General features: G+C 40.6%; 3 protein-coding genes across 3 annotated transcripts in view; all 3 read left to right on the top strand.

The window, feature by feature from the left end:
* Positions 1-31,492: 31,492 nt before the first annotated feature.
* Positions 31,493-47,880, top strand: Nup205 (nuclear pore complex protein Nup205). Its single transcript, XM_053775566.2, has 3 exons — positions 31,493-31,615; positions 38,996-39,182; positions 41,602-47,880. Exons 1-3 carry the CDS (start codon positions 31,606-31,608, stop codon positions 47,105-47,107), a joined length of 5,703 nt encoding a protein of 1,900 aa, XP_053631541.2. The 5' UTR covers positions 31,493-31,605; the 3' UTR covers positions 47,108-47,880.
* A 3,549-nt stretch (positions 47,881-51,429) lies between these two features.
* On the top strand, positions 51,430-105,685 carry mEFTu1 (mitochondrial translation elongation factor Tu 1). The gene is made up of 9 exons (XM_053775564.2): positions 51,430-51,587; positions 54,057-54,260; positions 55,912-56,078; positions 73,909-74,049; positions 75,599-75,743; positions 77,042-77,155; positions 80,799-81,004; positions 103,738-103,934; positions 104,785-105,685. The coding sequence occupies exons 1-9, from the start codon at positions 51,548-51,550 to the stop codon at positions 104,972-104,974; spliced, it is 1,404 nt and encodes a 467-aa protein (XP_053631539.2). The 5' UTR covers positions 51,430-51,547; the 3' UTR covers positions 104,975-105,685.
* Positions 105,686-132,025: 26,340 nt separating this feature from the next.
* Positions 132,026-144,179, top strand: part of LOC128687941 (aldo-keto reductase family 1 member B1-like) — an 18,125-nt gene continuing 5,971 nt past the window's right edge. The window contains exons 1-2 of the mRNA XM_053775563.2: positions 132,026-132,214; positions 143,127-143,294. Of these exons, the coding sequence (XP_053631538.1) occupies positions 132,140-132,214; positions 143,127-143,294 (243 nt within the window). The 5' untranslated portion in view covers positions 132,026-132,139. The remainder of the gene's footprint in view (positions 132,215-143,126; positions 143,295-144,179) is intronic.

Genomic DNA, 144,179 nt, shown 5'->3' with positions numbered 1-144,179 from the left:
CACCATTAAAATGGCTGCTGGTAAGTAAGTTACAGTACTTCAAATGGTAGTACAATACTGTAAAGCATTTTAATGTAAAATTGATTTTTTTTGTATTAAAACTACAAACTTTGTCTGGCAACTTCACTTGTAACAATTTCTTGTAATACTGTATGATTATTATTATAATTTGTTCTGTTTGGATCATCCAGTGATGAATTAGTCATATAATAATACAGTGCTGCACATATTCTAAAAAAAAAAAAACTAATTTTTTATATATAACTCTCAGAACAAGTGAATTTTCACTTCGTGGTTGTAGTCTAGAATATTTTCAAGAAAAATTGTAACTTCTCTCTTAAAGTACGCATTTAGATTTTTAGCATCTAGGCTCATCAACATTACAACATGGCTTCGGTCGTAAAGAATGCTGTGAGCTCAGGTTTTAGTCCTGTTTTGAACTGAGCTGCACTATCTGTTGTAGAGGTATATAAAACTTGTTTGTAATCACAGAAAATAATTCCTAGCATGTATCTAAATTCTTTAAATTAAATTTTTTAAAGAATCTACGGGGCATCTCGACAAGATTGCAAAATATTTTCAATTAACCCACAAGTGGGAGATAACTTTTGATGATGTTTCATTCTATTCTGAAACATTAAGTAAAGACTAATGGTCTAGAATGGATCAGAACACCTACAAGATTTATTTCCACTTTGTGGGCTCAATAGGTAGATGACTTGAGAAATTGGGACACCCTGAGCAGGCTTTCAAACTGGTGTCACTATTCTTAAAAATATTTTTTCACCATTTCTATAGTTGAGGCAGATGAAACTAATTCACTATTAGACCTAATAAAGATAAATTACATGCCTCTTATTTTATTTTTATACTTTGAATGTAACAACACTTTAACTTACATTTTAACTAAAGTTAATTTGTTCTTATGAGGAGAGCAGATGTTGCCTCCAGTGCTGAACAATCTTTTACTGACAACTGAAGATGGACTGAAGTGGTGGACTTCCATATTTACTGATCAGGTTTGCTTTTAGTTGTGTATTAAAAAAGAATTATTCTGCTGTTCTTGCTTTTGGCACTCTTTAAAGGTCAATGCCTTGGGTAGCTGCCTTACTGCCAAACCCCTTAATCCAGCCTTGTGTGTGGGGGCTAACTGTGAAGTGTTCCAGTCATGGTATTAAATTATCTTCACTTGACAAAATATTATTCAGCAATGCCTTTTCTTTTCTGTATGTAATTGATTCAAATTGCAGTTCCTGGAAATGTTTAGACAACACTTCACCTGTACAACAGGCCTTGTCAAGTTATTAACTTGAAACACCTGTTATGCAGGCAAAACGTCAAGGTAGTTTTATATAACTGCAATTTGTGTGTTGCTTGAAAGCTATCGGTAAACATGTACCATTTGTCATGTTGCTTTGTCTCATTAGACATATTTTTTGTACATTTGCAAATGCACATGTTTGATGGATATACAGTAATTAGTTCTATTTAATAAATAAATTAAGTTTAAAAGCAAACTATTTTTAACCTTTAAATAATGAGATCCTCGAGATGGGTCATGTAGTGAGCCATATGAAGAATACAGCCTCTCCTCACTTAACAATGGTGTTCTGTTCCCTAAGACCACATCAGGAAACAAATTTGTCACTAAGCTAGGAGCATACTATAATGGTAGTGGGTTTGTGTCGACCATCTTTGATATTGTTTTAATGTCACCTTTGAACATTTACATCATTTTTAGTATATTTTTTAAATGTTTATACAGTAGTGTACTGTATATTGTAATAAAGAATAGAGGAAATCAGCTCTAATATACATTATTTATGCATGCTGGTCAGAGCCCATCATAAATACGAGTCTTTGGTAAATGAGTACGTCGCTAAGTGAGTAGAGGCTGTATTCTCATGGCATAGTAATGGTTTCTAGATTTTTGCCCCTCGAGGGAGATTCCTTGATGCTGGTGAGGGGCTCTTGGTCTAGGGAATTTGATCTGTGCTCCAGTTCCCTGAACTGAGCCTGAATACCATCCGTCCCTGCCTCCACAGGCGCTGTATAATCCTTACGGGTTCTAGACCTTTGCCAAAGTTAGCCTCCTTTTTTCTATTAGTTTTTTGCTGTTAAATTATTGGAAAATATGTATTCTACTTTTCTTCATATTTAGGAATAACTGACTGGAGAGCCACAAAACAAGTAGGGAAATAAGTGAGAATAAAAACAAATAACTTCATAAAGAATTTGGATTAAATAGAGTAAATACAAAATACAGACAACTCCATGTAACAGAAGCCAATAATGAGTGATTGCACCCCCATAATCTAACAATATACCATGGATCACTAATGCCAGTCTAATAATAACATAGGAGTGGAGGATCACTGAAGTAGGCCTACAGGACCATGAATTTTTATGATGTATAGAGCTGCAGAATAACCGTTGAACTCCTGTTACTTATACTTTTTTTTCATGAATCCCAACCCTAGCCTGTTTTACATTTTTTGATTGTACAGTTCAAATTTTCTCCTGACAAAGCACTACTCCACCCCATTTCTTGTGTGTATCAGTATGGAATAATTTAGATTCTTGTATGTGGCATTTGACAGCCTTGTCTCGATTCCTCATTTTAAACCATGTTAAGATTAATATTATTGTTTCCTTCACTTGAACTTAATCTTATTTCATTAATTTTTTTGACTTCCTGTTCCCCAGGTGATATATAACACACCTGTCCTTCTGTTTGGGTTCCTGTTTGGTGTATTGAAATCTTGCTCAGTCTTGGTATTCTCTTCAGCTTTTATACAGGTCCTGGCTGTACCATGCTGCAGTCATACGGTTGCATCTGATGCTGGTGAAAGGCTTTTGAGAAAAGGAACTGTAGTTATCTTCTCCTTCATTGAATCATGCCTAATTACTTCCCATTACTTTATCTTCTGAGATGGTAGAGAATCTTTTTTTCTGAAGGTAATGACATCTATGCAGGCCAAAGTTGACAGTCTTGGGAGCAGTTTTTGCATCAGCGAATTTCCCCACCCTGAAGCCTGTTTAACCCTTCATCGCGCAAGGGGTCCGAAAATTTGAAATTCGAACTGAACTCCCTATGGTGGATAGAGTAACTCAATACAAGGTCACTGATCCCATATAAATTGATTTCTGATGGTTAGTTTTCGAGCAATTGCCAATCTCCGAAGACCGAAAATATTAGGCCGCCCCCGACAAAGTGATTAAAAAATTCTATGTTGCAAACTTGCAATTGTTAATAAAACACACCAAAACAATTTTTTAAATTTAATATACAAACAGACAATATAAAAAACATAAATGGAACTTTTATCAAAACATTTTTTAATTGTTACAAAAATATGAAAAGGAAGCAAATATCAACAATGCCAAATTGCAAAGTGATGCAAGTTTCAATCCCTATATTCCTGAGATTCATTTGGAAGACCAATGATTCTATATTGCTAATTGGCAAGATGGAAGTCTGTGAAACAATTTCTATCAGTCTTTATGCACAGATTTACTTTGCATACACTACAGACGAATGACGATGTTACCGTTTTTTTCGAGGTGCTGCAATACTTGCAAGTAAACGGCCTTTGCCCTGCCATTGGGAAGTGCATTAGACTAAGGTCTTTCCTAACACTGTCATCAGGCATTTCTGTACGTGTTCCCCTCCCAGGTTTCACTATGCCAACACCATTGGAAGTACATGGTGAATTAGTTGGTGAAGGTCTTGGAGTTGTTCTTAGGCTGCTCCCTCTAAGGTTTTGTCCTTTAGACCTTGCAATTTCAGAGATAGAATTCCTGAAATACTTCAGTTGCATACACTTTTGCTTTATTGCTCGAGAATCACGGCAATAAAGCACCCATGCATTCACAACAGCAAGATCAATAATATAGGCAAATAGCCGCATGTACCAACGTTTTGATTTCATTGGTGTTTTGTAGAGATGCACCAACATGTTGCTTTTGTCAATACCTCCCATGTTTGCATTATAGTTCTTGATGACTGCAGGGCACGATATTTTCTCTTTCCTCTTTGTACCCTTGTTATATCTCTCAACAAGACTCATGGGCTCGACCCCAATATCAGTTGTCACTAAAGTCACAACTTTGGTGTCCTTCCATCGTACAACAAGGACACCATCATTGTTGTTGAAGCAAAAATTGCCCCTGACCACACTGTTTTTTTCCATTTGTTTGATAGGCACCAGATGTGGCTTACCACATCTATTGTCACGTACTGTTCCAGTGTATCTGCAGTTATACTTATCTCTTAGTAGCTTGACCAAAGGCATACTTGAAAAGAAATTGTCAGCATAGATTGCTGATGTGTTTGTCTTGTTCATAGTTTGTGCAAGTACCAGAACAATCTTTGTACTTATTGGAAGTTTAGATTCTTCCTGTGGCAGCTGTATGGGATGTGTGTCAAAAGTTGTTGTGCCTTGATACATGAGTATATCATGTATGAGTCCATCTTGACTTGCACGACAAAAAAGTTTGAAACCCCACTTATCTGGTTTTGTTTTGATGTACTGCCTTAGGTTTCCAGCAGTTTTACCCTTGAAACCAACCATGACTTCATCAATAGATTGCTTGGGTGTAGCTGGAATTTTCAAGCAAGCATTAGTTAGTTCAGTGTAAAGAGGCCTTACTTTGTAGAATCTGTCATTATCCTTTTTTGTGTTGTCATTGAAATGAATATGACTTCTAAGGTACCTAAACCTCTTAGATGCCATGCTATCTGCAACCTGTTGGCTCCTAAAACCAGCTTTCCAATAGTCTTCGAGGGATGGTAGTGAATTAATACCCATGAACAACAAAATACCTATGAACCTCATGATCTCTTCAGAATCTGTTGAAAAAGTACTATTTACGTCTTGTTGCCTTGTATACAAATTTGTTTGATATGCTATGTTATCTATCATGGCTGGAGTAACGAACATACGAAAATACTCATATGGAGACCTAATTGCAAGAGGCTTTTCATGTTCATATGCCGGCAAAGGATCATTTTCAATGTCATCTACGGTCCACTCAGATGAAACTTGAAGAGCAATATTCTCATGGATCTCTTCCTCATCCGGGTATTCCTCAATCCTAAAAGTTTTCTTTTTCCTCATTACTTTCTGCTTTTTGGCTGGCCTTTCTTCCCTTTCTTCCTCATCATCAGTTGACATCTCTGCATCCTGTGCATCCGGTGGCAAGTATTCATCACCACTATCCAGCAATTCTGGTTCGTCTACCTCTGGTTCTGAGTCACTGTCTTCAGAAACGCAGATATACCTCGACCTGCTGGTCGACTGCTCCCCATAAAACAGCCTCTCATGGAACTGGAAGGACAATAGAAACCTCCTGTATAAATCCAGACCACTACAGAGTTCATATATGCAATTGAAAATTTTTTATAAATATTTATTTGACTAAAATTGGACATTCCCGGAAACTCGCGCAATACCGAAATAATTCGGACTAAAATGCTTGCACTTTTTTCAACTGCATGCTACACTCATATTATGCTTCACACGGACTTTAGGTATATATCAAAATATGCCTAAACTATTCATGTAAGCACTAAACACAACAATCAGTACTTACCGACATTGTAGAATATATAATCCAAGAGTAGATTAGCAAGGGTGGAGGGAAAAATGCGCGTGTGTTCGAAGCCAAGCCGCTAGTGTTTATATTTTGATCTCTCAACCAATGGGAAGGCGGCAGAAGCGAACTGTACTTAGCTGAAGAGACTCAGGGAAGGCTTGTGATTGGTTGGAACTAAAGAACGGGAAGCTGGCCGCGCGGGGCGCGAAGTATGACACGCGCCAAAAACACGTAATCAATACCGAATTTTTTCGGCCAAGATCGACAAAGGGTTTTAAGGGCAATTCCCTTCAAATTGATCTAATTCCTGGCTATTTCGGTAGTATGCCTTCTATTTTATCGATTGAGTAGAACAAACTGCCCACTCAGCTATTAGAACTAGACTATAAATGCCCGAAAGTTAGTAATTTGGCCAATTTTACACAATTCAACAAATTCCAATTTAAAGTGTACAAGATACTATGCATTCCAAGAAGTAAATCTTTCTTCTGTTTGGCAAGTGTGTTCCCAAGCCTCTTCTATATAACAAATGCACTCCAATTCGAGTCCATCACAGAAAATAGTAAGTTTTGCCCAATTTCTAGGCTAAAATATGACCAAGAATGATTGGTCATTGGCAGTCCAAATAACTGAGGCAGGCCATGTAAAAACCCATTAAACAGACCAGGGAAAGGGGTGTTTGTTGGGCCCCTAACCTTCACTAAAATAAAAAAGATTTACGATATTTTGAGGTCATTTTACCTGGAGTATACCTGGAGAGGGTTTTGGGGGTCAATGCCCCCACAGCCCAGTTTGAGACCAGGCCTTGTGGTGGATCAGGGTCTGATCAACCAGGCTGTTACTGCTGGCCACACGCAAACTGATGCATGAACCACAGCCCGGCTGGTCAAGTACTGATTTTAGGTGCCTGTGGAGCGCCTTCTTCAAGACAGCCAGGTGTCTATTGGTAAACCCCCTTATGTATGCTGGGAGGAAGTTGAACAGTCTTGGACCCCTGACACTAGATTGTGTTGTCTCTCAGTGTACTCGTGGCGCCCCTGCTTTTCATTTGTGGAATGTTGCATTGCCTGCAGAGTCTTTTGCTTTCATAGGGAGCGATTTTCATGTACAAGTTTGGTACCAATCCCTCTAGGATTTTCCAAGTGTGTATTATCGTCCATCTTTCTCGCCTGCGTTCCAGAGAATAAAAATCAAGGGACTTCAACCATTCCCAGTAATTTAGGTACTTAATTGTACTTATGTGTGCTGTGAAAGTTCTTTGTATACTTTCCAGGTCAGCAGTTTCGCATGCCTTGAAGGGGGGCAGTTAGTGTACAGCAGCATTCCAGTCTAGGGAGAAGTGATTTGAAGAGAATCATAATGGGCTTGGCATCCCTAGTTTTGAAGGTTCTCATTATCCAACCTATTATTTTTCTAGCAGAATTGGTAGATACATTGTTGTGGTCTTTGTAGGTGAGATCCTCTGACATTATCGCTTCCAGGTCCTTCACAATACTTTTTCGCTCTATTGTATAGTTAGAATTTGTTGTATACCCTGATAGTTTTAATTTCCTCAAGTTTTCCGTATGTGAGTACTTGAAATTTCTCCTCATTGAACTTCATATTGTTTTAAGTGACCCATTTGAAGATATGGTTGAGACTTGCTTGGAGTCTTGCTGTGTTTTCGATGGAGGACACTGTCATGGCAATTCAGGTGTCATCTGCAAAGGAAGACATGGAGCTATGGCTTACATCTCTGTCTATGTCAGATATGAGAATGAGGAATAGGAGGGAAGCGAGTACTGCGCCTTGTGGAACAGAGCTTTTCACCGTAGCTGCCTCAGACTGTTTACTAATACTCTGTGTTCTATTTGTTAGGAAGTTATAGATTCATCTACCAACTTTTCCTGTTATAACTTTGTCGCACATTGTGTGTCCTATTACACCATGGTCACACTTGTTGAAGGCTTTTGCAAATTGTGTGTGTAATACATCAGCATTTTGTTTATCCACTATAGCATCCAGGACCTTGTCATAGTGATCCAGTAGCTGGGACAGGCAGGAGCGACCTGCTCTAAACCCATGTTGCCCTGGGTTATGTAATTTATGTGTATCTAGGTGGTTGGTGATCTTGCTTATTAGAACACTTTCAAAGATTTTTATGACATGGGGTGTTAATGCTATTAGTCTGTAGTTCTTTGCAATTGCTTTACTGCCACCTTTGTAGAGTGGGGCTATGTCTGTTGTTTTTAGCGAGTGTGGGATGACCCCTGTGTCCTTGCTCCCTTTCCATAGAATGCTGAAGGCACGTGACAGGATTCTTGCAGTTCTTGATGAACACTTGAGTTCCGTGAGTCTAGGGTAGAGTGCATGGGCACAGGGCCGGATTACCGCATAGGCAAACTAGGCATTTGCCTAGGGCCCCGCGCATTTGGGGGCCCCGCGGTCCAAGGAGTTCAGGGGCTCATCCAAGACTGCGCACATGGTGCAAGTGCGAAGGGGTCCCTACCTAAAAAGTTCAAGTGTTTGGAGAGTAAAATTGATTTTTAAAAATTAATCAAAACAACAATAAATAATGAAATAAAATAAAATAAAAATAAATAAACCTAACCATAGATGGCAACACTCAACACGCCTTTGTTTACATCAGAACAGCTGTGTTTTCCCGCTAATGGGTGAGTATGGGAGATTCCTCTCCAATTTTCTGTAGTTTATATGATTTGATCCCCTCAAGGAAGGCTCCTTGATGTTGGTGAGGGGCTCTTGATTTAGGGAATTGGATCTGTGCTCCAGTTCCCCGAATTAAGCCTGAATGCCTTCCACATCCCCCCCCCCCCAGGCGTTGTATAATCCTCCGGGTTTAGCGCTTCCCCCTTGATTATAATAATAATAATATATGATTTGATAGTCTTATGCATGATGCAATGATAACAATAATGGTCAGTGATTTATAAAGGGAATAATAGTGCTGTAGTGGTTATGCTGAATATAATAGGTACATGATGTCACTACTTTAATAGCCTAATCTAGTAATACTATGCTGTCTTGAGTTTGTTCTCTTTAAAATGCATGATTTAACAAGATAGTTATAATGGCTGTTGGTAAATGGTTTTGGTTGTCTTGATGTACTTTCCCTATTAAATTTAATCTAAATAGCCAGAATGTATTTAATTAGACCTTAAACAGGCTCACACTGACCCCCCCACCCCCCCCCACCCCACCCCACCCCCAAGCTGGAAGGGGTCGCTTCACTTACCCGTAACTCGGGTCCGCCAATCTGAATAGCCTAGGGCCCGGAGACTTCTTAATCCGGCCCTGCATGGGCATGTCATTTATTGCCTTTTCAAAGTCTTGTGGTGTTAGGATAATATCAGATTGCCAAATTTTGGGTCTGTCATAATTTAGAATGTTGACCCTCAGTCTGATTAATGACTTGCTGAAAACCGAGTCATATTGGGACTTTAGTATCTCACTTATTTCTTTGCTGTCATCTGTGTAGGTTTCATCTCGCCTAAGCAGGTGCCCAATACTGGATGTTGTTTTACCCTTTGGCATAAGAGGAAGTATTTTGTTTTTGTTTTTTCAGTTTCTTTTATAGCTTTTAATTCTTCCCGAGATTCTTGTCTCTTGTAATATTCCTTAAACTTAAGTTCGATATTTGCTGTTTCTTTATCAGTGCCTCCCTTCGTATTACAGATATATTGGCCCCTCTCAGCAGCTCTATGATTCTTCGCTTTCACTTGTATAGGGAGTGTCTCTTTCTAGTTTACATCTCCTCTTTATTTTTCTTAATGGACTGTGCCATGAGCAGATCTCAAGTGCCAAAAGGTTTGGATCCGTGTTGTTTAGGATATCTTCCCAACTTGTTTCATTTAGGACATGGTTAGTTAGTTAGTTTAATATGTTTATTATGCACCCCATACCCATCCTGTGGGCGGTAGTCAAAAGATTACAGAGGTACATAATGGGTCCAGGGACTGGGCCTCAAAGTTTTGATAGCTGAGCAAGCTACAGAGGCAATGAACTCACAATTTACAAAGGTAATGAACTCACAATTTACAAAGGTAATGAACTCCAGGTAGGTCTAGTCACAATCATTACAAGTTACAAAGGTATTTACAGATTACAGAGGTACACAATGGGTCCAGGGACCGGGCTCCAAAGTTTTGATGGCTGAACTAGGTACAAGGTAATGAACTCACAAGTTACAAAGGTAATGAACTCACAAGTTACAAAGGTAATGAATACTGTAAGAATGGTTACTTACGTTTATACATGGCTGCAATCATGAACAAATTTTAGAGTAATGAGCAATTCACACTTCCACACCCGGTCACAACTGTAGTGAGTTATTGGTGCAAATGTTGATTGCTGAGTCTCTCTCTCTCTCACACACACACACACACACACACACACACACACATACAAATTCATACACACACACACATAAACACACACACACACACACACACACAAACTCATACACACACGCACACACACTCATACTCACACACACTCATACACACACTCACACTCATACACACACACACTCATACTCACACACACACACACACACACACACACACACACACACACACACACACACACACACACACACATGCACACATGTGGTAATGCTTTATTTACAGCTAGCAAAGTCAGGGTATTTCTCCAGAATGGTCTGTAATATACCACTGTGGATAAAATACTTAGCCATTTCTTGAACACTTCTGAGTGAGTTGTTTCTAAATTCATTAATTTTATCGCACTCCAGTACATAATGACGCAGGGTGTGACAATAATCCATCTGGCAAAGTTTACATTTCGTTTGGTCTACATCTGGTGGTGGTGATTTAACCTGCCAAAGATACTTGTAACCCAGCCGGAGCCGGGCGGTAGTGACATCCAAGAGTCTGCTTATTTTGTTGGATGCACCATAGACATGTGGCTCCTCCTGCATGATAGAATGATGATAGATGGACTCACTGGTGTCAATCTCCCTGAGCCTTAAGTCCATAAAATTCAGCTGAAGTTCTTTTCGTATTATTGTTCTCAAACTACTACCTGACAAGCCAAGATTGTAATCTACTCCCTCTTTGAAAGCATACAGCTTAGCCAATTTATCAGTTCTATCATGCATCTGAAGACCAATGTGAGATGGAATCCACAGCATGTGCACTCTGACTCCACTGTCCACAATCCTACCATACCTGTGTCTGGCTTCTGACACAAGCATGCCACAATTTATGCTTAATGAGTTGAGAGCATTTATGGATGACAGAGAATCAGTTACAATTAAACTGTCAATCTTTGATACATAGATGCATTTCAGTGCAAGGAGTATGGCAAACAGTTCTGTCTGAAGGGTAGAGGCCCAATTATTGATGCGTGCTCCAATTTCTTTAAGAGAGCCATCACTCTGTACGACAACAGCAGCACTACCAGCTGCACCAGTGGATTGGTGAACAGAACCATCAACGTAAATAATTTGCGAGAGTGTGTGCTGTGTGACTAAGTTATCAATACAGCTTAAGGCCTCATGTTTGGCTTCAAGGCGAAGTTTTGGTTGTGATTTAAGAAGTAGTTTGGGGGGAAATGGAGGAATGGTAGTTTGGAATGGGGTAATATTCCATGGAGCGGAGAAGTGCCGCTGTTGCCTTACTTGACATAGATCATGTATCTGATTCATGCGGAGGTCGGTTCCAGTCTTTTCGATCCATCTGGAGGAGTGTTCACCAGTGCTGAGGAAAGTTTGGAGGGCTTCTGTGCAGGGGTTTGAATGAGCTTGCCTGAGCATATTAACCCCAATTAGGATATTTCTTTCAGTAACACGATCTCTGATGCTTGGAATATCAAGTTCTTTTTGCATATTTAAAATTTTGGCAGTACGAGGGCATCCTAGGATGATCCTCATTGCTTCGTTCTGCAGTTTTTCCAGCCCTCCAAGCTTCCAGTCAGACACAAGAGCAAGTAGTGGCGCAGCATAATCAACCAATGATCTAATATAAGCAAGATACATCATTTTCACAATTTTAACATTAGCACCATACCTGGGGTGAAGCCCTGCCACAACTCTAAGTGCTCTTAGTCGTTCTTTGTATTGGCGACAAAGTCTTGTTACAACAGGTCCAAGTAGTGGAACCTCAAAGCCTAGATACCTGTATCTGCTTACATATTCTAGAAGAGACCCATCATGCAATTGGATCTGACGAACTGTGCCTCTCTGTCGAGGAGGACGCCTATTGAGTATCTTTGTTTTATCAGTAGAGATTATCAACCCCAGGTCCTGACACGAGGCTAGTACATGATTAAGAATGTTTTGGGTGTTGGAGAATCCGGTGGTGTGAATCATTATATCATCAGCAAAACTAATCACATAATTATGGGGCTGACTAGGCATAGCATTAAGTAATGCATTAATTAGAATATTGAACAGTGTGGGACTGAGCACACCTCCCTGTGGGGTTCCTAATTCAAAGTCTTTAGTTACACTTCTATGTCCCTGGAACAACACAGACGATTTTCTGTTGGACAGGTAGCCTTTAATCCAGCGGAGAAGCCATCCTCCAACATCCATTCTGGCAAGTTCACTAATTATTACATGTCGGTTGGCTACATCGAAAGCGGATTTAAGGTCAAGGAAGGTAGTGTAGGAACTGTCAGTGTGCAGGGTGAGAAAGGTGGCTATGCAATGATGCACGCTCCTTCCATGCATGAAACCATGTAACCGGGGAGACAAAAATTGTTTGATTCTGTACATGAGACGATTAAGAATCATTCTCTCAAATGTTTTACACAAGCAGCTAGTAAGAGATATTGGGCGAAATGCATTTTGTTGATTGGGCTTAGGAATTGGAATGATGAGGCTGTTGGTCCAAGATTGAGGGAGCTCCCCAGTTACATAGCTCATGTTATATAATTCAAGTAATGGATTACCTGGTACTCGACACAGCAATCTGAGTATGTTGTAAGTAATACCATCCTCACCAGGCGACGTGGAGTTGCCCTTAGTTAGCGCTGCATCAAGTTCATAATTAGTGAAAGGAATGTTGCAATCATCTGCCTTACTGAGCATAAAGCAAACAAGTCTCTCCCTTGCATCATATTTATCATTTAATTTTGCCTGTGTGGTACTGGGAAGATTGTCATAGCTAGATGTAGCAGCCCAAGCACTGACTAACTCATTCGCCCTATGCAAGGGATGAGGGTGCGCGATCTGCCCAGTTCGTTTACCCTTAATTCTATTTATGTCCCTCCATGCCCGGCTAAGTGGGGTGTGAGCATTAAGACCGTTGACAAATTTTTCCCAGTCGGTTTGCCGCAGCTCTGTCATACGCTCTCTGGCAGCAGCAAGGGCAGTTTGGAAGAGCCTCAGCATTCCAGGGGTACGATGTTTTCTATAGGCTAGGCCTAGTCTGCGAGCAGTACGTTTCAGTGTACGAAGTTTAGAATCATTGTAATAAGTATGGTTTTTGAAGGAGGTATGATTATTACGGAAGTTTGTTGGGTTTAGAGTACCAAGAGGTTGCAGTGGCGGCTCTAAGTAGTTCTGAATACTGCTCACAAGATCATTGTTAAAGGTCTCTACAGAGGAACACTCATAGGAATTATACCAGTCAGTCACATGTGCAACAAAGTCATCATGCTGATCTGTGGGAACATTAAAACGTTTCCGTTTGAATATCCCACCAGGAAGAATAGTATTACCAATATCTAGAGAGGTTAGCCTAGGGAAATGATCAGACGCTATATCTGTTACAATGGAAGACTCACAACTGGCAGAAGTAATGTTGAAGCCCAGGCACAGATCAAGGACGCCTCCATAGATATGTGTGGGTTCAAGGTCACCTACAATTTGGACATTATCGTGACTGTTTAAGAGTGACAACAGTTGATTGCCATTACGATTACCAAACTGTGAGTTTCCAATGCTTTGGTGTCTCGCATTGTAATCGCCAATAATAAGAGTAGGCTCAGAATGAGCACAAGTTGGGAGCTCCAAGTAATTAAATTTATCAGCAGGAGCATACAAGTTAAATATGTTGAGAGCAGAGTTCCCTATATAAATCCTAACACCGTGATATTGTAGCCCCTCTGTTTTCTTGTGTGCAAGAAGTTGATGGGGAAGTGATTTTTTAATATATAGAACACAAGAGTTAGTAGATTTGAGGTTATATGCAACAAATGATGGTAATTTAGGGGGTTGGGATTTTTCAGGGACTCTGCACTCTTGTAGACACACAACATCAATGGGTTCGGTGGTTACTTTATGATGAAGTTCAGGAAGCCTTTTTCTAAGTGATGCAATATTCCAGCTTAATATAGAAAGTTTATACGAGTTTTGATCCATTATAGTAGTCCTGGGATCATCTTGAGTTTCTCAGCATAATGAAAAAATTGTTCATATAAATAGCAGACCTTATCAATGTCAACAGTGCTACCCTTGTCCATGAGTTTTGCAAGTGCACCTCCAGTTGTAAGGCCTCGTGGGAGATTTTGTTATTGTATATTTTTGTCATTGAAGTTGAATTTTGTGAAGACACCCTCATAACTGATCACATTTTGCTGGTCAGGAGTCTTGTGCATACATATCTACCTCTATTATGCTGTGATTTGAGCGAATTGTCTTGGATATGGTTATATCACATATCAGATTGTCATTATTAGTGAAGATGAGGTCCAGCGTATTTTATAGTCTTGTAGGCTCTGTGAGGGAAAAGTTTAATAGATAGGAGTAGCGAGGGAGTATATAGTAACAATAGTTTCATTGCCGGCTACTTTTGAAGGCTTACTCAGCCCTGTAACAACTTCACTCAGTATTACTAAGGCTGGCTCCTCCTCAGGAAAATTAATGCATAGAGAAAGAACAAAAACTGACAAACAAACACTTTATTATTTAGAAAATATAAAATATAAAACACTTAAATATGAAATATTGATCCTACATTAAAGAAAATGAAAAAGGAAAAATATAAATGATATCTGAATTCAACGCTAATATATATAAAACTTGGGTGTCTGTTGTTGGTGACACTGTGTGTTGTTGAAATCGTAGCCATTGCTGATGATGTGGGGGGGGGTCACAGGTGTTGGTGACAACCCACCGGCTCGTTCTTCACAGTCTATTGCCGTAAAATAATCTATCCAGATGACAGGAAAGCAGGTTCTTTACCGCTGCAATGATGAGGGGTTACGTCCTGCAACTTCATACGTGTGCACAGGTAAGTAGATGAAACATGGGACGTCTCAGGACGTTAGTCCGTCTCCTTCAATTCTACTCGTTGGTTGGCAGGTGACCTATTCTGTCATTCCAAACTGGAAAGAGAGGTTACCCACTGCTTAAGAAATCACTCTCCATGATAAGTACAATACCTAAAAGATGTGGTGATTATTAAGACATTTAACATAGAGCAAGACTGAAAGGACTAAGTTTATTATTGGTCAAAATTGAAGCTTTCAACCAATAAGTCCACTAGAATATGAGCAGGCATGTACTTACAGTAGCGCTGGGAGCTGCGAGTCGGGTGATTACTGTTTGGCCGGAGCCCCACACGTCACCTTTCGGGGGGGGGGGGGAAGAGGGTGGGGAAGGGATAGCGGGAGCTAGACTGACCCTACCTTAACAAGCAGCCGGCAATCAAACTATCACTTTCGGGGAGGGGGAAAAAAGGGGGGAATAGCGGGAGCTAGACTTACCCTACCTTAACAAGTAGCCGGCAATGAAACTATTGTTACTATATACTCCCTCGCTACTCCTATCTATTGAACTTTTCCCTCACACTCCCCCATACCAAAACTTATAGTCAAGGAGTATAAGAAGAATAGATGAGGAAAAAGTTCTAACACGTGGAAGTCGCATAAGACAACAAATCTTCTGACTGTCACGACTTAACCAGTCAGAGAAATAATTGGATGAACCATTGATATACACAATATTTAACTTAAAAGCTTGGAGTGCCAAGGTCCACCTCAAAAGGCGACTGTTGGTTCCCTTAAAAGTTTCTAGGTATATCAAAGGCTTGTGATCCGTTTCTAAAATGAATTCTTTTCCCAGTAGATAAAATTTAAGCTTGGAGATGCCCCACACAAGGGCCAAACATTCCTTTTCTATGGTGGAGTATCTCGTTTCTGCAGGAGGGAAGTTTTAGATTTAATAAATATACAGGATCCAGGAGTGTGTGTATTTTGTGCAGTAAGCACCTGACACCTATTGCAAGAACTATACTTCTTTGTAACCTGAGAATACATGCTTGGCCAAAAATAAGTGTGCTTGAGCTTATGCCATGTCTTACGATGGGCCAAGTGTTTGGTCACTGGCAAATCATGAGCCATTTGAAGAACAGTCTCTCGACATGGTTTAGGAACAAGGAGGGAATAATCTATCACTGAAGAATGAGATTTAAATACAGATTTATATAGGATACCATTAATATATTCAAACTTATGAGATACGTATCTCCCATGGATAACTTTGTTGTTAAAAGCTTGATTATGACAATCCCGAAGTGAAGGGCAATTGCGCTGTATATTGACAAAGTCATCCTTGGACATAAAATCTGGGAAAATAAAAGGACTTACAGTGGGAGAAGAGGAGGTAGGAGAAGCCGGGGTTATGGTCTCAGCCCTAGTCAAGACATTGAGAGTGCTGGAGGCAATACCCTTATTTTCACCTGACGAGTGGACAGGTGATCCTGCTACCTCACTATCGAGAGCAGTATCATCTGTTTCCACCCCCAAATGAACAGTACGAGATAATGCAGCTTCCGGTGTGGAATTGTTAAGGGGATTATTTAACTTGCAAGGAAGAACTGGAAAACTTAGATCCACGGGTGGTGACGAAAGATCCGCCTCTGAAGGAAGAACGGTACCTTTAATGTTACCCACTATTATAGAACAAGTAATTGGGGCTAGTACCGCATTAGTCCAACCGGTGAACCATTTAGTTTTCAAGTAACAACGTATTGTAGGGAAAGTATTTTCACGACCCAAGTAATCTGAAAGAATAGAGGACACACGAGAGGTTTTAAAGTAAGGGAACAGTTTGTCCGAAATTACGATGCACGTACATCCAGTGTCACGTAATATGTCTGAGACTTTTATACCATTAACTGCTCCTGAACAGAAGGGTGCTTCCAACTTTCTCTATTTTCTTGGAAGGACAATCTGGACGTTTATGTCCGATACCACCACACCGATGACATGTTGGTATAATAGCTGGTGACTTTTTTTTCTACTGTAGGCTTTTTAATCTTTGGTTCAGGTGAACCATTGCCCTTAGGGATCGATCCCTTTAGGTCTTTATAGGAATTGTGAGCCTCAGCATACAAGTCAGCAGCCTCAGCAACTTCCTCAGCTTTAATCAGGTTACGAGACAATAATACTGGGCGACTTCAATATCTGTTTTCAGCAGCAAAATAACGGGCTATGCAAAAGGTATAAGCAAATTCTAGGATTAAATAGCTACACCCAACTAATTAATACACCAACCCGGATCACACAGTTCTCAGCCACCCTAACTGACCACATACTTTGTAACCGCGCTGAGAACATTAGTCAGTCAGGCGTCATTACCACAGGTCTTAGTGATCATTTCATCATTTACTGCACCAGGAAAATCACTAGGGATAGGATAGGCCTACACAGGACAATAAAAATGAGGTCAACTAGAAACTACAGTAAAGAAACACTGGTAAATAGGCTACACAATTGTGACTGGACAGAGATGACAAGTTGCACGGACGTAAACGATGCCTGGGAAAAATTCAAAACAATGTTCACTACCATTCTTAATAATATTGCACCAGTTAAAGAGGTTAGGATTAAACGAAGAACTGAACCCTGGATGACTACTGAGATATTAGATAATATGAAATTCAGAGACCAGCTGCTAAAAAGATTTAAAGCAAACAGACAGGATATTGCAGCACTAAATGAATTCCAAAGGGTGAGGAACAGAGTACAGAGGCTTATAAAAGGAGCAAAGGCAAAGCACTACTGCTCAAAAATTGAAGAGTATAAGCATAACCCCAGAAAGCTCTGGCAACAACTAAAACAGTTGGGGTATAGCCATAAGCCAGTAGATAGGTCTAACATAGTACTCACTATCGATAATGAGGTATGCCACGAAACATCTAAGGTGGCAAATTGCTTTAATTCCTACTACACATCTGTTGCATCAACACTAGTAAGTAAACTACCAGCTGCATCAAATACCTTTAACACAGACTCTGATAAGTTTCAAACATACTATACCAATAAAGGGGTAACCCCAAACAGTTGTCAACTAGTAGGTGTATCTCAGGACTTCATTCAAAAAGAACTAAGCAGGTTAAACCCAACTAAGAGCACAGGCCCTGATAACATCCCGTCTAAGTTCCTAAAAGATGGTGCTTCTGAACTGTCAATCCCTATTGCTCACATAATAAATCTATCAATCACCACTAATACCGTACCGGAGGGGTTCAAGGAGGCCAGAGTTACTCCTATCTTCAAGAAAAATAATAGGTCTGATGTAAGCAACTATAGACCTGTTAGTATACTCAGTATAATATCTAAAATTCTGGAGAGGGCGGTGTATTCTCAAGTAGTTAAGTATCTTAATGACAACAGCATTCTCCATAGCTATTAATCGGGCTTTAGAAGATCCTACTCAACCGATACCTCCCTTATTAATCTGATGGATTACCTGAGAACTGAAATGTCAAAAGGGAACCTCATAGGTATGGTAACCTTAGACCTGCAAAAGGCCTTCGATACTGTCAACCACAATATATTATGTAAGAAACTTCAAGCTATCGGTATAGGTTCTGTAGACTGGTTTAAGTCCTACCTTAGCAACAGGAGACAAATAGTCAAAATCAACAAAACGGAATCAGAACCCCTGCCGATAACATGTGGAGTTCCCCAAGGTAGTATTCTGGGTCCCTTATTATTCTTATGTTATGTCAATGATATGCCTATCAGTGTCGAGTGCAAACTCCTACTGTATGCAGATGACAGTGCTCTGTTAGTGACAGGTAAAGACCCACAAGATATTGCTAATGTTTTAACACTGGAACTGGAGTCCTGCAGCAAATGGTTAGTAGACAACAAACTATCATTACACCTAGGGAAAACTGAAGCCATTCTCTTTGGAACGAAACATAAACTGAGAAGGGTAAATAATTTTCAGTTACCTGGCTGCAGTGGTGTGAAGTGGTGCTGTCACACCTCGGCTAACAACTTAGGTGCACTGTGATCGTCAAGATGGCGGTTAGTCTGAGACGAAGGATAAATACTGTAGGCATCGAGCTACTTAAAGGAACGATAACGACCAGTTCTGCGCAAGTCTTATTGCCAAAGATCATACGGGAGACTTATGGAGTACAAGATTGTGACTTGTATGGTGTAGCATTGAACGGAGGACAACGAATTTTCGTCAAACTGCTATCAGCAACGGTTTATGAATCGTTAATCACCAGGTTTCAGGACGTGAGTCTTAACGTCACACCAGCTGTCACTGTAAGAATGATAGATGTTTCACGGTATTATACGTGGATCAAGTTACGCAACGTTCCCTTTGAGGCGGACGAGGCAGATATAAGGAAAGTTTTTGAGAAGTATGGGACGGTGCATTATGCTCAACATGGTACGTGGGCGGCAGGAGCCTATGCTGGTTTTCCAGAGGGTTCTTTCAACCTCAAAATGACTTTGAGGCACCAAATACCATCCTATGTGTACCTACAAGATTTCAGGACGCAGGTAATGGTAATGTACCCAGGACAACGACGTATGTGCCGCCTATGTGGTGAGTATGATCACATAGCGGCGACCTGTGACAAGCGAAGACATGTGCCTGGACCTGTGGTGGACGTCGCAGCCCCTGCTTCAAAGGTGGCAGGTGAGGAACAAACATCGGATGGAGGGCGTGGTGTTTTGTGGAGCGAGATAGTGGATCGGGCACACAGGACTGGTGGTGAGTTGGAGTCCCGCCCCCAACTGCCTGATCAGGTGTCGTCTCCTGTGGATAAGGAGGAGCAGCAAGTACAAGAGAAGGTTCTTGAGATTGAGGAGGAATTGGTGGAGGTGTTGAAGACGTTGTCACCACCAGAGAGGGATGTTACATCTGAGCGTGGTGTCATTGGAGAATCGTCGCTTCCAGAAAGTCTGAGACATGATAATTTGGGACGTGATGGTGGTTTGGAGTCATCCATTGACTCATTACACCATTCTCAGGTGGAGGTGGAGGTTCATCGAGAGGTAACATCTGATCAAGATATGTGTAACATGACTGTCACGAGAAAGAGGGCGGCTACATCAGATTCTGATGACGTCCTTACGCCTGCACAAAGGCCTGGGAAAAAGACTGAGGTGAAGTGTGAAGGTAGTGGTGTAGGTGGTGGTAGCCATGATAGGAGGCACCGGAAGAAGGGGAGAGGGAAAGAGAGCACTCTGAAGGTGTTGAACGTAAATTCAAGCTCTGGAGTTGTAAAGAGTGATGAGAGGAAGCAGGGGTGGAAACTTTAATAGGCCTTAGGTGTATGTCTGTAAATGTTAATGGGTTATGTAGCGGTATGAAGAGAGATTGGTTTCGTAATTTTCTGAATAAATCTAGAGTGGATGTTGTGTTCCTGCAGGAGCACAATTTCAAAGAGGGTAGGGTGTTGGAGGTGGCAGGATTTCGGGTAGTTACCCTGCCATCTCCCCGTCTAAAAGGTGGTGTGGGAATTTTAATAAGGGAGACGAGCCCGTTTGTTTTGCAGAGAAGCGAGGGAGGAGGGGGAGGGAGGGTGTTGCGTGTGGATGGGTGGTGGATGGGTAAGCGTGTGTCTTTTGTGAGTGTGTATGCGCCGGCAGAAAATAACATAAAGGTAAAGAATGATTTTGTGTGTGAGGATCTTGTGTTTTTCTTAAGTGCACTGCCAGAGGTGGCGATAGTTGGTGGGGACTGGAATAGTGTAATCAGGGTGGCTGATGTGGACCCAAGAGGAGCTGGATATATGTCTGTGGCTCTTAGGGATTTATTAAGGGATGTTAGGTTACGTGATGCCTTTGGGGGAGCGGTGTGGGAGACTGAATATACGTTTGTTAGGAGTGGTTATGCTGCGAGACTAGATAGAGTGTACCTTTCTCAGGGAGTGAACGTGAAATCTTTCAGTACTGTTAGTTAGGTTATTTAATAGTATGAAGGAGAAGGGTAAGTTGGGGGAGAAGCAGGAAACAGCAGTAGTAGTGCTGGTCCCGAAGGTCAAGGGGCAGCCCACCCTTCGGGAGTACCGAGCCATATCACTGATGTGTGCAGACTATAAGGTGTTTGCAAAAATTTTAGGTAATAGGTTCAAATGTGTAGTGGAGAGGGTGGTGTCAAAATCTCAGTTCGGGTTGCCGGGGAGGTCGATGATTGAAGGACATGGGATACTGAGAAGTTTTGTGGAAGCTAAGGGTGGGGGTGGAGGGGCGGCTTTGTTGGCTCTAGACTGGCAGGGAGCATTTGATAGAGTGGAAAGGGGAGCTTTGCAGGTTATACTTAGGAGACAGGGTTTTGGGGAGGAAATAGTCGAGTGGGTAAATACGTTGTACAAGGGGGCGAAAATGAGGATACAGATTAATGGGTGTATGGGGAAGGAAATTGCAATGGGAAGAGGCCTTAGACAGGGATGCCCCATGTCCCAAATATTGTTTGCGTGTTTCCAGGACCCCTTTTATAGAATGGTTGACCGTAGCTTATGTACGCCATGTGCGGGAAGTGTGGGGGGTGGGAGGGCCTGGCCGGGGTTAATTGGATATGTTGACGACACCACTGTTCTCTTTCGTGCAGGGATGTCAATGAGAGTGTTGGACGAGGTGGTGCAATTATTTGGAAGTGCCACGGGTATGCAGGTAAATAGTGCGAAGTCAAGGTGCATGGGGTTGGGTTCCTGGGTGGGGGGTGTGGGGGGGAGATGTAATGTTGTTAAAGAATGGGCGGTGTCTTTAAAGATTTGTGGTATTATTTATAGGGATGACATGGTTGCGGCGCGGGAGGAACATTCGGATAGGTTATTGGAAAGGATCGTGGGGCGTCTAGGTGTTCTGAGACCCCAGCACCTAACTCTGATACAGCGAGTGATAGTCGTGAACATTTTATTGTATAGTAAGGTTTGGTATGTTGCAGCTGTGTTCCCAATTACAGGGACAGCGATTGCGGGGATACTAAGACGGGTGTACAAATTTTTATGGGGTTCACGTTGTGATTGGTTACGGAGGGAGGTTGTAATGTTACCTGTAAGTCAGGGTGGGTTGGGGTTGTTGGATTTGAGACGGAGGGCTAAATGTGTGTTCATTAAATGGGAAGTGTTGCGTGAGGGTGTGAACGCGGGGCGTTTGGGAAGGATACACGACAGGCTGGGTATGTGGTATCGAGGAATGGAGTTGAGGGAATGTGAAATAGTTTTGAGGGCTGTTATGTTGGTTAGGGAACTGAGAAAGGTTCGTATAAGGGTTTTGTGTAGGTTACTTGTAGGTAGGTGCGTTGTCCCAGTTGAGGGTTTGTTCCCCATGTATGCGTGGAAGAGTATTTGGTTTAGATTTAGTAAATTGAAGTTAAAACCTCGGGCGCGTGAGGTGATGTTTCGTTTTCTGCATGGGATCCTTCCGTCTGGTGAGATATTACGAAACAGACAGGTTGTAGAGGGTGGGGGGTGTGGTATCTGTGGAGGGGATGAGACAGCGTTCCATGTAGTTTACTTTTGTGAAGGGCTAGAGGAGGTTAGGTGCTGGTTAAGTAGGTTGGTACAGAGGGTGGGGGGCCGTGGGGTGTCGGTTTTGCGTGCTCTAAGTCTAGATATGGGTGGGTTAGACGAGGGTGTCATAAGAGCTTTAGATTATATCATGGTAGATTATATATATATGTCGTGGGTGATGAGGGGGAGAGGGGATAGTGAGGAGAGAAGAAAGGTTCTTGCGGTAACGTTCTATAGTACGAGGTGTCGTAACAGAGATTTGTATGGGAGGAGGTGGGATCAGGCTTTCTCAGAGGGGTATAGAATGCTAACGTTAGGGATTCTCGTAAATCTGTGATTGGATATGAGTGAATGAAGGGGTTTTCATAGGTTGGAGGGAGTCAGGGGGCAACAGCGGGCTCGCCTCCCTGGGGGGGGGTCGTGAGAGTGTTGTGAATGTGGGTTTGGAATGGTTTCCTGGTTTTCATTGGGACTTTATGGCATCCAGTGTGGATGTAGACCTCAAGGTCTCGTTATGGTAGATACAACACTTTTCAGAATGTAGGTATAATATAGTAGATTTATGTATAATTATGATGTGTATCAGTCTTGTATAACATGATTCTTGAGAAATAAGTTATTTGCGACATGCAGTGTGTTTTAGTTTGTATTTATGTTACGTGCTGGGTTTTTGCACGATGAGAGATACTTATATCCTGTTTTGCATTGTGCATACAGTGCATATGATTAATGTGATTTTGTGAAAATTTTTGTGTACGTGTGGGTGTGTGTGTGGATGTGGGTGTGGGTGTGTGTGTGTGGGTGTGTATGTGTATATATATATACGCATGATTGATTAAATATATATCTCTTTCTATTGTATTGAGCCTTTGTCATGGGTCAGACGTTATGTATAATTAAGGTCTGTACCCTGATACCGGTTTGGTGTTCATGCAAGTTCTTGATGTTAAGTTTTAGTCTGTATGGTATACAGACATATCTAGACAGTTTAGTGACGTAGTCCATTTGTCTGAAAGTTTTATATGGGTGTATTGTAACAGTATAGAGCTTGTTATTGTGTTCTAAGCTGTATTCTTTTCTGTTTATTTGTATGTTGGGATATGTTCAGCTGTATTGTTAGGGATAAGTATGTAGATTATCTAGTCAGATTATGATGTTAGGTTTTGTTTTTTTGATTAATGTGAAGGATGGGATTTAACTGATATAACTTCTTTGTATATTTTATGTTCAAGTGTATTGAACCTTTGTCAGATGTCATTTATATGTACAATTTATATATATGCAAGGTTTTGTATATATGTCAATTCATGACCCTGTGACATGTAATTTTGTTTTTAGTTATGTTCTTGATGTAAGTTTTTGTTGTAATATCTTGCGAGCATGTAAGTACAATCCGTTTGTCAGTTAATTTGATTAGGTTCCATACTGTTTCTTTATTTTTATGTTAAACTGTATTGGTTTTAAATAAAATATAAAAAAAAAGTAGGTGTATCTCAGGACTTCATTCAAAAAGAACTAAGCAGGTTAAACCCAACTAAGAGCACAGGCCCTGATAACATCCCGTCTAAGTTCCTAAAAGATGGTGCTTCTGAACTGTCAATCCCTATTGCTCACATAATAAATCTATCAATCACCACTAATACCGTACCGGAGGGGTTCAAGGAGGCCAGAGTTACTCCTATCTTCAAGAAAAATAATAGGTCTGATGTAAGCAACTATAGACCTGTTAGTATACTCAGTATAATATCTAAAATTCTGGAGAGGGCGGTGTATTCTCAAGTAGTTAAGTATCTTAATGACAACAGCATTCTCCATAGCTATCAATCGGGCTTTAGAAGATCCTACTCAACCGATACCTCCCTTATTAATCTGATGGATTACCTGAGAACTGAAATGTCAAAAGGGAACCTCATAGGTATGGTAACCTTAGACCTGCAAAAGGCCTTCGATACTGTCAACCACAATATATTATGTAAGAAACTTCAAGCTATCGGTATAGGTTCTGTAGACTGGTTTAAGTCCTACCTTAGCAACAGGAGACAAATAGTCAAAATCAACAAAACGGAATCAGAACCCCTGCCGATAACATGTGGAGTTCCCCAAGGTAGTATTCTGGGTCCCTTATTATTCTTATGTTATGTCAATGATATGCCTATCAGTGTCGAGTGCAAACTCCTACTGTATGCAGATGACAGTGCTCTGTTAGTGACAGGTAAAGACCCACAAGATATTGCTAATGTTTTAACACTGGAACTGGAGTCCTGCAGCAAATGGTTAGTAGACAACAAACTATCATTACACCTAGGGAAAACTGAAGCCATTCTCTTTGGAACGAAACATAAACTGAGAAGGGTAAATAATTTTAATGTTCAGTGTAATGGGGAGTCCATCACTTTGGTTTCATCAGTAAAATATCTGGGAATCCCCTTTGACCCATGCATGTCAGGAGAATTGATAGGGAACAGTGTAGTAAAGAAAGCGAATGCCAGACTGAAGTTCCTGTATAGACAACCACAGTGTCTACCTACTGAGGCTCGCAGGACCCTATGTCTAGCCCTTATACAATGCCATATGGATTACGCTTGCTCTTCATGGTACTCTGCCTTGACAAAAAAACTGAAAGATAGACTGCAAATCACCCAGAACAAAATCGTAAGATTCATCCTGGGGCTGGGACCAAGAGAACATGTAGGCCAGGATGAATTACAGCAGTTGGATATGTTGAATGTTGAAGACAGAGTAAAACAACTGAAGCTAAATCATGTTTATAAAATTGCTCACGAACAGTGTCCAGAATATCTTGCTGTCAATTTTGTCAAGGTTGGGAACCAAAGCAATCATAGTACTAGGGGGAGAGAGCACAACTTTGTAGTACCCACAGTCAGTGGCCAGGCTTCAAACACCTTTTATTGTACAGCAATAAAGGAATAGAACAGACTGCCCGCACATGTAAAAGCCAGTCATAGCATGAACCAGTTCAAGAAGAGTGCCAAAAAGTGTCTGATGAATGAAGCTACAGAAAGGGAGGGGAATGATTTTCTATTTTTTAGCTAAAATACGTGTAAATTTTACCTTATTCCTAGTAATGACCCTCGTATTGTAGATAGTCTTAATGACCCTCGTGTAGTAGATAGTCTTTTTAGTATGATAATAAGATGTTATCTTCATTGTAGAATAATAAGAAAATATTATAACCTTTATATTATAATAATAAGGTAAAAGGACCCCAATGGAAATAAGTCACTCTGTCTGACTTTTTTGGGTTATCCTAGGTTCTCTACACATATGCTGCTATGTATGATAATTCTATGTAACTGTATTTGTGTATACCTGAATAAATTTACTTACTTACTTACTTACTTACTTATTCTCTAATGAATGTTCTTATCTGGTGAGGAAGAGCTGTCAGGAACTGGTCAGCAACCGTGAAGTCTCTAAGAGACTCATAACTGTGATCAATTCCTGAACTCTCTATCCAAAAGTCAAACAAATGAAAGAGTGTTACCTGTAACTGCTGAAAGTTTTGGCCATGCTGTAAGGTGGCATACCTGAAATCTTTCCTGTAAGAATTTGTGGTTTTTTGATATGCTTTAAGGATTGCCTTCTTCAGTAGGTTATAATTACATATGATATCCTGCAACAAAGTTGCATAGATATTCAAAGCTGTACCAGAAAATAACATTCCTAACCTGGTAGCCCAGGTGTCAGCAGGCCATTCACAGAGGGTAGCGGTATTTTCAAACCTGATAATGTATGAAGTTATGTCGTCCCCCTCTGTGAAGGGAGGTAAATTAGGTGTTGGAATATGTGCACTAGCTGCACGTTGTTCTATTACTCCTTCCTCTAATTGCTGTTGTGAGAAAATTAACTTTTTATTCTCTAATTCAAGGCGAGATTTCTCGAGCTCGCGATCCTTTTCTCTCTCTTCAAGTTCTCTTAATTTAACTTGTTCCTCACGTTCTTCAGCTCTCTCCTCACGATCAAGTCTATCACGTTCTTTTTTGTCTTCTCGCTCTCTTTCTAACTGTCTTTCTTGGCTTTCTCTTTCAATTCTCTCTCTCTCTCCTTTTTCTCCTGTCTTTCAAGGTTCTCTTTCTCCTTTTTTTCTCTTTCCTGGATCTTAGCACTAATGAAAGCTTCTAAATTTTTCCCTGTTATTCCTAACTTACTTCCAGCATTCATCCAAAACTGGTATTCGTCCATACTTGCAAGAATAACTTAAACTATTAGGGGAAAATGAAACTGGTATTAAAGAAAACGGAGGGTTCAATTCCTGCTCCACTCAAACTGCAAATAAACCAGAGGACTCGATCCCTGCTTCAATTAAACAAATGTATTAATGAAAACGAAGGGTTCTATGCCGTCTCCTAGCAAACAGTAAGTAGAATGGGGTCCCTTGACCATTCAATCTTCTCACCAATAAATCAAGAGTGTCCTACGACAGCTCCCTTGATATAATAAAGAGCTCAATGAAACAAATTGTCACTGGAAAATCTCGGGTCCCTCGAGTCTAATCCTCCAAATTGTTTCAAGCTCGAAAAAAGGTGGCAGAATTAACTATTATATCCTGCCTGACTTGACTTACAATAAATTGAGACTATAACAATCACCAAATCTTTTGAATACCTGTACCGTAGTCCTACCATAGAGAATGATTACTCATGGCTGGTGGTAACCGTCTGTTGTATGCGGCGTTGAAGTTCCAATGGTAGATTCGAGATGGAGTTGAATCTTGATTCAGTCGAGTTGTATCCTGGCAAGGTCGCCACTTGTGAAGGCTTACTCAGCCCTGTAACAACTTCACCCAGTATTACTAAGGCTGGCTCCTCCTAAGGAAAATTAATGCATAGAAAAAGAACAAAAACTGACAAACATAAACACTTTATTATTTAGAAAATAAATGCCTCAAATGATGTAGTGGAAGTTTTAGCAGTAAAGGTCGAGAACCAAACCTAGTCATTGTGGTAGTCTACAAGCCTCCGGATGCAACATCCCAGCAATTCCAGGAACAGCTGTTAAAAATTGACCACTGTCTGGAAAATCTTCCAGCTCCTGCACCCAACATCTTGCTCCTGGGGGATTTCAACTTAAGGCACCTAAAATGGAGGAATATAGCAAATAATATTGTTGCAGTAATAACACCAGGAGGCAGCTCTGATGAAAACTCACACTCACACGAGCTTTTAAATCTCTGCAAAAAATTCAATTTAAAGCAGCAAATAATAGAGCCTACTAGACTGGAGAATACACTAGACCTCATCTTCACTAACAATGATGATCTAATAAGAAATGTCACCATATCAAAAACAATATACTCAGATCACAACATAATTGAGGTTCAGACATGTATGCGTGGAGCCCCAGACCGACATAATGAGACTAGTCACGAGGGAGCACTCACCAAATTCAACTTCAATAACAAAAACATAAAGTGGGACCAAGTAAACCAAGTCCTAACCGATATAAGCTGGGAAGATATACTAAGCAACACTGACCCCAACGTATGCCTAGAACAGATTAACTTGGTGGCACTCGATGTATGCACAAGGCTTATTCCTCTAAGAAAAAGGAAGAGTAGATGTAAAATAGAAAGAGACAGGCGCTCCCTTTACAGGCGACGGAAAAGAATAACAGAGCGGCTAAAAGAGGTCAATATATCTGAAATGCGTAGGGAGACACTGGTCAGAGAAATATCAAGCATCGAACTCAAGCTAAAGGAATCTTATAGGAGTCAGGAATCGCGGGAAGAACTAAAAGCCATAAATGAAATCGAAAGAAACCCAAAGTATTTCTTCTATGCCAAATCAAAGTCGAGAACAACATCCAGTATTGGGCCCCTACTTAAACAAGATGGGTCCTACACAGATGACAGCAAGGAAATGAGTGAGCTACTCAAGTCCCAATATGACTCAGTTTTTAGCAAGCCGCTAACCAGACTGAGAGTCGAAGATCAAAACGAATTTTTTGTGAGAGAGCCACAAAATTTGGTTAACACAAGCCTATCCGATGTTATCCTGACGCCAAATGACTTCGAACAGGCGATAAATGACATGCCCATGCACTCTGCCCCAGGGCCAGACTCATGGAACTCTGTGTTCATCAAGAACTGCAAGAAGCCCCTATCATGAGCCTTTTCCATCCTATGGAGAGGGAGCATGGACACGGGGGTCGTCCCACAGTTACTAAAAACAACAGACATAGCCCCACTCCACAAAGGGGGCAGTAAAGCAACAGCAAAGAACTACAGACCGATAGCACTAACATCCCATATCATAAAAATCTTTGAAAGGGTCCTAAGAAGCAAGATCACCACCCATCTAGAAACCCATCAGTTACACAACCCAGGGCAACATGGGTTTAGAACAGGTCGCTCCTGTCTGTCTCAACTATTGGATCACTACGACAAGGTCCTAAATGCACTAGAAGATAAAAAGAATGCAGATGTAATATATACAGACTTTGCAAAAGCCTTCGACAAGTGTGACCATGGCGTAATAGCGCACAAAATGTGTGCTAAAGGGATAACAGGAAAAGTCGGTCGATGGATCTACAATTTCCTCACTAACAGAACACAGAGAGTAGTCGTCAACAGAGTAAAGTCCGAGGCAGCTTTGGTGAAAAGCTCTGTTCCACAAGGCACAGTACTCGCTCCCATCTTGTTCCTCATCCTCATATCCGACATAGACAAGGATGTCAGCCACAGCACCGTGTCTTCCTTTGTAGATGACTCCCGAATCTGCATGACAGTGTCTTCCATTGCAGACACTGCAAGGCTCCAGGCGGACATCAACCAAATCTTTCAGTGGGCTGCAGAAAACAATATGAAGTTCAACGATGAGAAATTTCAATTACTCAGATATGGTAAACACGAGGAAATTAAATCTTCATCAGAGTACAAAACAAATTCTGGCCACAAAATAGAGCGAAACACCAACGTCAAAGACCTGGGAGTGATCATGTCGGAGGATCTCACCTTCAAGGACCATAACATTGTATCAATCGCATCTGCTAGAAAAATGACAGGATGGATAATGAGAACCTTCAAAACTAGGGAGGCCAAGCCCATGATGACACTCTTCAGGTCACTTGTTCTATCTAGGCTGGAATATTGCTGCACACTAACAGCACCTTTCAAGGCAGGTGAAATTGCTGACCTAGAAAATGTACAGAGAACCTTCACGGCGCGCATAACGGAGATAAAACACCTCAGCGCTTGAGGTTCCTGAACCTGTATTCCCTGGAATCCAGGCGGGAGAGATACATGATTATATACACCTGGAAAATCCTAGAGGGACTAGTACCGAACTTGCACACGAAAATCACTCACTACGAAAGCAAAAGACTTGGCAGACGATGCACCATCCCCCCAATGAAAAGCAGGGGTGTCACTAGCACGTTAAGAGACCATACAATAAGTGTCAGGGGCCCGAGACTGTTCAACTGCCTCCCAGCATACATAAGGGGGATTACCAATAGACCCCTGGCAGTCTTCAAGCTGGCACTGGACAAGCACCTAAAGTCGGTTCCTGACCAGCCGGGCTGTGGCTCGTACGTTGGTTTGCGTGCAGCCAGCAGTAACAGCCCGGTTGATCAGGCTCTGATCCACCAGGAGGCCTGGTCACAGACCGGGCCGCGGGGGCGTTGACCCCCGGAACTCTCTCCAGGTAAACTCCAGGTTAACCCTTTTGGGGCCTAGTTCCTAGGCTTTTTGTGTATCCATATGCTCTTGCGCTGCCGTCCACAGGATGGATATCAGGTGCATAATAAACTAGCCACTTCGGTGGCAAAATCTAAAAAAAAAAAAAAAAAAAAAAAAAAAAAAACAGTCCAGCGCCCCACCGGGCACTGCCCAAATGCTCGTATGGCCAGTCCGCCTCTGGTCAGGAGTACCTCAACATGTTCATTAAGAGCTTTATTGTTAGATGTGTTAGGCTAAAAACATACCCACTGAACATAGGTCATTAAAGCTGAAAATTCACATTCATATTTAAGAAAACTTTAAATTCTAAGTATATTAAATTCTCAGTGTATATACACTAAGGCATATTTGATCATTGTAAATACTATGTCAGTTAGGCCTGTATATCATGTACATGTACTTGTAGTAAATAAAGCTATTATGTATTTAAGAACTTCTTGCTATTAATTCTGATATACTATACATAAAGTTACAAAATTATGTATTAAAAGTACCTTCAGTGCACCTAAACTACTGGGAACGGTTGAAGGTTCTTGATCTGTATTCCCTCGAGCGCAGGCGAGAGTGATACATAAAATACATTTGGAAGGTCCTGGATGGATTGGTACCAAACCTACACACGACAATCACTCCCCATGAAAGCAAAGGACTCGGCAGGAGATGCAACATTCCCCCGATGAAAAGCAGGGGCGCCACGAGTACACTGAGAGACAACACAATAAGTGTTCGGGACCCAAGACTGTTCAACTGTCTCCCAGCATACATAAGGGGGATTACCAATAGATCCCTGGCTGTCTTCAAGAAGGCAATGGACAGGCACCTAAAGTCAGTACCTGATCAACCGGGCTGTGGTTCGTACGTCAGCTTGCGTGCAGCCAGCAGTAACAGCCTGGTTGATCAGACCCTGTTCCACCATGATGCCTGGTCTCAGACCGGGCCACGGGGGCGTTGACCCCCGAAACCCTCTCCAAGTAAATTCCAGTGTGAGAGAGGGAATCTTGATGCTGGAGAAGAGCTCTTGAACCTAAGAAATAAAACTGCCCTCCTTTTCATCGGATGAAACCTGAATACTTCCAGTTCCCCTGCGGTTTTATCGATTTTCATATAGTTGAGTTACTTAGCTGAATTTAAGATTTAAAAAATGAGATACTACAGGGACCCCAATGCAAATAAGTCACTTTGACTTTTTTGGGATATTATCCTAGGTAATTTACACATGTTGCCATGTATGATAATTTGCGTAGCTGTATTTATGTTCCTAAATAAACTTACTCACTCCTAGCAAGCAAATAGGTACCTGGGTGTTAGTCGACTAGTGTGGGTGGCATTCTGGGGGACAAGCTTGAGTAAGTTTATTCAGGTATATGTACACATAAATACAGTTACATAAATTATCACATATAAAAGGATATGTGTAGATTACCTAGGATAGCCCCCAATGGAAATAACACAGACGGTTCCTCCCCCAAAATCTTATCTTAATTACCCATGAATGTAAAAAATGGTATTGAGGGTTGGCGGGTGTAGATCGTCACTTGTTTGTTTACAAAGTGGCCGCTGCTGCTGCTGCTGCAGCTGTTGTGGTGTTGCTGTTCCTGTCACCACTTATGAACTAATATATGCTCCATAATGGCCACTAGTAAGTTGATCTCTTTAAACTGCTGTTTAGGTTGTCTCTCCCGATAAAACAATGCGTTTGAAGTTGAATTAGAGGGCACAGGAGAGAGTGTTAACTGGTTAAACGTGCAGCAGGCGTTTACCGCCAGAATTACAAACTGACGTTTTTAAATAAGTAAATAACTTGTTAACCTTCCAGGGGGGTTGCCATGATGCTAGTGGATAGTCCTTGATCCGAGGAATTGGATATATCCTTCCCTTCGTTCAAATGTGATTACTTTTCATTCCCAGGCGGAGTATGACCATCACATGTGCAACACTTGTGAAAGTGTCGGTTTTCTCTACCATTAATATAAAGTGACCCTTAGAGGTTTAGCGCTCCTCCATAAATGTAATGAATATTAATTTTCTTGGTAATATTTTTTATATAATGTAGCATGACCACTGATCAAGATACTATGATTGGTAATAGTGAGACATATGCAACAACTGGGTATCTTTATTGTTGAAACATTTCGCCTGCTTAGCAGGCTTCTTCAGTCGAATACAGAGGTAAATGTTGGGAGCAGCGGAAACAGTGTACAGGTGATCAGTTCATCAACTGCGAAGAAGCAGTTTTGAGGTTGTCAGTCCTTCAGACTTTATAGGTTACAGCTTCATAACCTTGACCAATATAATTGGTAAACAAATGGTTACTGAGGCATTTAACAGACCATGATAGATGCTCATATTCTATTGTTATAAATCGCCTATTTCAGCCGTTCATTAGCTATCAGTAATTCAATCTCTAGTGCCGTACACACATTAGTTACATTTGTCAAAATGTAGTTAGTATTTAACTAACTACAATTGTCGAGATAATGAGCCTTCATCAGTCATTTTTAATACCATGGCATTTTATATTGTAGCTATTTGAAACTTAAATATCTTGCCATTTGCTATTGTTTTTTATACTTTAATGAAACATTACTTATATGGATTTAATTTGTATTGAATGTTATATATACTTTAATAAATCAGCTGCAACAGGAACAAAAATTGTATTCAAGCACTGCATAGTAATAGCATTTATCAATAGCTTGTGAAAGCCTTTACTACATGAGATAAGTTTTCTGATTCTGTATTTTTTAATATGCTGTACTGTAACTCCTTGGGCATTTATGATTCAATAGACTTATACAAATGAAATATGTAAAAAATCTCTAAAAACAAAAATAACTTTTTTTCCATCTTATAAATGAGAGACTATATAAAAGACATGTCTTTAAACATGAATAACTTTGTTCCATTTTATGAAAAAAAATATTTCACTGGCATTGTTGAATCCAATGTAAATTTGATTAGTAATCATTATTGTAAATTTTAGATTAATTACCTAAGTTATGTAGCTTTCAAACTATTATTTCATATTAATGCTATCCCACCTGTTGGTGAGGGGTTCATCATCCAAGGAACTGGCATTATACACCATTTTTTGGATTGAATCTACCTGCCTACCTGGAGAGTATTCTGGGGATCAACACCCCTGTGGCCCGGTCCATGACCAGGCCTCCCGGTGAATCAGGGCCTAATCAACTAAGCAGTTACTGCTGGCCGCATGTAGTCCAGGCACTGTATTGCCTGTTGGTTTGGCGCTTCCCTTTGATTAAAATTAATTTGCATTAGTGACCTAAACAAGGAAATACTTAGTGATTAGTACATTTCATTTTTTTTTATTTTTTTTTTTTTTTTTTTTTTTATTATCACACCGGCCGATTCCCACCAAGGCAGGGTGGCCCGAAAAAGAAAAACTTTCACCATCATTCACTCCATCACTGTCTTGCCAGAAGGGTGCTTTACACTACAGTTTTTAAACTGCAACATTAACACCCCTCCTTCAGAGTGCAGGCACTGTACTTCCCATCTCCAGGACTCAAGTCCGGCCTGCCGGTTTCCCTGAATCCCTTCATAAATGTTACTTTGCTCACACTCCAACAGCACGTCAAGTATTAAAAACCATTTGTCTCCATTCACTCCTATCAAACACGCTCACGCATGCCTGCTGGAAGTCCAAGCCCCTCGCACACAAAACCTCCTTTACCCCCTCCCTCCAACCCTTCCTAGGCCGACCCCTACCCCGCCTTCCTTCCACTACAGACTGATACACTCTTGAAGTCATTCTGTTTCGCTCCATTCTCTCTACATGTCCGAACCACCTCAACAACCCTTCCTCAGCCCTCTGGACAACAGTTTTGGTAATCCCGCACCTCCTCCTAACTTCCAAACTACGAATTCTCTGCATTATATTCACACCACACATTGCCCTCAGACATGACATCTCCACTGCCTCCAGCCTTCTCCTCGCTGCAACATTCATCACCCACGCTTCACACCCATATAAGAGCGTTGGTAAAACTATACTCTCATACATTCCCCTCTTTGCCTCCAAGGACAAAGTTCTTTGTCTCCACAGACTCCTAAGTGCACCACTCACTCTTTTTCCCTCATCAATTCTATGATTCACCTCATCTTTCATAGACCCATCTGCTGACACGTCCACTCCCAAATATCTGAATACGTTCACCTCCTCCATACTCTCTCCCTCCAATCTGATATTCAATCTTTCATCACCTAATCTTTTTGTTATCCTCATAACCTTACTCTTTCCTGTATTCACCTTTAATTTTCTTCTTTTGCACACCCTACCAAATTCATCCACCAATCTCTGCAACTTCTCTTCAGAATCTCCCAAGAGCACAGTGTCATCAGCAAAGAGCAGCTGTGACAACTCCCACTTTGTGTGTGATTCTTTATCTTTTAACTCCACGCCTCTTGCCAAGACCCTCGCATTTACTTCTCTTACAACCCCATCTATAAATATATTAAACAACCACGGTGACATCACACATCCTTGTCTAAGGCCTACTTTTACTGGGAAAAAATTTCCCTCTTTCCTACATACTCTAACTTGAGCCTCACTATCCTCGTAAAAACTCTTCACTGCTTTCAGTAACCTACCTCCTACACCATACACTTGCAACATCTGCCACATTGCCCCCCTATCCACCCTATCATACGCCTTTTCCAAATCCATAAATGCCACAAAGACCTCTTTAGCCTTATCTAAATACTGTTCACTTATATGTTTCACTGTAAACACCTGGTCCACACACCCCCTACCTTTCCTAAAGCCTCCTTGTTCATCTGCTATCCTATTCTCCGTCTTACTCTTAATTCTTTCAATTATAACTCTACCATACACTTTACCAGGTACACTCAACAGACTTATCCCCCTATAATTTTTGCACTCTCTTTTATCCCCTTTGCCTTTATACAAAGGAACTATGCATGCTCTCTGCCAATCCCTAGGTACCTTACCTTCTTCCATACATTTATTAAATAATTGCACCAACCACTCCAAAACTATATCCCCACCTGCTTTTAACATTTCTATCTTTATCCCATCAATCCCGGCTGCCTTACCCCCTTTCATTTTACCTACTGCCTCACGAACTTCCCCCACACTCACAACTGGCTCTTCCTCACTCCTACAAGATGTTATTCCTCCTTGCCCTATACACGAAATCACAGCTTCCCTATCTTCATCAACATTTAACAATTCCTCAAAATATTCCTTCCATCTTCCCAATACCTCTAACTCTCCATTTAATAACTCTCCTCTCCTATTTTTAACTGACAAATCCATTTGTTCTCTAGGCTTTCTTAACTTGTTAATCTCACTCCAAAACTTTTTCTTATTTTCAACAAAATTTGTTGATAACATCTCACCCACTCTCTCATTTGCTCTCTTTTTACATTGCTTCACCACTCTCTTAACTTCTCTCTTTTTCTCCATATACTCTTCCCTCCTTGCATCACTTCTACTTTGTAAAAACTTCTCATATGCTAACTTTTTCTCCCTTACTACTCTCTTTACATCATCATTCCACCAATCGCTCCTCTTCCCTCCTGCACCCACTTTCCTGTAACCACAAACTTCTGCTGAACACTCTAACACTACATTTTTAAACCTACCCCATACCTCTTCGACCCCATTGCCTATGCTCTCATTAGCCCATCTATCCTCCAATAGCTGTTTATATCTTACCCTAACTGCCTCCTCTTTTAGTTTATAAACCTTCACCTCTCTCTTCCCTGATGCTTCTATTCTCCTTGTATCCCATCTACCTTTTACTCTCAGTGTAGCTACAACTAGAAAGTGATCTGATATATCTGTGGCCCCTCTATAAACATGTACATCCTGAAGTCTACTCAACAGTCTTTTATCTACCAATACATAATCCAACAAACTACTGTCATTTCGCCCTACATCATATCGTGTATACTTATTTATCCTCTTTTTCTTAAAATATGTATTACCTATAACTAAACCCCTTTCTATACAAAGTTCAATCAAAGGGCTCCCATTATCATTTACACCTGGCACCCCAAACTTACCTACCACACCCTCTCTAAAAGTTTCTCCTACTTTAGCATTCAAGTCCCCTACCACAATTACTCTCTCACTTGGTTCAAAGGCTCCTATACATTCACTTAACATCTCCCAAAATCTCTCTCTCTCCTCTGCATTCCTCTCTTCTCCAGGTGCATACACGCTTATTATGACCCACTTCTCGCATCCAACCTTTACTTTAATCCACATAATTCTTGAATTTACACATTCATATTCTCTTTTCTCCTTCCATAACTGATCATTTAACATTACTGCTACCCCTTCCTTTGCTCTAACTCTCTCAGATACTCCAGATTTAATCCCATTTATTTCCCCCCACTGAAACTCTCCTACCCCCTTCAGCTTTGTTTCGCTTAGGGCCAGGACATCCAACTTCTTTTCATTCATAACATCAGCAATCATCTGTTTCTTGTCATCCGCACTACATCCACGCACATTTAAGCAACCCAGTTTTATAAAGTTTTTCTTCTCTTTTTTAGTAATTGTATACAGGAGAAGGGGTTACTAGCCCATTGCTCCCGGCATTTTAGTCGCCTCATACGACACGCATGGCTTACGGAGGAAAGATTCTTTTCCACTTCCCCATGGACAATAGAAGAAATAAAAAAGAACAAGAGCTATTTAGAAAAAGGAGAAAAACCTAGATGTATGTATATATATATATATGCATGTGCGTGTCTGTGAAGTGTGACCAAAGTGTAAGTAGGAGTAGCAAGATATCCCTGTTATCTTAGCGTGTTTATGAGACAGAAAAAGAAACCAGCAATCCTACCATCATGCAAAACAGTTACAGGTTTTTGTTTCACAGTCATCTGGCAGGACGGTAGTACTTCCCTGGGTGGTTGCTGTCTACCAACCTACTACATTTCATGTTGACATAAATATAGGCTGACAGATTTAGAGGGCATCAGGAAGCTTCACAAAAAATCAGATAACATAATGCTAAGAAAAGATTTTGTTCGGATTTTTAACCCAGAGGGTTAGCCATCCAGGATTTAACCCAACTTTCAGTTTTATTTCCATTGGGGTCCTTTAATCTTCTAACCAAGGATGCGACCCATAATGGTCAACTAACATACCTGCCTACCTGGAGAGTATTCTGGGGATCAACACCCCTGTGGCCCGGTCCATGACCAGGCCTCCCGGTGAATCAGGGCCTAATCAACTAAGCAGTTACTGCTGGCTGCATGTAGTCCAGGCACTGTATTGCCTGTTGGTTTGGCACTTCCCTTTGATTAAAATTAATTTGCATTAATGACCTAAACAAGGAAATAGTGATTAGTACATTTCATGTTGACATAAATATAGGCTGACAGATTTAGAGGGCATCAGGAAGCTTCACAAAAAATCAGATAACGTAATGCTAAGAAAAGATTTTGTTTGGATTTTTAACCCAGAGGGTTAGCCATCCAGGATTTAACCCAACTTTCAGTCTTATTTCCATTGGGGTCCTTTAATCTTCTAACCAAGGATGCGACCCATAATGGTCAACTAACATACAGGTATCTACTTGCTGCTAGGTGAACAGGGGCAGCAGATGTAAAGAAACATGTCCAATGTTTTACCCGTGCTAGGGAATGATCCTTGGTCCTTTAGAGTGTGAGCCAAGGATGCTACCAACTGAGGCATGAGCACTTCAGTATGGACATGTGTAAGGTCCTAATCCTTGGGAAAAAAATATGTTGACTAAATACTGAGCTGTAGCTACTTTCTTTATAAAATATATGTTGTATATAGCACCATTGGTGTCATTGTCACTACTATTTTGAATATATTTGCATGAAAATATATTCCCACTTTGTGATGACAAAATCCACTAAGCACATATGTACATCATGGAGAGAGATGTTTTTTGTTGGATATAAATAAGGTACATAAGAGTTAAAATGGTTATTTGGTAAAATGGAGTATCACCACAGTGTATACTCACCATTACCTTTTTTCTGGGTTCCATCAATGGGCTCAATTTGGTTTTCCTACATGGGATTCGGGTGTCCATGTATGTGGATGATCTTGCCATTTTTGGTGCTTGTCTTGTTCCTGTTATCAACAGTGCTGCTGATGTGTTTGCTTTATTATTATTGTAGTCATAGACTCAAAAGTGCATAGCTAGCGATTCAAACCTTTGCATACAGTAGTCTTTGTATCGTCTTTAGCAGACAAAATGGTTGTCATTTTGTTAGGTTCCTGGCCATGATGAAATTTTGGGTACAGTAATTAACTTGTGGACACCAGCAAGTTCTGCAGTTCAGAATCATTCAGTCTCTTTCTCTGACTCTTAGCTGGTACTGATTTTCCCTGCAGGCTTTAACTTTTTTGTAACTGTCTTCCCTTCACCACTTCTGTCTCTCTCTCTCTGTTTCCCCCATCCTTGCTGTGCAGTGATGAATTACTCACACGTGATAGCAGTAGCATAGCTCTGCTCTTGTAGCTACGTATATATAGTTAGATAATAGGTAATAAAAAATAAATATGGGTTTACCATGGCTGATTTTCATGAGTATAGTAATAGTAATTAATAGCTTTATGTAAATCACATCACAAGGCACTTCATTTGAACCTTCTACTATTATGCATATGTTCACATCCTATCCAGATGTTCACATAGTTGTACTGTATATATGTGGCTTTGTGGATGCTTTTTTTTTTTTTTTTTTTTTTTGTAGGAATGGTCGAGTTTACCCTTATTACTCTCAAAGCCTCATAAATGATAATAAACAACTCGTAGAACAGAAGGGTTTGAATGAATGGTAAAATATAGCTTGTCGTGGTTTCACACTGCTCATTCTGAATCCTCACATACAGATTGTTTAAATACATAAATAATTAGATAAGATAGGAAAGGTATTTATGGGTTGAAGTTATCCCAGAAGATGTATACCTGGTATCTTAATCAGCTTTTATCAGACTCAATGAATGTTTTCCTCTTAGCTTAGATTTATTTTCCAGATAAAGGAATGTGGGCATCAATGATGGCCCTGGCACAAGCAGTGCAGCGGGCAGTAGAAACGAGTGCCACCAGTGGAGGAACTCCAGAAGCTTTGGAAGCAGGACATGATCTAGAACTGGCTCTACAGCGGCATCGGACGTCATTCATTTCTCTCTTGCGGAACCCACCAAAAAATGCTAATGAGAGGTTAGCTGTGTTGTTTCTTCTGATATGCTATTAATTTTTAGGCATCATTAATTTAATAAGTGTGCTTTTCAATACTGCATTGTCCTTTTTTCGCACTATCTCTGACTGTTGAGTATTTTTTCTTTATTTTAATGCTTAATAATTTTTTGCTCAAAGAACATAAAATGCAAAAAAATATGTTCAGCAAAATAGGTGAAGGGGGTAGCATATGTTAAGGACCAAAGCTAAATTGTTTATTCTGCTTAACCCTTTCAGGGTTTTCAACGTACTAGTACAGCTTACGCACCACGGTTATTGACATACTAGTACGCCTAAATTCTAGCGCCTTCAGATCTAGCGAGAGAAAGCTGGTGGGCCTACATATGAAAGAATGGGTCTATGTGGTCAGTGTGCGCAGTATAAAAAAAACTGCAGCACACAGTGCGTAATGAGAAAAAAAAAAACTTTGACCGTGTTTTTGGATTAAAACAGTGACTTTGCACTGTATTTTCGTATGGTATTTATGGTTGTATTCTAGTTTTCCTGGTCTCATTTTATAGAATGGAAGACATATTACAGAAATTGAGATGATTTTGACTGGTTTCACAATGAAAAGTACCTTGAAATTGAGCTCAAAGAAGCAGAAATGTTCGATTTTCACCAAAGTTCAAAAGTAAACAAATCATGCCAAGCGTCCAATACACGTCAACTGGTGAGTCTAATATTCTTTCACAAGTGCGCTGATATTTTTTATACCATTTCTACACTAATGCAGTAGTCTGCATAACAGTAAATCTTCTATTTTTTGTAAGAATAAAAATTCAAAGTGGAATTAAAAAGGGGCCTGGGGACATGACTAACGAACAGAGAACTTGTTATTTTAGTGCCAGGAATGTCTGTCTTGTTTATTCTGGACCCTATTTGGAAATTGGCATCTTCTGAAATTTGTGTGAAATTGGAAAAATTGCCAATTTCTAACCACTTTATTGGATAGTTGAAATTGGTAAATGGGTGGTTTCTTGTACTCATTCGATAGAAAAAATGGAGTTCTTGTGAAATAAATATGATTTTTGTCGACTAGTACACAGGAATTGGCCAAAAATAGGGCTCAAAGTGGGCGAAATCGCCGATGCGTAAACATCGTAGAGACCGCTAACTTTGTGAGAGCATAATTCCGTAAGTTTTCCATCAAATTTCATACTTTTGGTGTCATTATGACCGGGAAAAGATTCTCTGTCATTTCATGAGAAAAAAATAATTTTTTTTTTCCGAAAAATTTTCGACCCTGAGAAGTTTAGGAGAGGGCCTTTCAACCCTGAAAGGGTTAAAGATCAAAGGTAAATTATTTATGCTGAGAAATTTATTTTATGAATTCTATTTTGTTTGAGATTTTATCTTGTTGCTCTCTTTCTAAAAAAAAAAAAAAGTATACTAACCCTAAAACAGTCTTGGTCTAGTGTTCTAAATTCCAAACAGAGTGAGTTAGGATAGGTATGAATATCCTCCTGGTCAGAAAATGTGTTGGAAACACAGCTTTTCACTAGAAATTCCTTCCTAATCCAAGGAATTGGTATTACCTTTCCTTGTATCAAACCTGGTTACCTCTAGTTTCTCAGGTACTATATGGCCCTTATGAGTTTAGTACTTCATGAATATTTTGAAAATCATGTGGCTTTAACTTTCAGGTATCCCAGATGTTTCCCCCCAGCAACATCACAGATCCATGGTGATACAGTTAATTATGAAACAGATAGTAATCCTGGCAACCCTCAGCTTCCAGACCTTTATGATAAGGTCACAGTTCCAGTAAAATTCTAAAATTTGCAGCTTTTTAACTGGTAGTACTATAATATTAATTGTAAATACAGTAATTAATAAAATTAGCAGTCCATTGTGCTTTAGAGATGCCGGAGGTATATAATAAATAGGTCGGAGGTGTATTGTTGAATTATTATCATGTCACCTCTGTTGGTCAGGCAAAATCGATGTTCATACAAGGTTTAGGAACCAGGGGTGCTGGAAAATCAGTGTTGTACCTGCTCTATGTTTTTATACAATGTGGTTTTAAGCAAAAAAAAAAAATACACAAGGTAAAATTAATAATCTGTGCATTATTTTAGCAAAGAACAAGCTTGGATTATGAATGATCTCTAGGTTGGTGAAGGTTTTAACAATTTTTCTGCAGTTTTTGTGTAGTTTATGCATGTAATGCTTTGGATGAATTGCAGATTTATCAGGTTATTGGCAGTTTAATTCAAGATAATATTTTTTTATGAGACAGTATATCTTTTCAATACACACATTATTTTGGAAATGTAGCATTCAACTCTTGCTGTGTCTCAACTGAGAGTAAAAATTATAAATAATTTAGTTCAGATCTAGGATTTAGCTTAGCTTTAACACATTTCTAATTATTGTATAAACACTTTTCATTCTGCAGGTCTACTCTGCAGCGTTCCATCACCGAGCCAGTGACTTTACCAGGTCATGCTAGCCCAAGCAAATTGTCCGAGTCTTTTGTGAAAGAGGCCATCATTATTTCTGACATGTTCAACATGAGTGAAATGTCAGCAATGTCACTGTTGCGATCAGCTGAAGAAGAATCCACATTGTACCCTGGTGTTCCCAGGGGACTGATTGCAATCTTGTTTTATTATGATAGTAGAGTTAATCTGGCTCATGCCCTGAAGACATTGGTTCAGGCCAGGCAAGGAATATCATGGGTACTTCTCCCTGATAATGAAGAGCTATCACAGAGTATTACTAGATACTTACAACCAATTCTAAACATTAGCCTGGTGGATAGGATTCTGGAACTCGTCACATCAATGGACATCACAAAGGAAATAGAGCTATTGCAGCAGAATCGTGCTTTGGGAGATGCGAAGCACAGAAAGATAGTATTAGACAAGTTTCTAGCAGTTCGCAGTTTACTGGCAGAGACACTTTTTTGTTGGGCTGCACAGACTCCCCTAAAGAAAGATGAATGTCGCCGACTCATAGCATATATGTCTAAAGTAAAATTAACGGAAACTAGTGATGGTTCTCTAGATCCTATTAATTTAAGTCTGCTTATGGCTTTACTTTTCAGTTTAGAAGCAGGACACTTACTGAACTCTGAAGACATGACAGAGGCTCTAACTCAGTTTCCCATAACGAGTGATCGAACATTTGTACAAGAAATTCATCGTGAGATAAGGTCAGATCAAACTTGGGAAACCCCAGGATTGAAAGCTATAATACAGCTAGCATGGACTGTCAGCCTTGCTAACTTGAGACAGGTTGCTGTAGCCACTCAGTTAGCAGATATTGATACTATATTAGAGGAAGATGATGCTGTTCTTGATGATGCACTTAAGGGAAAAGTTTTTTCATTTATTCAAAATTCTATACTTTCCAAAAAGAACACTCCCCTTGACAATTTTTACTGCCAGCGTCTTCATGCAATCCTCTCCGACTTTATTATTCATGTTCCTGAACGAGTGAAGGCTATGAAGAATAGAGCAGATGAAAACTCGAGACTTATCACTGCAAACTTAAGAGAGAGTCTTCAACCTCCAACAAATTTGGATCAACCATTTGAGGAGCTTTTGACTTGTTTAGCTGCTTTGTACCAGGATGGTCAGTGTGGTGAGCTAGTTGAAGATTATTGGTGTCCTAGTGAGATTCTTCCAACAGCATCCCTGCAGTATCGTGGCCTAGGAACTAGACAAATGGCTCTCTTCAAGTTTGTACGGCTTCCAGGAGATTATTTGCCTCCTTCTTTGTTTGTGCCATATGTTAACCTTCTAACCAGTTTGGCCACGACTCCACGCTCTGCACAGTATGTTTACAACTTCTTACGGATGAACAGTCAACCCCTCTCACAGGGTAGTAATTTGGCCTGGGAGCATTTTATGACTGCCTTAACCCAGTACTATAACAATTTAAGAATTGAAGAGCCTGGGGCAATGGATACTATGTACCGATCACGTGGAACTCCTAGAGGCATAACCCCTCAAGAAGTCCAGGGGCTTCTTGCTGTGCTGCAGCTACTTACAATGGTAGCAGAAAAGGATGAGCTATCACGTGTGGCTCTTTGTGATAATGCTGCTTGGGCACCACTCTATGTGTGCACAGGTTTACTAACTTGTGCTGTGCCCCTAGCACTCAAGATAGAACTTGTAAATACTCTTTCTGCATTTAGTAATACTCCAGCATTAGCTCAGAGGGTTTGGGAATTGATTGAAGGAGGTGGGCTGATTCCTGTTCAAGAGGGTGTTGCAGGATATCAGCCACGTGGCCTACTTGTTGACATTGAAGAAATGGAGAGTAGCAGGGAGGAATTTCCCCTGACTCGGGCAATTCTCAAATTATTGCGGATTTTAGTTCGTGCTGGTATTCCTCCAATGCTTGGTGCTGCTACCCGGCAACCAGGATTTCGTCCATACCTTGATTTGGTAAGAGACAGGATATTTTTACGTCATGATTCTCGTGCCTATCGGGATTCTGGTGAACGTTGGGCTGTGGCTTGTGGCTGCCTGGAACTACTGCATCAATTGCTTACTGAACAGCTTCATATGGGTACAGCACCCATGGACCAGAGAGTTGGGCAGCCACCAGGTCGTTCAGTTCTTTTGGATTTAGTTCAAGAGTCGCAGCTTGTGAAACAAGTGCTTTCAGTACTGCATGATGGGGTTCGTATACTGGAACAGTACAAAGAAGTACCTGGGCAAAAAGATCTTAATGCTAGTCTGCTCTTGGTATTGCAGCTCCTGCTGGAAGCACAAGAACAACAACACTTGGTCCTAGGTACATCAAAAACTAACCCGGAAGTTATACTTGGTGTGGAGCGCCTGCTTATGGGTATTAATGTTCATACAGGGGTCAGTGATCACCTTTTGAATATAGTTAGGTTGGTGGGCCATCATCAAGATCTGCCCAGTCATGCTGCTTTAGCATGTCGTCTTTTGGCAACCTCAGCTGCAAGACCCAGCTCTCAAACCCATCTGTTGTCTTTGATCACAGCTTCGGCAACAACTGCCACTGCAGTTAGACACAGTTTTGTGGAAGTAATAGATCATGCTGCATTAGATATCCCAGAACACTTAGATGCTGCAGGTGCAGCTTTAAATTTGCTCTTAAAATTTCTTCCTCTTCCAACTCCAAATGTGGCTCACTTCTTACTGGGCTACACAACTGATGGTATGACCACCTTGCGCTCCGATTTATTAGGTGCTGGAGCCCGTGGATATCCCAGGACTGCAATACATGCTGTACTTGCTTCTCTTCCTTCATGTCCACCCAGTTTGTCGGAAGTTGCTTACAGACTAATTTTTGAACTCTGCAGTGACACCAATACTTCGGCTCCCACATTGCGTTTTCTTCGATCCTCTGAGGATCTTTTGTACCGCACAGTTGCTACTATGGGATTGCCACACACTGATTGTAGGCTTCGCCTCCTATCTCAGGGTTGGGTTCTACGTTGTGTAGCCTTGGAACTACGATATCATGCAACCCATCAGCAAAGATCACAATTGGCTCGATTAATTCACTTGCTTGTAGCAGGCGCAGAATTGCCCCAGCAGGAACCTTTAGACGTGTCTCAGGGTTGGACAGGAGGAGTTAGTGGTGGACGTGGGCCACTTCTTACTTTGTTGGATGCTATTGATCTCAGTGTAGATTTCCCAGCACCTTTACAGTGTGAATACTTCACAAGGGCATCAGATCTTATTACTAACTGTGAGAGCCCCTCTCCTGAAGGCCCTATCGTTAATTTGAAGGTGTTGCATCAACAATTGACATCCTTACTACAAGAGGGCAGCTCAGGAACCTCTCTAACTCAGCGTGATCCATTGCAAGAAGAACTGGAATTGGTAATGGGACATGCTTTAATGCTGAACCAGACAAGGGCACTTTTATTTGCACACAGGCATTTCTTGGAAGGCTGGAGACAAGTTGTGGAAGTTGTTGTAGCTGTGACTCCACCAGACTTGATAGAAACTGCAACCCATCACACCTTCCTCCATACACTTACTCATGATTTGACTCGCCGACTCTTGGATGATCTGGCCCTTCCATCACTTACCACGATTCTGGTATCAACACTGTTAATGTTAGTAACCACTTTACGAACTCTTCATGCAAGACCAGCACACCACCACCCACAGTATGTGTCCATGCTGGATAGTGGGAATACGTCACTTAAGGCTGAATTTCCTTCTTCGTTACAGCTTGTATTGCGTGGGCTAGTTGAATGTGTGGCGAGATTCAAGCAGTGTAGCCAGGGTGTTCGTGCCTCTATATATGCTGCCCTTCTTAATTACTTGCAGATATGTGCTGATCCTATAGACAAAACAGAGGAGGATGCAGATAATCTCCAATCCCTTCTGTTGGCCCCACGTGAAACTCAAGAAGAACAGTTTCACCGTGAGAATTATGAAGTTGTGCGAGAAGAACTTCCACAACTGGTAGATGTCTTAGCAGTAGAAGCAGGGGGTGGCCACCATGTATGTCAGGTGCTGGCTTTGACATGCCTCAGTGCTCTTGCCGCACTGGAGCAGCGTGCTGCCCCACTTACTAATGAATCACTACTGTTGTCACATCTTGCTGATCATGGGCACTTGCGTCGCCTTCTGGATGCCTTAAGAACAGATGATGGACAACTTCTTTCATTGTTAACTGCTGATGACGACGACTTACGACCGCTGTATGTGCATGAAGCTCGTATGTCTCTCTTGGCTCGTTTAGCACTGTCCCCAACTGGAGCACAGCAACTATTGCAATCTGGTCTTACTACACGTTTATCTGAATTGACTGCCTTAGACTATCGTCCTGCACAGCCTATGCAATCTGTAAGCGGTGAAGAATTTCTTCCAAGCGTTGTGCAGAGGTATCGCACTGTTTTAATGGCATCAATAAGAGTTTACTTGGCAATTCTTACATCTTTGGGAAGCAACAATTACTCTGCTACTGCCCATTTATTAAGATTTTTGGCTGCCCATGGTGAAGCTCTTGCTTTAGGACTTTGTGTTCCAAGTCTGCCGTCTCTGCAAGCCCTCGAGGAAGTAGCACTTTTGTCAGCTGCAGTTGCAGGAGCTGCCCCTCCTGGTCCCATAACAGCCACAGATCCATCAGATTTAGAATCAGGAGCACAAGCAACAAGACTTCAGCAATTGCTTCTAGCTTTGTTACCACATGTACTGCCTCAGAGTCGCTTGGCTGGTGCTCTGGACATGCTGCCAGAGAATGAAGAAGGTGTTAATGTAAAGGAAATGGCTCGTACAGCTACTTTAACTACTCTAGCTGCAGTACTAAATTATGCCACAGCTCGTCTTATTCATGGTGGAACTGATACTCGCGATATTACGCTAGTTTTTCGAGCATCAATGGATAATGGAATACCAACAGGTGCAGTAGGACGGCCATTGTCTTTGGCTACTTTAGTAGAGTGTGCAAGTCAGGTCAGTCATCACTTCACTGTGGCCAGAAGTGCTCGTGAAACTGCAACTGCTCGTCTGCAAGCCTTGGAAGGCAATCAACCAGTTGAACATCTGCGTCAGTATGTGAGTAGTGCTTTGGCCGATTCTGCCTCTCCTGCAGCTGTGCGAAGACTAGCAGAGGAGCACCTAAGTCAAGTTGTGGCCTTGCATAGACGTCAGGAGCAGCTTGCTGTTCATGCTGCCGAGTCAGCAGCATTCCTTTTGTGGAGACATCTTGAGTACTTTATTTGTCATGCACCATCAGCCCCTGGCCCTGCACATGATGATCTTTCAAGAAGGGAAGTTGGGGTTCCTCGTACCTTAACACCCAGTGAGATTGACAATCTCCGTAAACAAGCCTGGACAGCTTTACAGGAAGTACTGCCACGATTGCAAAAAGTTTATGAAGAGTACTCTGCTTCTACAGGGCACGTTGCATTTTTAGCTGCTGCCGTAACCAGAATAAGAAGGCTTTTAGTCCCGTAATACCAGTAGCATGATCATATTTATCTTTGCAGTAATGTGCTGTAATTTTACTGAATATAAAAACCTCTTACTTTTCTGATTCATTGTTAAATTAATTTGTTCAGTTTATGTGAAAAAACTGAGTACAGTTTTGTACCCTTAACTTTTTTGTATGTACATGTATAGTCATTATAAATAAAAAAAAATTGCTTACTTAATTTTCAGATTCCGTATTATGCTTGCTGTGTTTAGCCATTAGTTTATTTCACCATTACCATAATATACAAAATTTGCATATAACTTTGGTTTAGAATAAGATAAGCAAGCAAGAAATATAACATCTGACTTAAATATCACTAAACTTTCATAATTTGTTGAATACATCTACAAATTATAGCTCTTGACACTGCCATGGTTATAAATCAACATTGCATTTTTCTCTGAAATGGAGGGATATTTATATTATCCTTTAGCAATGTAATCAGTTTGGATGTTAACGTTGATAGAGTTGCAATTGTGGTTAATTTATATGAAATACACCAATGCCCTTTACATAGTATTTTCCTTTAACACAGAAATAATGCAAGGTAATGAGGACCTGTTTGAATGTTGTATAAATAATTACATCTGAACAACAATTTTTTTTTTTTGCATTCTAGTGATATAAGGTCTTATTTCACTTATAACTAACATATCTATAGCATTTACAATTGTATATTTATAATCCTTGTCACTTTGTTAACTTTCTTGGAGCAAATGTTTTTTATGTTAATGAAAGTTTTATACTGATATAATTTTTTTAATTACCTAATTAATACAGGATAGCTATTTTTTGCAATTTGAATGGAAATGTAGGATGTGATGAATGGTTTGAAAAACCGACAAGTTGAAGATTAAGACACTTATGCAGCATATGGGAATCTTTATTCAGGAAACGTTTCGCCACACAGTGGCTTCATCAGTCCAATACAAAGAGGAAGGCGTAAGGAGAGGAGGAGTATGAGGTAATCAGTCCCTCAGCCTGGAGTCGATGTGTTCAGTCCATCAATCTTGTAGAATGTACAGCATAGGGCCGTAGACGTGGCTTATATACTGTAGTGAGGTGAGGTGAAGCAGGCGGAGGCGGGGTCATAGTGGTACCATCCACTAGTCGAAGTAGGTCTTCGTCCAAAGGTTGAACAAGTGTTGAAGAATTCTTTGTAACAAGATCCCATGATGCTGCAGTGTCTGACAGTTGTGATGAATGTATATAAGCCACGTCTACGGCCCTATGCTGTACATTCTACAAGATTGATGGACTGAACACATCGACTCCAGGCTGAGGGACTGATTACCTCATACTCCTCCTCTCCTTACGCCTTCCTCTTTGTATTGGACTGATGAAGCCACTGTGTGGCGAAACGTTTCCTGAATAAAGATTCCCATATGCTGCATAAGTGTCTTAATCTTCAACTTGTCGGTTTTTCAAACCATTCATCACAACTGTCAGACACTGCAGCATCATGGGATCTTGTTACAAAGAATTCTTCAACACTTGTTCAACCTTTGGACGAAGACCTACTTCGACTAGTGGATGGTACCACTATGACCCCGCCTCCGCCTGCTTCACCTCACCTCACTACAGTATATAAGCCACGTCTACGGCCCTATGCTGTACATTCTACAAGATTGATGGACTGAACACATCGACTCCAGGCTGAGGGACTGATTACCTCATACTCCTCCTCTCCTTACGCCTTCCTCTTTGTATTGGACTGATGAAGCCACTGTGTGGCGAAACGTTTCCTGAATAAAGATTCCCATATGCTGCATAAGTGTCTTAATCTTCGAAATGTAGGATACTGTACATGTTGGTTAGTTTTGTAGTAGTATTTTAGGGAGCATTAATATAACCTACAAAAGTATGGAAATAGCCATTTTTACTCATTAAGATCCCCTCCTTGATGCTGGTGAGGGGCTCTTGATCTAGGGAATTGGATCTGTGATCCGGTTCCCTGAATTGAGCCTTAAGGTGCCTTAATGACAGCAAGGGGCCTATTGGTAATCCCCCTTATGTATGCTGGGAGGCAATTGAACAGTCTTGGGCCCCCTGACACTTACTGTGTTGTCTCTTAGTGTACTCTTGGCACCCCTGTGCAATGAGTACACTAAGAGACATGTCTGCCGAGTCTTTTGCTTTCATAGGGAGTGATTTCTATGTGCAGATTTGGGACTAGTCCCTCTTAAGATTTTCTGCCCCTCACAGATGATTCCCTGGTGCTGGTGAAGGGCTTTTGATCTAGGGAATTGTACCTGTGCTCCAGTTTCCTGCATTGAACCTGAATACCTTTCACCCCCCCCCCCCAACAGGTGCTGTATAATCCTATGGGTTTAGCACTTCCCTCTTGATTATAATAATTATTAAGATTTTCCTAGTGTATATTATCATATATCTTTCTTGCCTGCATTCCAAGGAGTACATACAAGTCAAGGGACTTCAACCCTTCCCAGTAATTTAGGTGCTTTATTGCACTTGCACATGCAGCGAAAGTTCTTTTGTGTATTCTCCAGGTCTGCAATATCGCCTGCCTTGAAAGGGGTTATTAGTGTACAGCAACATTCCAGCCTAGTTAGAACAAGCAATTTGTGGAGATGCCCAGCACCTCACTGGGCATCTGAGATATATGCATCTTAATTTACTGTCCTGCAGCACTTCATGACCCTTGTGGGCTTAGCGTAGTTTTGATTGTAATAATACTGTCCTGTCTATCAAGAAAGCATACATAATTCCCTTTTGGCATCTGAAATGCCCTGATGTGCTCAGCTTAACCAACCTCCTTGCTGAAAGACCCACCTTCAACACAAACTCACTCTGACTTTTTCTTTTTTAAATACAAGCTAACCAATTGCACCAACTTCGGTTTTAGTTTTGTACTGCCTTTCAGTCCCACTAACCCCCTACCCTTATATATAACTACACCAGAGTATGACACGAGTTTAGCGCTCATTTCGAAGTATAATAAGAAAATAAAATAATAATAAAATACTTAAAGGAGGTGCTGTGATGCCGGAGAGTTCTTGGTTGAAGGAACTGGACCTGTCCTTCCTTTCCTTTAGTAAGTTTATTTAGGCACAGGTACACACAAGTACAATTATCAAGGACCCCACCTGTCAAGGAAGGTTCCTTGATGCTGGTGAGGGACTTTTGATCTAGGGAATTGGATCTGTGCCCCAGTTCCCTGAATTAAGCCTGAATACCTTCCACATCCCCTCCCACAAGAGCTGTATAATCCTACGGGTTTAGTGCTTCTCCTTTATAATAAAGGACCCCAATGGAAATAAGTCGCTGTGACTTCTTTTTAGGCTATCCCATGTAATTGTACTTACGTGTACCTGTACCTGGGTTTAGCGCACCCTTATGCATATAATAAGATACTTCTTAAAGGAAGTTCCTTGATGTTGGTGAGGGGCTCTTGATCCAGGACCCCTCAAGGAAGGTTCCTTGATGCTGGTGAGGGGCTCTTGATTTAGGGAATTGGATCTGTGCTCCAGTTCCCCGAATTAAGCCTGAATGCCTTCCACATCCCACCCCAGGCGCTGTATAATCCTCCGGGTTTAGCGCTTCCCCCTTTATTATAATAATAATAATCTTGATCCAGGAAATTGGATGTGTGCTCCATTTCCCAGAGGTCATGACCCTTGTCGGTTTAGCGCTTTATTTGATTATAATCTATTTCTCAGAACTGAGCCTATGGTTTACATATAAAATATTAATTACAAAGAAGGCCTCTAGCATGCCTAGGCATTTCGGGACTTAACGTTCCCCCATAATAATAAAATAAATTAAAAATAAATTATTATTATACAGCGCTGTATGATTCTTGTGGGTTAAGCGCTTAGTTATGATAATAATTATATTATTATTATTATTAGATTCCTTGACGTTGGTGAGGGGCTCTTGATCTATGGAATTGGATCTGTGCTTCGGTTCCCTGAATTGAGCGTAAATACCTTCCATCCCCCCCCCCACACACTCTCCCCGTGATTATAATAGTAATTATCAATATTATTACTATTTAAATTCTTGATTATTATTATTATAATCAAGGGGGAAGCGCTAACCCCGGAGGATTATACAGCGCCTGGGGGGGGGATGTGGAAGGCATTCAGGCTTAATTCGGGGAACTGGAGCACAGATCTAATTCCATAAATCAAGAGCCCCTCACCAACATCAAGGAACCTTCCTTGAGAGGTTTAAATTCTTGAGCTCCTCTGAATTTACCTCCAGTATGTTCTTGATACATACGCTGAATTAAAGCTACACCAAACAAACCAAATAGAACACCACTATCCTCATTAATTTACAATCTAAAATAATGAAATATAACCAAGGCAATATATTGTGGATCAGCATAATATGAGAAATATACATCAAAATACATAGTACACGAGTGGTTAAGACGCAGACGACGACACTCCAACATGGCAGCGTGTCGAGTTTTACTCTCACTCTCCTCTGCTGGTAAGTGATCTCATATATACCTCACCGACAGTATTATTACATGTGTGTGCTGGACTTGGTGATGCAGGAGGTTTAGTCTATATAAATAGAGTCCTGAAGGGTATTTAAGAGGTAAAAAAATGGTTTGAGTGGGTGTGTGTTTTTCTTTACCGGCTGAGAGATGGAGACAGTGCAGGTCTAGTATTTATTTAAATACTATTTTATGCAGTTTTGGATGATTACAGTTTTCTTGTATAGTAAAATATGTGTAAATGACCTTGAATACGCCCAAAAAAAGTCAAAGTGGTATATTTCTGTTTGGTGACAAAATTTGACTTGTGCTCCCCTTCCTTGGATTATAATATATATAATATATCTTTATTTCTACAAGTACATTGTAAGTCCTGACATAAAACCAAAGAGGGCTAGTCAGATTCTAGACATTTAAGCAGTCTGTCTTGGGTTCAAAGTTTTGCTAACAAGACCCTCTATATCTTTATTTTATTTATGTCTTTGCAAATAGTACATTGAGATTGTGTATTTAAATAATGGTTTGCAATGCAAGGAGAGCCTCTATTATGCCTAGGCATTATGGGCTGACTTAACATTATTGACTTACTGACTACTTAACACTAAGAATTATGTCATAGTTGTACAGTAAATTATTAATTATAAGTGAATCTAATTTATACAAGACAAAAGATGTATTCATATATTCAAAAATGCTTTTTGCGAAACAGTGATTCAATTATATTCCTGTCGACAATGGATAAAAGGTTCGAAAGTAATTGTTGAAATTATTTTGTGGGAATACGTATTTAGTATGTGAGTACTGTGTATTGAGCATTTAGTCTAGGGTGATTAAGTGGCTTTTGAGAAGTCTTAAATTGATTTTCAGACCAGGTTACTTTAGTATCTTCTGGTAATGAATTCCATATTTTGGGGCCCTTTATATGCATAGTTTTTTACACAGTGTGATATGGACATGAGGTACATCAAAAAGAGATCTGTGTCTTGTGTTATGGTCATGTGTCCTGTTAAGGTTGGTGAGGAGAAGTTTGAGTGGTGGGTTTATATTTGCGTGTATTGTTCTGTGTATGTAGTAGGCGCATGAATAAATACGGATGTTCTTAATGGTGAGCAGATTTAGACTTTTGAAAATTGGTGGAGTATGCTGGCGGGAGTGGGAATTTATCATTCTGACTGCTGCCTTTTGCTGGGTTATTAGAGGTCTTAGGTGATTTAATGTTGTTGATCCCCATGCACAAATTCCATATGTGAGGTAAGGTTATATGAGTGAATGGTACAGTGCCAGGAGAGCTGATTGTGGAACGTAGTACCTTATCTTTGATAGTATGCCTACAGTCTTAGAGATTTTCTTGGTGATTTGTTGTATGTGTGTCTGGAACTTAAGGCTGCTGTCAAGGTGATACCTAGGAAGTTTCCCTCTGCAAGTCTTGTGACTGGTGATCCATTTCGCGTTATGTTAAGTGGAACATTTGCAGCTTTGTTTCCAGACTGAATGAAATAGGTTTTATCAGTATTCAGGGTAAGTTTATTAGTCATCATCCAGGCAGATATTTTCTGCAATTCAGCATTGACAGTGTTGGCGAGTATGATTGGGTTTGGGTGGGAGAAGACGTATGTAGTGTCTTCTGCAAATATGGGTTTGAGTAGCTGTGATGCATTCGCTAGATCATTTTTGTAGATGAGAAAGAGGAGTGGTCCAAGGACACTTCCCTGTGGGACTCCTACTGTGATTGGTTGGGTGGAAGAGTTTGCACCATTTGCATACACATATTGAGTTCTGCTACTAAGATATGACTTAAGGTAGTTGAAGGAGTGACCTTTGATACCATAGTGCATTAATTTAGAGTACAGCAGTTCATGATCCTTGTGAAAAGGTTTTATTGAGATTATTAACCTGAAAGGTGAGTAATTCAGGGTAACCCAAAAAAGCCATGTCATCAGACTGTTATTACCATTGGAGTTCTTTAAACCTCTCCCTGTGGATGTGACCTGCACCAGTTTTCTAACATCCAGGTACCTACTTACTGCTTGGTAAACAGGAGCAACAGGTGTAAGGAAACACACTCAGTGTCTCCACTTGTCTGGGGATTGAACCTTAGTCCCTTAGTATGTGAGCAGACAACACTAGCATTTGAGTACCCATGAGCGTTCCAGGGCACTAATTTGTCATGAGAGAGAGAGATTTTCTACCAGTAAAGAGTTTTTCATATATAAATTTAGTAAAGCAATTGGCAAGCACTCTTCTAAAAAACTAACATAGCCTAACCTAACTTAAACTTGAATTATGTTGTTAGATTGCTTGTGGTTATATTTTAATAAGTCTCTGAAACTGAAACCTCGGTAACTCAGTAATTGAAATAGGTTACTACATTTGCATGACTTAAAAGCAAATCTTATTATAGGCCAAGTTTTTCTTGCTCATTATATTATAATGTAATTGAAATGTAATTTTTGTTATAGGGTTCACTCAAAATCTGCAAACTTTTTGCTATCGATCGAGCACTCTTGCTAGCCTGACCAGATCAAGGATTACTCCAGCCCTCGTCCAGACTCGCAACTATGCTGAAAAGAAGGTGTACCAGCGAGATAAACCTCACTGCAACATTGGCACAATTGGACATGTTGACCATGGAAAAACGACATTGACAGCAGCAATTACTAAAGGTAAAGGAAAGGATTTATTGTTTTGTTTATTTGTATAAAATAATTAATTTGTTACCTTATAATGATGAGATGACAGTACAGTAAATTCTTTTTAGTAAATTTTTTGATAATGTTAGTGGCAAAATGGGTTTTGTTGCTTGTAAATGAATTCTGTCAAATTTCAGTTTATGCGTATACACAGTACAATACAATCACAAACAGGCATCTTAACAATGCAGAACAAGCATAAGGGGATGGAAGTCTTTAGCTGTAGATCTTTTGCACTTTTGCATTGTCAATTGCACTGCAGTGTTGCAAGACAGTAACAGACAGGTGAGATTTCTGAGGCAAGGCAGAAGATATCAGTGGCAGCCTACGATTGTGTCATGGGTTGCCATTGATACCTTCTGCCTTGCCTCAGAGAATTTCACCTCCAATCTGTTGCTGTCTTGCAACATAGCAACAATGCAGGAGAGTGCGACAGATCTTTGAATTAAAGATTTCCATTACCTTGTGGCTTGTTCTGCATATATACACAGATTTGGAACCTTAATAGATATTAAAATTGGAGCTTGTGTAATTTTACCTGGGTTAGCTTTGTCGTATAATATGTTGGGAAACACTGTCTACCAGCCATTTGGAGTAATTAACAAAATGCATTTTATAATCAGTACATAGGGATAGATTTTTCTAAACTATTTTGCTTTACAGTGCATCTCTGTAATTCATGGAGATTAGGTTATCTGGCACTGACTTGAATCTTGAAACCATGGATAATAAGAAAACTTGCTTGTCCAAATAATTTTGTGTTTGCTGTATTTCTTTAATGCATATTACTCTTTATCTGTTTCATTTTGACACTCAAAGAATGAGCCCATTTTTTAATGAAATCCTGGGGTTTAAATTTCCAGATTGTGTACCAAAGAAACGAGACAATGGGGCTCCAAGAAAAACTACGAATAAGCGAAATTTTCTGCAAAATGACTTTTGGTAGAAATTTTATAATTGAATGGCATCTATTATGAAGTTTGTAAATTCCTGGATTTGACTATAAGTGGGTTATTTACTATTACTTAATTACATATGTCATTCAAAACCATTACATATGTCATTCAAAACCATTTTTTTTTTTTTTTTTTGAATAAAAAATTTATTCCACCTTCTCCATGCTAGTGTTAGCTATGTATTTATGTTGCTCTTCTAGAATAGCTATTAAGTGAAGCAAACTAGTAAGCCTTTCTATGACTTCCCTAAAACTGTGCCTTTGGTCTTCTTCCTTTAAGTGGAGTTGTCTACCAGACAAGCTGATGTTTTTGAATTGTCTTCACAGGTTAAGTTTCAGTGCATTGGCATCTTTTCCTTTGCTATGGCCAATTCTCTCTTGAAGGAGGTGGAACACTTTGATGCTGGTGAGGGTCCCTTGATCTGAGGAATTGGAGGTACCCTCTCCTTCCTCTGGTCAAATGTAATGGCACCCACCTCGTCCCATTCCCCAGGCATATGACCTAGGTTATTGATTTAGTTCTTTCCCTTGAATGTAATAATAGTGCTTATTCTGTTAAGAGCCAAGATAATATCTCATAGTAGTAAAATTTATAAATATCAGCTTTTACCATAGTGTCTCAGGATGTTAGAAAGTCATGTAATACATTACCAATTATTTTTTTTACAGTTCTTTCAGATAAATCATTGGCAGAATTGAAGCGATATGAAGACATTGACAAAGCTCCCCAAGAGAAAGCACGTGGAATTACTATTAATTTAGCTCATATTGAATACAATACAGAAAACAGACACTATGGTCATACAGACTGCCCAGGACATGCTGACTATGTCAAAGTAAGCCTTCAAGGTTTAGTTAAATTTTTAGTAGAATTAACATCAGTCATATAAAATTATGTAATATGACCCTTAAAGTACAGTGGAACCTTGATTTTATAATTTAATTCCAGATGTTGATTCAGCAACCAAAATTGACTACAACCAAAGCAATTTTTCTCATAAAAAATAACGTAAATAGAATTAATCCGTTCTAGACCCCAAATGACATTATAATAATATATTAATAATGTATAACTACTATATAATACAATGTATAAAATTATGCAGTACAGGGAAACTAAATGAATACTAAATGAAAATTTAACTGAAATACTGTACAGTAAATGAAAATTTTACTGCCCCTTACCTGTCAGAGGAGAGTTAATGTTATTTCTCTTCTTGATTCTCTTTTTTTTTTTTTTTTTTTTTTTTCCACCACTACCACCTTGTTCTGGCTCACTGGTTCTTTGTCTCACTAAAAACCTGTCCAGTTAGTTTTGTTTCAGGCTCTGTTTTAACATTTGTCTAAATAGAGACATTACACTGTCATTGTACATGTTAGAGATGGATGGCCACTGCTTTGTCTGAATGGTGTTTTGCAGCAAACTTCACACCATTTAGCACACATTTCCTTGACAAGCGCAATGGGCACATCATCGCTTCCCTCCTCTTCCTCTGATGACAGCTCCTTGACCCATTGTCCAGTGCGCGCTCCATGAGCATGTGACCTGAGCCGCTTTGTTCCGTTTTGTACAGGCAAAAAACTTGTTGGTCAACAGCCAAGAGAATGTATGAAAACCAGGACATTTTTTCTAGAACACCTCACTCAAAAATTAATTTATTCGACTAGTAATGCAATTGACAGTCGAGGTTTGACTGTACCTGCTTTATGGGAAAAATATTATTATTATTATTATGCTTCGTACCCTTCTGTTTGGCTTTGAGTAACTGCTTTATTAAAAATTGGTAGTGTCTGATGTTGATTCTCTGCTTGCGGTAATTGAGTGAGTTCCCAAGAGGCTAACACAAGGATTTGATGGGATCAGGGCTATGGAGTCTGCACACATAAAACCTTTGACTCTGACTCCTTTATTTATGGCTCCTCCAACTTTTTTAATTACACTTTGCTGACTCCGTGACCCAAGAATGGCTTCTAACTCCACAGCCCTGGATAGGATAAAGGAATTAAACCTCAGATGAACATACTAAAGTATCACTTGTTAAATTTTTAAAAATTATCAATTTGAATTGGTATACACATTATTTGCATATATAACTTGGGGACTATACAGTAATACATAAGCTAACAATACAGTAAATGTCCAGTAAAATAGGGGGCCCTAGGGCAATTTCCGCGCGCGCTCGACCAAAAATCGAAAAAATATGGAAATTGAGTTATATATACCGAGAAATAGCTTAACTCTTTGGCAACACAATGGTACCAGAATGAATGTTCTACGACGTTTCTACAAGAAATTATAGTCATTTATATGAGGTAAGGTGACGGTGATATTGGTAGCGAGTCTGCTCACAGCCCATATATATTTTGGGAATTTTTCCTTGTTTTTTATCGCTTTTTCTTGCATTATACTTTCTAATATAATAACTGACTACTTGGCATCATAAAACTGAAGGCGGAGCTTATCCCTAGATTTAGCAACAGTCATTAATCATATCATGACGCGCGGAAGGGTTGCCGCGCCAGTAGAAATCACTCATTATTACGCTTATATCAGCTTATATATCAACTCTACAGCTTATTTATCTATCAGAATTGATCTAATATGATATAATAAACACTCTAAATAACATACAAACATATTATATACTCTAGACTGAAAAAAATAGGCCATAATATGGCGAAAGATTATCGGGAATATTTCGATATAAAAGTGTTACTGCTCTCCATGTCATCTCCGAGTAAGAGAAAATGGTGTTTTGAAGAGGATAACTGCACTAGAGCATCAGTTTACTAAGAAATACACCCAAACAAACGCGATTTTCGCGAAAAAAAAAATTTTTTTTTGAGACGGTGGGTCGGCCGGCGTTCCCGGCCGATATCTCGGAAGTAACTTATTCACCTAATGTTCCTATTTCTGCCTTTATTACTTAATTAAATGGAATAATATTCACAGAAGTTGGTTTCTCTTATTTTGTTCAAGCTCTTTTTTGAAATATTCCAAATACTTTTGGAGTTATGTGGGAGTAAAGGGCAGATTTTTTTTGCAACATTCCAGGAACTAACAAACTTTATTTTTTTGTGAAACAAAGAAAAGTTATTTAGAGTAAAGGCGTTGAGCAAAGTTCGTATAAGCATTGCTCTCTCGGCACCAAGTGTCCAAACAACCTTACGATGTCCCATATAGGAATAAATTTTGACACAAGGGCATTTTTCAGCAAATCAGTCTTTTTCAGTCTTTTCTCAGTTATCGTTTGAGGTATATTTTTGATAAATATTTTCAAGAATGAGTGAAAACACTTTGTCTTGTGCACCAAAACTGGAGGAAATCAGACGGTAAACAAAAAAGCTAATTTTTTTTGCCGTAGGGTCCCGTAGGTAGAAGGGGTGTCTGCTTACGGCCGACTTGTTAAAAAAAAAAATATATACTTTTTTTTTTTTTTTTTTCAACAAGTCGGCCGTCTCCCACCGAGGCAGGGTGAGCCAAAAAAGAAAATCCCCAAAAAGAAAATACTTTCATCATCATTCAACACTTTCACCTCACTCACACATAATCACTGTTTTTGCAGAGGTGCTCAGAACACGACAGTTTAGAAGCATATACACGTATAAAGATACACAACATATCCCTCCAACCTGCTAATATCCCAAAACCCCTCCTTTAGAGTGCAGGCATTGTACTTCCCATTTCCAAGACTCAAGTCTGGCTATATAAAAATAACTGGTTTCCCGAATCCCTCCACTAAATATTACCCTGCTCACACTCCAGCAGATCGTCAGGTCCCAAATACCATTCGTCTCCATTCACTCCTATCGAACACGCTCATGCACACCTGCTGGAAGTCCAAGCCCCTTGCCCTCAAAACATCCCTTACCCCTTCCTTCCAACCTTTTCGAGGATGACCCCTACCCCGCCTTCCTTCTCCTACAGATTTAAATGCCTCCATGTCATTCTACTTTGATCCATTCTCTCTAAATGACCAAACCACCTCAACAACCCCTCTTCAGCCCTCTGACTAATACTTTTATTAACTCCACACCTTCTTCTAATTTCCACACTCCGAATTTTCTGCATATTTACACCACACATTGCCCTTAGACAGGACATCTCCACTGCCTCCAACCGCCTCCTCGCTGCTGCATTCACAACCCAAGCTTCACACCCATATAAGAGTGTTGGTACTACTATACTTTCATACATTCCCTTCTTTGCCTTCATAGATAACGTTTTTTGACTCCACATATACCTCAACGCACCACTCGCCTTTTTTCCTTCATCAATTCTGTGATTAACCTCATCCTTCATAAATCCATCCGCCGACACGTCAACTCCCAAGTATCTGAAAACATTCACTTCTTCCATACTCCTCCTCCCCAATTTGATATCCAATTTTTCTTTATCTAAATCATTTGATACCCTCATCACCTTACTCTTTTCTATGTTCACTTTCAACTTTCTACCTTTACACACACTCCCAAACTCATCCACTAACCTTTGCAATTTTTCTTTAGAATCTCCCATAAGCACATTATCATCAGCAAAAAGTAACTGTGTCAATTCCCATTTTGTATTTGATTACCCATAATTTAATCCCACCCCTCTCCCGAACACCCTAGCATTTACTTCTTTTACGACCCCATCTATAAATATATTAAACAACCATGGTGACATTACACATCCCTGTCTAAGACCTACTTTTACCGGGAAGTAGTCTCCCTCACTTCTACACACCCTAACCTGAGCCTCACTATCCTCATAAAAACTCTTTACAGCATTTAGTAACTTACCACCTATTCCATATACTTGCAACATCTGCCACATTGCTCCCCTATCCATAGATCCATAAATGCAATAAAAACTTCCCTACCTTTATCTAAATACTGTTCACATATATGCTTCAATGTAAACACTTGATCTACACATCCCCTACCCACTCTGAAACCTCCTTGCTCATCCGCAATAGTACATTCTGTCTTGCCTCTAATTCTTTCAATAATAACCCTACCGTACACTTTTCCCGGTATAATCCATAAACTTATTCCTCTATAATTTTTACAATCTCTTTTGTCCCCCTTCCCTTTATATAAAGGGACTATACATGCTCTCCGCCAATCCCTAGGTATCTTCCCCTCTTTCATACATTTATTAAACAAAAGTACCAACCACTCCAACACTATATCCCCCCCTGCTTTTAACATTTCTGTCATGATCCCATCAGTTCCAGCTGCTTTACCCCCTTTCATTCTCCATAATGCCTCACGTACCTCCCCCACACTTACATTCTGCTCTTCTTCACTCCTAAAAGATGGTATACCTCCCTGGCCAGTGCATGAAATTACCGCCTCCCTTTCTTCCTTAACATTTAAAAGTTCCTCAAAATATTCTCGCCATCTACCTAATACCTCCCTCTCCCCATCTACTAACTCCCCTACTCTGTTTTTAACTGACAAATCCATACATTCCCTAGGCTTTCTTAACTTGTTTAACTCACTCCAAAATTTTTTCTTATTTTCATTAAAATTTCTTGACAGTGCCTTTCCCACTCTATTATCTGCTCTCCTTTTGCACTCTCTCACCACTCTCTTCACCTTTCTTTTTTTACTGTCCATATACTCTGCTTTTCTTATAACACTTCTGCTTTGTAAAAACCTCTCATAAGCTAACTTTTTCTCTTTTATCACACCCTTTACTTCATCATTCCACCAGTCACTCCTCTTTCCTCCTGCCCCCACCCTCCTATAACCACAAACTTCTGCCCCACATTCTAATACTGCATTTTTAAAACTCATCCAACCCTCTTCAACCCCCCACTACTCATCTTTGCAATAGCCCACCTTTCTGCCAATAGTCGCTTATATCTCACCCGAACTTCCTCCTCCCTTAGTTTATACACTTTCACTTCCCTCCTCCTTGTTGTTGTCACCTTCCTCTTGTCCCTTCTAGCTCTTATTCTAACTGTAGCTATAACTAAATAATGATCCGATATATCAGTTGCCCCTCTATAAACATGTACATCCTGGAGCCTACCCATTAACCTTTTATCCACCAATACATAATTAACAAACTACTTTCATCATAAAATATGTTTTACTTATTACCAAATCTCTTTCTACACATAGCTCAATTAAAGGCTCCCCATTTACATTCACCCCTGGCACCCCAAATTTACCTACTACTCCCTCCACAACATTTTTACCCACTTTAGCATTGAAATCCCCAACCACAAGTACTCTCACACTTGGTTCAAAACTCCCCACGCATTCACTCAACATTTCCCAAAATCTGTCTCTCTCCTCTACACTTCTCTCTTCTCCAGGTGCATATACACTTACTATAACCTTTATTTTACTCCACATAATCCTTGAATTAATACATTTATAGTCCTTCTTTTCCTGCCATATCTTATCCTTCAACATTATTGCTACTCCTTCCTTAGCTCTAACTCTATTTGAAACCCCTGACCTAATCCCATTTATTCCTCTCCACTAAAACTCTCCCACCCCCTTCAGCTTTGTTTCACTAAAGCCAGGACATCCAGCTTCTTCTCATTCATAACATCCACAATCATCTCTTTCTTATCATTTGCACAACATCCACGCACATTCAGACTTCCCACTTTGACAATTTTCTTCTTATTCTTTTTAGTAATCTTGACAGGAAAAGGGGTTACTAGCCCTTTGTTCCCGGCATTTTAGTTGACTTTTACAACACGCATGGCTTACGGAGGAAAGATTCTTATTCCACTTCCCCATGGATATAAAAGGAAAAGTAATAAGACCAAGAACTATTAAGATAAAATCAAAGAAAACTCAGATGAGTGTGTATAAATAAACATGTACATGTATGTGAAGTGTGACCTAAGTGTAAGTAGAAGTAGCAAGACATACCTGTAATCTTGCATATTTATGAGACAGACAAAAAAAAAACACCAGCAATCCTACCATTGGGTAAAACAATTACAGGCTTTTGTTTTACATTCACTTGGCAGGACGGTAGTACCTCCCTGGGTGGTTGCTGTCTACCTACCTACTACGAGTATATATAATGTGAATGTGTTCCGCTTAATCGATTGACTATTGGTCATAGACAATCTCCCCATAAAACAGACTGTCTGCTGTATTGACGACACAGCCATACGTAAGAAAAACAATGGAAGCATGCTTTAATTCTCATTCTCTCATTCATTCTCTCTCTCTCATTCTCTCTCTCTCTTTCTCTCTCTTTCTCTCTTTTTTTTTTTTTTACACAGGGTTTGACAAGGTTAAGGATCTCTAGCTTTATTGACAAGCTATTTACAGGTTAAGGATTCCTAACTTTATTGGCAAGCTAAGAGCTGTTACCTACATCAGCTCATTTGAAAGCATTTTTATTGTTATGAGACATACAAGCAGGGAACAGGATGAAATTGGAGCCATCTGTGGGCCAGCATTTTCATTTGATCAACTGACTTTATCTCGTTGACATCATTATGCTGTACGAATGTGTTCCATACTCGAGTCATCCTGGGTATATATGATCTCAGATGGAGTGAAGTTCTGGAGAAGGGTACAGCCAGAGTGAAGTTGCTGCTTTCTGCCCGTCTTGTGGAATAAAAGCTCATTTCACGCTGTCCTCGAAGTGGATCCAAGTGTGGTACTTTGACAATATTGGCCTTGTACATAACAGTAAGGCCTCCCACATCCCTCCTGTGTTGAAGGCTCTGCTGAAATGACAGATCTATCCAGGATGGGTCCAGGCGAGAGATGAGACATCTTGCTCTGTTCTCTACTCTGTCAAGCAATTGCAGATGAGAGGGGGGGCAGGCAAACCAAGAAAGTGGAGCATACTCAAGGTGTGAGCCTACTTATACCTTGTACAGAATCTTGCAACCCCTACTGTTAAGTAGATGCGAGATATGGAGAAGTGCTGTAAGCTTCCTGGCTGCCTTGTTTGCAAGATTTACAACATGGTTCTTCATGGTTAGTTTGGAGTCAAATTTCACCCCAAGGATATCAACTTCTCCAGGTGCCAACACCCTCCCATTCATCCTTACTACTGCACCAGCATTACCATCATGGTGCCTAGAGACAATCATCATTTGTGTTTTCTCAGGTGCAAATGTTACTTGCCATCTATTTCCCAAAGCTGATACAGCTCTCAGCTGGTGATTGATGTAGCTTAAAGCAGCTGGCATTTCTTCTCTTGGATAAGTGAATGTCAGTGTACAGTCGTCTGCATATGCATGTGATTCTGGGATGAGATGAAGAAGGTCGTTGAAGTAGACATTCCATAACAATGGTCCCAGCACGCTTCCTTGTGGAACACTTGCCCCAATAGGATGTCTTGCTGATTCCATTCCATTGAGAACTACACTTAGAGATCTACCATGAAGGTAATCACTGAGGAGACATAGCGTAGAGCCTGCAATTCCCAGTGCTTGAAGTTTTGCTAAGAGGCCCTGTTGCCACACCCAGTTGAAAGTGCCAGCAATGTCCAGTGCTACCACACAGCTGACTTTGGATTCATCCAGTGACTGGTGCCACTTAGTGGAGAGGTTTAACAACAGATCAGCAGCAGAGTAACTTTTCCTGAAGCCATATTGACGATCACAAAGTAGTGAGTGATAGTCAAAAAACTCTGTCATTTGTCTTGAGATTATTGTCTCAAGGATCTTACCAGTGATTGACAGGAATGACACTGGTCTGTAGTTGCTGATTTCTGCTCTGCTCTTCTTTTTGTGAACAGGGATTACATTTGCCTCTTTCCATAGAGAGGGCCATTTACACTGTACTAGGCAGTGCTGAAAGATGCGAGTTAGAGGTGCTGCTAGCTGGTCTGCACATCTTCTCAGCAATCTTGGGCTCAACTTGTCTGGGCCCACAGCCTTTTCTTGGTCAAGCGATTTAAGAAGGAAATGCACCTCCTCTCTTTCTCTCATTCTCTCTTTCTCTCATTCTCTCTTTCTCTCATTCTCTCATTCTCTCTTTCTCTCATTCTCTCATTCTCTCTTTCTCTCTTTCTCTCTTTCTCTCATTCTCTCATTCTCTCATTCTCTCTTTCTCTCTTTCTCTCTTTCTCTCTTTCTCTCATTCTCTCTTTCTCTCTCATTCTCTCATTCTCTCTCATTCTCTCTCTCTCATTCTCTCTCTCTCTCATTCTCTCTCTCTCTCATTCTCTCATTCATTCTCTCTCTCATTCTCTCTCTCATTCTCTCATTCTCTCTCTCATTCTCTCTCATTCTCTCTCTCATTCTCTCTCTCATTCTCTCTCTCATTCTCTCTCTCATTCTCTCACTCATTCTCTCACTCATTCTCTCATTCTCTCTCTCTCTCATTCTCTCTCTCTCTCATTCTCTCTCTCATTCTCTCTCTCTCTCATTCTCTCTCTCATTCTCTCTCTCTCTCATTCTCTCTCTCTCTCATTCTCTCTCTTTTCTCCAGTACAGTGGACCCCCAGTATACGATGGCATCGGTATACGTTAAATCCGGTATACGATACATTTTAACACAAAAATTTTGCCTCGCCACTTGTTAAAAAACCCACCACACTCGATTCGTCCGGGACGTGTCCACATGTGGCCTGAACTGCCCCGTGCGTGCCAGTGTTTACAAGCCAGCCAGTGTGCTCGCATCTAAGGATACATTCCGTACATTCCATATTATCACTGTTTTTGGTGCTTGTTTCTGCAAAATAAGTCACCATGGGCCTCAAGAAAACTTCTAGTGCCAACCCTGTGGTAAAAAGGGGTGAGAATTAGTATGGAAATTAAGAAAGATTTTGAAGGGTTTGGGGCTAACCCTGAGAAGCCTATGCCAGTTGTGGAATCCATTGTGCCTACTTCAAAAATTAAGGAAATGTGTGCAAAGTGGGTTGAACTGCAAACCATTATGGATGAGTCACCCTAACACAGCTATTGCAAGCCGTGCTGGTGACTATTACAATGACAATGTTATGGCCCATTTTTGACAAATCTTAAAGGAACGGGAGGTACAGACCTCTATGGACAGATTTGTTGTGCGACAGAGGTCCAGTGACTCTCAAGCTGGTCCTAGTGGCATTAAAAGAAGAAGGGAAGTAACCCCGGAAAAGGACTTGCTACCTCAAGTCCTAATGGAAGGGGATTTCCCTTCTAAACATTAACAACTTCGACACTCTCCCCTCCTCCCATCCCATCAATCATCACCAGATCTTCATTAAAGGTAAGTGTCATGTATTCTATTGTTAGTAGAGTACTACAAACTGTGCATTTCTTCTTCAGTTTGTGTGCATTAAACTTTATTTCATTTGGTAAAATTTTTTTTTCATACTTTTGGGTGTCTTACATGGATTAATTTGATTTCCATTATTTCTTATGAGGAAAATTAATTCGCCTTCCGATAATTTTGGCATACAATGAGCTCTCAGGAATGGATTAATATTGTAAACCGGGGGTCCACTGTATTACATACTGTACCTCCCGTCCCACAGCATTTCACACTAATAATAGTCACAGTTGGTAGACAGCAACCACCCAGGGAAGTACTACCGTCCTGCCAGATGACTGTGAAACAAAAACCTGTAATTGTTTTGCATGATGGTAGGATTGCTGGTTTCTTTTTCTGTCTCATAAACACGCTAAGATAACAGGGATATCTTGCTACTCCTACTAACACTTTGGTCACACTTCACAGACACGCACATGCATATATATATATACATACATCTAGGTTTTTCTCCTTTTTCTAAATAGCTCTTGTTCTTTTTTATTTCTTCTATTGTCCATGGGGAAGTGGAAAAGAATCTTTCCTCCGTAAGCCATGCGTGTCGTATGAGGCGACTAAAATGCCGGGAGCAATGGGCTAGTAACCCCTTCTCCTGTATACAATTACTAAAAAAGAGAAGAAGAAAAACTTTATAAAACTGGGTTGCTTAAATGTGCGTGGATGTAGTGCGGATGACAAGAAACAGATGATTGCTGATGTTATGAATGAAAAGAAGTTGGATGTCCTGGCCCTAAGCGAAACAAAGCTGAAGGGGGTAGGAGAGTTTCAGTGGGGGGAAATAAATGGGATTAAATCTGGAGTATCTGAGAGAGTTAGAGCAAAGGAAGGGGTAGCAGTAATGTTAAATGATCAGTTATGGAAGGAGAAAAGAGAATATGAATGTGTAAATTCAAGAATTATGTGGATTAAAGTAAAGGTTGGATGCGAGAAGTGGGTCATAATAAGCGTGTATGCACCTGGAGAAGAGAGGAATGCAGAGGAGAGAGAGAGATTTTGGGAGATGTTAAGTGAATGTATAGGAGCCTTTGAACCAAGTGAGAGAGTAATTGTGGTAGGGGACTTGAATGCTAAAGTAGGAGAAACTTTTAGAGAGGGTGTGGTAGGTAAGTTTGGGGTGCCAGGTGTAAATGATAATGGGAGCCCTTTGATTGAACTTTGTATAGAAAGGGGTTTAGTTATAGGTAATACATATTTTAAGAAAAAGAGGATAAATAAGTATACACGATATGATGTAGGGCGAAATGACAGTAGTTTGTTGGATTATGTATTGGTAGATAAAAGACTGTTGAGTAGACTTCAGGATGTACATGTTTATAGAGGGGCCACAGATATATCAGATCACTTTCTAGTTGTAGCTACACTGAGAGTAAAAGGTAGATGGGATACAAGGAGAATAGAAGCATCAGGGAAGAGAGAGGTGAAGGTTTATAAACTAAAAGAGGAGGCAGTTAGGGTAAGATATAAACAGCTATTGGAGGATAGATGGGCTAATGAGAGCATAGGCAATGGGGTCGAAGAGGTATGGGGTAGGTTTAAAAATGTAGTGTTAGAGTGTTCAGCAGAAGTTTGTGGTTACAGGAAAGTGGGTGCAGGAGGGAAGAGGAGCGATTGGTGGAATGATGATGTAAAGAGAGTAGTAAGGGAGAAAAAGTTAGCATATGAGAAGTTTTTACAAAGTAGAAGTGATGCAAGGAGGGAAGAGTATATGGAGAAAAAGAGAGAGGTTAAGAGAGTGGTGAAGCAATGTAAAAAGAGAGCAAATGAGAGAGTGGGTGAGATGTTATCAACAAATTTTGTTGAAAATAAGAAAAAGTTTTGGAGTGAGATTAACAAGTTAAGAAAGCCTAGAGAACAAATGGATTTGTCAGTTAAAAATAGGAGAGGAGAGTTATTAAATGGAGAGTTAGAGGTATTGGGAAGATGGAAGGAATATTTTGAGGAATTGTTAAATGTTGATGAAGATAGGGAAGCTGTGATTTCGTGTATAGGGCAAGGAGGAATAACATCTTGTAGGAGTGAGGAAGAGCCAGTTGTGAGTGTGGGGGAAGTTCGTGAGGCAGTAGGTAAAATGAAAGGGGGTAAGGCAGCCGGGATTGATGGGATAAAGATAGAAATGTTAAAAGCAGGTGGGGATATAGTTTTGGAGTGGTTGGTGCAATTGTTTAATAAATGTATGGAAGAGGGTAAGGTACCTAGGGATTGGCAGAGAGCATGCATAGTTCCTTTGTATAAAGGCAAAGGGGATAAAAGAGAGTGCAAAAATTATAGGGGGATAAGTCTGTTGAGTGTACCTGGTAAAGTGTATGGTAGAGTTATAATTGAAAGAATTAAGAGTAAGACGGAGAATAGGATAGCAGATGAACAAGGAGGCTTTAGGAAAGGTAGGGGGTGTGTGGACCAGGTGTTTACAGTGAAACATATAAGTGAACAGTATTTAGATAAGGCTAAAGAGGTCTTTGTGGCATTTATGGATTTGGAAAAGGCGTATGACAGGGTGGATAGGGGGGCAATGTGGCAGATGTTGCAAGTGTATGGTGTAGGAGGTAGGTTACTGAAAGCAGTGAAGAGTTTTTACGAGGATAGTGAGGCTCAAGTTAGAGTATGTAGGAAAGAGGGAAATTTTTTCCCAGTAAAAGTAGGCCTTAGACAAGGATGTGTGATGTCACCGTGGTTGTTTAATATATTTATAGATGGGGTTGTAAGAGAAGTAAATGCGAGGGTCTTGGCAAGAGGCGTGGAGTTAAAAGATAAAGAATCACACACAAAGTGGGAGTTGTCACAGCTGCTCTTTGCTGATGACACTGTGCTCTTGGGAGATTCTGAAGAGAAGTTGCAGAGATTGGTGGATGAATTTGGTAGGGTGTGCAAAAGAAGAAAATTAAAGGTGAATACAGGAAAGAGTAAGGTTATGAGGATAACAAAAAGATTAGGTGATGAAAGATTGAATATCAGATTGGAGGGAGAGAGTATGGAGGAGGTGAACGTATTCAGATATTTGGGAGTGGACGTGTCAGCGGATGGGTCTATGAAAGATGAGGTGAATCATAGAATTGATGAGGGAAAAAGAGTGAGTGGTGCACTTAGGAGTCTGTGGAGACAAAGAACTTTGTCCTTGGAGGCAAAGAGGGGAATGTATGAGAGTATAGTTTTACCAACGCTCTTATATGGGTGTGAAGCGTGGGTGATGAATGTTGCAGCGAGGAGAAGGCTGGAGGCAGTGGAGATGTCATGTCTGAGGGCAATGTGTGGTGTGAATATAATGCAGAGAATTCGTAGTTTGGAAGTTAGGAGGAGGTGCGGGATTACCAAAACTGTTGTCCAGAGGGCTGAGGAAGGGTTGTTGAGGTGGTTCGGACATGTAGAGAGAATGGAGCGAAACAGAATGACTTCAAGAGTGTATCAGTCTGTAGTGGAAGGAAGGCGGGGTAGGGGTCGGCCTAGGAAGGGTTGGAGGGAGGGGGTAAAGGAGGTTTTGTGTGCGAGGGGCTTGGACTTCCAGCAGGCATGCTTGAGCGTGTTTGATAGGAATGAATGGAGACAAATGGTTTTTAATACTTGACGTGCTGTTGGAGTGTGAGCAAAGTAACATTTATGAAGGGATTCAGGGAAACCGGCAGGCCGGACTTGAGTCCTGGAGATGGGAAGTACAGTGCCTGCACTCTGAAGGAGGGGTGTTAATGTTGCAGTTTAAAAACTGTAGTGTAAAGCACCCTTCTGGCAAGACAGTGATGGAGTGAATGATGGTGAAAGTTTTTCTTTTTCGGGCCACCCTGCCTTGGTGGGAATCGGCCGGTGTGATAATAAAAATAAAAAAAAAATAATAATAGTCACAGTGTGCCACCTTTTTCGATTTTTTGATAAATTTTCCATAGTCTTTCTTTTTATTATTATTAACACACTGGCCGATTCCCACCAAGGCAGGGTGGCCCAAAAAAGAAAAACTTTCACCATCATTCACTCCATCACTGTCTTGCCAGAAGGGTGCTTTACACTACAGTTTTTAAACTGCAACATTAACACCCCTCCTTCAGAGTGCAGGCACTGTACTTCCCATCTCCAGGACTCAAGTCCGGCCTGCCGGTTTCCCTGAATCCCTTCATAAATGTTACTTTGCTCACACTCCAACAGCACGTCAAGTATTAAAAACCGTTTGTCTCCATTCACTCCTATCAAACACACTCGTGCATGCCCGCTGGAAGTCCAAGCCCCTCGCACACAAAACCTCCTTTACCCCCTCCCTCCAACCTTTCCGAGGCCGACCCCTACCCTGCCTTCCACTACAGACTGATACACTCTTGAAGTCATTCTGTTTCGCTCCATTCTCTCTACATGTCCGAACCACCTCAACAACCCTTCCTCAGCCCTCTGGACAACAGTTTTGGTAATCCCGCACCTCCTCCTAATTTCCAAACTACGAATTCTCTGCATTATATTCACACCACAGATTGCCCTCAGACATGACATCTCCACTCCCTCCAGCCTTCTCCTCGCTGCAACGTTCATCACCCATGCTTCACACCCATATAAGAGTGTTGGTAAAACTACTCTCATACATTCCCCTCTTTGCCTCCAAGGACAAAGTTCTTTGTCTCCACAGACTCCTAAGTGCACCGCTCACCCTTTTCCCCTCATCAGTTCTATGATTCACCTCATCTTTCATAGACCCATCCGCTGACACGTCCACTCCCAAATATCTGAATATATTCACCTCCTCCATACTCTCTCCCTCCAATCTGATATCCAATCTTTCATCACCTAATCTTTTTGTTATCCTCATAACCTTACTCTTTCCTGTATTCACTTTTAATTTTCTTCTTTTGCATACCCTACCAAATTCATCCACCAACCTCTGCAACTTCTCTTCAGAATCTCCCAAGAGCACAGTGTCATCAGAAAAGAGCAACTGTGACAACTCCCACTTCGTGTGATTCTGTATCTTTTAACTCCACGCCTCTTGCCAAGACCCTCGCATTTACTTCTCTTACTACCCCATCTATAAATATATTAAACAACCACGGTGACATCACACATCCTTGTCTGAGGCCTACTTTTACTGGGAAATAATCTCCCTCTTTCCTACATACTCTAACTTGAGCCTCACTATCCTCGTAAAAACTCTTCACTGCTTTCCGTAACCTACCTCCTACACCATACACCTGCAACATCTGCCACAAAAACCTCTTTAGCCTTATCTAAATACTGTTCACTTATGTTTCACTGTAAACACCTGGTCTACACACCCCTTACCTTTCCTAAAGCCTCCTTGTTCATCTGCTATCCTATTCTCTGTCTTACTCTTAATTCTTTCAATAATAATAACTACCATACACTTTACCATGTATACTCAACAGACTTATCCCCCTATAATTTTTGCACTCTCTTTTGTCCCCTTTGCCTTTATACAAAGGAACTCTGCATGCTCTCTGCCAATCCCTAGGTACCTTACCCTCTTCCATACATTTATTAAATAATAGCACCAACCACTCCAAAACTATATCCCCACCTGCTTTTAACATTTCCGTCTTTATCCCATCAATCCCAGCTGCCTTACCCCCTTTCATTTTACCTACTGCCTCACAAACTTCCTCCAAACTCACAAATGGCTCTTCTTCACTCCTACAAGATGTTATTCCTCCTTGCCCCATACACGAAATCACAGCTTCCCTATCTTCATCAACATTTAACAATTCCTCAAAATATTCCCTCCATCTTCCTAATACCTCTAACTCTCCATTTAATAACTCTCCTCTCCTGTTTTTAACTGACAAATTCATTTGTCTCTAGGCTTCCTTAACTTGTTAATGTCACTCCAAAACTTTTTCTTATTTTCAACAAACTTTGTTGATAACATCTCACCCACTCTCTCCTCTGCTCTCTTTTTACATTGCTTCACCACTTTCTTAACCTCTCTCTTTTTCTCCATATAATCTTCCCTCCTTGCATCACTTCTACTTTGTAAAAACTTCTCATATGCTAACTTTTTCTCCCTTACTACTCTCTTTACATCATCATTCCACCAATCGCTCCTCTTCCCTCCCGCACCCACTTTCCTGTAACCACAAACTTCTGCTGAACACCTAACACTACATTTTTAAACCTACCCCATACCTCTTCGACCCCATTGCCTATGTTCTCATTAGCCCATCTATCCTCCAATAGCTGTTTATATCTTACCCTAACTGCCTCCTCTTTTAGTTTATAAACCTTCACCTCTCTCTTCCCTGATGCTTCTATTCTCCTTGTATCCCATTTACCTTTTACTCTCAGTGTAGCTACAACTAAAAAGTGATCTGATATATCTGTGGCCTCTCTATAAACATGTATGTCCTGAAGTCTACTCAACAATCTTTTATCTACCAATACATAATCCAACAAACTACTGTCATTTCGCCCTACATCATATCTTGTATACTTTTTTATCCTCTTTTTCTTAAAATATGTATTACCTATAACTAAACCCCTTTCTATACAAAGTTCTTGTGTTCATAAAACCAGGATATAAAAGCACTATTTCTCTATTAAACAGTGGATTCATCTCTGGTAAGAGGAGAGAAAATTGGCAGGATGTACAGTATGTAAAAGGATATCACTTTTCAGACATGATCAGAATTTGTGTAATTATTAACTTTTTTTTATTAACTCGTAAAGCAGGGGTATAACACCATTGACTCGGCTGAACATCAGACCCATCTCTGCCATGTACATAAATTTTAAATTTCATTGAAAAATTTAATTGGAATTTGTTGTGGAATATTATCAAATTATATAACATGGGCTTCCGTGGCAATATACTATTTGCTCAACATATTTTGCGTTTAACGAACTATTCTTTCTGTCCTTATCAATGTCATTAACTGAGGGTCTACTGTAATTGACACAAAGGAACAAAAAATACTTAAAGCAGTAACTACAGCTAGCAACAGCCTGGTTGACCAGGCAAGCACCAGACTAGCCTGGCCCATGGCCAGGCTCAGAGAGTAGAGAAACTCGAAACTCTTCAAAGGGATATCATAAGTACAGTGGACCCCTGGTTCACGATATTAATCCGTTCCTGAGAGCTCATTGTAAGCCAAAATTATCGGAAAGCGAATCAGTTTTCCCCATAAGAAATAATGGAAATCAAATTAATCCGTGCAAGACACCCAAAAGTATGAAAAAGAACTTTTTTTTACCACATGAAATATTAATTTTAATACACACAAACTGAAGAAGACATGCACAGTTACATGACGCTTACCTTTATTGAAGATCTGATGATGATTGATGGGATGGGAGGAGGGGAGAGTGTCGATGGTCTTAGTGTTTAGAAGGGGAATCCCCTTCCATTAAGACTTGGTGTCAAGTCCTTTTCTGGGGTTACTTCCCTTCTTCTTTTAATGCCACTAGGACCAACAGCACTTGACGTGCTGTTGGAGTGTGAGCAAAGTAACATTTATGAAGGGATTCAGGGAAACCGGCAGGCCGGACTTGAGTCCTGGAGATGGGAAGTACAGTGCCTGCACTCTGAAGGAGGGGTGCTAATGTTGCAGTTTAAAAATTGTAGTGTAAAGCACCCTTCTGGCAAGACAGTGATGGAGTGAATGATGGTGAAAGTTTTTCTTTTTCGGGCCACCCTGCCTTGGTGGGAATCGGCCAGTGTGATAATAAAATAATAAAAGGACCAGCTTGAGAGTCACTGGACCTCTGTTGCCATTCCTTTAAGATTTGTCTAAAATGGGCCATAACATTGTCATTGTAATAGTCACCAGCACGGCTTGCAATAGCTGTGTTAAGGTGATTTTCATCCATAAAGGTTTGCAGTTCAACCCACTTTGCACACATTTCCTTAATTTTTGAAGTAGGCACAATGGAGTCCACAACTGGCATAGGCTTCTCAGGGTTAGCCCCAAACCCTTCAAAATCTTTCTTAATTTCCATACTAATTCTCATCCTTTTTACCACAGGGTTGGCACTAGAAGTTTTCTTGGGGCCCATGGTGACTTATTTTGCAGAAACAAGCACCAAAAACAGTGATAATGTGGATAATATGGAACGTACCGAATGTATCCTTAGATGCGCGCACACTGGCTGGCTTGTAAACACTGGCACACACGGGGCAGTTCAGGCCACACGTGGACACGTCTCATATGCATCGTATCGCATACCGGGTTTTGTATCGGGAAGCGAGGCAAATTTTTTTCGATCAAATGCATCGGCTACCGGATTTATCGGATACCGATAGCATCGGGAACCGGGGTTCCACTGTATAGAAATACTTGGTGGAATACACTTGTAGATAGGCAACACATTTCTGCTTCATTATATTGCATTGCACAATATTATACAGTACTGTTTCTTTGATGGTGCTACTAAAAATAATGTTAGATGTCCCAAGCACAGCATAATCATTGTTATGGCATTGTTAGTGATGTTTCATGTCCATGACAGAACATGATCATTGGCACCTCGCAAATGGATGGAGCAATCTTGGTAGTGGCAGCCACAGATGGAGTGATGCCTCAGACCAGAGAACATCTCATTCTTTCCAAGCAAATTGGCATTGAACACATTGTAGTCTTCATAAATAAGGTTAGTGATAATGAATTATTTGTAGATTGCCTATACTGATTAAATTGCTTATTACGAATGAAGTTGAACTAGTGTAAAACAGTGTGATATTTGTTGTGGTTGTTTAGCTAATTATGTATTTAAAGAAACAGTATTTCATAATTGTACTGATTAAGTATTTTTCATTTGAAATGGCCAGCTGCTCTTGATATATAATGAATATTTATGCTTTTGACAATATATATACAGTAGGGCCCCACTTATGCGGCAAGTTAGGTTTCAGGCTACTGCTGGAAAGCAGAACGCTATTTTTTTCCACTTATAAATGCATATAAATGCCATATAACAAGTTCACACTAACATATATTAAGTTAGCAATAAAACTAGATATTAAAAAACAATAAAAAGTAAAGTACACACACAGTACACTCATTATTTACCTCAAAATATTTGCAAATCTTTATGTAGGGCAAAAGGTGAGTAGTATTTATTGTAAGAAGTCAGGTGCGGTAGCCCTCCTGGCCACCCCACCCACACATAATATACTATGATGATGCTTAAAGCTCCCTAGAGTGATAAAATGCATATACAGTACACTCATTACTTACCTTAAAATATTTGTAGTCTTAATGTAGGGTGAGAGGTGAAAAGTATTTATTTGTAGAAAGTCGTGTGGGAAGTAGGGTAGGGTTGTCCGCCTGGCCTCCCTACTCACTATGTAAACAAACAGACAAAGCATCTAGTTATGGTTCGTAAACATTCATACAAACACTTTACATTGTGTACAAGTTGTCTCCACAGTGGTATAGTAGAATAAATAAAGACCAACACTTCCATTCTCATGTAATTTTTAGAAAGAATGATGCTCTGTTGTTGTTATTACAAGTTGTTGTTATTACAGTCATAGTAAAAAAGAACCACTAAGCCCACAAGGGTCGTGAATAGCTAGAGTGAAGGCATATGAAAGGAATAAATTTCTAGTTAAGTTACTGGTGTTTGGCTAGAGATAACGTAATTCTTCCGACTCCTACAAACCACTTGGTAAGCAAATCTCATTTATGTTGTTTTTACACTGTGGGTGTATGTATCATGTTTGTTACTTAGCGTGTTATATAATTTTGAAAAAAAAATATCGTAGATGGATTCATGGAAATGTCTATATTAATGCAATATACAACATTTAATGCACCTGAGAGATTACGTATTTTTATTAATATGGAGTCAAGAGTAGAGACTATTAGTGATTTTAATGTGTACCGGCATGCCAGCACAGTGTGAAAGTATATTTAGGTACAGGTACACATTAGTATAATTATCAGAGTACATATAAAATATGCAGTAACTTTGAAACACTTGAAATTTTGCAAAGCTTTCAGACATAATAGAGATGTGCTTATGGAGAATGTAAACAAACCAGGTGGGGTGCGCTGTATTTGAAAGACCACTCGCTGTATAACAAATTTTGGTCATAATTTGAAATCGCTGTATTAATGGAACACTGTAAGGTGAAACGCTGTAAAGCGAGACCCTACTGTATTCCATTAATTATTAATAATGCAACATTTTCCAGCTTGATGCCGCTGATGAGGAGATGGTAGAGTTAGTGGAAATGGAAGTCCGTGAACTGATGACAGAAATGGGTTATGATGGTGATAGTGTTCCAGTTGTGAAGGGATCTGCTCTGGCTGCCATCGAAGGAAATAATGACAAAATAGGTATGGTAGACCTATGTCTTCATTTAAATCATAGCCTTAATAATATAAACTCTCTGGCAGGTGTTGTGACTTCTTTGCCATTGTATTGTATAGGAAAATATGGATATTAATTCTAGTAAAAAATTAATGTAAGGGTTTATCTTGCTGCCTGTAATGTGTTTTTTTTTTTTTTTTTTTTTTTTTTTTTTTTTTTTTTTTTTTTTTTTTTTTTTTTTTTTTTTTTGCTGAGTGAGAAATATGTTCTAGTTTTTTTTTTTTTTAACACATCGACTGTTTCCCACCAAGACAGGGTGACTCAACACTTTCACCATCACTCATACATAATCACTGTCTTTGCAGAGGCGCTGAGATAGGACAGTTTAGACATCCCTCAAAACTGTCAATATCCCAAACACCACCTTTAAAGTGCAGGCATTGTACTTCCCTTTTCCAGGACTCAAGTCCTACTAACTGATTTTCCTGAATCCCTTCACAAAGTATTAGCCTTCTCACACTCTAACAGCTCATCAGGTTCCAAAAACCATTTGTCTATTCATTCCTATCTAACACACTCGCGCATACTTGCTGGAAGTCCAAGCCCCTTGCCCACAAAACCTTTTTTACTCCCTCCCTCCAACCTTTTTGAGGACGACCCCTATCCCACCTTCTTTCCCCTACAGATTTATATGCTCTCCAAGTTGTTCTACTTTGTTCCTTTCTCTCTAAATAACCAAACCACTTCAACAATCCATCTTCAGCCCTCTGACTAATAATTATAGTAACTCCACACCGCATCCTAATTCCCACACTACGAATTCTCTGCATAATATTTACACCATACATTGCCCTTAGACAGGACATCTCCACTCCCTCCAGCCGCCGCCTCTTGGTTTTTGTTTAAGCCGACATCCTCCTCCCTGTTAATCTGTTATACTGAAGTTTTACTGTACTGTACTTTTAATTGTTTTCCTCACAACCAAGATTAAAGTAGCAAGTGAAAAATTTCAGGAATGTGAATGTATTAGATACTGAAAATAAATGCTAAGTAACTCCTTAGAAGTGGTCAAAGACTAAATTTCTTTAAATATTTTATTTAAAAGAAAATAAGTCATCCAGGATATCTTCAATGTATGTTTCTATGTTACTTCAGTAGGAACTATAAAATATAAATCTCTTCTCTTATCTGTAAATGTAATCGTTGCTGAAAAAAGCTCTGATTTAGTGCTTTACTGAAATTTAATAATAAAATATGAATTATAATTTATTAATAAAATTTCATGCTTTTCATTGGAAATGCTTATCATAATTTTTCTTTACAGGTGTTAAGGCTATTGAAGAGCTTATGGAAATAGTTGATAAGCATATTCCAACTCCTCTGCGTGATTTGGACAAACCATTCTTGCTACCTGTGGAGAGTGTCTACTCCATTGCTGGTTTGTTCACTAGATTTTTTTAAAATCTTCGAATTATTATATATTGGTAAAAAAATCTATATAGTATGGTTTAATTCTTAATTTATCTTGAATGAAAGTCTGTATTGCTAATACCTGACAACTCTTTCCTTGTCAGCCTTTATCACTGGGAAGAATACTTTATTGAATCATCCCTTCTTCATGCTGCTTGTTTCACCAAACCATTTGACATATTTATACATCAGTAACCTTCATCATTTTTGCTCTTTTGTGCATGTTCTTTTAGGTACTGCTTCAGTACTGTCAAAACTAAGGACCTACAGCTTTTTATATTTTATGTACAGTGGAACCTCGGTTTTCGTTTGCTCTGGTTTTCGTTGAATTCGGTTTTCGACGACGTTTTTTCGTCAAAGTTTTGTCCCAGTTTTCGTTCATCACCTTGGTTTTCATCTGTCCACTGTACTGAAGGTGTCCACTTGCCCCATCCCACACAAATCATCCCACACATTCTGCATCGGTCTGGCTTTCTCTCTCGTTGAGTGAGCATTACCCTACGCGTTCATCCGAAACATTTCGTAAAAATCCGTTGTTTTTTGTGCTTCTTTATTGAGTGCGACTACTAAATAAGCCACCATGGGGCCAAAGAAAGCTCTGAGTGCCAGTCCTTTTATAAAGAAGGCGAGAAATACGATAGAATTCAAGAAAGAACTTGTAGCAAAGTATGAAAGTGGCATTGGAGAGTAGCAATGTACGAAAGTGACCGCAGCTGAGGAAATTGCTTCAGAGGAGGAGGAAGAGACAGGGGAGAATGTGCCTTCTTCAGTGATTAAGGACATGTGTGCAAAGTGGATTGAGTTGCAAAGTTTCATGGAGAAATATCACCCTAACTAAGCTATTGCAAGCTGTGTCTGCAACATGTTCAATGACAATGCCTTGTCCCATTTTAGGCAAGTCTTAGAGATGCTAGAAACAGACCTCTCTGGACAGATTTTTTGTGTGGCAGGGGTCAGTGCCTGTAAAAGTCAAAGAAGGGAAATAACCCCAGATAGGGACTTGATACCTGAAGTCCTTATGGAGGGGGATTTCCCTTCCAAGCAATAACCTCTCCTCCTCCCTCTTCCCTCCTCGTATCTTCCATACGCCAACAAGAGTGTTCAGTAAAGGTAAAAGTGATATTAAATGTTCATTTGTCCATTTCATTAGTCCTTTATATTTATTTCTCATTGTTTTCTGTATGTAAAACTATACTTATTCTCTATAAAATGTATTTTTGTTAATACTTTTGGGTGTCTGGAATGGATTAATTGGATTTACATTATTTCTTGTGGGAAATATTGCTTCAGTTTTTGTCGAATTCGGTTTTCGTCAGACTTTCTGGAACGAATTAATGACTAAAACCGAGGCTCCACTGTATTTGAGATCTAGGTAGTAGGTTTGTAGACAGCAGCTGCCCAGGGAGGTACTACCGTCCTGCCAAGTGAGTGTAAAACGGAAGCCTGTAATTGTTTTACACGATGGTAGGATAGCTGGTGTCTTTTTTTTTTCTGTCTCGTACACATGCGAGATTTCAGGTACGTCTTGCTACTTCTACTTACACTTAGGTCACAGTACACATACATGTACAAACATATATATACACACCCCTCTGGGCTTTCTTCTATTTTCTTTATAGTTCTTGTTGTTCTTTATTTCCTCTTACCTCCATGGGGAAGTGGAACAGAATTCTTCCTCCGTAAGCCATGCGTGTTGTAAGAAGCGACTAAAATGCCAGGAGCAAGGGGCTAGTAACCCCTTCTCCTGTATATATTACTAAATGTAAAAAGAGAATCTTTCATTTTTCTTTTTGGGCCACCCTGCCTTGGTGGGATATGGCCAGTTTGTTGAAAAAAAAAATGGTAGGATGATGATTGTCTTTTTTTCTGTCTCATAAACGTGCAAGATTTCAGGTACGTCTTGCTACTTCTACTTACACTTAGGTCATACTTCACATACATGTACATGCAGATATATACACACCCCCTCTGGGTTTTCTTCTATCTTCTTACTAGTTCTTGTTTATTTCTGCTTATCTCCACTGGGAAGTGGAACAGAATTTTTCCTCCGTAAGCCATGCGTGTTGTAAGGGGCGACTAAAATGCCAGGGAACAAGGGGTTAGTAACCCCTTCTCCTGTATACATTACTAAATTTAAAAGGAGAAACTTAGTTTTTCCTTTTGGTCCACCCTGCCTCAGTAGGATACGGCCGGTTTGTTGGAAGAAGATATTTATGAGATGGTCCTAGTTTGTCCCTATTCTACATGGTGAGCAATTTGTGTAGGTGAGGCTCTTGAGTATTTTTGCAGAAATGTAAATGTGATACTCTAGCTTATGTATACATTGCCAATATAGAGTAAGAATTAGTATATTAGTCTGGCCGAAATGCCTAGGCATGCTAGTGGTCTTCTTTGTAACTAATGTTTTGTATGTAAACCATATATTGTAATCTTTACAGAGAAATAAGCATTTCAATTTAGCAGGCAGATTTTTATATGACTAGTTTTAAATGAAACAATCACCTGCTTAAGCTTTTTGCTGTATATTTCATATGTAGGTTTAGTTGGTCAGACAAGCCTGACTGCCTAAATAAGTAATTTTAAAAAATTCTCTGAATTTATATCTTTTTTAATTAACATTTTATACAGATTTCAAACTCTGCCCTTAAGCTAACTCAACTATAAAATGTAACCTTGTTAAAGTTAGCTTTATTATATTCAGGGGAGAAAGCAGTAAACCGATAGTGGTCATGCAACCCCCCGTGAAATGGGAGGCAATCGGGTTTGATAAAATGAGGCTAATATAATTTAGCTTAATCCTACCCACTTGTATCTTAAGTCACCCTAGCAGCACTGCATTACCCATACAGATTTATCCCCCTCTTTTTATTATTGTTATAATAAATTAGACCAGCCTAAATTTAAATAGCATTATTTAACAGGACTTTTTTTTTTTTAGAATAATTTTTGCATTTAAACAGTGGCCCTTTCAGGAAAGTGCTTTTGCCCCTGAAAAGTTCTTTATCATAAGAGCTGGATTTTTCTTCCCCTTGGATTGAAGCTGATTGCCTCCTATTCCTCAGATGCTATGTGACCCTCTGGGTTGAGTTGTTTCTCAATTTAAATGTCAGATACAGCTGAATTTACATTATGTGTAAAACAGATTGATGACTTTTTCTAACCCCCCTTGCTCCCATTAAAGTAATAATTTTTGTCTGTATTTTGGACTTTGCTTCGTTTGTGAACCCCATCATTAAAGGGGTTAAACATTTATCAAAGAATTCCACATCCTTAAAATTTAGTAGTCATCAGAATGAGCATTTATTACATTCTTTCTGTGAGAGTAAAGAAAATACAGAAAGGCATATGCTCTTCTTAGTAAGCATATGGATGTAAAAATGTGGGAGAAAGCACACACACACCCAAAAAAATGAATGGATGTAAGGCAGTCATTGCAGGAGTGAAGATAGAGAAAATGAAGCTAATAGCTTTGTAGTACTACATTACAGTGAGAGTGGAGCCAAGGATTAGAACTTGCTGATGGAAGGGTTGCTTGTTGTACTACTCTGTTGGTAGACCTTTATTTTTTTATGGGGGTGGACTGGTAACCTATATCTGCATGTGCATTACAGGCCGTGGTACTGTTGTTAGTGGTCGACTGGAGCGCGGCATGATAAAGAAGGGTCTAGAGTGTGAGTTTCTTGGTTATGGGAGGAAATTAAAGAGCACCATTACTGGTATTGAGATGTTTCATCAGACCCTGGAAGAGGCTCAGGCTGGAGATCAAATGGGAGCTCTTGTACGTGGTCTCAAGCGAGATGATGTGGTAAAAGGCATGGTAAGTCTCTTCTGCTTGTACCTTGAATTAAATGTATGTTAACTCCAGGTAAACCTGGAATTGGTGCAGATTTTGTCTAATTTCTATATACCACTACATATATTTATTTCTTCTCTTATTCATGATCACAAGTGGATTGCTATTAACATGTGGTTAGCTTTCATACAATAAAGGGCCAGCACTCTGAAAGGAAAAGGCGTGGATGTTGCAGCCATTTGAATTGTAGAATCCCCACACGTCTGGCAAAATAGTCGAGTCATTTTACCTTGGTGGGAAATGGCTGTATTAAAAAACAAAAAAAAAATTATAAATGAAGATTATATACATTTTGACGTGTATATACTGTCCATTTTTTAACCCTTTCAGGGTCGCCAGGCCCTCTCCGAGACTTGTTCTCAGGGTCGCCCAAATTTAAAAAAAAAAAAAAAAAAATTTTTTCTTATGAAAAGATAATCTTTTCCTGATCATAATGACACCAAAAGTATGAAATTTGATGGAAAAGTTACGGAATTATGCTCTCGCGAAGTTAGTGGACTCGGCGATGTTTACGCATCGTCGATTTTGCCCACTTTGAGCTCTATTTTCGGCCAATTCCAGTGTACTAGTCGACAAAAATCATAACTATTTCGCTAGAACTCCATTTTTTCTATCAAATAAGTACAAGAAACCACCCATTTACCGATTTCAACTATCCAAGAAAGTGCTCAGAATTTAGAAATTTTGCCAATTTCACACAAACTTCAAAAGATGCCAATTTCCGAATAGGGTCCAGAATAAACAAGAAAGACATTTCTGGCACTAAAATAACAAGTTCTCTGTTCGTTAGTCACATCTCCAGGCCCCTCTTATATTTCTTTGGCTTTCCACTTTGAATTTTTATTCTTACAAAAAATAGAAGATTTACTGTTATGCAGACTACTGCATTAGTGTAGAAATGGTATAAATAATATCAGCGCACTTGTGAAAGAATATTAGACTCACCAGTTGACGTGTATTAGACGCTTGGCATGATTTGTTTACTTTTGAACTTTGGTAAAAATTGAACATTTCTGCTACTTTGAGCTCAATTTCAAAGTACTTTTCATTGTAAAACCAGTCAAAATCATCTCAATTTCTGTAATATGTCTTCCATTCTATAAAATGAGATCAGGAAAACTAGAATACAGCCATAAATACCATACGAAAATGCAGTGCAAAGTCACTGTTTTAATCCAAAAACAGTCAGTTTTTTTTTTTCTCATTACGCACTGTGTGCTGCAGGATTTTTTTTTATACTGCGCACACTGACCACATAGACCCATTCTTTCATATGTAGGCCTACCAGCTTTCTCTCACTAAATTTGAGGGCGCTAGAATTTAGGCGTACTAGTACGTCAAAAACCCTGGGGCGTAAGCCGTACTAGTATGGCCGAAACCCTGAAAGGGTTAAAAGCAAACTTGAGTTGCTTTACTGTATATTTCAGGTTGAGATACTTTTCTTTGAAACTTTTAAATATATTGTAAAATCATTAGACATTTGTTTGATGGCAGTGAGAAATGTAAAATGTGCTTATTTCATTTATTGATTGACAAATTCTTAATTACTGTAGCAGTACCCTGCAATTCCTTTTAATTTGAGTTAAGGCAGCGATGGAATGCTAAGAAACATTTGTGTAACAGATAGACAAGCACTTAATTTTAAATTATGATCCATAATGCATTTACTGCTTGCTAGTTCAACAGTATATCACTATATTTTTTTTTTTATTATTAACACATCAGCTGATTCCCACCAAGGCAGGGTGGCCCAAAAAAGGAAAACTTTCATCATCATTCACTCCATCATTGTCTTGCCAGAGGGGTGCTTCACACTACAGTTATAAAACTGCAACATTAACACCTCTCCTTCAGAGTGCAGACACTGTACTTCCCATCTCCAGGACTCGAGTCCGGCCTGCCGGTTTCCCTGAATCCCTTCATAAATGTTACTTTGCTCACACTCCAACAGCACATCGAGTATTAAAAGCCATTTGTTTCCATTCACTCCTATCAAATACGTTCACTTGCTGGAAGTTCAAGCCCCTCGCACACAAAACCTCCTTTACCCCCTCCCTCCAACCCTTCCTAGGCTTACCCCCTACCCTGCCTTCCCTCGACTACAGGTTTATACACTCTCGAGCTGACAATATGAATGTTTTCCACTATTATACTTACCTGAATTTGAGAAAGATATAGGAGTATCTCCCAGAGGATCTCCTTCCAATAATCATAATTTAAAAATTCACTTTTTTTTTTCTCGCCCCCCAAGTTTTACCACGTAAATAGAAGTGCACCACACTTACACTAAATGTCCATGTACCAAAGTGAATGTATGTGAATCAGTAACAAAAATGTGGGAGGCAGATCATATATACACAGTTATGCAATGTGGTGAGGTTTGGCTGACAGTTTGTCCTCTCCAATGAATGACATTATTGGCTCCTGATGCATAGATCATAAATGAAAGTACAAAATTCAGATTATTATTAGAATAAAAAAAAAGTGCTAAACCTACAGAGGTCATACAGTGCAGCAGCATTTCAGTTGTATGGTAATATGTTGAAAAATGAAATCTGTGGTCTCTCATTTTTGTTGGGAGAGTAATTACTAGCTTGGACTTCCAGCAGGCATGCGTGAGCGTGTTTGATAGGAGTGAATGGAGACAAATGGTTTTTAATACTTGACGTGCTGTTGGAGTGTGAGCAAAGTAACATTTATGAAGGGATTCAGGGAAACCGGCAGGCCGGACTTGAGTCCTGGAGATGGGAAGTACAGTGCCTGCACTCTGAAGGAGGGGTGTTAATGTTGCAGTTTAAAAACTGTAGTGTAAAGCACCCTTCTGGCAAGACAGTGATGGAGTGAATGATGGTGAAAGTTTTTCTTTTTCGGGCCACCCTGCCTTGGTGGGAATCGGCCGGTGTGATAATAAAAAAAAAAAAAAAAAAAAAATTACCAGTGTTGGCCAGACCTGCAACCTTTACTGTGACAGTGGTATGCACACTCCCTCACACACTAACACTTCATACACCACACATTTTAGTTATTTGTCATTACATATGAATGAGAGGACAATGTAAGGGAGCACTGATTGGGCACAACCAATACTTCTAGCAAGGTAGGCATTCCTCTACTTCTACTGACCTCCCTCACCACCAACTACCATCTTTATTGTCACTGATGCAACCATTGACTCCCTTCCCTGTGGAGAGGTATCTTGAAAAAAGTGGGAAATATGATGGGAGGGGGGCCCATATTTGGGTTAGTGCATGGTTTTCAGTTTCTTAAAAGCTGAGCTGACATTAAATACAGATTATTATTGTCCTAAATTTTTTTTATACATCAATTTTACAGGCTGTGAGCTGTTATCCTACCTCAGCTTATTTCAAAGCCCATCTTTATCTAAGGTATATTACCACCCCCTGGGATGCAACCCACAACAGTCGACTAATACCCAGGTGCCTATTTACTACTGGGTGAACAGGGACAGCAGGTGTAAGGACACATGCACTTCCATCCAAGCCATGGAACACCTTGTATCTCTAATTGAAAATTTGATTCATGTACAGTAATATAAAATTCACTATTTTTCTTATCCCTGTTCTGATTGTTAATTGGGGTTGGCTGTGAATTTTTAAGTGGATGCTTTGTTGTTCTCATTACTATATGTCATCTAAAATTTCCTCTCCCAAGTGTGGTTAGTTGTGAATTGTTCCAGCTACAGTATTGACTTATTCTTCATAAACATGCAATGTTTATTGATTTCTGCAATCTGATTTGGTGCAGGTAAAGCATTCACTACTTGAACACAGTACTAAGAATGTAAGTTGTTGTTATAATCATAGTGCTAATCCTGTAAGGGTCATAAGTGTATGTAAGTGATAGGTGGAAGGGAAAAATAAGATGGAGAAAAAGAGGGAAGGGGGAAGCTGTATTAGTCAAGTGGAATACTATACAGATATGCAACTACACCAACTATTTCTACTATAACTAAACCAACCAGGCTGAATGAGACAAGTGCAACCATAATTGACCATATATGGACCAATATACTAGCCATCCCCCCTTAAATCAGGGATAATCACAGACAGCACCACTGACCACTACCCCACCTTCCTCTTAACAAACATTAATGAACAACCACTGGAATACAGCAAAGTTTTTTTTAAACTCCATGACAAGGCCTCAATAAGTAACTTCACAGCAGAGTTAGGAATGGTTGACTGGCCTACAAAATTCTCCATTATCAATGGTACCGATGATTGGTTAGACATACAGTGGAAACTCTACTTACGAGATCGTCCACGTGTGAGTTTTTCCAGATGTGAGCAGTCGCTCGGTCGATTTTTTTTGCTTACAGACTCAAGTGAAATTTCCAGATGCGAGCGGGCCTCAAGGGAGGTTCCTTGATGCTGGTGAGGGGCTTTGCTCTTGATCTAGGGGAAGTAGATCTCAGTTGTTTGTTGGACTATCTTATTGAAACTTGGGCAATGTACGATGGAAAGATGCATCTTAACGTACACCAAAAATGAAAAAATCGGACCATAAATAATAGAGTTCACTTCTCAGCCATTAGCCTCCCTTTAGTGGTATATTTTCATATGGTTTTTATGGTTGTATTCTGGGTTTTTTTTAGTCTCATTTGATAGAATGGAAGATATACTACAGAAATAGATATGATTTAATTGGTTTCATGACAAAAAGTACCTTGAAATTGAGCTCAAAGTAGCAGAAATGTTCGATTCTGTGGCGATGTTCAAGAGTAAACAAATGACATCACCGTCCGATACCTGTCCAATTGGCACTGCCCCTCAACCTTCACATATTGGAAAGCTCTTCAACACACTAGCAAAAGTGGGAGCAGACATCATGAGGCAGCAGTGGCTGACAACATGAAGCAGCAGTGGCAGACAACATGACGCAGCAGTGGCAGACAGCATGAATCAGCAATGGCAGACAATATGAAACAGCAGTGGCAGACCTTGTTGTACCCTATCCCCTTCAGGGTCCAAGGCCAAAATCTGAAGTGGTGCTCCAGTGTCCAAGAAATTTTGAAAAAAAAAAAAAAAAAATTTTCTTACAGAATTAAAGAGCATATTTTTGTGAAGGTAATAAGACAAAAAAAAAATCTGATCAGTACTTACCGAGATACAGTGCCAAGAAGTTTGTCAAAAATGATGTGGTGGCGGCAACATCGATGAATTCCACATACGCGCATTACATTATTTAGCGGTTTTTAAAGTTTTTTCTTTTCTTTTCCAATTTTTTTCTATTCCTACTAACATTTGGGGCCTGAGAGACCAATACTGTATATAATGTATATATATAAACTCACTGTATTGAACACAATAACTGCACTAAAGTTATTATCATATTATTGTTTACCACTGTTGTTTATTACAATAAACATGCACAAATCTTGTATAATACTAGTGTTCTATCATATATTTACATATTTACAATCACTGGACATGGTTTTAGAACTGCTGGAGCTTGTGGAACTCCTTGAAACAAGGCACCATGCACAGAGGCACCTTACATTCCTCACACATAAACCGAGTGTCTTTGCGTCTTTGTTGCCGTCGTTTTGTTTGTGCACAGACGATGCATCTCTTCTGAGCAAATTTCTTCTGAGTTGAAGGAAGCTGTATTATGAAATGATCACCTTCCCTCCTCAAACGCTTGGGTATATCCTGAGTAATTCGAGGACCTTGTTGTATAGCAGGTGTTCTTACCTGGTACTTCATTATGAGTTGTCTGACAACAGACAAACAAAATTCACCATACGGTGGTCTGTTGCCAGTCTTTATTTGGTACATATTATATGCATTGAGCATAGAAATGTCCATGAGATGAAAGAAAAGTTTTATGTACCACTTGTAACTCTTACGAACACAGTCAACAAAACCAATCTGCATGTCACATTTGTCAACCAAGCGCATGTTTTGTGTATAATCAATCACTGTCACTGGTTTTCGAATACGTTCATTAGTCACTCGATCAACTTTGCCACTGTCTTGCATTTCATTACGGTGAATGGTTGTCAACAATGTGACATCTCGTTTGTCATGCCACCGTAATGCCATGATGTCATTGGCAGTAAACACCTGCACGTCATCACCACAAGCACCTGCGTTGAGCCTGGGCATATGTTTACGATTAGAACGCACTGTGCCACACACATCTGTCTTGTTCACTCGCATGAAATCACTGAGTAATGGGCTTGTGTACCAGTTATCGGTATATAATGTATGCCTCTTACCAAGATAAGGTGCCATCATGTTTCTCACTACGTTACCTGAGATACCCAATAACATCTTGGTATCTTTCAATGTTTTACTTCCCGTGTATACAACAATATCCAACACCAGGCCGCTGTCACAGTCAAAGAGTACAAACAGTTTTATACCAAAGCGTTTCCTCTTGCTCGGTATATACTGCTTGAATGACAGTCTACCTTTGAACAAAATCAAAGACTCGTCAATTACAAGATTCTTGAATGGATAAAAGTATATGCTGAACTTTTGTTTGAGATACATGAAAACATTTCTAATCTTGTATAACCTGTCACTTCTGTCAGGCCTGGTTTTGTCAGAGAAGTGCAACATATGTAAGAGTAAGATAAACCTGTTCACTGGTATGATTTCACTGAAGACTAGGGTAGAAATTAGCTGATCTGTGGACCAGTATGCTTTTATATTATGCTTATAGACATGAGGCATAAGCATTATTGTTGCCAAAAGCAAATACATTTCTGCAACAGTCGTCTCTTTCCACCTGTGTAGTCTTGACTGTGGTGATATGATCGTATTTGCCATGGTGTACTCAAAATACTTATTACTTTCCCTGACAATAGTTTCCATCAATGGCTGGTCAAAGAATAATTCAAAGAATTCCAGTTCATTGGCCATAGTTCCAAGGGGACAAGTAGGTAGAATTCCACTTTGAGAGTCATCAAAGTGGTGAGGCATGGGAACAAAATTGGGATTTTGCTGCCAATCCCACATACGGTTTGCTGGTGGATACTGGACATCATAGGCTGGTTGTGCGGGTGGTTGTGGTTGTGGTGGGCTGGTGGCTGATGCTCCGCTTTGTCCTTGAACTGACGAGTCAGCAGCGTGGGTCCCACCCTGGGCTGGTGAGTCACGCATGGCGGTGCCACTACCATTACCACTAACACCATCCACTGATGCCTGTGGTCTATCCATGCCAAGTGTAGCCACATCATCCTCACTATCACTACCTAAAACTGGTGTAGGGCCATGGGATGTACTCCGTCCCCTGGGCACAGCATAGGGTACACTACCCGAGCGCATGCGGCGGTGAACATACCGACGCTTCACTGGTGAATATGATTCCTCACTATCACTACTCGAATGATTGTCGAGCGCAATAAAATGACAATCCACGTCACTATCATCATTACTGAAGTCAGAGGCCTGGCCACGCGAAAATATTAGTTTTCTCTTGCATTGAGGAACAACCGACCGTGAGTCACGAGTGCCCACACCAGAGGTAGAAGGTTGAGGATCGTCAGGGTTTTCTGCACTATTATCGATATCTTGGTCATTCTTTTCGGTCACTAACTGATCAAAGCCGTAGAATTTGTCTTCATTTTCACTTCCATCAGTGTCAGAACTATCAGATAGGAAGAGGAGAGTCCCAATTTTCCAGGGAGTGAGAGCTGACTTGCGACGAGGCATGGTGAACAAGGGTAACTGAGCCGGCATTCCCACAATGCTATGCGGGCGCCTAGATTTTTTGTTTATGGCGCACACCCACCACGCAGACCCGTTCTCTCACATGTAGGCCTATGAGCGCTTTCGCGCTAAATTTGACGTTGCTAGAATTTTGGTGTAGATCTACGGTTTGGACACTCAACGTGAAGCGGTAGATCTACGGGACGGACCCTGAAAGGGCTATGCTATAAATGATTTTCCGAATGCCACCCAAGATGGCAGTATGCATCAAATCGTTCAGTCCACTCCACTCGCGGTGGAGGGAATTCTCTTGTTTTCATTACGTTTCGTGCAGTTATTTTGTGAAATCTCTTGTTTCTAACCATGGGTCTTAAGAAAGCAAGTGCAAAGGACAGTGCTAAGAAGAAAAAGAGGATGATTTCCATGGAATTAAAGGAGGAAATCATAGATAAACAAACTAGGTGGAGGATTAAGGGCTTGGCCAGGCAGTACCAGTGTACCACTTCTACGATATGTACAATACTAAAGCAGGAGGAGTCAATGACAAAGTGTAGCATTAAGAGTGTAGCAATTATAAGTCACTCTGTTAGACTTTTTTGGGTTATCCTGGGTTTTCTACACATGTAGTCAGGAGCAGGAATGGCTGCTGTGGTGGCTGTGCTATTTGCTCTAGTTGCCGCTCAGTTGAACTGGTTCTTCCACAAGGTACTAAGTGGTCCCAGGTTTTTTTAATACTGCACACACCGAGCCTTAAGACCCATTCTATGCTGACCAGGCATCTCAGGCCAATCTTGCCAAATTTGGAGACAGGAAAAACAAAACGTAGATCTACGTTTGGAGCGCTAGCGGTAAGAATGTAGATCTACGTTTGGACAGTTAAGGGGTTAAATGAGGGTGAAATCTGTTTTCAAAGAGGCAGAAGACCTCCCATATGCTATGGCATATGCCTCCAAGGGAAACTTTGCTGTATTTCTTGTTCTCTAGTTACAAAATGTCCCCCCTCCTCTGGGGGTCCCAACTTCAGCAGCCTCCTCTGTAGTCACCCCTGTCTCTAATTCTTTTGCTGTCCTGGACTCAGAGGTCACTACCTCGGCACCTCATTCTGTTCTCACTTCTTCCTCTTCTCACTTACAAGTTTGTGTCTATGAGACCTCATACAACACCTACTCCTCATCGCCCCTCTTCTCCGAAGTCCGAACCATCCCCATCCTTTCTCCCCTCCTTCCCTTCTGCAACCTGCTCATTTTTCCTTCCCAGTCTTTGTATCCAGTTCTTCACCTCTAACTGGCTCTGTTACGATTGTGGAGGTTCGTACAGTATCTTCTTTCCCTGTCCCTTCCCAGGTCTCTTCCTCTGTCCCCTCCCAAGCTTCTTCTCTAGTTCCCTCTACTCTTTCGTTCCCCCCCCCCTACTTTGGTACAGTCCATCGTCTCCCCGATCTTTACTCACCCTCCTTCCATCTCCAATATTGTACCACATACAATGTCCTTGGCCTCATGCACAACTTATTTTTTTGCAGTGTCCCAATCCTTCGCTGCTTAAAAGTTTTCCACTACCTCCACATGTGAACTTTTCTAACCCTACTGGCCTGTAGATACCTCTACCTCTATTCACAGTGGAATATCTGCTGTCTCAGAGGTAACCGGGGTGAGCTCCAGGTGTTGCTCTCCCAGTTTTCCCCTGCTTTTTTGTATTTGTTTACAAGAACCCAAATTACTCTCCGCTGTTATCCATCCCATCTCGAGCTATGATTCATTATATTCATCGGATCCTTTTCCCGATGGAACCTTTTATGAAAATGCACTTCTTACAATCCCCACTATTCCATACTGACAGCTTTTTGTTCATACTTTGCTGCATTACACTGCAGCCCATATCCACTTGAATAAGTGGCATACAGTCTATTCTTTGTATCTCTCCTTCTCGGGCCTTATCTATCCCGGATGTTGCATTTCTGGTTTCTTCCTTGCCGCCACCACTTCTGTTACTTGGCAGTTTTAATGCCCACCATTTTCTCTGGGGGAGGGGGGGGAGGTCTCACTGTGATACCCGCAGCATTCAGTTGGGGGCTTTTCTTGCTTCTCTCCCCTTCCATGTCTTAAATATGGGTTCTCCCACCCATTTTGATCCTCTTACTCATTCTCTCTCGCATCAATCTCTTGGTTTACTTTTCCTCCACTGTACTAGACTTCACCTGGTCTGTCTTCCCGAACTTGCATGACAGCGATCATTTTCCAATCATTCTTACTTCTTCTTATTCACCACCACCTCGTAGCCACGCTGGCAATTTGATTGAGAAAATTGGGACCTTTATTCGCATCTAACTGCTTTTAGCGAGGTTCCTTCTTTGTCCTCCATTAATGAGCTTTTATACCTCTTCTCGACCTCAGTTTTAACCGCAGCTTCTCATTCTATACCTCAAACCTCAGGCAGGCATTCTCAAAAGTGTGTGTCATGGTGGTCTCTGGCCTGTGCTCTGGCAGTACATTTGAAATGCACTGTGTGGGGCAGGTACCAGTACAATAGAACCACAGAGAGACGTCTTGATTTTAAGCAGAAGCGAACGGTCACTCGCCGTGTCATCCGTAACACTAAACTACTTGCTAGTGAGATTGTTTCCACCATCACTTTTGCTTCCTCTGAGTGCAGTCTGGAAAAAAATACGGAAACTCACTGGTAAATACTCTCCTGAACCAGCTCCTGTTCGTTGGGTTACCGGTGTTTATATCACAAACCCTCTTGACGTCACTGAAATAAATTGATAATCATCTTGTCTGTATCTCTCAGGGGCTTCATCTGTGTCCCTCATTTCGTTCCTTAGTGTGCCAGAGAGTTTGAGCCCTTCAACTTTTATTCTATCAGAGAAGAATCTCATGTGCCTTTTACACTTCTGGAATCGGAGGCAACACACTCAGCTTGCCAGTCATCAGCAGCTGGGCCTGACGGCATTTATATTCATATGCTACAGCCCTTGCAGTCCTCTCATGACTCTTTAACCTTATTTGGTCACAAGGAGTTCTTCCCCAGCTGTGGAAATCTGCCACTGTTCTCCCTTTCCGCAAACCGGGTACTACGGGACATGATGCCTCCCACAATCATCCCATTGCTCTTACCAGTGCAGTTAGCAAGGTGATGGAATGTCTGTTAAATAGACATTTGATGTATTTAGACACACACAACAGTCTCTCCACTAGTCATTGTGGCTTTTGTAAGCTCCGTTCTACCATTCACCCCTTACTATGCTTAGATATGTATGTCCGTAATGCCATTGCCTATAACTACTCGGTTATTGCCATCTTGAGAAGGCATATGACACTACTTGGAGGTATAATATCTTGGCCCAGGCCCGCTCCTTAGGCCTCTGAGGCAGTCTGCCATTTTACCTTAAGAATATTTAACTGAAAGTCATTTCTGTTTTTGGGTTAATAATATGCTTTCCCCAGACTTTGTCCAAGCTGAAGGTATCCCCCAGGGGTGTGTTCTGAACACAACACCTTTTCTCCTTCCTATAAATGATCTGGCCTCTGTTCTTCCATCCAATATTTGGTCATCGGTTTGTTGATGACTTCACTAAAGCTTGTGGAGGCGCTGACTCACTTTACTGCGGTTTCTCTCCAGCATGTGGTCATCCGTGTTTCCAATTGGGGCACTACTTGTGGGTTTAAATTTTCTAGTACTAAAACGCCAAATTACTTTCACTAGACGCTCTGTCATCTCTGATCATCTATTGTATCTATATGGCTCGCGTATCCCAGAACGTGATATGGTCAGGCTTCTAGGCCTTCTGCTTGACATTATCCTGGAATCCTCACATTACCTCTCTGAAGGCAACTTGTCATAACTGGCTGAACCTCCTTAAAACCCTTGCTCATGTTTCATGGGGGGCTGATCGTAGAACTCCTTCGCCTCCATTCAGCCCTAATTTTATTAAAACTCAATTATGGTGACCAGATATATTTGGTGACTTCTGCAACTCTCTCTAGCCTTAATCCCATCCATCACCAGGGATTACATTTATCCCTTGGTGCTTTTCACTCTTAACCGGTAGAGAGCCTGTATGCGGAAACAAGTATTCCATCATTGTCCGATAGCCATGATGCCCATTGCCTTTGCTATTATGTTCTCTCTCATGACCTCCACAATCCTTCCATATGTAGGATAGTCACTGATGTTAGTAGACATTCTTTATTTGTTTGTCGCCACTGTTTACTCCGTCCCTTTTCTCTTCGCCTACATTCGCTCTTGTCGTCCCTTCAGTTAGCACCTTTCTATGTTCATGTAGCATCTTGCTTTTCCCTACCCCCTTGAGAAGTTCCAGCTGTTCGTGTCTGTTCTGCTGTTCGTGTCTGTTCTTTCTCACTGCCATGTGCGAAAGCCCAGCTGCTTACTGTAGCTTCCCGCTCTCTTGTTCTTGACCACTTCTGCTCTCATTCTTATGCCATTGCAGTGTACACCGATGGTTCTAAGTCTTCTGACGGCCTTGGATTCGCAGCAGTGTTTCCGGACAGTGCTGTGTGAGGGCATTTATTATCCTTGGCTAGTATTTTTACGGCTTAATTGTATGGCATTCTTGTAGCGCTTATCTGTATTGCATCTATGCCTGTGTCACCATTTGTGGTCATTTCAGATTCCCTTAGTGCTTTACAGGCTATATGAAAATTTGATACACCTCGCCCCCTAGTTCTTCGTGTCCAACTTTGGTTATGTCGTATCTCTACCAAGCACAAATATATTGTATTTTGTTGGGTCCCTGGCCATGTTGATGTACAGGGCAATGAACAGGCAGACACTGCAGCAGTACATGACCTCCCAGTTTCATATAGAGGTGTTCCATTTATGGATTATTTTGCTATTATTGCTACCCACCTTTGCACTCGTTGGCAACAATGTTGGTCAGATCTGCTCTATAACAAATTTCATTCTATTAAACCAAGTATAGGTTTCTGGCCGTTGTCTTGTCATCAGTGTCGAGGTTGGGAGACTACTCTCTCCTGTCTTCGCACCGGCCACACTCATCTTACTCACAGGTATCTCATGGAGAGGCACCTTGTTCCTCTCTGTGAGAATTGTCAGGTTCTAGTACGTTAGCCACATTCTGTTGGATTGTCCACTCTATCAACGAGCATGCAGAATTTACCTCCAGCGTCGTCTCTGCTCTTTCTTTACCTTCCCTTCTTGCTGATGGACCCTCCTTTAATCTGGACTCTCTCATTGACTTTTTGACAGCAACTGATTTACTCCACAAACTCTGATGATGATACCTTTAGCACTCCCCTCAGTCCTTTCTACCTCAGTCTCTTGCTACCCTCTACCCCTGCACTGTCCACTGCCCCACTGTACTCCATACCCTAATAATCATCCCTCTCTCTCTTGCTACCCAAGACCCTCACATCCTTCCCTGCCCTGCAGTGCTGTATAACGTTTGTGGTTTAGCACTTCTTTTTGATTATAATAATTAAAAATAAATCGGGGAATCTGTCTCGAGTCCCACCATTTTTATACAAGCGAGTGGCTCATGTCCTTTCGCCTGCTATTTCATTACTCTAACAAATCACTAGAAACTAGCACCTTCCCAACACTACTCAAGACAGCAAGAGTTACAGGAATACACAAAAGGTGGTGACCCCACAGATGTAAATAACAACAGGCCAGTATCAAACTTATCGTTGCTATCCAAAATCTTCAAGAAACTCGTGCACAAGAGATTATATTCATTTATAACAGCACAAAATATATTCAACCCCTGCCAATTTGACTTCAGAAAAAACAAAAGCACAAATGATGCAATTATAAAAATGCTAGACCTGCTTTACACAGCACTGGAAAATAACGAATATATGTACATTAGAACTCTTTATAGATCTAAGGAAAGCTTTTGATACAGTAGACCACAGCATTCTACTCCACAGACTTGACCATTATGGTACATGAGGCCACTGACATACTTCAAATCCTACCTTACTAACAGGTATCAGTACATCTCTATTAAGGACAACCTCATCAACATGACCACTTGATCCTGGAGTGCCACAGGGAAGTGTCCTTGGTCCCCTGCTTGTCCTCTTATATGTCAGTGATCTTACCAACGTATCACAACACCTGAAACTTATTCTTTTTGCTGATGACACGACGTATGTCATCTCCCACCCAAATCTTGCCTCGCTCAACACCATTGTTAACAAAGAGCTCCTAGAAATATCGACCTGGATGACTGCCAATAAACTTGCATTTAATATTGACAAAAGCTTCTATGACACTGTGCTCTTGGGAGATTCTGAAGAGAAGTTGCAGAGATTGGTGGATGAATTTGGTAGGGTGTGCAAAAGAAGAAAATTAAAGGTGAATACAGGAAAGAGTAAGGTTATGAGGATAAAAAGATTAGGTGATGAAAGATTGGATATCAGATTGGAGGGAGAGAGTATGGAGGAGGTGAACGTATTCAGATATTTGGGAGTGGACGTGTCAGCGGATGGGTCTATGAAAGATGAGGTGAATCATAGAATTGATGAGGGAAAAAGAGTGAGTGGTGCACTTAGGAGTCTGTGGAGACAAAGAACTTTGTCCTTGGAGGCAAAGAGGGGAATGTATGAGAGTATAGTTTTACCAACGCTCTTATATGGGTGTGAAGCGTGGGTGATGAATGTTGCAGCGAGGAGAAGGCTGGAGGCAGTGGAGATGTCATGTCTGAGGGCAATGTGTGGTGTGAATATAATGCAGAGAATTCGTAGTTTGGAAGTTAGGAGGAGGTGCGGGATTTCCAAAACTGTTGTCCAGAGGGCTGAGGAAGGGTTGTTGAGGTGGTTCGGACATGTAGAGAGAATGGAGCAAAACAGAATGACTTCAAGAGTGTATCAGTCTGTAGTGGAAGGAAGGCGGGTTAGGGGTCGGCCTAGGAAAGGTTGGAGGGAGGGGGTAAAGGAGGTTTTGTGTGCGAGGGGCTTGGACTTCCAGCAGGCATGCGTGAGTGTGTTTGATAGGAGTGAATGGAGACAAATGGTTTTTAATACTTGACGTGCTGTTGGAGTGTGAGCAAAGTAACATTTATGAAGGGATTCAGGGAAACCGGCAGGCCGGACTTGAGTCCTGGAGATGGGAAGTACAGTGCCTGCACTCTGAAGGAGGGGTGTTAATGTTGCAGTTTAAAAACTGTAGTGTAAAGCACCCTTCTGGCAAGACAGTGATGGAGTGAATGATGGTGAAAGTTTTTCTTTTTCGGGCCACCCTGCCTTGGTGGGAATCGGCCAGTGTGATAATAAAAAAAAAAAAAAGCTTCTATATTATGTTTGGTAACAGAGCAGGTGTTGCACAACTGAATAATATGATTGACAACACTCTTATTGCTAAACATAATGAGGGCAAATTCCTGGGCGTACACCTTGACAGCAACCCGAAATTCAGCACCCACGTCCAACACATAAAAAAAAGTATCCAAAAGGGTTGGGATCCTCTCTAAGATACATTACTACATACCACAATGAGCCCTACTCACACTCTACTATTCACTTGTCTATTCCTACCTCATGTATGCTATTTGTGCCTGGGGTTCAACAGTAGCAACCCACCATAAGCCAACAATAACCCAACAAAAAGCCGCAATAAGAATTATCATGCAATCCAATCCTAGGCAACCTTCCCCCCCCCCCTCCTCTTCAAAAGATCTAAACTCACTGTACAGAACATCCACACCTACTACAGATCCACGTCCCTTTATCTGAAACCCTTGGGGCCAGTATTGTTTCGAATTTCAGAATGAAGGTGGGGTCTAGGGCAGCACCCCATAATCAAACATTAACACTGCAGCAAAAATGTATGAATACTCACACTAACTGGGATAAATAAAGACTACAAATACTACTGCTGTTTATTTAGAGTAATATATTGATAAATGAAATAATGGGATAATTATAGACCAGGAACATTATTCTCAAGATGATTGACAGATGGCATTTTTAGAGATTTCTTCAAGTGTCATTAATAAGACAAATGTAGGTTTCTGTCTGAGCAATCACTGAGTAAATTGCCATAATTTCTTGCTCACTGATAAATGCACATTGTTCAAGGCCAGCAATTAACTGATCACACATTTTCACCATATGTTTGGGAACTTTTTCACCTGTGTTCACAATGTCATCATCACTACTATTCTCATGCTTATTTGTATTTAACATCATTTCAGCAATTTCACCATCACTCAAGGAATGCACAACAGGTGCATCATTGTCAATGTTCAGCATTTCTTTGATGTTAGCTTCCTGTAACTTTACACTTCGTCCAATAAACTTTTAGCATAAGTTTTGAGGTTTGATATAATCATCTCTTCAGTGACACGAAATCCTTCAGTCTTCATCTGTAGGTTCATTTACATCAAACATTGTTTTAGGCCAAAGTCTGTGCCAAGCATTTGTTAATGTTGATTTATCAACATCCTTCATAAATGGCATCCTTACCACTGAACTCTTTCAGGAAATCTTGGATTCCTACTCCTCTGTTGACTGCAGCAAGCATACAGTTTAAAAAATAGTCTTTATACTTGCTCTTCATGGTGCATAAAATTCCTTGGTCACAAGGCTGTAATACAGATGCCACATTAGGGGGGCAAGTAGATGCCAAAAACATTACGTAAGAACATAAGAAAGAAGGAACACTGCAACAGGCCTACTGACCCATGCGGAGCATGTCCATATCCCCCCCCATATTAGACCAATGATCCTGCCCCCCCGGATTAGCCCAATGACCCACCCAGACTGGTCATCTCCACTCAAGGATGGAGCACTGCACCAGACCCAGCAGCACAAGCTAGTCAGGTCCAACTTGCACCCATCCACACCCACTCATGTATTTATCTAACCTATTTTTAAAACTACACAACGTTTTAGCCTGAATAACTGTACTTGGGAGTTTGTTCCACTCATCCACAACTCTATTACCAAACCAGTGCTTTCCTATATCATTCCTGAATCTGAATTTTTCCAACTTGAAACCATTGCTGCGAGTCCTGTCTTGGCTGGAAATTTTCAACACTATTTACACCCCCTTTATTTATTCCTGTTTTCCATTTATACACCTTGATCATATCCCCCCTAATTCTACGCCTTTCGAGAGAGTGCAGATTTAGGGCCCTCAGTCTGTCCTCATAGGGAAGATTTCTGATACATGGGATCATCTTTGTCATCCTCCTCTGTACGTTTTCCAGAGCATTTATATCCATTCTGTAATACGGTGACCAGAACTGAGCAGCATAGTCTAAATGAGGCCTAACCAAGGATATATAGAGTTGAAGAACAACTTGAGGACTTCTATTATTTATACTTCTAGATATGAAGCCTTTAGGTAGTAGGTTGGTAGACAGCAACCGCCCAGGGAGATACTACCGTCCTGCCATGTGAGTGTAAAACGAAAGCCTGTAATTGTTTTATATGATGGTAGGATTGCTGGTGTCCTTTTTTTCTGTCTCATAAACATGCAAGATTTCAGGTGTGTCTTGCTACTTCTACTTACACTTAGATCACACTACACATACATGTACAAGCATATATATACACACCCTTCTGGGTTTTCTTCTATTTTCTTTCTAGTTCTTGTTCTTGTTTATTTCCTCTTATCTCCATGGGGAAGTGGAACAGAATTCTTCCTCCGTAAGCCATGCGTGTTGTAAGAGGCGACAAAAATGCCGGGAGCAAGGGACTAGTAACCCCCTTCTCCTGTATAAATTACTAAATTTAAAAAGAGAAACTTTTGTTTTTCTTTTTGGGCCACCCTGCCTTGGTGGGATACGGCCGGTTTGTTAAAAAAAAAAAATGAAGCCAAGAATTCTGTTAGCTTTATTGCAAACACTAATGCACTGTTGTCTTGGTTTTAGATTACTGCTAACCAGAACTCCTAAATCCTTTTTGCAATCAGTAGTATTAAGATCTACATTATTTAGTTTATATGTGGCATGGTTATTTAACTGTCCAACATTTAGAACTTTGCATTTGTCAATATTAAGCTGCATCTGCCACTTCTCTGACCATTGCATCAGTCTATTCAAATCATCCTGGAGTGCTCTAGTGTCCTCATTAGAATGAATTGGACGACCTATTTTGGTGTCATCAGCAAATTTGCTTATGTCGCTATTTATTCCCTCATCTATGTCGTTTATGCAAATTGTGAACAACAACAGGCCCAACACTGACCCCTGAGGAACACCGCTTGTGACGTGCCCCATTCTGATTTCTCCCCATTTATGCAAACTCTCTGCTGTCTTATTTGTCAGCCATGCCTCTACCCAGGAAAAAATTTCTCCTCCTATTCCGTGTGCCTTAAGTTTCCTCAATAGCCTCTGGTGTGGAACTCTATCGAAAGCCTTACTGAAGTCCATATGCACATTATCATATTCATTACCATGATCTACCTCCTCAAACACCTTAGTGAAAAAAGTTAGTAGATTCGTAAGACAGGAGCGCCCCTTTGTAAAACCGTGTCGAGATTCATTAATCAATCTGTGTCTATCAAGATGGCTACGAATTGCTTCGGCAGTTATTGATTCCATAAATTTTCCCACTATGGAGGTAAGGCTTATTAGTCTATAGCTCGAAGCCAAGGACCTGTCACCTGCCTTGTAAATAGGTATTGCATTTGCTATTTTCCACTTATCAGGCACTATGCCAGTTTGTAGTGATATGTTAAGCAGGGGGATGTGTGGAGCAATTATCCAGGAACAATAAAATTTTAGTTTTCTTCTAGTCCAGCTTGCCTGCAATGAGCTCGTGCAGCTGCTACGAAGTGGTTATTGAACCAGTCGGAAAACATCTCTCGGGTTACCCATGCTTTGTTGGCATAACAATGCACAGGTAAATTGCATACACCTTTCGGACATCTCGGATGTTTGTTTTTTCCAATCACCTTGTGTGTGCCTGCAGCATTGGCACACCCAAGAATAGTTAACCTGTCCTTAGCATCCTTAAAACCTGTTGGTGCTCTCTCATCAGCCATTGTTAATGTTTTTCTAGGAATATTGTACCAGTAGAGAGCTGTTTCATCATCATTGTAAATTTGTTCAGGACTAAGGTTTTTGTCGGATATTATCTTGGCAAATTCATCAATGTAATTTTCAGCTGCTTCATGGTAGCAGAAGCTTTTTCACCACAGATTTTCAGACATTTTACACCAATACTCTTAAATTTCTGCAGCCAACCGTCTGAATGTTGACACTCGCCTTTAATGTTCAGTTCTTCATGGTATATTCTAGCTTGTTTCATGACCAGCAAACCAATCAGTGGCTTACATTCACTTTTTCGTTGTCGAATCTACTCCATTAGCACACAGTAAAGATTTTTTTTTTTTTTTTTGCCCTATGCAGTGTTTTCCTATTTTTCATTAGTTTTTTGGTCACTGTCACTATAATACTTCAGTAACTTGTCTTTCTTTAAATCATAAACAGTGGTAGTTCCAACACCATATTCGTCAGTAAGACGCCACACTGACACACCACGATCAAGCTTCTGCAGTAACTACTTTCTGTGTTATTGATAATGTCAGATGCTTCCTTTTCTTTTTCTCACTGTTACCCATAGGGGTATCTGCAGCTCTTTTTAATTTCACTGTGAAAATGTCAGTCACAAAATCGAAAGCAAAAACAAAATATCAGCGAACAGCAGATGCAAGTGTGAACACTACAAGCGCTGAGATACAGCTGATGCCTGCCACTCTGGTTGTCAGTGCTAGGTCATGCCACCACGTAGTTTTCGGAACTTTTTGAATTTCAGAATTTTGGATAAAGGGATGTGGACCTGTACTGTGCAACCTACATTTACAGAACCACAAATTCTTATATTAACCCTGAGCTAAAACACTTTCTTGATAGTTGCAACAGGACCCATAGACATAATTCCAGACACAAAAACTGCTGTGACATTCCTTGTGTCCAGCTAAACCTCTACAAAAATTTGATGTACATAAAACTGCCTAAAATCTGGAACTCCCTGCCTGAAAACTCTAGAACCACAGACTCGACCACCATTTTCAAAACTGCCGTTAAAATTCTAATCTCCATAACGCACCCCATCAAACCATACCACGGGCGGGGATAGAACCTGTGATCAGAGTCTCAAAACTCCAGACTTGCATTTGTGGTCACAGTGGTGCCTATGCTAACCTTCCTGTGGTGTAGAAATATACCTAGTTGGACGAATCTTATTGTGGCTAGCTGGTCCAGTGGCTAACGCGACGGTCTGGAGTTTTGAGACTCTGATTGCGGGTTCTATACCATGGGTGGGGATAGTTTGTTTGCGATCATGTCATTACGATTTCGTGAGTCACGCCATCATTAGCTAACCAAATGAAAATCGCCTAATTTTCTTTTTTGTATCATGAACACATCCAAACCAATATAATCCTCTCGTTATCTGTAATTTCTCCTAATTTACAATTAAACCCACCCAAGTGACTGTAAACAAAATTACTAATAGAGCTATTGCCTATTAAATCTTAAGTTAGTCTTAATTAAGTCTACCTAAGATATATTTCCAGTATATAAACTTTAATAGAAACAGACAAATCCAACCCCATTACTAAATTTACCATTTGTAACATTAAGTACAGTGGACCCCCGGTTCATGATATTAATCTGTTCCTGAGAGCTCATCGTAAACCAAAATTATCGGAAAGCGAATCAGTATTCCCCATAAGAAATAATGGAAATCAAATTAATCCGTGCAAGACACCCAAAAGTATGAAAAAAAAACTTTTACCACATGATATATTAAGTTTAATGCAATATAATAATTACAATAACAATAATAACAATAGAATAATTGACACTTACCTTTAATGAAGATCTGGTGATGTTTGATGGGATGGGAGGAGGGGAGAGTGTCGAAGTTTTTAATGTTTAGAAGGGGAATCCCCCTCCATTAGGACTTGAGGTAGCAAGTCCTTTTCCGGGGTTACTTCCCTTCTTCTTTTAATGCCACTAGGACCAGCTTGAGAGTCACTGGACTTCTGTCGCACAACATATCTGTCCATAGAGGCCTGTACCTCTCGTTCCTTTATGACTTTCTTAACCCTTTGACTGTTTTCGACGTATAAATACGTCTTACGAGCCAATGTTTCTGACGTATATATACTCAATAATTCTAGCGGCTTCAAATCAAGCGGGAGAAAGCTGGTAGGCCCACATGTGAGAGAATGGGTCTGTGTGGTCAGTGTGCACCACATAAAAAAAATCCTGCAGCACACATTGAGTAATGAGAAAAAAAAAACTCTGATCGTTTTTTTGGAATAAAACGCCGACTTTGAGGTGTATTTTCGTATAGTATTTATCGTTGTATTCGCGTTTTCATGGTCTTAGGTGATAAAATGGAAAACATATTACAGAAATAGAGATGATTTTCATTACTTTTACGATGAAAACGACCTTGAAACTGAGCTCAAAGTAGCGGAAATGTTCGATTTTTACCAATGTTCAAGAGTAAATAAATCACACCACACGTCCAATACACGTCAACTGGGGAGACTAATATTCTTTCACTAGTGCACTGATATTATTTATACCATTTTTACAATAATGCAGTCGTCTGCATAACAGTAAATTTTGTATTTTTTTGTATGAATAAAAAATCAAAATAGAAAGCAATAATAATATAAGAGGGGCCTAGAGATGTGACTAATGAACAGAGCATATGTTATTTTAGTGCCACGAATGTCTATCTTGTTTATTCTGGACCCTATTTTGAAATTGGCATCTTTTTTAGTTTGCGTGAAATTGGCCAAATTGCCAATTTCTGACCACCATATTGGGTAGTCCAAATTAGTAAATGGGAGGTTTCTTGTACTCAGCTGATAGATAAAATGCAGTTCTAAAGAAATAGCTATGAGTTTGGTCAACTGGAACAATGAAATTGGCTGAAAATAGGGCTCAAAGTCGGCGAAATCGCCAATACGCACATGTCGCAGAAACCGCTAACTTCGCGGGAGCATAATTCCACGAGTTTTCGACCAAATTTCGAACTTTTGGTGTCATTACCATCGGGAAAAGATTCTCTATCATTTCATAAGAAAAAATAATTTTTTTTTTTCAAAAATTGAGCGACATAGAATGACAGTTTCAGAGAGGGGCCTGAAACAGTCAAAGGGTTAAAGTGGTTCACAACATTGTCAGTGTACAGGTTGCCAACACGGCTTGCAGTAGCTGTGTCAGGGTGATTTTCAATAAAAAAATGGTTTGCACTTCAAGCCACTTTGCACACATTTCCTTAATTTCAATAGTCATTAGCACCCTTGGTCTCGATGGGTTGGCACTAGAAGCTTTCTTGGGGCCCATGGTGACTTATTTTGCAGAAACAAGCACCAAAAACAGTGATAATATGGATAATATAGAATGTACTGAATGTATCCTTAGATGCGCGCACACTGGCTTGCTTGTAAACAATGGATACGTCTTGTACGAATCGTATCGCATACCGGGTTTTGTAACTGGAACCGAGGCCAATTTTTTGCAATATAATGCTTCGGATACCGGATTTATCGGATACCGATGGCTTTGCGAACCGGGGGTCCACTGTAATTTGTTCTTCCTCAATATTGTAAATCCAAATATGTATGTGCCCAATTGGGTTTGTATCTAATTATGTATTTATCTAATAATGTAAGTTCAAATGTACTGCTCCATAACCTATATCAATATAGAGTAAGAATTAGTATTAGTCTGCCTGAAATGCCTAGGTATGCTAATGGCCTTCTTTTGTAATTAATATTTTATATTGTGTAAACCACACATAGTAAGCTTTACAAAGAAATAAACATTTTGATTTGATTTTGATTTGATAGAAAGTGGAGCAGTCCACTAAGAAGTATAGTGTAGCCAAAGAGGAAACCAATAGTTCACTACTGTACAGAATTTGAAAAAAAAAAAAAAAATTATTTTATGTTGTCTTTCTTGTGATTCCAGAAATAATTTGATCTTGGTTTGATTAGATTTTCTTTTTACCATTTTTGTAAAATGCAATTCTGTATTTACTTAATTTGCTTTCTCACTAGATCATGGCAAAACCTGGAACAATGAAAGCTCATGACAATGTTGAAGGACAAGTGTATGTACTTAAGAAGGATGAAGGAGGCAAATCAAGAGCTTTCGCTTCATACTGTCAGATGCAAGTCTTTAGCAAAACCTGGCGTTGTTCTGCTCAAATTGTTGTAGCCGATAAAGAAATGGTCATGCCAGGAGAAGATGCCAAGTAGGTTTCAGTAAATTTTTTTGCTATGAATAAAAATTAAAGGAATTACTGTACTGTATAACCTTTATGCAGTCTGTTTTTTAATCTTGGCCTTGACTAAGCAGTGATGACACCCTCAGTAAACTTTAGAAAAAATATTTCTCTAAACATGGTAGACCATACAGTTAATTTTGTCTATGGCATAAGAATCTTGGTTAAATATTAGAAATATTTTGTTAATTGATTGGTAGGGATAGTTAATAAGATTATGCATGTTTTAAATGTGGCATTAGGAAATTCCTGTAGAATAGTATCTACACAAGCTTAGAGAGGTATGAGTATAGTGACAGAGAGATTTGGGTAAACCAACTAACCAGACTTGAGTTTGAGAAGTACAGTGTCTACCTCTTTTAAAGTTAGAGTGAGATATTGGGTCAGTGCAGCTAGGGAGATAGTGATAGTAAATATGTTTTCTTTGGGTTGTCCTGCCTTGGAAAATGGCCGAGAAATTAAGCATGTATAATTTTTTCCATGGCCATTCAATATCTGGTCGGGGCAATCAGTCTTGTAATCTGTCGTTTTGCACTTAAAAATCCAATATTAGGTGTGAGAGGCATATACATGGAGCTCCATTATCTTTTTTTTTTAACACGCTGGCCTTCTCCCACCAAGGCAGGGTGACCCCAAAAAAAAAGAAACACTCACCATCATTCACACAATGTCAGTCTTTGCAGGTATGTCCAAACATTAATATCTCAAACCCCTCCATTTGATCTCATTGGCAATAATGCCAACTAAACAATTTAAATGACAAGGAATTTATATGCAAGAGTTTATAATTTATATACTAAAATATTATTTTTCTTTGAAGGTTGAGTTTACATCTGCTGAAACCAATGGTTCTGGAGAAGGGTCAGCGATTTACACTTCGGCAAGGAAGTATAACAGTTGGTACTGGTGTTTTTACAAACATCAACAAGGATTTGACAGAAGATGAGAGAACTGCAGTTCAAGAAGGTAAAAAGGGAAGAGAGAAGAAGCTTAAAGCCCAAAGGAATTAAGCTCAAAATCTGAATTGTTCATAATTATTGAAGTATCCTAGACACCCAAGACTATTCCACCTGATGTGTACTTGGCTTCTTATGATGTATTAGGCAAGTTGTTCAGTGAACAGTCATGAACTAGTTAAACCTGTTTATACTGGAATACTGCAATGTATTTGTGAAAATATTTTAGGTCATTGTTAACATATGATTCTGGTAGTAAAGTATTATCATAATTGTTAAAAATCAGTTATCTACTTATGTATAATTTCTTCATTTACAAATACAGGAAAGCCTTAGTGTAGAGTTACCAAGAGTTATGTTTTGAGTAATGAAAATATCCTATCACGAATGCAATTCAAATAGTTTGCAATGCATTTGTTTATATGTTTAAAGCATGTGCTATACACTGCTTGTTTGAAGACTTTTATAGTAAAATTCTACTCTTTGTACTAGCATTGCAACAGATTTTGGTGAACTGTAAATGCTTTATAATTATTTAATGACAATTTGCTGTATAAGTTTAATCTCAAGCATGAGTCAATATAATCTGTTGGTAACAGGTATAATTTTAGTTTAAATTTTTTCCATACATAAAATTTATGGAATAAATATGAAAATTTATAAATGATGCCACTGCTAATAATAGTTACATTGATGTGTTATTAGATTCATTGAGCCTGTTTGTTCACGTAGTAATTTTGTAAATAAATTTTTTTTTTTACACTATCTGAAGTCTTAATCTCCCTGAGTATGAACACTCTCCAATGCTAGGTGAATAATAAGACATGCTTCAAGGTTGCTCTCACATTTAAGAAATATATTTCATTAAGTTTGGAAAAGGCTGAAAATGCCTTGTTGGACTACTCAAGAATTACAATATGATCTGAGAAAATTGAAAAGACATGATTGCCTGCCATTTCCCAGGAGTTGTATAACCCACTACAGGTTTATGCTTTCACCTTTTTTTTTTTTTTTTTTAATGCTGGCCATCTTCCACTGAGGCAGGGCGATAAAACACTTTCACCATCATTTGCATTATTGCTGTCTTTGCAGAGGCATGCAGATATGACAGTTTAGGTGTCACTCTAAAGGAGGGGGTTTGGGATATTTGCTGTTTAGAGTGCAGGCATTGTACTTCCTACCTCCAGGACTCTAGTCCAGCTAACCAGTTTCCCTGAATCCCTTCATAAAATATTATTACTGCATGTTCCAGCAGCTCGTAAGTCCCAAAAACCATTTGTCTCCACTTCTATCCAACACACACACACATGCCTGCTGTATCTCCAAGCCCCTTGCACACACAACCTCTTTTACCACCTCCCCCTGTCCTTTCCTAGGATGACCTCTACCCTTTCTTCCCTCCACTACAGATTTATACAAAGTCATACTAATTTGTCCCATCCTCTCTAAATGACCAAACCACCTAAACCCCTACTCAGCCCTCTGAATAATTTAGTAACTCCACACTATTTTCACACATGAATTCTCTGCCTTCAGCCTCCTCCTCACTGCAACATTCACAACCCATTCTTCACACCCATGTAGGTGTGTTGGTACTACTATACTCTCATACATTCCCTTCTTTGTCTCCATAGATACCTCAATCCACTACCCCCCTCTTTCCTTTCTTCAGTTACCTCTTTCTTCATAAACCCATCTGCCAAAAAGTCTACTCCCAAATATCTGAATATTCACTCCTGTACTCCATCCAATCTAATATCCAATTTTTCTTCACCTAAATTGTTTGATACCCTCATCACCTTACTCTTAAATATATTCACTTGCAATTTTTTTCCTTTACACACCCTCCCAGACTCGTCCACTAACCTTTGGAACTTCCCTTCAGAATCTTCCAGAAGCACAGTATCATCAGCTTTTAAAAAGTAACTTGTGCTAACTCTCATTTTGTATTTGATTCAACATAATTTAATCCAACCCAGCTCCCCTACACCCTAGCATTTACTTCTTTTACAGCCCCATTTATAAATATGTTAAACTTTATTTTTAGTAAGCTGTATGGGAGAAGGGGTTACTAGCCCATTGCTCCCGGCATTTTAGTTGACTTATACAACACGCGTGGCTTAAGGAGGAAAGATGCTCAATTCCACTTCCCCATGGATATGAAAGAAAATAATAAAAACAAGAACTATTAAGAAAAAAATCAGTGTAAGTAAAAGTAGCAAAATATACCCGTTATCTTTTGGTTTGAGACAGAAAAGACACCAGCACTCGAACCATCGTGTAAAACAAATACAGGCTTCTGTCTTATACTTATTTGGCCGGACAGCAGTACCTCCTTGGATGGCTGCTCTCTAAAAAAAAAAAAAAATAGGACACCACCTGGAGTTGAACCCAAGTTTACTGCTGCTTTGAAGGTAGCCATGCTGACCACTACACCACACAGCTGTATTGTCTAATTCTTTAAGTACTGTCAAGAGCTTCATCACTATTTCAAAGCTATCTGAGTGCTTTTACTCTTGATACCTACTGCCGTTCCTTGTATTTTTATCTCTTGAATGTGCTTTGGATCGAGCAACTACACAGCAAACTCCAGGTGAAACCCAACCAGCATCCACCTTCTTCGTTCCCCTAAATATACAGCAATAATTATTTAAAGAGTTAGGGATGAAACAAAGTAAGATTGCAGAGGACCAGGGAAGCTAGGGAATGTGTAGACCAAGTATTTACACTGAAATACATAAGTGAGCAGCACTTAAATACAGGTTAAGAGGTGTTGCATTTATGGATTTAGAAAAAGCATATATGGTGGATGTTGCAAATATATGGAAGCAGTTACGAGTTGTGTGTGTGCATGTTAGGAGTAGAGGCGAGTGGTTTTTATTATTTGGAGTAGGAGCAAAGTAACATTTATGAAGGGATTCAGGGAAATTGGTTAGAGTTGTCATGAGCAGTACAGTGCCTGCACTCTGAAGGAGGGGTGGGGATGTTTAAGCTTAGCCATCTGAACTGTAATGTCCAGCACTCTTCTGGCAAGACAGTGAAGATGTTCATCTGCCACCAAGAAAGGGCAACCCAAAGAAGAAAACACATTCACCATAATTCAATTACCATCTTTCCAGAAGCATGCTGGCATCACAATCATATTAACTTCTGACCAACATCCCCACCCTCCCACAGAGTGCAGGCACTCACCTTTCCACCTCCAGGTATCAAGTACAGCTAACCAGTTTCCCTTCATAAAAGTTACTTTGCCCACACTCCAACAGCATGTCCATTAAAAAACCACTTGTCTCCATTTGCTCCTCAGATGCATACTGAAGCCTGTAAGATGTTCAAGCCCCTAAAGATCAAAGCCTCTTTTTACCCCCTCCCATCCAAGCAATCCTGGGATGACCCCTACTCCTATCTTTCTCATTTATAGACCCATCTGCTGACATGTCCACTCCCAAATATCTAAATACGTCTACTTCCTTTTTACTCCCACTCGAATTACTCAATTTATCACTGTCTCGACTTATTTTTTTTTGGTTGCTCTCATAACCTTTCCCTTTTCTAAGGGGAGCAGAAGAGTAAAAATTATAGGGAAATAAGCCTGAGTTACCAGGTAAAGTATGAGGTGTTGCATAGGAGTGGAGGCAAATGATTTTTGGGACTTGAGTTGGAGTGTGAGTAGATAACTCTTGGGAAGGGATTCAGGGAAACCAGTTAGTCGGACTAGAGTCCAGCACTCTGATGGACGGGTGGGAATATTTGTAGTTTGGAAGTGCATCTGAACTGTAGTGTGTGTACTCATATAATTGTGATTGCAAGGGTTGATTCATTGCTCCTGGCCCTGTACTCACCTATTTGTGGTTGCAGGGGTCGAGTCATAGCTCCTGGCCCTGCCTCTTCACTGATTGCTACTAGGTCCTCTCTCTCCCTGCTCCATGAGCTTTATCATACCTCGCCTTAAAACTATGTATGGTTCCCTCCTCCACTACTTCACTTTCTAGGCTATTCCACGGCTTGACTACTCTATGACTGAAGAAATACTTCCTAACATCCCTTTGATTCATCTGAGTCTTCAACTTCCAATTGTGACCTCTTGTGTCTGTGTCCCATCTCTGGAACATCCCGTCTTTGTCCACCTCGTCTATTCCGCGCAGTATTTTATGTCATTATCATGTCTCCCCTGACCCTCCCGTCCTCCAGTGTCGTCAGGCCGATTTCCCTCAACCTTTCTTCGTAGGACAATCCCCGTAGCTCTGGGACTAGTCTTGTTGCAAACCTTTGCACTTTCTCTAATTTCTTGACGTGCTTGACTAGGTGTGGATTCCAAACTGGTGCTGCATACTCCAGTATGGGCCTGATGTAAATGGTATACAGAGTCTTGAACGAATCCTTACTGAGGTATCGGAACGCTATCCGTAGGTTTGCCAGGCGCCTGTATGCTGCAGCAGTTATCTGATTGATGTGCACCTCAAGAGATATGCTTGGTGTTATACTCACCCCCAGATCTTTTTCCTTGAGTGAGGTTTGCAGACTTTGGCCATCTAAACTATATTGTGTCTGCGGTCTTCTTTGCCCTTCCCCAATCTTCATGACTTTGCATTTGGCAGGGTTAAACTCGAGGAGCCAGTTGCTGGACCAGGCTTGTAGCCTGTCCAGGTCTCTTTGTAGTCCTGCCTGATCCTCATCCGATTTGATTCATCTCATTAACTTCACATCATCCGCAAACAAGGACACTTTTGAGTCTATCCCTTCCGTTATGTCATTCACATATACCAAGAACAGCACAGGTCCTAGGACTGACCCCTGTGGAACCCCGCTTGTCACAGGCGCCCACTCTGACACCTTGTCACGTACCATGACTCGTTGTTGCCTCCCTGTCAGGTATTCTCTGATCCATTGCAGTGCCTTTCCTGTTATGTGTGCCTGATCCTCTAGCTTTTGCAGTAACCTCTTGTGAGGAACTGTGTCGAAGGCCTTCTTGCAGTCCAAAAAAATGCAGTCGATCTACCCCTCTCTCTCTTGTCTTACTTCTGTCACCTTGTCATAAAACTCTAGTAGGTTTGTGACACAGGATTTTTCCTCCCTGAAACCATGCTGGTTGTGTGTGTGTGTGTGTGTGTGTGTGTCGTTTTAAGCAAATAGCAATACTGCGACCAGCCAGGCATTGAGCCCGGGACATTTAGTCAGCCTCCTGGGAACCTATCTAACCACCGCACTACCATGCAACAATCATCAGGGACCCAGCAAGTACACTGGGTCTGCCACTCCTGATGCAAGCACATTTGTGACCGTGAATACTACAGGACCAATTTCATTCTTCTCCCGTTTGGAATACTAGTCTCACATGTCTGAAAAATGGAAGTTTTCAGATAATTTAATTATAGCGTCATTTTGTTATTTTTTTTTTTTCATGTATACATTCACAATAATTAAGCTAAGAAAAGTGGAGAAAAGGACACATTAATGGAAACTAAAAGACTAAAAGAATCACATAATGACTGGGAAGTGGAATGATCTGAATGAGGAAGTAGTGGAGGCACACTACACAGTTCCAAGAAAACTCATGATACGGCTCAAGAGGCCTGGAATTCAACGAGAGCCTTTGTAATTGCACTGTTCGGGTCAGGAGTCGAGACTCAGCCCTACGAAACAACTTGGCGAGGTCAGAGAAATTACGCAATTACACAAACATAACATATACACGCACAGCTGTAACTCAGTGATGTGAGCAATCAGGACACATAAATGAATCCGGGTTCCATTTCTCGGGCATGCCTAGCCATTTGAGCAGGTCGAGATGTATGGTCAAATGTAAGTCAACTGTCGTGTATAGCATCCAGTTTTGGCAGAAACGTGTGGTCAAGTTTCTTTCTAACTTCTGTCCCTATCCACCTAGTAATAAACACGTACCTGGGTATCATTAGCATCCCAGAAGGAAAAAAAAATGACTACATGAAACACTACTAGTATTGCCCTGCTCCTGCATCTACAAATAGTTAAGACAAAATCGGTAATTAACACAAGAAGAGCTAGATAAACATACACAGTAGTTTAATGAGTACAGTGGATGACAAGCTAGAGATGAGACTGGTGTGAGCAGGAGTCAAACGTGATGTCTCCCAAGGCTGCCAACAACAACAACAACTCACAGATGAGACCCACAAAGGAAGAGAGGGTAGTGGGGACAGGTGAAGAATAGCTCTGGACAGGAACGTTTCGAGTTGTGGAAAAAGAGCCAGGGCTAAACCCAGCCGCAGAGCACTGTATGGCAGATGTTGAGTTTGCTTGAATAACTCAGAAAGCCAAACCCGATTGATAGCGCACTCAGCTCACACATTCAGGTCCGAGGGTCGATCCCCGGTACGGGTGGAAATATAGGACTTGTCTCATTAAGGCACCTGCTATCCATGTTTACTTATCAGTAAAATAGGTACCTGGGTGTTAGTCGACTGGTGTGGGGTCGCATCCTGGGACAAATTTACTTAATTTGCCCGAAATACTCTGCATAACAAGGGGCTTTCTATATAGCAGTATGTCACTAATGTCAGCTAGGACTGTATACCTTGTATATGTACTTGTACAAATAAAGATATTATCCACAACAGCCGTTTAACGTCCATGGTGACAAGGGGCAGCAAGAGTAGATACATATCTATACAACTTTATTTATTGTCTGCAGTATACAAAATGTATTTACCCGTAATAAAATATTATTAAGAACAAAGGTAAGCCACTAGCATGCGGTCGTTGAGCCTTTGAACAGAAAGCTGGTTGTGAATGGGAAGAATCGTAGATACCGACCATCAAGTAACACGAGACAAACTTTTACGATCCAGGTCCCCACACATGCAGGGCGGCACAAGGCAGAGCACAACAAGGTTGGTGAAGCCAGGAAATGATGGAACGAAAAAGAATTGGAGAGTAGGGAATAATAATATATCATTATTTCTACATGTACAAGGTATACAGGCCTAGCTGACATCAATGACATACTACTGTATAGAAAGTCGCTTGTTATGCTGAACATTTCAGGCAAATTAGGTCAGTTTTGTCCCATACCAGTCTACTGGCACCCAGGTACCCATTTTACCGATGGGTGAACATCGGTAAAATGTCTTAAGGAAACACATCCTAATGTTTTCCAGCCGTACCGGGGATTCGATCTCCGGACTTCAGTGTGTGAGCTGAGTGCGCTAGCGATCGAGCTACGGGTGAGAAAAAAGTTCCCCGGGAGGCTTCCACTTCTTTTAAAAGCACTTCCGAGAGTGAGAGGAAAGGGAGTTGAGGGAGGATGCCAATGATATTTGTACATTTTTAAAAATCACTTAAAAGAAAGCAAGGAGGGAGAAAGGATGAAGGTGTGCCTATAAGACTTTATTTTTTCCCCAGAAGCACTTCCATGATGTTTTAATGTCTCAGGGGCAATTCTGTTCCGTTTAAGCACATCGTTGTAGGGGAAATTATGTAAATAAGCTCCAGTGTTGTAAGAAAAAATTAATGAAAGCTGCTCTTCTGAAAAAAAAAGTAATCAAGTTGCTAAATTAAGTATAGAAAAATTGCTCTATACAGTGAAGTCTGAATGAAAGTGAAAAAAAAGTCATTACCGTGGCTGTAACATTTTACACAAACCCCACAATGTGGAGCAGAAAATTTATTGAATTTAAATGGATATTATAACTAATGAATGAAGAAGAGGAAGTACTGTGAACAAAGAGGAAGAGGATGACAGTTTAACAGGAAGAATAAATTTAATTCCTCACAACACTTCCTAAGCATTATCTTAATTACTGTTCTCATATTAGAGTTATTATTCTGGCAGCCCATTTGTGAGCTACTATGGTTGCTGGGTGAACATGAGCCAGGCGCGGGCTGGAAACCTCCAGGCCAGTTTACGATCTCATAAAAGTGTCTTGAGCGACCCTGCTGGTGGCGTCGACACCCTCCACCAGACCCTCAGTTGTTGCTTTTTCTTCTCCGAAATTTCCCATTTTCTTACATTTATTTTTTTTATTAATAAATGATGACCTTTCAGCTAAAGTAGGCACAAATCTGTATGTCGACTCTTATAGGTCGCATACAGGAAAAAAAAAGAACATACATATTTATCAGAAACTCCATTCCTGCTGGAAGTCATATCCTTGGCAAATTGCCACAGTGTAAGAAAACTCAGGACCTCCGAAGTATTGAAGTGTTGGGCAAAAGATATCCTTGAAATACCATATCTAATAATGATAAAAACCTTGTCTTCCCTGTTACTGAGTATCTCGGCGTATAAAAATAATCGAGAGGCGTGCATCATTCTACGCATAAAAGCGAGACTATGGTTTGAAGCCAGAACATACAACAGGAACCCAATGAGAAGTCAGTAGACCGATTAAACAAAATCCCACCTTCATATTTTAGTGTCATAGTCATTTTAACGACGGTGTTTGCATGGGAGGACGGATTGGTAGATACAGGAGTATATTAATGTTGTAAAAAGAATGTTAACGTTTGTATCATTTTATATGACAATATTGTGTTGGAGAGTGAATCACCGTTATTGGACCGTGGGGGATATTTGATCGTTTTTGCTGTGATGTATAGAGCTAACAGGCTGCTAACTGTTATCAGTCAGATCAACATGTTGAATATGGCAGTAGGGATGGAGTAGGAAGGACGAAAGTTTGTGTGAGGGAGAGAATAACGAATGGAGGGAGGAAGGGAGAAACAGAAGTTTAGGAGTAAGGAAAACAGAAAATAATGGAAGGAAGGGAAAGGGGAAAGACCGGAGGGAAGAATGGAGGATGAAGCCGAGGAAGGGAGGGGGATGATGAGAGGAATTAAAAGGAAGCGAGTAGAGGTAAGATGAAACTAATCACGAGAGTCTGGGTGTCGCAGAGTCAATATAACTTGCCAATGGCAATATAAACACAAATGCAGTATAATGTGATCCTTTATTGACTACGTTTCGCCCACACAGTGGGCTTTTTCAAGTCACAAACAGAACTACCTGGGGTGGAAGGAACGCGAGTATCTACAACCCAACTCGGAACATCATCAGATGCAGCTTTCTTCACCTGACCTCAGCCGGACTATAAATACTCGCGTTCCTTCCACCCCAGGTAGTTCTGTTTGTGACTTGAAAAAGCCCACTGTGTGGGCGAAACGTAGTCAATAAAGGATCACATTATACTGCATTTGTGTTTATATTGCCATTGTGTCGGTATTTTATACCATTTATTTCCATAACTTGCCAAGTTTTACAGTGCAAGTGGATCACTTCAACTATCCTTCCCCTCTCCTTACCCTGTAGCACACTACACATACTCATGCACGCACACGTACTCACAAAAGCACACATATACTAGCAAGAAACACTGGAAGTAAGAACACATCTGATAGAAGGACTTGACGAGAGAGCGAAAGAAGACAGAAATAAATGTGGAATGGAACGTGAAAGACCATAAGTCGCCATCCACAAACTTGTCATCTCCCTCCAACACAGAGCCAGGCTCAAGGGCGGCATAATTAGAGTCAGCATCACAACATACAAACAAAAACAATCAGTTGTCAAATGCGCAGCAAAACACAAGAGGTGCGGAACAATCAATCTCACAAAAATCAAGGTAGCTCCAGCTGCCATAGATACGGGCACACTGCTGACAATTGTTTGCGAGACAAAAAGTGCAGTTACTGCCATAAGAGAGGATACTAAAAAAAAAAAAAAGACACCCATCAAATGGGAACTGGGTAGAAAGGACCATCAGATTTTTAGAAACTCGTTTACTGTAAAAGAACCAACAGGAGCTTAGATCCGGTGCACTTGCGTATACGACACTCTCCAGCAACTCGTGTTCCAGTCTGAAGAATCTTGTTTCTAATGAAAGATAAGGTCACAGACTCACAGGGCTACGCTTTAGTATTCTGCTGGTGCTGCTGTGCTAGCATTGATGCACGACCTGTTAGTGCTGGTATAACAACACTGACACAAGACATGCTTGTACTGATATGGTAGCGATGACAAACCCTGCTAGTGCTATGGTAGTGTTGACAAACCCTGCTAGTGCTATGGTAGCGTTGACAGAAGAACTGCTAGTGCTATGGTAGCATTGACACAAGACCTGCTGGTGCTATGGTATCGTTGACACAAGACCTGCTAGTGCTATGGTATCGTTGACACAAGACTTGCTAGTGCTATGGTATCGCTGACACAACCCTGCTAGTGCTATGGTAGCGCTGATATAAGACCTGCTAGTGCTATGGTAGCACTGACACAAGACCTGCTAGTGCTATGGTAGCACTGACACAAGACCTGCTAGTGCTATGGTAGCGCTGACACAAGACCTGCTAGTGCTATGGTAACGTTGACGCAAAACCTGCTAGTGCTATTGTAGCGCTGACACAAGGCCTTCTAGTGCTATGGTAGCATTGACACAAAACCTGCTAGTGCTATGGTAACGTTGACACAAAACCTGCTAGTGCTATAGAAGCGTTAACACAAAACCTGCTAGTGCTGGGTATAGCAGCACTGACAAGACCTGCTAGTGTGCGTCCCGAAGGAGGGGTGGGAAGTAGTTCGGAGGCTCATTTGATATGTGATGTTAGTGGACTTCCGGCAAGATCTCTTGAATGATGGTGAATGCGTTTTTTTTTCTTCTTTTTTTTTTTCGTCACCTTTCCAGGGTGGGAAGCAGCTGGTGTGTAAAACCATTCCAACCTTTTCTGTGTTTTTCTTTGCTCCCAAACTCCCCCCTTTTAAGTAATATGTTTTATTTCCAATAGAATATCACTCTTTTAGTAAACAGCTTAATTGAATGGTTGCTCTTGTTTGCGTACTTGTATTCGCCTACTTGTGTTTGTAAGGGTTGTTTCATAACTTCTGGCCTTCTTGAACCTATCGAGGTCCTTCCTAATATCCTTATAGCTCGTCTGCGTCTTGTGTTACCATTTATGTCCCCTGGTTTCTTTTCGAATCTCTACCACCTCTCCGTATCCCCCCGAATATTTTGTATGCATGTACGCGTGAGCGCTCTTACGTACGAGTGTGCTTATCACTTACCTTCCTGTCTCCCGCCTGTCACTCACTTCGTCCTGCTGTTGATGAAGCAGACAGCTGGTGGTGCATACCGGAGCTTCTCATTGGTCCAGATATCAGCTGCTCGTCCTCGTCGGTGTCACCACTCACACAAACAAGAAGGTTGACTTACACTCCTGTATATCGATTAGGCAAATAAGTGAAAATCTGATATCCCTGATGCTACTTCCGCCCATACTGACGACAGTGATGTTTACAAACGAAAGCGAAAGATATACGAGAAGCAGAAGCACAAAATATATAGTCCCCCACTTATTTTTCTACATAATGCTTATCCAGGTTAATTATTATTTTTTTTCAATGGAATGAGGTTTTGAATAACTTGTGTCATTAACAGTAACCTAGACAGTCCCTGAGGACATATAACACATCGTCACATTCCTGACTAGCTTGTGTTACTAGGTCAGATGCCGTGCCCCTTCCTTAAGTGAATGTGACCTGACCTGACCATGTTAGGGCGTTAGCTTAAGCCGGTAGGACAATTGGACCTGCCTTGTATGGGCCAGTAGGCCTGTTGCAGTGTTCCTTCTTTCTTATGCTCATATATATATATATATATATATATATATATATATATATATATATATATATATATATATATATATATATATATATATATAATATAGGGAAGTGCCACCTCTATGGCTGGAATATATATATATATATATATATATATATATATATATATATATATATATATATATATATATATATATATATATATATTTTATCACACTGGCCGATTCCCACCAAGGCAGGGTGGCCCGAAAAAGAAAAACTTTCACCATCATTCACTCCATCACTGTCTTGCCAGAAGGGTGCTTTACACTACAGTTTTTAAACTGCAACATTAACACCCCTCCTTCAGAGTGCAGGCACTGTACTTCCCATCTCCAGGACTCAAGTCCGGCCTGCCGGTTTCCCTGAACCCCTTCATAAATGTTACTTTGCTCACACTCCAACAGCACGTCAAGTATTAAAAACCATTTGTCTCCATTCACTCCTATCACACACGCTCACGCATGCCTGCTGGAAGTCCAAGCCCCTCGCACACAAAACCTCCTTTACCCCCTCCCTCCAACCTTTCCTAGGCCGACCCCTACCCCGCCTTCCTTCCACTACAGAAGTTATTCTGTTTCGCTCCATTCTCTCCACATGTCCGAACGACCTCAACAACCCTTCCTCAGCCCTCTGGACAACAGTTTTGGTAATCTCGCACCTCCTCCTAACTTCCAAACTACGAATTCTCTGCATTATCTATATATATATATATATATATATATATATATATATATATATATATATATATATATATATATATATATATATATATATATATATATATATATATATATATGTGTGTGTGTGTGTGTGTGTGTGTGTGTGTCGTGCCGAATATGTAAAACTGGTCAATTAGCAAAAACTCATTTAAAATTAAGTCCTTTCTGAAATTTTCTTTTATACGTTTAAAGATATATTTTTTTCATTGATGTTAATGTAAAAAAATTTAATTTTGCACCAAAAGAATCTTAGAAAACTTACCTAACCTTATTATAACAAGAACAATTTATTTTAGCCTAACCAAACTAAGTATATTTTAGATTTGCTTACAATAATTTAATACTAAACAAACACAGTGAAATATATTTTTTTTCGTTAGGTTCAGAATGATTTTGGCGAAATTATTGCATACACAAATTTTCACTTGTCCTATATGGCAAGATGAGCGTTGCTATTTAAGCCAAGATCGCAAGTTCTGCCTATTCGGCACGACATATATATATATATATATATATATATATATATATATATATATATATATATATATATATATATATATATATATATACACATATATACTTTCTTTCAACGTACTAGCCGTATCCCACCGAGGTGGGGTGGCCCAAAAGAAAAAAACAAACGTTTCTCCTTTTAAATTTAGTAATATATACAAGAGAAGGGGTTACTAGCCCCTTGCTCCCGGCATTTTAGTCGCCTCTTACGACACGCATGACTTACGGAGGAAGAATTCTGTTCCACTTCCCCGTGGAGAAATATATATATATATATATATATATATATATATATATATATATATATATATATATATATATATATATATATATATATATTATATATATATATTTATTTCTTTCTTTCAATACACCGGCCGTATCCCACCGAGGCGGGGTGGCCCAAAAGGAAAAACGAAAGTTTCTCCTTTTACATTTAGTAATATATACAGGAGAAGAGGTTACTAGCCCCTTGCTCCCGGCATTTTAGTTGCCTCCTACAACACGCATGGCGTACGGAGGAAGAATTCTGTTCCACTTTCCCATGAAGGTAAGAGAAAATAAACAACAAGAACAAGAACTAGTAAGAAAATATTAGAAAACCCAGAGGGGTGTGTGTATATATGCTTGTACATGTATGTGTAGTGTGACCTAAGTGTAAGTAGAAGTAGCAAGACATACCTGAAATCTTCCATGTTTATATATATATATATATATATATATATATATATATATATATATATATATATATATATATATATATATATCGTGTCAAATAGGTAAAACTTGAGATTTTGGTTTAAATGGCAATGCTCTTTTTTCCGAATAAGGCAAGTGAAAATTTGTGCATGCAATAATTTCGCAAAAATTATTCTGAACCTAACGAAAAAAATATATTTCATTGTGTTTGTTTATTATTAAATTATTGTAAACTTATCTAAAATATATTTAGTTGAATTAGGCTAAACTAAATTGAGCTTGTTATAATAAGGTTAGGTAAGTTTTCTAATTTTTCTTTGGTACAGAATTATTAATTTTTTCATTAACATAAATAAAAAACATACATCTTTAAACGCATAAGAGAACATTTTAGAAAGGACTTAATTTTAAACGAGTTCTTGCTAATTGACCAGTTTTACCTATTCGGCACGACATATATATATTTCATGCACTTGGCACAGAAGGTTGAGTTTAACTGTACTAGTCTTTCAAATACAATAAGAAGCTACATTTCTTCCCTAATGTTCATGGTTTAAATGCGGGTGGAAAATTAATTTAGTGTAAGGTACAGTATCCAATGAGAGATCTAATACACATTAGGTAGAACAGTCAGTGTTCCTACATTTCTGCCTATTTCTATTAAGTATTCATATGGCTTATAGAACTCTATATCGGTGGGAGTTTGAGCATAATATTTTGGTCGTCTTGGGGGATGAAAGGAGACCACATTGAGCGCTTCTGTCTGTGGAGGCGCCGAGAAGCGTTGAATATGTTGGCAAAAAATTCAAATGTCAAGATATGAGGTGGGATTTATGAGGGGAGTGGAAATATTTAGAAGGGAAAAGGGTTCGTTGGGTGAGGGTTTGGAATGGGGATATGAGTGTGGACGTAGACGTGGTCCGGGGTGGGGGCCATGGGGAAAAATTTCAGCTTTAAAACCAATACTGAAGACGTTAAACACACTGGCTTGTCACTCAGGCCTTTCTGATGCCGAGACAACAGCAGTAACACCAACAAGCGGCTTACCACTCTTATTATTGAGAGAGAGAGAGAGAGAGAGAGAGAGAGAGAGAGAGAGAGAGAGAGAGAGAGAGAGAGAGAGAGAGAGAGAGAGAGAGAGAGAGAGAGAGAGAGAGAAATGGAAAATATTGACTCCCTTCTGCTACAACACAACTGTCAACATATTATAATTGTTGGTGACCTCAACCAGCACCTTATACAGAGGGACTTTGATGACTTTCTTGCAGTGTTTGACACGAGAAACTTTGTTGATTTCCCTGCTCATATCTCTGGCTCCTCCCTTGACTCAGTAGTGAGTGATCTGGCAGAAGGCATGGTCACTTGTCAACCCCTCGGCTATGTTGGATCGTCTGACCACAAGGCTGTTTTTACGACACTTAAGATCCCAACAGAACGAGGTGAGGAGTCCACACGCACAACCTGGCTATGGGAAAGAGGTAATTGGCCAGCCCTTTGCTCTGAGCTCGCCACCACCGACTGGAATGCTCTTCTCCAAGGGGATGTTGACAACCAAGTGAAAGCCTTCACTGAACACATCTTTAATCTACAACAAGAACACATTCCTCACCGGCAATATGTGACGAAGCCTACAGATCAGCCTTGGTTTGGCTTTCGTTGTAGAGAGGCTGCTACTGCTAAGTACAAAGCATGGCGAAGGTATAAGAGACATCCTACCACCTATAACAGGAACTTGCACATGCAAGCCTGTAGGCATATGGGTGATGTTCAAAAGTGGGCCATTGCTAAATGGGAGGTGGACACTAAAAGAAAGTTAGCATCAGGTAGGGTAGGCTCCAAAACCTGGTGGTCCCTGGTCAAGGACAGACAAGGTTATCTGCCTGATGAACTTATTCCACCTCTAAATCGACAGGATGGGACCACCTCTACTAGTAGTCAAGAGAAGGCGGACCTCTTTGCTGAACACTTTGCTACCAAAATGCAAGTTCCTGATCCAGCAAGGGACCCTCCTTGGCTAGCTGCAAGAACTGTGTCAAAACTGTCAGTGGTGACAATAAGGCAGGAGGAGGTGCATTTCCTACTTAAATCGCTTGACCAAGAAAAGGCTGTGGGCCCAGACAAGTTGAGCCCAAGAGTGTTGAGAAGATGTGCAGACCAGCTAGCAGCACCTCTAACTCGCATCTTTCAGCACTGCCTAGTACAGTGCAAATGGCCCTTTCTATGGAAAGAGGCGAATGTAGTCCCTGTTCACAAAAAGAAGAGCAGAGCAGAAATCAGCAACTACAGACCAGTGTCACTCCTGTCAATCACTGGTAAGATCCTTGAGACAATAATCTCAAGACAAATGACAGAGTTTTTTGACTACCACTCACTACTTTGTGATCGTCAATATGGCTTCAGGAAAGGTTACTCTGCTGCTGATCTGTTGTTAAACCTCTCCACTAAGTGGCACCAGTCACTGGATGAATCCAAAGTCAGCTGTGTGGTAGCACTGGACATTGCTGGCGCTTTCGACCGGGTGTGGCACCAGGGCCTCTTAGCAAAACTTCAAGCACTGGGAATTGCAGGCTCTACGCTATGTCTCCTCAGTGACTACCTTCATGGTAGATCTGTAAGTGTAATTCTCAATGGAACGGAATCAGCAAGACATCCTATTGGGGCAAGTGTTCCACAAGGAAGCGTGCTGGGTCCATTGTTATGGAATGTCTACTTCAACGACCTTCTTCATCTCATCCCAGAATCACATGCATATGCAGACGACTGTACACTGACATTCACTTATCCAAGAGAAGAAATGCCAGCTGCTCTAAGCTACATCAATCACCAGCTGAGAGCTATATCAGCTTGGGGAAATAGATGGCAAGTAACATTTGCACCTGAGAAAACGCAAATGATGATCGTCTCTAGGCACCATGATGGTAATGCTGGTGCAGTAGTAAGGATGAATGGGAGGATGTTGGCACCTGGAGAAGAAGTTGATATCCTTGGGGTGAAATTTGACTCCAAACTAACCATGAAGAACCATGTTGTAAATCTTGCAAACAAGGCAGCCAGGAAGCTTACAGCACTTCGCCGTATCTCCCATCTGCTTGACAGTAGGGGTTGCAAGATCCTGTACGAGGCACAAGTACGTTCGCACCTTGAGTATGCTCCACTTTCTTGGTTTGCCTGCCCCCCCTCTCATCTGCGACTGCTTGACAGAGTAGAGAACAGAGCAAGACGTCTCATCTCTCGCCTGGACCCATCCTGGATAGATCTGTCATTTCAGCAGAGCCTTCAACATAGGAGGGATGTGGGTGGCCTTACTGTTATGTACAAGGCCAATATTGTCAAAATACAACACTTGGATCCACCTCGAGGACAGCGTGAAACAAGCTTTTATGCCACAAGACGGGCAGAAAGCAACAACTTCACTCTGGATGTACCCTTCTCCAGAACATCACTCCTTCTGAGATCATACATACCCAGGATGACTCGAGTATGGAACATATTCGTACAGCATAATGATGTCAACGAGATAAAGTCAGTTGATCAAATGAAAATGCTGGCCCACAGATGGCTCCAACTTCATCCTGTTCTCTACTTGTATGTCTCATAACAATAAAAATGCTCTCAAATGAGCTGATGTTGGTAACAGTTCTTAGGAAGTTAGGAATCCATAACCAGTAAATAGCTGTCAATAAAGCTAGGGATCCTTAACCTTGATAAACTCTGTGAAAAAAAAAAGAGAGAGGGAGAGAGAGGGAGAGAGAGAGAGAGAGAGAGAGAGAGAGAGAGAGAGAGAGAGAGAGAGAGAGAGAGAGAGAGAGAGAGAGAGAGACTCATCTGCTGCCGATAATCTTCGAAAAAGGAGCAAAAAAGTAATCAAGATAAATGAAGAATTAAATGATTTCGTTCAACCCTTTTCATAAAGTAATTAATTGCCCTTTTCCCGATGTTTTCAAACTGAAAGATACAGCAGCAATTACTTTGTTTGCTTACTTAATTAATGTAATTAATTCCAGCACCTCGATTGACTGACAGATGCCTTAACTAATTGATCACATTGTCCTAGTTTGTGATATTGACGTAATAAGTTTGACTCTGTGACGTGACTCGCTGTTCAGTCGTCGCCCGGGATCTCTTTGAGAACTGACAAATCCGGATTTTATATATTGTGTAGCGACAGCTGCCGTTGCGCTGACGAACGCTCAGTTCCCGCATATGGATTTGCGTCATTCCATCGGTCGGCCTCAGACGATAACAATTCTCGCACTAAATTCGGTATTGCAAATCCTGGGCTAGAAATAAATGAAATGCATATATAGATCTTTTCTTGTGCTGGAGCAGCCCTAACGGGGGTAATATTACAGACGTCACGAGGGTAATCTTGCAGATCTCACGAGGGTAATCTTGTTGACCTTATGAGAGCAATCTTGCAGACTTCACGAGGCAGGATAAGCGCAGGCAGGGTAATGCTGCAGTTCAGCAAGCAACACGCGTCCAGGCATCGCATTTACATAATTTTTATCTGCAGAGAAATTTTAAGCACTATCTTGTACAGCTCGGGTAGAAGCCTAGTGAAACCACAGTGGAGGGGCTTCTGTAGTGGTGAACCAGTGGCATATAGTAGTGGCCCAATGGTACGGTAGTAGTGGACCCGGTGGTCCGGTACTGAGCCATACGATACAATTTTCTTCAGGTGTCTTCAAATAAGGATTATAAAATTCTCTCATAGTTAGGAAAATGTTGTAATGACAACACCATAACCCTTGTTCACAAAACACATTTGGGAGTCCACAACCACGTTAATGACCCCCAGAGGCTATTAACCAAACCAGCACACACTACACGGTAATTACGGGGAACTATCAGTAATACTTTCAGGGTAGGCTGGGAAGTCAAGAAGTAAAGAGGAACGTGGTTAATCAAGAAGGGTTCAGTCATAGGGAATCTAGCTAGGAAGATGCTGTCAAGTCCAGAGATACTGTTGTCTGTACAGTCAACTCACAGAAAAATCAGAGAGCAGCCAGTCCTAGGCTGACGAGTCCTTTCACTTACTTCCCCCTGTTCGCCTACTTCCCCTGTTCACCTACTTCCCCTGTTCACCTACAGCCCCTGTTCACCTACTGCCTCTGTTCATCTACTGCCCCTGTTCACCTACTTCTCCTGTTCACCTATAGCCCCAGTTCACCTACTGCCCCTGCTCACCTAGCAGTAAATATACACCTGAGTTTACAGTGAGTTTAACGGTAAAGCAAGAAAATAAGCAAAAGAAATATAAAGATGAGAAAGATCAAAAGAAAGATTAAAGGAAAGATAATAGGAAAGATAATGAGAAAGAACAAATGACAGTTACAAACGATATTGTTCTCTCAGAAACACATGTTAAAACACATGAGTTACGAGAGCAAGAATATTTGTAGGCAACTTTTTTTTATAGAGGGTTGTTAAAACTTCTCCCTCCCTCTCCCCCTTCTCTCTTTCTCTTTTTTTTTTTCTCTCTCTCTTTTTTTTTTTTTTTACACAGGGTTTGACAAGGTAAAGGATCCCTAGCTTTATTGACAAGCTATTTACAGGTTAAGGATTCCTAACTTTATTGGCAAGCTAAGAGCTGTTACCTACATCAGCTCATTTGAAAGCATTTTTATTGTTATGAGACATACAAGTAGGGAACAGGATGAAGTTGGAGCCATCTGTGGGCCAACATTTTCATTTGATCAACTGACGTTATCTCGTTGACATCATTATGCTGTACGAATGTGTTCCATACTCGAGTCATCCTGGGTATATAGGATCTCAGATGGAGTGATGTTCTGGAGAAGGGTACAGCCAGAGTGAAGTTGCTGCTTTCTGCCCGTCTCTCTCTCTCTCTCTCTCTCTCTCTCTCTCTCTCTCTCTCTCTCTCTCTCTCTCTCTCTCTCGTGTAGAATTTTAGACAATCATCCTGGAAGACACACGTACATAAACAAAAGGCTAAGTGTCTATCGACAGGTGCCTTTGACATCTTTAAACACACACACACACACACACACACACACACACACACACACACAGTCATAGAGTCGTCAGGAAGTGGAATAGCCTAGCAAGTGAAGTAGTGGAGGCAGGAACCATACACAGTTTTAAGAAGAGGTATGACAAAGCTCAGGAAGCAGAGAGGGAGAGGACCTAGTAGCGATCAGCGAAGAGGCGGGGCCAGGAGCTGAGTCTCGACCCCTGCAACCACAATTAGGTAATTACAATTAGGTGAGTACACACACACACACACACACACACACACACACACACACACACACACACACACACACACACACACATCTCCTGAGGCGCACATCAAGCAGATAACTGCTGCAGCATATAGGCGCCTGGCAAACCTGAGAATAGCGTTCCGATACCTCAGTCAGGAATCGTTCAAGACACTGTACACCATATACGTCAGGTCCATACTGGAGTATGCAGCATCAATTTGGAACCCACACTTGGTCAAGCACGTCAAGAATTTAGAGAAAGAGCAAAGGTTTGCAACAAGGGGAATGTCCTACGAAGAAAGGTTAAGAGAAATCGGCCTAACGACACTGGAGGACAGGAGGGTTAGGGGAGACATGATAATGACGTAAAAAATACTGCGAGGAATTGACAAGGTGGACAGAGAAAAGATGTTCCTGAGGTGGGACACAGAAACAAGGGGTCGCAATTGGAAGTTAAAGATTCAGATAAGTCAAAGAGATGTTAGAAAGTATTTCTTTAGTCATAGAGTTGTCAGGAAGTGGAATAGTCTGGCAAGTGACGTAGTGGAGGCAGGAACCATACATAGTTTTAAGACGAGGTATGATAAAGCTCGTGGAGCAAGGATAGAGAGGGCCTAGTAGCGATTAGTGAAGAGACGGGGCCAGGAGCTATGTATCAACCCCTGCAACCACAAATAGGTGAGTACACACACACAGACACACACACACACACACACACACACACACACTCGACCCCTGCAACCACAAATAGGTAAGTACACACACACACAGAAACGAGGCATTAAACTACAGACCTGTGTCTCTGACATGTATTGTGTGCAAAGTCATGGAGAAGATTATCAGGAGGAGAGTGGTCGAACACCTGGAAAGGAACAAGATTATAAATGAAAACCAGCATGGGTTCATGGAAGGCAAATCTTGTATCACAAACCTCCTGGAGTTTTATGACAAGGTAACAGAAGTAAGACACGAGAGAGAGGGGTGGGTAGATTGCGTTTTCCTGGACTGCAGGAAGGCCCTTGACACAGTTCCCCACAAGAGATTAGTGCAGAAGCTGGAGGATCAGGCGCACGTAAAAGGGAGGGCACTGCAATGGATAAGAGAATACCTGACAGGGAGGCAGCAACGAGTCATGGTACGTGAAGAGGTATCACAGTGGGCGCCTGTTACGAGCGGGGTCCCACAGGGGTCAGTTCTAGGACCAGTGCTATTTTTGATATATGTGAACGACATGATGGAAGGAATAGACTCTGAAGTGTCCCTGTTCGCAGATGACGTGAAGTTGATGAGAAGAATTAAATCGGATGAGGATGAGGCAGGACTGCAAAGAGACCTGGACAGGCTGGACATGTGGTCCAGCAACTGGCTTCTCGAATTCAATCCAGCCAAATGCAAAGTCATGAAGATTGGGGAGGGGCAAAGAAGACCGCAGACAGAGTATAGGCTAGGTGGACAAAGACTACAGACCTCACTCAGGGAGAAAGACCTTGGGGTGACCATAACACCGAGCACATCACCGGAGGCACACAACCAAATAACCGCTGCAGCATACGGGCGCCTGGCAAACCTGAGAATAGCGCTCCGATACCTTAATAAGGAATCGTTCAAGACACTGTACACTGTGTATGTTAGACCCATACTGCAGTATGCAGCACCAGTCTGGAACCCACACCTGGTCAAACACGTCAAGAAGTTAGAGAAAGTACAAAGGTTTGCAACAAGGCTAGTCCCAGAGCTCAAGGGAATGTCGTACGAGAAAAGGTTAAGGGAAATCGGACTGACGACACTGGAGGACAGAAGAGTCAGGGGAGACATGATAACGACATACAAGATACTGCGGGGAATAGACAAGGTGGACAGAGATAGGATGTTCCAGAGAGGAGACAGGGACAAGGGGTCACAACTGGAAGCTGAAGACTCAGACGAGTCACAGGGACGTTAGGAAGTATTTCTTCAGTCATAGAGTTGTCAGCAAGTGGAATAGCCTAGCAAGTGAAGTAGTGGAGGCAGGAACCATACATAGTTTTAAGAAGAGGTATGACAAAGCTCAGGAAGCAGAGAGAGAGAGGATCCAGTAGCGATCAGTGAAGAGGCGGGGCCAGGAGCTGAGTCTCGACCCCTGCAACCACGATTAGGTGAGTACACACACACACACAAACTTAACCTGAAGACACTGAATTCAAATTCAAATTCAAATTCAAAGTTTATTCTCTATAAAGATTACAATGTTGAATTTACAGAATTTGGTTGTTGTGTGGTTTACATGTAGTTAATGATTACAGAGTGTACCACTAGAACGCCTAGCATGGCTAGGCATTTCGGGCAGACTTAGTTTAATTCTTTATTTTAAAATATTACAAATTATGAGGTAAGTTGGTATTATGGCTAAGTGACTAAATACTAGTTTGTGAGTTAAGCAATGTGAATGCTTTTGTTTTGGCACAGTACATAGTTTCAGTATTGGAGTATCATAGGATTCATTATTTTAAGATTGAGATTAATATTTCTGTTTATGGTCAAATGGGTGAGTGAAAGTGTGAACCACCAGGTGGTATTCGTGTAGTTAGTTGATGGGGTGTATCAGGGAGATAAGATGTTTTCTAATGGTAGTTTTGAAGGTGATGAATGTGTCTGCAGTTCTAGAGTTCTCAGGTAGGGTGTTCCAGATTTTAGGGCCTTTGACATACATTGAATTTTTGTAAAGGTTTAGTCGGACACGGTGAATGTCGTAGAGATGTTTGTGTCTGGTGTTATGCCTGTGGGTTCTGTCACAACTATGAAGAAAGCGTTTTAGGTCAAGGTTGATATTGGAGTTTAAGGTCCTGTAGATGTAGATTGCACAGTAGTAAGTGTGGATGTACTGAACAGGGAGTAAATTTAGATCTATGAAGAGTGGGGGGGGGGTGTTGCCAGGGATGGGATTTAGTGATTATTCTTACTGCAGCTTTTTGTTGGGTTATTATTGGCTTTAGGTGTGCTGCTGCAGTTGATCCCCAAGCACAAATAGCATAAGTGAGGTATGGATAAATAAGTGAGTGGTATAGTGTGAGAAGGGCATTTTGCGGCACGTAGTATCGTATCTTGGAGAGGATCCCAACTGTTTTGGATACTTTTTTGGTTATGTGTTGGATATGGGTGCTGAAATTCAGGTTGTTGTCAAGGTATAGGCCTAGGAATTTGCCCTCATTATGTCTGGTAATTAGAGTGTTGTCGATCTTAATGTTAATTTGTGCATCTCCTGCTCTGCTACCAAACATAATATAGTAGGTTTTGTCAGTGTTAAGCGTAAGTTTATTGGCTGTCATCCAAGTCGATATTTTGATCAGCTCCTCGTTAACAATGGTGTTGAGGGTGGCAAGATTAGGGTGAGAGATGACATAAGTCGTGTCGTCAGCAAAGAGAATGGGTTTCAGGTGTTGGGATACGTTTGGAAGATCATTGATGTATATGAGGAAGAGCAGGGGACCAAGGACACTTCCCTGCGGAACTCCAGTATCAAGTGGCCGTGTTGTTGATGCTGTGTCTTTAATGGTAACATACTGATACCTATTAGTAAGGTAAGATTTGAAATAAGCAAGCGCATGGCCTCTTATACCGTAATGGTGAAGTTTGTGGAGTAGGATGTCGTGGTCTACTGTGTCAAAAGCTTTTCTTAGGTCAATAAAAATTCCTAGTGGATATTCCTTATTTTCCAATGCTGTGTAAAGCAGATCTAGCATTTTTATGATTCCATCATTAGTGCTTTTATTTTTCCTAAATCCAACTTGGTAGGGGTTGAGTATGTTTTGTGCTGTTATAAATGAATATAGTCTCCTGTGCACGAGTTTCTCAAAGATTTTGGATAGCAATGGTAAGTTTGATATTGGCCTATAGTTGTTTAAGTCTGTAGGGTCACCACCTTTATGTATTGGTGTAACCCTTGCCATCTTGAGTAGTTTCGGGAAGGTGCTAGTTTCTAGTGACTTGTTAAAAAGTAATGAAATAGCATGCGAAAGGATATGGGCCGCTCGCTTGTACAGTAATGGTGGGACATTAGACAGATTCCCTGAGTTGTTTTTAAGTGATTTTATAATCTCGGTGACTTCCGAGGGCTCAGTTGGTGCAAGATAGAAGGAATTTGGGAAATTTCCATCTAGGTAGTCCCCGGCATGGGCACTGGTATGTGGGATTTTATTGGCGAGATTAGATCCTATGGTTGAGAAGAAGTCGTTTATCTTGTTAGCTGTGTCAGTGGGATGTAGTGGTGTTTCATTAGGTTTAGTTAGGACAATATTCTTGTTTTTTTTCAGTTTGTGGGTGCCTAGAATCTGAGAGAGTGTTTTCCAGGTCTTTTTTATATCTCCTCTAGTGTCTGTGAATCTACTGGAGTAGTAGAGTTGTTTGGCTTTCTTTATTACTTTGGTGAGAACTGATGAATAGTGTTTAAGAATATCTTTGTGTATTAAGCCCTGTCTATATTGCTTTTCATATTGGTGTTTCTTGTCAATGGATTTCAGAATGGTGCTGGTTAGCCATGGGCAACCAAGCCGTTTGTTTGTGATCTGTTTCGTTTTATAGGACAATGTTTGTTGTATAGTCTAAGTAATTTGTTAAGAAAAATGTCTGTCCAGTCATCAATACCATTGGCCTTGGAGAATTCTGTAGGCCAGTCAACAATCTCTAGGTCAGCTGTGAACTTCCTTATTGAGGCCTCATCATGGAGTCTAAATGAGACTTTGTTGTATTCAAGTGGTGGTTTACTAATGTTTGTCAGGAGGAAGGTAGGGTAGTGGTCTGTAGTGCTATCGGGTAGTGGTCTGTAGTGCTGAAGGACAGGACTAGGGGGGATAAGATGACGTACAAAATATTGAGATGAATTGACAAAGTGAACAGGGACAGAATGTGTCAGAAATGGGGAAACAGGAACAAGAGGACAGACACAACTGGAAGTCGAAAACTCAACTGAGTCAGAGGGATGTTAGGAAGTATTTCTTCAGCCTTAGAGTTGTCAGGAAATGAGGGAGTAAATCCAGCATATGAAGAGATAGTAGGAAGTGACAAGAGCTGAGAATCCACCCCTGCAAGCACAAATAGGCGAGTACAGTAGGTAGGTTTGGCAAGGTTTGTCCGGAAACAGGACAAGTCTTTCATTACGCAAGTGTTAGTCATATGATGACCCGCACCTGGAGCTTTTGGTCATCTGACAGAGGCCTTCCACTGGCTTACCGGTCCACTCTTTTAAAAATTATGGTTATGATTATAAACCAAAAGAGTGGCTAGCTTTTTCATGCACCGTTTTTCCTGAGCGTCTAGTCACTACGGCTTTCTACCTGCTGAGTACACTGCAAGACAGACAGACAGACAGACAGACAGATGTCAATACAAGCTGTCGAGAATGTGCAGACACAGTCAGTCATTCAAAGACAAACATAATTACTTTTCACCACTTCTGTGAAACCAGATACTGAGTACGAAGAACCGGTGTGAAACCGTCACCTTGTCAATACTATTCAGAGCTGTGTCTCAGGTGGTGGATAGAGAGCTGGTAGAGTGAGGGAGAGACAGAGGGGAGAGTTGATGAAACGAAAGAGAAACAAGCTGGTGGCGAGAGGGAGAGACTGTGGAGAGATAATGGAGAAAGCTTGGGCGAGTGTTGTTTCATCGTATCCCAGGCTTTTATTGAGACTGCGGGAAGCCTGTGTAAATACGTTCGGGTAAAGGTAACGTGCTCCAGAGACCCACCATCATCCATACACACAAACCATGAGTAGCAAGACCAGCGACTACTAGTGTACAGAGATAGCAGCAAGTCAGGTATGTCTATTAAACTCAAGAAGGTCCATTAGTTTGCAACAAAATTAATCCTGAAGCTGAAGGGATCTGATTATTAGAGACTAAAAAAAAAAATAAAACAAAAAAACTGACACAGAAGACCTGAGAAAAGAGAAGGAACAAAGTAGACATAATTACAACGTTGAACATGCTTCATGGACTCTAACAGAGAAGAGAGGGACAGACTGTATTGAATGCTAAGTAGAAATGAAAGCAAAAAAAAAAAGGCGAGCCACAGGAATCTTAGGGAAAATAAGTGTAATAATCTGGATGAGGATGTGGCGCAGACTTACGCAGTTTCAAGAGTAGGTATGATAGGGGCTCGAGAGGCGGAGCCCAGGAACTGAGACTCGATCCTCGCCAACCCAATTCATGAGTAACCCCTTCCCCCGAAACGGGACATTACAAGGAGAATCGAAATGTTTTGCTGACAAAAGTGAAGAACTGACATGTGGGACAACGTTTTGCTCTTTATAGTTTTGTAAATATATCCATTACTTTATTAAATCTCTGCTTGTCGCTGCAGCCTGTTATCTTTTCTTCACTAAAGACACAATGAGCTAAGTTCTGCTCTTGTAGCTATAAACAGCCATGACACACAACGGTGACAAGGTAGGCGGAACAAACAGCATATCACACGTGTTGACGTTTCCCAGCTGATCTGCCTTGCAAATGAGGACCATCCATATGCTGGACACACACACAACTCCTCACGACTTATAGCTATTCCAGAAAACAAAACACAGAGTATTAGCTTTTTTTGGGACATTGTTACACCCTGTGTAGGTCTTTATTAAGTCATGATGTGATAAATGCTCTACACGGAGTGAAATCTTGCCCCAGTGAAAGCTCACTATGTAGAGTGTGTTTTACTGACTGTTCTCGGAAGTGTAGCTCCATTTGGATTAATCAGTCCCCTTCAAAAGTATAGGATAGCTTCATTTGTGTTTCAAAATTTTACATGATAGTGTATTGAGATTCAGGTGATTTGAATTTACAGATTTTTGTGTGTTATAAGTGTCTGCGGTGGTTTTCTCTCTCTTTCTCTCTCTCTCTCTCTCTCTCTCTCTCTCTCTCTCTCTCTCTCTCTCTCTCTCTCTCTCTCTCTCTCTCTCTCTCTCTCTCTCTCTCTCTCGCTCTGAGACAGGTTCTCTGTCTCTGCGAGGAATACCTTCCATGTGGTCGACCAGGTATCTCGGTTAGTTCTGGATCGCGACCAAGTGACTTTCAGGAAATCTTCCGTCATTTACTGATTCGGAATTCCATATCTTCAACCTTCTACTGTAGTCGTCTTCCAGCGCTCTTCTCACGCACTTATTACCTTCCAATGCTCGTGTCACGTGATGCTGTGCCTTCCAGTAATAAAGTCACATAATGTGAGGGAGGTCACAGTATTCTGAAGTCACATGATATTCAGATGTAACCTGTTGGTTATTCCTTACCAAGGTTAGCTGCTACGTGGGCTGGAGATAAGGTAGATGATGTTGGGGGTTGAGAGTGTGGTTGGTGAGTATTCAGTGAGCGAGAGTGAAGCTTACTGTTCCAGAAGTTGAGGCGCCGGGGTGACACACGCACACATACCTCCTCTAGTCTACTTGTTCCTTCAATCCACTTCCTAATGGCTGCTCTAGGTCGCACCATCAACTTCTCTAACGGGAAGTCAATCCCGATACTTGGTCTAGGGACGTGGAAAGTAAGTCCTCAGTTTGTTTCTCAAAGACTATGCATATTATATATATATATATATATATATATATATATATATATATATATATATATATATATATATATACATATATATATATATGCAAAACAACCACTATGAAAGAGTAGTGAAATTCCAAGCGCATTCGTGACTACTCACATTGTCAAGGAACAATGTGAGTAGTCACGAAAGCGTTTGGAATTTCACTACTCTTTCATAGTGGTTGTTTTGCATATTTTAAAATCACTGTTTACTGTGATCTTATTGCATATATATGTATATATATATATATATATATATATATATATATACATATATATAATATATATATATACATATATATAATTATAGGTAGTAGGTTGGTAGACAGCAACCGCCCAGGGAGGTACTACCGTCCTGCCAAGTGAGTGTAAAACGAAAGCCTGTAATTGTTTTACATGATGGTAGGATTGCTGGTGTCCTTTTTTCTGTCTCATGAACATGCAAGATTTCAGGTACGTCTTGCTACTTCTACTTACACTTAGGTCACACTACACATACATGTACAAGCACATATATGCACACCCCTCTGGGTTTTCTTCTATTTTCTTTCTAGTTCTTATTCTTGTTTATTTCCTCTTATCTCCATGGGGAAGTGGAACAGAATTCTTCCTCCGTAAGCCATGCGTGTTGTAAGAGGCGACTAAAATGCCGGGAGCAAGGGGCTAGTAACCTCTTCTCCTGTATATATTACTAAATGTAAAAGGAGAAACTTTCGTTTTTCCTTTTGGGCCACCCCGCCTCGGTGGGATACGGCTGGTGTGTTGAAAGAAGAAAGAAATATATATTTTTTTTTTTTGAAAAAGTCGGCCGTCTCCCACCGAGGCAGGGTGACCCAAAAAAGAAAGAAAACAATTTTCTTCTTATTCTTTTTAGTAATCTTTACAGGAAAAGGGGTTACTAGCCCATTGTTCCCGGCATTTTAGTTGACTTTTACAACACGCATGGCTTACGGAGGAAAGATTCTTATTCCACTTCCCCATGGATATAAAAGGAAAAGTAATAAGACCAAGAACTATTAAGATAAAATCAAAGAAAACTCAGATGAGTGTGTATAAATAAATGTGTACATGTATGTGTAGTGTGACCTAAGTGTAAGTAGAAGTAGCAAGACATGCCTGTAATCTTGCATATTTATGAGACAGACAAAAGACATCAGCAATCCTACCATCATGTAAAACAATCACAGGCTTTCGTTTTACACTCACTTGGCAGGACGGTAGTACCTCCCTGGATGGTTGCTGTCTACCAACCTACTACCTACCATATATATATATATAAATATATATATATATAATATATATATATATATATATATATATATATATATATATATATATATATATATATGTGTGTGTGTGTGTGTGTGTGTATGTGTGTGTGTACTCACCTAATTGTAGTTGCAAGGGTCGAGGCTCAGCTCTTGGCCCTGCCTCTTCATTGATCACTACTAGGTCCTCTCTCTCCCTGCTCCACGAGCTTTATCATACCTCGTCTTAAAGCTATGTATGGTACCTGCCTCCACTACATCGCTCGCCAGACTGTTCCACTTCCTGACCACTCTATAGCTGATAAACTGCTTCCTAACATCCATGTGACTCATCTGAGTCTTCAGCTTCCAAGAGTGACCCCTTGTTTCTGTGTCCCCTCTCTGGAACATCCTGTCTCTGTCCACCTTGTCTATTCCACGCAGTATTTTGTATGTCGTTATCATGCCTCCCCTATCCCTCCAGTGTCGTCAGGCCGATTTCCCTCAACCTTTCTTCATAGGACATTCCCCTTTGCTCTGGAACTAACCTTGTTGCAAACCTTTGCACTTTCTCTAATTTCTTAACGTGCTTGACACGGTGCAGGTTCCAAACTGGTGTTGCATACTCCAGTGTGGACCTGACGTACACGGAGTACAGTGTCTTGAAAGATTCTTTACTTAGGTATCAGAATGCTAATCTCAGGTTTGCCAGGCGCCCATATGCTGCAGCAGTTATCTGGTTGACGTGTGCTTCCGGAGACGTGTTCGGTGTTATAATCACGCCAAGATCTTTCTCCTTTAACGAGGTTTGCAGTCGTTGGCCACCTAGCCTATACTCCGTCTGCGGTCTTCTTTGCCCTTCTCCAATCTTCATGACTTTGCATTTGGAAGGGTTGAATTCGAGAAGCCAGTGGCTGGACCACGTGTCCAGCCTGTGTGTACTCACCTATTTGTACTCACCTATTTGTGGTTGCAGGTGTCGAGTCACAGCTCCTGGCCCCGCCTCTTCGCTGATTGCTACTAGGTCCTCTCTCTCCCTGCCCCATGAGCTCTATCATACCTCGCCTTAAAACTATGTATGGTTCCTGCCTCCACTACATCCCTTTCTAGGCTATTCCATGGCCTGACTACTCTATGACTGAAGAAATACTTCCTAACATCCCTTTGATTCATCTGAGTCTTCAACTTCCAATTGTGACCTCTTGTGTCTGTGTCCCATCTCTGGAACATCCCGTCTTTGTCCACCTTGTCTATTCCGCGCAGTATTTTATATGTCGTTATCATGTCTCCCCTGACCTCCTGTCCTCCAGTGTCGTCAGGCCGATTTCCCTCAACCTTTCTTCGTAGGACAATCCCCGTAGCTCTGGGACTAGTCTTGTTGCAAACCTTTGCACTTTCTCTAATTTCTTGACGTGCTTGACTAGGTGTGGATTCCAAACTGGTGCTGCATACTCCAGTATGGGCCTGACGTAGATGGTATACAGAGTCTTAAACGAATCCTTACTGAGGTATCGGAACGCTATCCGTAGGTTTGCCAGGCGCCCGTATGCTGCAGCAGTTATCTGATTGATGTGTGCCTCAGGAGATATGCTCGGTGTTATACTCACCCCCAGATCTTTTTCCTTGAGTGAGGTTTGCAGTCTTTGGCCATCTAAACTATATTGTGTCTGCGGTCTTCTTTGCCCTTCCCCAATCTTCATGACTTTGCATTTGGCAGGGTTAAATTCAAGGAGCCAGTTGCTGGACCAGGCTTGTAGCCTGTCCAGGTCTCTTTGTAGTCCTGCCTGATCCTCGTCCGATTTGATTCTTCTCATTAACTTCGCATCATCTGCAAACAAGGACACTTCTGAGTCTATCCCTTCCGTTATGTCGTTCACATATACCAAGAACAGAACAGGTCCTAGGACTGACCCCTGTGGAACCCCGCTTGTCACAGGCGCCCACTCTGACACCTCGTCGCGTACCATGACTCGTTGTTGCCTCCCTGTCAGATATTCTCTGATCCATTGCAGTGCCTTTCCTGTTATGTGTGCCTGATCCTCTAGCTTTTGCAGTAACCTCTTGTGAGGAACTGTGTCGAAGGCCTTCTTGCAGTCCAAAAATATGCAGTCGATCCACCCCTCTCTCTCTTGTCTTACTTCTGTCACCTTGTCATAAAACTCTAGTAGGTTTGTGACACAGGATTTTCCTTCCCTGAAACCGTGCTGGTTGTCAATTATACCCTTGTTTCTTTCCAGGTGCCCCACCACTCTCCTCCTGATGATCTTCTCCATGACCTTGCATACTATACACGTTAGTGATACAGGTCTGTAGTTTAGTGCCTCATGTCTGTCTCCCTTTTTAAAAATTGGGACTACATTTGCCATTTTCCATACCTCAGGGAGTTGCCCAGTTTCAAATGATGTGTTGAAGATCTTTGTTAATGGCTCACACAATATCTCTGCTCCCTCTTTAAGGACCCATGGAGAGATGTTGTCTGGTCCCACCGCCTTTGAGGTGTCAAGTTCGCATAGCAGCTTCTTCACCTCCTCCTTGGTTATATGTACCTCATCCAGCACTTGCTGGTGTGCCCCCCAGTTCTGATTTCTTGGAGTCCTACTGGTTTCCACTGTAAATACCTCTTTAAATCTTGTGTTGAGCTCCTGACAAACCTCTCGGTCGTTTCTTGTGAATTCCCCATCACCCTTCCTCAGTCTGATTACCTGGTCCTTGACTGTTGTTTTCCTCCTGATGTGGCTGTACAACAGCTTTGGGTCAGTCTTTACTTTTGATGCTATGTCATTTTCATATTGTCTCTGAGCCTCCCTTCTTATCTGTGCATATTCGTTTCTGGCTCTTCGGCTGATTTCTTTATTTTCCTGAGTTCTCTGTCTTCTGTACCTTTTCCATTCTCTAGTACACCTAGTTTTTGCCTCCCTACACCTTTGGGTGAACCAAGGACTCGTTCTGTTCTTCCCCCCATTATTTCTGTTTCCCTTGGGAACAAACCTCTCCTCTGCCTCCTTGCATTTTGTTGCTACATAGTCCATCATTTCTTGTACTGGTTTTCCTGTCAGTTCCCTCTCCCACTGAATATCTTGAAGGAAGTTCCTCATGCCTGAGTAGTTCCCCCTTTTGTAGTTTGGTTTTTCCCAGCCTATTCCTGCTACTCTCTCCACTTGGAGCTCAACTATGCAGTCGAAGCACAGAACCACATGATCACTAGCTCCCAGGGGCCTTTCATACATGATACCCTCGATGTCCGAACTACTCATGGTGAATACAAGGTCCAGCCTTGCTGGTTCATCCTCTCCTCTCTCTCTGGTAGTGTCTCTAACATGTTGATGCATGAGGTTTTCCAGTACCACATCCATCATCTTGGCTCTCCATGTTTCGGGACCCCCATGGGGCTCCAGGTTTTCCCAGTCAATCTCCTTGTGATTGAAATCACCCATAACTAGTAACTTTGCTCCCCCCATGTGTGCTCTCCTGGCCACCTCGGCTAGTGTGTCGATCATTGCTCTGTTGCTCACATCGTATTCTTCTCTTGGCCTCCTGCAGTTCTGTGGTGGGTTGTACATTACTATAGTAATGTGCCAGCCAGTCCTTCCATTTTCTCAAAACCCCACTGGTTTTTAATGAGCAGTGCAACTCCTCCTCCCCCTCTCCTCCCTCTGTCTTTCCTGAGGATTTGATATCCGGATGGAAAGATTGAATCTGTTATTATTCTGGTGAGTTTTGTTTCTGTGAGTGCTATTATGTCTGGAGATGTCTCTTTGATTCTTTCGCGCCACTCCTCATACTTGTTTGTTATTCCATCTGCATTTGTATACCCCACCTTCAACTTCTTTTCTAAGACTGTGGTCTGGGAGGTATATTGGGGTTGGGGAAGTGGGAGATCTGGTAAGGAACTATGGGTTGTTGCTGTGGGGGTGGAGTTTGTAATGTAGTGGGTGGGGGCATTGGATGTGGCATGAGTGTTTTGATTTAGAGTGTTTGGTTGCACTGGGGTTGACCTGGTTGGGAGGCTTCTATAGGAAGTTGTGAGGGAGGCTGTATTTGATCTTCTTCCTGGGTCTGGGATCTCCTGTCTGTCTTCTCCATCCCCTCTCTTTCCTCCTTTCGCCTTTGTACCATCTCTCTCAGTTTCTGCCTTTCTTCTTGTGTTCTGTCGCGGTCGAGATACACCTTCCTGTATGCAGGCATGTCCCTTAATCGTGCTTTCTCCTGCAGGATCCTGGTCCGAGTCGCTTCTGCCTTGAAGGTCACTCTCACTGGCCGGGTTCTTTTTTTTACAAACCCCAATATTCTCCGAAAATTTTCCAGCTGGGTCATGTCGTCTTCTCCTATTGCTTTCATGATGCTTTCAATTGCTTTTTTTCCCCTTGTCTTGTGTGTGTGTGTGTGTGTGTGTGTGTGTGTGTGTGTGTGTGTGTGTGTGTACTCACCTAGTTGTACTCACCTAGTTGAGGTTGCGGGGGTCGAGTCCGAGCTCCTGGCCCCGCCTCTTCACTGATCGCTACTAGGTCACTCTCCCTGAGCCGTGAGCTTTATCATACCTCTGCTTAAAGCTATGTATGGATCCTGCCTCCACTACATTGCTTCCCAAACTATTCCACTTACTGACTACTCTGTGGCTGAAGAAATACTTCCTAACATCCCTGTGATTCATCTGTGTCTTCAGCTTCCAACTGTGTCCCCTTGTTACTGTGTCCAATCTCTGGAACATCCTGTCTTTGTCCACCTTGTCAATTCCTCTCAGTATTTTGTATGTCGTTATCATGTCCCCCCTATCTCTCCTGTCCTCCAGTGTCGTCAGGTTGATTTCCCTTAACCTCTCCTCGTAGGACATACCTCTTAGCTCTGGGACTAGTCTTGTTGCAAACCTTTGCACTTTCTCTAGTTTCTTTACGTGCTTGGCTAGGTGTGGGTTCCAAACTGGTGCCGCATACTCCAATATGGGCCTAACGTATACGGTGTACAGGGTCCTGAACGATTCCTTATTAAGATGTCGGAATGCTGTTCTGAGGTTTGCTAGGCGCCCATATGCTGCAGCAGTTATTTGGTTGATGTGCGCATCAGGAGATGTGCCTGGTGTTATACTCACCCCAAGATCTTTTTCCTTGAGTGAGGTTTGTAGTCTCTGACCCCCTAGACTGTACTCCGTCTGCGGCCTTCTTTGCCCTTCCCCAATCTTCATGACTTTGCACTTGGTGGGATTGAACTCCAGGAGCCAATTGCTGGACCAGGTCTGCAGCCTGTCCAGATCCCTTTGTAGTTCTGCCTGGTCTTCGATCGAGTGTATTCTTCTCATCAACTTCACGTCATCTGCAAACAGGGACACCTCAGAGTCTATTCCTTCCGTCATGTCGTTCACAAATACCAGAAACAGCACTGGTCCTAGGACTGACCCCTGCGGGACCCCGCTGGTCACAGGTGCCCACTCTGACACCTCGCCACGTACCATGACTCGCTGCTGTCTTCCTGACAAGTATTCCCTGATCCATTGTTATCCCTGCTTGGTCCTCCAGTTTTTGCACCAATCTCTTGTGTGGAACTGTGTCAAACGCCTTCTTGCAGTCCAAGAAAATGCAATCCACCCACCCCTCTCTCTCTTGTCTTACTGCTGTCACCATGTCATAGAACTCCAGTAGGTTTGTGACACAGGATTTCCCGTCCCTGAAACCATGCTGGCTGCTGTTGATGAGATCATTCCTTTCTAGGTGTTCCACCACTCTTCTCCTGATAATCTTCTCCATGATTTTGCATACTATACATGCCAGTGACACTGGTCTGTAGTTTAATGCTTCATGTCTGTCTCCTTTTTTAAAGATTGGGACTACATTTGCTGTCTTCCATGCCTCAGGCAATCTCACTGTTTCGATAGATGTATTGAATATTGTTGTTAGGGGTACACATAGCGCCTCTGCTCCCTCTCTCAATACCCATGGGGAGATGTTATCTGGCCCCATTGCCTTTGAGGTATCTAGCTCACTCAGAAGCCTCTTCACTTCTTCCTCGGTTGTGTGCACTGTGTCCAGCACTTGGTGGTGTGCCCCACCTCTCCGTCTTTCTGGAGTCCCTTCTGTCTCCTCTGTGAACACTTCTTTGAATCTCTTGTTGAGTTCTTCACATACTTCACGGTCATTTCCTGTTGTCTCTCCTCCTTCCTTCCTTAGCCTGATTACCTGGTCCTTGACTGTTGTTTTCCTCCTGATGTGGCTGTACAACAGTTTCGGGTCAGATTTGTGTGTGTGTATGTGTGTGTGTGTGTGTGTGTGAACTCACCTATTTGTACTCACTACTAGGCCCATCTCTCCCTGCTCCATGAGCTTTATCATACGTATCTCTTCTTAAACCTAAGCATGGATCCTGCCTCCAGACTGGTGCTACATACTCCAATAAGGGCCTGACGTATACGGTGTAATGTCTTGAATGACTCCTTACTCAGGTGTTGAAATGCTATTCTTAGGTTTGCCAGGCGCCCACATGCTGCAGCAGGTATTTGGTTGATGTTCGCCTCAGGAGATGTGTTCGGTATGATACTCGCCTCAAGAGCCTTTTCCTTGACTGAGGTTTGCAGCATTTGGTCTCCTAGCCTGCGGTCTCCTCTGACCTTCCCCAATCTTCATGACTTTACACTTGGTGGGGTTAAACTCCAGCAGCCAGTTTCTGGACAGGCTTGCAGCCTGTCCAGATCCCTTTCTAGTTCTACCCGATCCTCATCCGTTTGAATTCTCCTCATTAGCTTCACATCAATGTGTGTGTGTGTCCATATTTTCCAGTAAATATAAAATAATGTTGACCATGCTACAATATTAACACTAAATATAAAATAGAGAAATATTTAATATATCTAAGTGACGTAATTTTTAAAGAGCATGAATATTAGCGTGATTTACATGCGTGAGGTAATGTGATAAATATCCACTTAAGGTTACGCAATGGGTGATGGAGTTTTCTCGTCAGGAAACAAGTGTGTCCTAATCCAATTAGCTAGTCATCATATGGTAATCCGTTAACTGGAGCTTTTGATTCTTTGATTGAGACCTTCCGCTGGCTTTTCCATCCGCCACGTAAAAATCTAAAGATCACATTATATTCGATTTTCTTCTCACTTAAGTTTGGGAAGAGGATGGCAATTATTTTCTCTGATGTAGCACATCACCAGCTCTGCCTAATAAAATATATTTATCTGGATTAGTTTAAATTAAATTGCGCGTGTTATAATAAGGTTAGGTAAGTTTTCTACGGTTCTTTTGATACAAAATCATTAATTTTTACATTAACATAGGTCAAAAAATATATTTTTAAATGTATAAGAGAAAATTATATATATATATATATATATATATATATATATATATATATATATATATATATATATATATATATATATATATATATATATATAAAATATAGGGAAGTACCACCTCTGTAGCTGGAATGGGGTATATATATATATATATAAGTATATATATCTGTAGCTGGAATGAGGTATATATATATATATATATAAATTTTGCTGAAGCAATACTATGAGTATCAAAGAATCCTACTAGTATATGATCCTTTTTTTCAAAACGAATATGCATCAAGGAAAATAGTTAAAACAAAATAAAGTTACTCATCCCCCTGACAAAACTTGCATAGTCCTTATTTAAAATCTCAAACTCTCATAACTAAATTACTCTACAGTCACCAATGTACACTAGCAACCTTCTCTGATCTCCATAGCGTAACCTAGCTGAAAAACATATTTTATAACCCCTAACTAAGAATGTTACTATAATATAAGCAGAAACTCGGCAAAGTAGTTATATATATATATATATATATATATATATATATATATATATATATATATATATATATATATATATATATATATATATATATATATATGTTTTACACGATGGTAGGATTGCTGGTGTCTTTTTTTTTTCTGTCTCATACACATGCAAGATTTCAGGTACGTCTTGCTACTTCTACTTACACTTAGGTCACACTACACATACATGTACAAGCATATATATACACACCCCTTTGGGTTTTCTTCTATTTTCTTTCTAGTTCTTGTTCTTGTTTATTTCATCTTACCTCCATGGGGAAGTGGAACAGAATTCTTCCTCCGTAAGCCATGCGTGTTGTAAGAGGCGACTAAAATCCCGGGAGCAAGGGGCTAGTAACCTCTTCTCCTGTATATATTACTAAATGCAAAAGGAGAAACTTTCGTTTTTCCTTTTGGGCCACCCTGCCTCGGTGGGATACTGCCGGTGTGTTGAAAGAAAGAAAGATATATATATATATATATATATATATATATATATATATATATATATATATATATATATATATATGCAATAAGATCACAGTAAACAGGTGATTTCAAAATATGCAAAACAACCACTCTGAAAGAATAGAGAAATTCCAAGCGCTTTCGTGACTACTCACATTATCAAGGAACTAGTTCCTTGATAATGTGAGTAGTCACGAAAGCGCTTGGAATTTCTCTATTCTTTCAGAGTGGTTGTTTTGCATATATATTATATATATATATATATATATTATATATATATATATATATATATATATATATATATATATATATATATATATATATATATATATTAATCTCAGATGCTTTCAATATCAATTACAACTACTTGTATGCTTCATATTTTATTAATAATATAATAAATAATCCTATATTCTAAGGTATATTACAGTGGGCATCAGTCACCGGAAAATCCAAGTTCCGATTGGCTCACTGTCATCACAGAAAATGTCTGCTCACACATACACTATATGTAGACCAAACATTACAAACTTTCTTGAATGACGAGTTTTTAGATTTGGAAATGCCTTCAAACTGGGAATCATCATTGGCTTGAATTTCTCCGGAGACAATGAATAATATTGCAGGAAAATATGAATTATACAAATAGTTAATGTTATTATTAGTTTTTCAAGGGATGAGTCGGGAGCTAGCTGAAGGCCTCTGTCGTATGACCAAAATCTCCAGTGTCGGGTCAACATGAGACTTACAACCACATCACAAAGCATTTGTCCTCTTTACTGGCGAATCTTACCTAACCTAACATCTCTATTTAATAACGAAATTTTATAAGCCTTTGGCATTTTTCAATGTTATTTTTTTCTTTATCTGCTTATGCAGTGTTTTTAATTAGTAATGATATATGAGTATCTAAAGAATTATATTTTCGTGCTTTCTATTAAAAATAAATATATATTTTGTAAGACACTGATCGTCTCCGACCAGAAGTGTGCAGACATCACCATTCCTCACTCTTGAATCTTTTCATAAATGTTACTTTACTCATAGTCCATCACGTTAACCATAAAGACCCTTGTTTTCACTCCGTTCTGTCAAGTTTATACCAGACTGCTAGATGTTCAATCATCAAGAGCTCAAAACCTTTTTGGGACGATCCCCACTATTCCAGATTTATACAGCTTCATAATAAATACATAAATGGTAATAAAATTTACTTTCAGTCGTGTTTAGATGAAGCAGTTCATCTCACATGCAGTGAAAATCAAACACGGAGTGGAAAGTATGTGTATATGTATTTTTGATTAAGTTACGCTGAGAGTTAATGTATGGGACAGTCTAAGCCAGGAGAGGTGACGGCAGCGGTGAAAGACGCCGTCACAGCTGGCTACCGTCACATTGACTGTGCTCACGTGTACCGCAATGAACCTGAAGTGGGAGTTGCCATCGCTGCTGTCATCAAGGACGGTACCGTCACCAGGGATGAACTCTTCATCACCAGCAAGGTATGATCATCACTTAACAACTAGTGACAACATTATATCCACAGGGAAGCCAGCAAACCAGGTTAACAGCGACTGGGGAATGAGAGGTAGTCAGGTTTGATCAGAGGAAAATTATAGCTCTAATTCCGTGGATCAAGGCATTAAAACACCTCATGTCGAAGGGATTTAACTGGTAAGGTAATGACGAAAGTATGAACGATAGTGTAAATATGGAAAAAAATTAACCCATAAAATTATGAGTCTTGCTTGTAGCACTCGTCAAGGTGCCTGGATGCTACAAGTGGAAATATTCGAGTTAATATTTATTAATAACTCTGAACCATTCATCTACAATTAATAACTCTCATGGAGACAGAAAATGAAAAAAAAAAAAAGAATCTGGAGGACGCCAGCAGGGGGGTAGGAATATATAGTTTGTCTCAATGTGGGTTATTATTGAGCACTGACAAGTGTTAATTACACTTATTCATCCTAGCTGAAACTGACTTAAAAGTGTGATTCACTTCTACGAAAAATATTCATTCTCTCCAAAGTAATTTCGAGTCTGCCTATAAATAGGAGGTCATTATCTGGAGATAATGGTTATCTACACTGGTGAACGTCACAGGTACCGGTGTTTCAGAGTACCTACTTGAAGTTTGTCAGAGTATCTGGCGTCGATGTTTTTTCTTTATACAGCAATAACACGAGGAAAAAGATGCGACTTGAGGGAAAAGGAAGCAACCGCATTCACATGGGATACCTTTATTAAAAAGTTTTCGGACCATGGGCCTTAATCACTTCAAATACACGTGACTGAAGGGATGAAGGTCCAAGGACCGAAAAGTTTACCATAAAGGTGTTCCACGTGAATTCATTCGATACAGTTTTCCTTAATTATCGGTA

The sequence above is a fragment of the Cherax quadricarinatus genome, chromosome 10 (assembly GCF_038502225.1).
Source record: "Cherax quadricarinatus isolate ZL_2023a chromosome 10, ASM3850222v1, whole genome shotgun sequence".
Taxonomy (NCBI): domain Eukaryota; kingdom Metazoa; phylum Arthropoda; class Malacostraca; order Decapoda; family Parastacidae; genus Cherax; species Cherax quadricarinatus.
The sequence above is the reverse complement of the archived record's forward strand: the minus strand, read 5'-3'. Positions and strand labels throughout refer to the sequence as shown.

What these genes read in the sequence shown, in the direction of transcription:
- Nup205 (XM_053775566.2), top strand. An exon ending in CCAAAAAATGCTAATGAGAG is followed by an intron (nt 39,183 to 41,601) that starts GTTAGCTGTGTT and finishes TTCATTCTGCAG; the next exon opens with GTCTACTCTGCAGCGTTCCA.
- mEFTu1 (XM_053775564.2), top strand. Translation starts at nt 51,548, where the DNA reads ATGGCAGCGTGTCGAGTTTTACTCTCACTCTCCTCTGCTG. An exon ending in ATGATGTGGTAAAAGGCATG is followed by an intron (nt 81,005 to 103,737) that starts GTAAGTCTCTTC and finishes CTTTCTCACTAG; the next exon opens with ATCATGGCAAAACCTGGAAC. An exon ending in ATGCCAGGAGAAGATGCCAA is followed by an intron (nt 103,935 to 104,784) that starts GTAGGTTTCAGT and finishes TTTTCTTTGAAG; the next exon opens with GTTGAGTTTACATCTGCTGA.